The sequence below is a fragment of the Oryza sativa genome, chromosome 7 (genome assembly GCF_034140825.1).
Source record: "Oryza sativa Japonica Group chromosome 7, ASM3414082v1".
NCBI classification, from domain to species: Eukaryota; Viridiplantae; Streptophyta; class Magnoliopsida; order Poales; family Poaceae; genus Oryza; species Oryza sativa.
Genome location: NC_089041.1, coordinates 2,236,678 through 2,374,233, shown reverse-complemented (window position 1 = coordinate 2,374,233; position 137,556 = coordinate 2,236,678). Strand labels below are relative to the sequence as shown.

The 137,556-nt window shown below is 42.7% G+C and overlaps 8 protein-coding genes, 6 long non-coding RNA genes and 1 pseudogene across 15 annotated transcripts; 8 read left to right on the top strand and 7 right to left on the bottom strand.

Annotated features, from left to right (window-relative positions):
- The first annotated feature begins 2,715 nt into the window (after window positions 1–2,715).
- Window positions 2,716–24,185, top strand: LOC107281564 (dof zinc finger protein 2-like; annotated as a pseudogene).
- Window positions 24,186–30,092: 5,907 nt separating this feature from the next.
- Window positions 30,093–31,426, bottom strand: LOC136357504 (uncharacterized). The gene is made up of 3 exons (XR_010742825.1): window positions 31,278–31,426; window positions 30,406–30,467; window positions 30,093–30,222 (listed from the first exon to the last, which is right to left on the bottom strand). It is a non-coding gene; the product is annotated as an uncharacterized lncRNA (long non-coding RNA).
- A 12,475-nt stretch (window positions 31,427–43,901) lies between these two features.
- On the top strand, window positions 43,902–49,248 carry LOC4342391 (LRR receptor-like serine/threonine-protein kinase GHR1). The gene is made up of 4 exons (XM_015789777.3): window positions 43,902–44,188; window positions 44,571–45,853; window positions 46,805–48,352; window positions 48,504–49,248. Exons 2-4 carry the CDS (start codon window positions 44,788–44,790, stop codon window positions 49,085–49,087), a joined length of 3,198 nt encoding a protein of 1,065 aa, XP_015645263.1. The 5' UTR covers window positions 43,902–44,188; window positions 44,571–44,787; the 3' UTR covers window positions 49,088–49,248.
- A 1,754-nt stretch (window positions 49,249–51,002) lies between these two features.
- On the bottom strand, window positions 51,003–51,497 carry LOC107275366 (SKP1-like protein 5). Its single transcript, XM_015790366.3, has one exon. The coding sequence runs from the start codon at window positions 51,495–51,497 to the stop codon at window positions 51,003–51,005; it is 495 nt and encodes a 164-aa protein (XP_015645852.3).
- A 2,970-nt stretch (window positions 51,498–54,467) lies between these two features.
- LOC107281526 (uncharacterized) lies at window positions 54,468–55,375 on the top strand. Its single transcript, XR_001547363.3, has 2 exons — window positions 54,468–54,790; window positions 54,863–55,375. It is a non-coding gene; the product is annotated as an uncharacterized lncRNA (long non-coding RNA).
- A 20,054-nt stretch (window positions 55,376–75,429) lies between these two features.
- Window positions 75,430–76,008, bottom strand: LOC107278737 (SKP1-like protein 4). Its single transcript, XM_015790365.2, has one exon. The coding sequence runs from the start codon at window positions 76,006–76,008 to the stop codon at window positions 75,535–75,537; it is 474 nt and encodes a 157-aa protein (XP_015645851.2). The 3' UTR covers window positions 75,430–75,534.
- A 585-nt stretch (window positions 76,009–76,593) lies between these two features.
- LOC107275462 (SKP1-like protein 5) lies at window positions 76,594–77,067 on the top strand. Its single transcript, XM_015790813.1, has one exon. The coding sequence runs from the start codon at window positions 76,594–76,596 to the stop codon at window positions 77,065–77,067; it is 474 nt and encodes a 157-aa protein (XP_015646299.1).
- Window positions 77,068–81,969: 4,902 nt separating this feature from the next.
- LOC136357491 (uncharacterized) lies at window positions 81,970–83,167 on the bottom strand. The gene is made up of 2 exons (XR_010742797.1): window positions 82,940–83,167; window positions 81,970–82,846 (listed from the first exon to the last, which is right to left on the bottom strand). It is a non-coding gene; the product is annotated as an uncharacterized lncRNA (long non-coding RNA).
- Window positions 83,168–86,400: 3,233 nt separating this feature from the next.
- LOC107277222 (uncharacterized) lies at window positions 86,401–88,032 on the bottom strand. Its single transcript, XR_001547516.3, has 3 exons — window positions 87,856–88,032; window positions 87,038–87,194; window positions 86,401–86,763 (listed from the first exon to the last, which is right to left on the bottom strand). It is a non-coding gene; the product is annotated as an uncharacterized lncRNA (long non-coding RNA).
- Window positions 88,033–95,255: 7,223 nt separating this feature from the next.
- LOC107278489 (uncharacterized) lies at window positions 95,256–100,859 on the top strand. Of its 2 annotated transcripts, none has more exons than XR_003243329.2 (5): window positions 95,256–95,556; window positions 96,097–96,361; window positions 96,447–96,543; window positions 98,401–98,471; window positions 100,494–100,859. It is a non-coding gene; the product is annotated as an uncharacterized lncRNA (long non-coding RNA). The 2 variants fall into 2 exon arrangements; XR_003243331.2 differs by having other exon boundaries at window positions 95,272–95,556; window positions 96,188–96,361.
- Window positions 100,860–101,022: 163 nt separating this feature from the next.
- LOC112939577 (uncharacterized) lies at window positions 101,023–103,596 on the top strand. The gene is made up of 2 exons (XM_026026797.2): window positions 101,023–102,605; window positions 103,116–103,596. The coding sequence occupies exons 1-2, from the start codon at window positions 101,359–101,361 to the stop codon at window positions 103,369–103,371; spliced, it is 1,503 nt and encodes a 500-aa protein (XP_025882582.1). The 5' UTR covers window positions 101,023–101,358; the 3' UTR covers window positions 103,372–103,596.
- Window positions 103,597–103,784: 188 nt separating this feature from the next.
- Window positions 103,785–105,741, bottom strand: LOC4342389 (patatin-like protein 3). Its single transcript, NM_001421967.1, has 4 exons — window positions 105,128–105,741; window positions 104,623–105,051; window positions 104,317–104,379; window positions 103,785–104,222 (listed from the first exon to the last, which is right to left on the bottom strand). The coding sequence occupies exons 1-4, from the start codon at window positions 105,593–105,595 to the stop codon at window positions 103,941–103,943; spliced, it is 1,242 nt and encodes a 413-aa protein (NP_001408896.1). The 5' UTR covers window positions 105,596–105,741; the 3' UTR covers window positions 103,785–103,940.
- An 11,437-nt stretch (window positions 105,742–117,178) lies between these two features.
- Window positions 117,179–119,241, bottom strand: LOC136357159 (uncharacterized). Its single transcript, XR_010742324.1, has 3 exons — window positions 119,054–119,241; window positions 117,666–117,733; window positions 117,179–117,573 (listed from the first exon to the last, which is right to left on the bottom strand). It is a non-coding gene; the product is annotated as an uncharacterized lncRNA (long non-coding RNA).
- A 9,254-nt stretch (window positions 119,242–128,495) lies between these two features.
- Window positions 128,496–130,966, top strand: LOC4342388 (uncharacterized). The gene is made up of 2 exons (XM_015790903.3): window positions 128,496–129,559; window positions 130,428–130,966. Exons 1-2 carry the CDS (start codon window positions 128,784–128,786, stop codon window positions 130,720–130,722), a joined length of 1,071 nt encoding a protein of 356 aa, XP_015646389.1. The 5' UTR covers window positions 128,496–128,783; the 3' UTR covers window positions 130,723–130,966.
- An 852-nt stretch (window positions 130,967–131,818) lies between these two features.
- Window positions 131,819–137,295, top strand: LOC4342387 (DEAD-box ATP-dependent RNA helicase 53-like). Its single transcript, NM_001421965.1, has 7 exons — window positions 131,819–132,167; window positions 134,728–134,855; window positions 134,947–135,355; window positions 135,784–135,882; window positions 135,958–136,182; window positions 136,297–136,458; window positions 136,559–137,295. The coding sequence occupies exons 1-7, from the start codon at window positions 131,835–131,837 to the stop codon at window positions 137,009–137,011; spliced, it is 1,809 nt and encodes a 602-aa protein (NP_001408894.1). The 5' UTR covers window positions 131,819–131,834; the 3' UTR covers window positions 137,012–137,295.
- Window positions 137,296–137,556: the final 261 nt, after the last annotated feature.

Below are 137,556 nucleotides of genomic sequence, written 5' to 3'. Positions count from 1 at the left end.
CGCGGCCGGCCGCCGCCCATGGCGAGCACGCCGTCGAGGTTGGAGGGCGGCGCGGAGGACGGCGGAGACGGGGTGCGGAGGACGGCGAGCAGGGGCGGCGTCGGCGTCCGTGGAGGAGGGCATCAAGGCGCTGCAGCTCTACTCCAAGGAGGTCAGCAGCCGCCTCCTCGACTTCGTCAAGTCCCGCTCTGCCGCCGCCAAGGCCGCCGCCGCCGCGGCGCCGTCCGAGGGAGATGCCCCCGCTGCTTCTTCCGAGAGCGAGGTGGTGGATCCGCAGCCCGCTGAATGAGCGGCTCTCAGTTCGTTACAATCTCATTGCCTGAGAAGATGGCTTGCATCTAGAGTTCGTTTGGAGAAATGCGGCTTTGGTCTGGAAATGGATGTAGGTTTCTTGCACTGATTATCCATGCAGTTTGTTCTTTGATGAGTAGCTCCTGGCTCTCTTTGTTGTTAGTATTTACCTGTTTGCTTCCCAGTTGTACAATCTCTTAGCAAGATTATGTTCCGTTTATTGTGATAATGATCAAGATTTCTTTTGGCACATCTTCTGAACGAAGATTTGTTGCAATTATATTCCATTCTCACAATCTCACAAAACAGAGATGAGATGGGAGCATCCACATCTTTGAAAGACTGCACATTTCAAACTGATTTGAGTTGGACAGAGGTTACATGTGCTTGATAAGAAGCCAAGCAATGACCGCAATGCAAGAAACACGATTTTTTTTTGACTAAAACCGCAAGAAACACTATAGCAAAGACAGATAGCAGCAGGGCCATGCATGAGCAGCCACCTTTGACGCGCTTATTCAGAATGGCAAGCCTCTTTGCACGCGCTGAAGACGTGAGTTCGTAACATCAACGTGATCATCTAAATCGTCAATCAATCTTGCAATATGTTTTGTGCTCAGTACTGTCTCTTCCAGCTTCTCAAGACCCTCATCTTGTTCTTTCGTAACTTGACTCTGAAGTTCTTTCGTAACTTGTTCTCCAGCGGCGGAGGTGGAGATGGACGCGGCGGCGGTGCTCAATCGACCAATCGACCAAGCCGCCGCTGACGCCGACTGCCGGCTCCACGTCAACTCCTTCTCACGTCCACCGCCGGCCCCGCGGCGACACCTTCCCAGGCCGCCGTTCTCCGCCGCTGGCGCGCCAGGGCGAGCGCCGGCGCCAGGATGCCGACCCCGGCCGCGGCCTCCTCACCCTCGCCGCCGCCGACGCCCCTCCCTTGCTCCCGCGTCGACGCCGCCGCCGAACCTTCTCTCCCGCCTCGCCCCGCCGGACCTCCTCCCCCGCCTCGCCCCGGTGTCGGCTTGCCTAGAGCCAGAGAAGAGTGAGAAAGAGAGAAGAGGAAGAGAGAGAAGAGGGGAAAGAAAGAGGAGGCTGACATGTGAGGTCCACGTGGGTCCTATGCTGATTCAGCAGCCACGTAGGATAAAATCAGGATCAAAACCGCCGAGGGATCTATTGTGACCGGTTTTACATATGTAAGGGACCTCGTATATCTGGTTTTACGGTTCGAGGACGTTTTTTAATCCCGATGACAAGTTGAGGGACCTTCGGTGTACGTTTTCCCTAAAGGAAAACAAAGATGAAAAAAGAAAAGGGCCGGGCCTTGAAGAGGTCTGCTTGTACTAGAAAGCAAAAAGTGCACCGAAGGTCCCTCAACTTGTCAACGGGATAAAAAAACGTCCTCAAACCGTAAAACCAGATATGCGAGGTTCCTTAACTATATAAAACCGGTCACCCGAGGTCCTTCGGTGGTTTCGACCCTGGTTTTGGTCTACGTGGCGGCTAAGTCAGCGTGGGCCCCACCTGTCAGCGTGCCACGTCAACTCTCTCTTTCCCATTCTTTTTTCTCTTCTTTTTTTTCACTTCTATTTGCCGCGGGGAAGGAATGGGCGGTGGCGAGTGGGGCTGAGCGGCGGCCGGCGGAGGCGGTGTGTGAGCGTGCGGCAGCCGACGAAGCGGAGTAGAGCGGAGGCGCGGAGCGGCGGTGGCGACAGGCGGGCGGGGAACGGCCGGTGGATGGGGAGCGGCGGCCAGTAGACGGCGGTGACGGAGGCAGAGGCAGTGGAGGTAGTGGCCCCCTAGCGGCGAGCATGGTGGTCGTCGGTGTCGGCGTGCCCCGCTTCTCCCGATGGTCGTCGGCGTCACCATGGTGGTCGTCGGCGTCCTCCTCGCCTCCTCTTTTGCCGCCAGATCCTGCCGCGGCGTGGTGGCTAGCGTCCTCCTCCTCCTTCGCCGCATCGACGGTGCGCCCCGCTTCTCCTCCCTCGCCAGCCGTCAGGACGACGGTACGACCCGCAGCGCCTGCCGCAACCTCCACGGCCACCTCCCCTGCGGCCACGAGCTCTATGTCGGCATCGCCAACCGCCCCAGCAGTAGGTCCCTGGAGGTAGCCGCTGGCGGCCAGGTTCAACCCTCCAACTGGTCCTGCCTCCCGCTCCCGCCCGTCGCTAGCGGCCCCGCCGTGTTCTCACCCACGGCCACGTCCGCCAGCATGCTCGCCTTCATGTCCGATGCATAGGGGCACAAGACGCTACTGCTCACCAACCCAATCACGCGCCTCCTCGCTGCGCTCCCCATCACCCCGACCCCGCGCCTCTCCCCCACCGTCGGCCTGGCCACCGGCCCGACCTCCATCATTGCCGTCATGGCCGGGGATGACCTCATGTCCCCTTTCGCCGTCAGGAACATCTCCGCTGTGGACGCATGTGGACGCTGCGCGGCGGCGGCCACGGAGGTGGAGCAAGCGGCGGCGGCGCTTGGACGGAGGTGGCGTGGATGCCGCCGGAGGTGCACACGCAGTTCGCCACGGCGGAGGGCGGGGGCGGGTTCGAGTGCACGGCGCACAGCGACTACGTCGTGCTCGCGCCACGTGGGCCCGTGGCCCAGGCGTCCACGAGCGCGCTCGTGTTCGACTCCCGCTGCGACGAGTGGCGTGGGCGCCGCCGTGCCCGTACGTCGTCGTCGTGCATCACGGCCGGCGCCGGCGGGACGGGAGTAAGAAGAAGCGGCGACAACACGACGACGGTCAGGCGACAGAGCGGGCAGGTGGAGTGGGAGCCGACCCACATGTCGACGCATTCGGCGTGGAAGCCGTGGCCGCACCGGGGGAGGAACCTGGCCTCGTCGCCCTCCTCGAGCTCCGCGAGGCACACCACGCACTCGACGCCGTCGTCCTCCTCCTCCTTCGCCGCCGCCGCCGTCGTGCTGCGGCTGTACACCGTGACCGGCAGCGACCGTAGAACGTCTGGGTCGACCCCTCCTCCCCTTCCACCGTCCCTGCCGTTCCCAGAGCGCCGCCGCTGCGACCGCCCCCGCCGCCCATGCCAGCTGGAGAAAAGTGAAGAGAGAGAGGAGAAAGGGAGAGGAAGGGAGAGAGAGAGAGAGGGAGTTGTCAGGGTTATGGATACCACATACCTAATAGTAGTCGACTACATCTCGGCAGGACCCACCACATACCATGTCCTATACGAAAACTGACTTCAGATATGGAGGGAGTTCCGGATAAGGAAAGACAACCAGAGTTCTACATGGAAACGACAAGGACTACTCGGATTGTATCCATATTGGTTTTCCTAGTTCTACTTGGACAAGGGGACATCTATGGGTATAAATACAAGGCCCCCTAGGAGGAGAGGGGACACGAACAATCGACGATCAACACGAACAACACAAACGACCACCTCAATCAACACCCACCACAATACACGGGACAATATACAAGCCTACATATGCCAAGACAAGACGCCGGATATTGACTTCAGGGATAGGCACGGCTAGTCTCCTACGGTGTCTCCGGGTACTGTCAGGAGAGAAGAAAGCGCTATCTCTGATCTCGCCGGGCACGGATTCGAGGAGGAAGACTACCCTGTTGTCGACTACGAGTCAGACCTTCAGACCGTCATGTCGACAACAGTTAGATAGGCTACCCCACATATTGTACTGGTGTGATTATGGTGAATAAAGAGAACCACCGGCTCCGGCCAACAGGATGTAGGGTTATTACCTGACAGTTCAGGGGCCCGAACCTGTATAAAAATCATCGTCTCCGTCTCTTTTACCTCAGTCTCGCATATATCCTAGCACCGACGATCCCCATACTATGCAAATACCAGAATTGTGACATCAAACGTCGACAGTGGCGCGCCAGGTAGGGGGATTTTGGTGCTTCAGGATTTAGACGAGATGGGTTTAAGAGATGGATTCTCCAACAACAAGCTGCTCGACGACTTCGGCTGTGGAGATCTAACCCGACCGGAGCATGTCTTCCGACGAGATCGGAATCATCATCGTCATTGACAACTTGGTCTATCGAGATCACCCAAGCCTCAAGATACGCGGCGTACCAAAAGATGTCAGATCATATGATGTTGAACGAGTACGCAATAAGGTAATTGGTAGATTGGTTTTTCAAATTGATCTACTAATTTCGTAGATACATCCGGCATGTATCTACAAAGGTACGCAATATTTTATGTGCAATTTATCGTACCTATTCAGATGATACAGCATTGTCAGATCTATAATTTATTATGTTTACCTAGAGCATGTTTCTTATACAATATCCGTTGTGCGAGTACTTCCGACGATAGGCCAACTACGGTCTAACGCTGGGGGCTCACTCTGTTCTCTTATGTATAAATCATGCTTGTTTACGGTTTACATAATGCCTGATATTTACATCTGTTTGTTGTATCCTGATAATACTAGAAGATCCATGCAGTTTTTTGAGTACATACTCGATATTATCTGCTATATATCTTGCCTTCTAGAAAATATTTTTCAGGAAAAATTGAGCACTCGAGTAGGTTATGGTCGAGTACACTCCATTATTGAGAACATTCTCGACAAATGCGGAGTTATCGCACCCAACCTGCCAACGAAGACCGACGACCTATCTCATAGCACCGGCCATCGCTGGACTACTCGAGAAAAGGTTGTTAACGGATAATTCCTCGCGAACGCCGTCGGCTTGATCACCCGACATGATTTCAAACGGATATCCGGATATGCTATAAGTTGGGTATGTGAGTCATGCTGGCCACATGAGATACACATGTAATAAACCAACTCTAGCAACTTCCATTGGTGCTCGAGAGATAATTCTACTCGCTCGCTGGTTCTCGCACCAGTACGTAGCAATCTCTCGCACCTTAACTTCAGATGGTTGAGGAACAGCTACGACTGGTCTTCGACCGGCAGCGTAGCGGTTCTTGTACCACGACTCCAAATGATCGAGAGACACCTACTCACCGGTTCTCAACCAGTTGATCGTAGTGAGCTCTCGTACATTTGCTTCTAGTGGTCGAGTTATGACTACTGCCTGGTTCTCGACCAGCGATGTAGCGTTTCTCCCACTATTTCCACTTTAAGTGGTCGAGTTACGACTACTGCCTTTCTCGACCAGCAATGTAGCGTTTCTCCCACTACTTTCACTTTAAGTGGTCGAGTTACGACTACTGCCTGGTCCTCGACCAGCGATGTAGCGTTTCTCCCACTATTTCCACTTTAAGTGGTCAAGTTACGACTACTGTCTGGTTCTCGACCAGCGGTGTAGCGATTCTTCCACTATTTCCACTTCAAGTGGTCGAGTTATGACTACTACCTGATCCTCGACCAGCGGTGTAGCGACTCTCCTACTACCTCTATTTCAACAAAGTTGATAGCAGGTACACAATATCGCCAAGTGTTTTACCCAGAGATCCCTTACCATGACGACACCTAGCGTTGAAACCTATCCTACTGTCCCTTTACGCCGTCTTGACAAGGCCTCCGAGGAACCTAAGGGAACTTCGGCTGGGGACGCCCAGAGCCGATAAGGCCTTGTCGGATCTTGTAGAGACAAAAGACCATGTAAGATCTGGTCGTGTAAGAGTTCTCGCCGTCCGTATTAACCAAGCTGTGTAATCGGAAACTGAGCTTTCCAACTACACGGCTTGGGGTTAGGATCAGCGCTTATTTAACAAAGGCAGGTCAAGGGTCCAAGAGCCTTATCCTCCGAGAACGATTCTCCGACGACAAGGCTGGGGGCTAGGGAGAGTGTATGACTCTACAAACTGACTGATCGAAGTCGGTAAGAGAGAAGACGCTCATACACAAAACATTGGTCAGTAAATTTAATTCATTTTCAATTTACCATACATATTATAACATGTCACCCTTTGAGCATTCACTCGGGGGCTATTTCTATCTAATATTCTTTTCTGAGTATTGATTTCAGGAAAATTCTATTTGACATTGACGAAGACTCCATGTCTCTATGGTTCTACACCAAGATTGACTAAGGCGAGAACGATAAATGTCGACAAGGCTCCGTCGCAGACTCTACGCCTTCTCGATCACTCGAGAACGGTTGCTGGATCTTGACAAGGAATACGGAATGAAGAGATGGTGTACCCGTCGAGATAAAATTTCTTGACTTCAATCCAAATTCTCGATTACAGCAAGACGGGAGACTTAGTCGTACGCTATGTACTTCCTTGGTTGACATCGGAGATTGACTTAGACAAACCCTTTAGGTGCCCGCACGAGGCTAACAAAGGAAGTCTAACGTTATCTCTGAACTCACCGAGAACGGTCACATGAGCTCGATAACAATTACTCCAAGGTCTGCGCGCGGTTGAGAATATGAATTCGTTCATTTGCATTGAAGTCGGGGGATACTGTCCGGGTTATGGATACCACATACCTAATAGTAGTCAACTACATCTCGGCAGGACCCACCACATACCATGTCCTATACGGAAACTGACTTCAGATATGGAGGGAGTTCCGGATAAGGAAAGATAACCAGAGTTCTACATGAAAATGACAAGGACTACTCGGATTGTATCCATATTGGTTTCCCTGGTTCTACTTGGACAAGGGGACATCTATGGGTATAAATACAAGGCCCCCTAGGAGGAGAGGGGACACGAACAATCGACGATCAACACGAACAACACGGACAACACAAACGACTACCTCAATCAACACCCACCACAATACACGGGACAATATACAAGCCTACATACGCCAAGACAAGACGCCGGATATCGACTTCAGGGATAGACACGGCTAGTCTCCTACGGTGTCTCCGGATACTGTCAGGAGAGACGAAAGAGCTATCTCTGATCTCGCCGGGCACGGATTCGAGGAGGAAGATTACCCTGTTGTCGACTACGAGTCAGACCTTCAGACCGCCATGTCGACAACAGTCAGATAGGCTACCCCATATATTGTACTGGTGTGATTATGGTGAATAAAGAGCAACACCGGCTCCGGCCAACAGGATGTAGGGTTATTACCTGACAGTTCAGGGGCCCGAACCTGTATAAAAATCCTCGTCTCCGTCTCTTTTACCTCAGTCTCACATATATCCTAGCACCGACGATCCCCATACTATGCAAATAGCAGAATTGTGACATCAAACGTCGACAGGAGTGATGACGTGGCATGCTGACAGGTGGGTCCCACACTGACTTAGCCGCCACGTAGACCAAAACCGGGGTCAAAACCACCGAAGGACCTTGGGTGACCAGTTTTCTATAGTTAAGGGACCACATATATTTGGTTTTGCGGTTTGAGGACGTTTTCGTATCTCGGTGACAAGTTCAGGGACCTCCGGTGCACTTTTTCTGACTAGAAATAGACAGCCGAGGTAAATGGATACAATGGGTGTGGGTCTAATGCGCAAACGCGCGCTAGCGTCGAACCTAGCGAACAGAAAACGACAAAAAGAAAAACGGAGCCGCGCAAAAAAAAATGTTTTCCGGTTTCTCGTTTTCCTTTCACGTGATGGTAAAAGATAAACTTTTCCTTTTTTTATCCTTTTTCTGTTATGAGGATTGATCAGATTGGATTATACTTTTTTTGAAAAATATCTAAGTATTTTTATTTTTAGTAAAATTTATGCACTAAACTTTTTAATTATAGATATAATTTGTATATAAAGTTTGTATATACAAACTCTATATATAAAGTCTACATATATATAATCTATATATATATATATATGAAGTATATATATTCAAAGCCCATATATATAAAGTTTACATATATATAAAGTCTCACTATATATAGAAAAGTTTCCCCGGAAATTATTTGTATAGAAAATTTCCGTTAAGAAGATATAAAAAAATACTATGTATAACGAAAAAAGGAATCTGAGAAATAAACAGAAGCGAAGGAAAGAAACAGAAATACTTATTATGGAAGAATCACGTAAAAGATACAACGGATTACAGAAGAGAATAACGTAAAAGAAGGGAAAAAATGAAAACGGAAGAAAATGACGTGTCATCCTGTTTCACGTGTCCCTTCCGACTGATTCGCCGGACACGAACGTTCGTGTATTACCCTTTTCGTTGTTCTGCTGCATTTGTCGGAGCCGGAGCTTGATTGCACTGCTTCGGCCACCCGCTGCCCGTTGTAGGCATTCCGGATTCTCGCGCTGCGGCGATCATACACAGTTACGTTCAGATCTGGCAGGTTTTTGCCGAGCAACGGCAGTAGCTCAAGCTGTGCAGTTCGCGGGTCTTCCGGCGCGCTAAGTGCCTCGTCCAACTTCTTCTGCTCTTCTTGCTTGTCTAGAACTGCCTTGTTATATATGGCCACTTTCTCTGCCAGGGGCCTCCGTATCATAGCGCAGCAGTGTTCTTGGCGGTGTACGTGTGCCGAACACATCGAACAGAGGACTCAGGGAAGAGGAGAAAAAAAGGTGAAGATCAACGCAACTTGTCGATGCTCGTCCTGGATGGGATGGTGTGCGGCGCAGCTGCGTTATGCGCGCGGTCTGCCGCTTCAGTCCGGGTCAATTAAGGTGGGCAGGCATAATGCGGGTTAGGCCATTCACAAGGTGCGCATGTGGCGTTCCGAGTTCCGACTGGGCAGAGGGAACCGAATATATTCAGTGCCACCTCCTTCACCAGTGGAGCAAAGCAAAAACCGCGTAGCCAAACTATCCCATCGGTTCCTCATCAGTTTTTTAGATACGACCCACACTAGTGCTCTGTACCGCCAAGGAAGAGGGGGAGAGAGAAAGGGATGTGTCGTTGCCTCGTGCTCCACACTGCCGAGCTCGTCGTCCAGGGGAGGGGAGGAGGGCGACCGGATGCCGTCTCTCACTGTTGAAGCTCGCCGGCTCAATGGGGAAAGCGACAGAGAAGAAGAGGCCGTGGCCGAGGACGATCCGTGGAAGGGGACAACTGATATAGGTTGATCCAGCTCATTCCATAGCCGAGGAGTTCGCTGATGTTGCCTTGAACAGCCAGCGAGGAGAGGGGAGATCTGATGAGCCAAGGCCGAATCTAGCCGCCCCGCCGCTGCTCTGCCTGGCTGCGTGAGGAAGCCAAGGTCCGCGGCGACCTCCGTGAGGACGAACGCGCCGCTCGGCTCGGCTCCGCGAGGATGAGCGCGCCACGGCTCGTCTTGGCTCCACAAGGAAGACGAGGTCCGCGGCAACCTCTACGAGGACGATCGCACCGCCGCTCAGCTCGGAGCTCCTTGTCCGCCACAGCAAGGGGAAGGAGGCGTCGGTTGGGGTTTGCAGAGGTGCACACTACTACGAAAACCATTTTTCATGGCGGCTATTTTAGATTTTTGCTAGCGAAATTTACGGCCGCCACAAAGCAAAGGCCAGTGAAGATCAAGATCTTCGCTAGCGGTTATTGACCGCCAGCAAAAATCCATTTTCGCTGGTGGTCATTTTAAGCCAGCCGCCAGCAAAAATACATTTTCGCTTGCGTTAGCTTAAGACGGCTGCCAGCGAAAATAGATTTTTGCTGTCAACTGTGTTAAATCGGCCGCTAGCGAAAATGGATTTGGGGAAAAAAAACACGCATGCAGCTGCCCAGCCGCCAGCGAAAATACCCATGAAGGCACCCATTGATTCATTAATTTCAAATCCACATCTAGATTCGCTGCTCATTTCCAAATTCAAACACGAAATACAAAATCATCATCAGCACAGATCAAACATCATTTACACAATCAAACATGATTTACTCAGATCCAAACATATGCATCATCTGGAACAACATGTAAAAAGAAAAAGACAAAAAATCAAATCTAGCCGACGGCGGCGGATCCGGCCTCGCCGCGGCCTGGCGGCGGCGGATCCCGCCTCTCCGCGGCCCGGCTACGGTGGATCCTGCCTCCCCGCGGCCCAGCGGCGGCGAATCCGGCCTCCCCGCGGGCCACCACCTGCTCCCGAGCGCCACCGCTCCCATGCCCGAGAGCCGCCGCCGCGCCGCCTCCCGCCACCGTCGCTCGCCTGCCTACCGTCGCTGCCGCGCACCCGCCTCGCGTCGTCGTCGCCACGCCAAAACCGCCGCTGCCGACTGTGGGGTGGGAGGAGCTGGTTGGTGAGGATGGATGGCGTCGGCGGTGGTGGTGGAGAAGAGAGGGAGGATAGACGCAAGGGAGAGAAGGGAGGGAGGGGAGCTGGAGAGAGGGGGCGGGTGGGTGGTGGACTGGTGGTGGTGGTGGTGGGCCACGTGGTCTATATTAATAGATGGTGGTCCATCTATGCAAGCGGTCCTTCTACCGCCAGCGAAAATCTATTTTCGCTGGCAGCTGTCTTAAGCTAACGCAAGCGAAAATGTATTTTTGCTGGCGGTTGGCTTAAAATGAACGCAAGCAAAAATGTATTTTCACTGGCGGTTGCTTAAGTAGGCCAAAAAATAATTGCATTTTCCCTACCGGTCTGTATAACACAACCGCCAGCGAAAATTATCCATCTTCGATAGCGGTGCACCTAAGTGACCGCCAGCGAAAATAGACATATCTTCGCTGGCGGCTAGTATAGCGTGACCGCCAGCGAAGATCCATTTTCGCTGGCGGTCGGTGCCCCTTACCCTTCGTTACAATTTTGCTAGCGATTTTGGCATTTTTCTGCCAGCGAAAATCATAGACCAACGCCATGAAAAATCGTTTTTCTAGTAGTGGCAGTGGATTGGGAAAAGCATAAAGTCACCACAGATGACCGTGTTTTAGAGAGGAGAGGAAGACTGACAGACGCCTCGCTGTCGACGGGTACGTCGTCTACCACTGAAAGAATAATTAGCCGTAAATACGAGCACCCGTGTCAAATCTAGGATTTGAACCCGGGTGGGCTGGTTCCACCACAAGGAACCTAACCAGTTGAGCTATGCTCACTTCGCGGAGAGAGAGATTTTTAATGTACACGAAATGAGAAAGCTCATTAGTTTATAATTAATTAAGTATTAATAATTTTAAACTTTAAAAGTGAATTTCTTTGAATGTTAACGGAAAACGAGATAGTTAAATTAGTTTGGTGTTGAAAAAAAACTGGGTCTTGAAAAGTATTATTTGCGAGAGCTGATAGGGTAAAATTTGAGTACCGCACGAACTGTGGGTGGAATCAAACTGAAGCACGCGATTTGCCTGCTGGCCTTCCTACCGATTCCTTGTTGTCTACAGTAGTGAGAGCAAAAGTCTACCGATATAGCCATATAGGGTTTGAGTAGCGAGATTAGGGTTTTCATAGTGCGCTCAGGTGTCATTTGACCTGAGCGTGCCAGGTCAGAGATTCGACTCCACCTCAACATAGAGTCGAATCTACTTAAAAACAAATCTCTTACTACGATGAATTAGACATGTACTTCCTCCGTCCTAATATTACTTGTCTTTTTGAGTTTTTGTTTGTCAATGTTTGATCATTCGTCTTATTTAAAAAAATTTAGAATTATTATTTATTTTGTTTGTCATTTGTTTTATTATCAAAAGTACTTTACATATGACTTATCTTTTTTTATATTTGCACTAATTTTTCAAATAAAACGAATGGTCAAACATTACAAATAAAAAGTCAAAAACGTCATCTATTATGGGACGGAGGGAGTATATGTTTAGATTTTTCTACCACGATGTTGATTTATTTTCAGACGGAGAGAGTACTAGTACAGTAATACTCCCTCTGTTTTAGAAAATAAGTCGTTTTGATTTTGATCAAAATCAACCTGCTTCAATTTTGACTAAGTTTGTAGAAAAAAAGTAGTAACATTTTCAACGCAAGACAAATATATTATATTTAATAAAAACTAATTTGGTATTGTAAATATTATTATATTTGTCTACAAACTTAGCTAAACTTAGAGTAGTTTAAGTTTGGTAAAAAAACAAAACGATTTATAGGCCATGTTTAGTTACTTTTCAAAAAAAAATTAAAGTATACGGACACACATTTAAAGTATTAAACATAGACTAATAACAAAACAAATTACAGATTCCGCCTGTAAACTACGAGACGAATCTATTAAGCCTAATTAATCCGTCATTAGCAAATATTTACTGTAGCACCATATTGTCAAATTATAGTGTAATTAGGCTCAAAAGATTCGTCTCGCAATTTACATGTAAACTGTGTAATTGGGTTTTTTTTGTCCATATTTAATGCTCCATGTATATATTCAAATATTTTTTTAGACTGATGTGTCCAAACATTTGATGTAACAGAAAAGTTGGAAGTCTGAATGTAACTAAACACAGCCATGAACTGTAACGGAACGAATAGTAAAGATCAAGATTATTTCCAGAGAGAGCGTGAGCAAACTGACCGGCCGGACAGTAGGTAAGCCGGCCAGTAGGCAAGCGAGTCGGGTGAAGTTTGAACCATCGATCAGTAAGTAGGCTGCCTTGTTTTTCTGCATCTTATCCCTCCCAAGTCCCATCGCTATGCTCCAGTGCGTCGCTATAGGCTAGGAGTAGGAGTTTAGGGAGTGTTTACGCATGGTTTAGTTCTCAACTTTTTTTTTAAACTTTTAACTTTTTTATCACACCAAAACTTTTCTACACACAAACTTTTAACTTTTCCGTCACATCGTTACAATTTCAATCAAACTTATAATTTTGAAGTGAACTAAACACACCCTTAGTTCACTCCAAAATTAAAAGTTTGATTGAAATTGAAACGATGTGACTGAAAAGTTAGAAGTTTGTGTGTAGGAAAGTTTTGATGTGATGGAAAAATTGAAAGTTTGAAGAAAAAGTTTGGAACTAAACTCGGCCTTAGTTGATTGGCCAAAATTTTCTCCAGTGCGCCGCTACAAAATAAATTATAGATTCTACTTGTAAACTGCGAGACAAATCTATTAAGCCTAATTAATTCATCATTAGTAAATATTTACTGTAGCACCATATTGTTAAATCATGGCATAATTAGGCTCAAAAGATTTATCTCGCAATTTACATGTAAACTGTGCAATTGGTTTTTTTCGTCCATATTTAATGCTCCATACATGAGTCAAACATTTGATGTGACGGAATTTTTGGAAGTTTGAAGATAACTTCCAAACACAGCCGCATCATTGCTGGACACGTCTATCAATATTGAACCTGCATATCTACGGCCGTGTTTAGTTTCCTCCTATTCCCAACTTTCCATCACATCATATCACATAAAAACTTTTCTACACACGTAAACTTCTAACTTTTTTTTCAAACGCCCAACTTTCTTCAAACTTTCAACTTTTTTCAGGAACTAAACTCACCCTGCATTGCAGGGAACGACGACCTTTCTACTCGTATCCTATCGATCTCATCACCGCCTACACACGTTACTTTCACTCTTGTACTCCCTCCGTCCAAGAAAAAGACAATCTATGAGGAGAATGACCCCTCTATATGAATCTGGATAACCCTCTGTCACATTTTCTTCTAGGTTGTTTTTTTTACGGAGGGAGTAGTTCGGGTAAGAGTACAGTACACACGTTACTTCTACTCCTGCAGGAGTATGTGATGGTACGTGTATTTTTTTTTCTTTTTGTGTGTGCCTACTTATAATATGAAAAAAAAGGGGAAAGGCCTATTAATTTAGACCATATAGTGTGCGTATATAAGCAATATAGAAGAGAGTAGTGTGGGAAAATTGTAAAATGAAAAGTAATAATAAACTATATAGTGGACCATTGTTTTTATCATGGTTTCAATTTAGTCGAGATTTTATATTACTGAAATAAATATTTAGTCAGTCAGTGGCTTAACAATGCCTGCTAGTCAGTCGAGCTGGCGTCTGGCGATGGCGATGGTGACCACGAAAGCAGAGGCAAGGATGAATGATGATGACGCCGATGCATATCTCAAGCTCGTAGTTCCTCTCTCCTGCCAACGTCGTGCGTTCGCATGGATGCATGTCCATGGGCCGTGCTCGGTTTCTTTTTTCAAATTTTTTGCATGCATACACAGGAATGCTCACGTACGTTCAAAATTTGAGATGTACATTAGTAGTACATACCACTTTTTTTTAAGACTACAAGTATATACCGTTATCTCTAGAGTAGTATATGCCACCTGTTCTAGATTTGTAGTATATACCACATTTCTAAATTAGGAGTATATACTGTTCTCTCTTTTTTTCAGTATGTATTTTTTTCAGAATGTAAAGAGTTAGTATATATGCATTCCTCATTGAAGATCTCTTTGTTTGGTCTGTATGTACTGCATTTCAAGTTTAATGAGTTATATACTCATTTTTTCGTTAAAGGAGTATAATGCTCCTTTGGTCAGTATATACTACTACGTTTCTCATTGAAGATTTTTTTTGCTTGGCCAAGTATATTCTGCTTTTCTTTCTTTATAAAAAGAGTTAATTTCACTTTGGGCCATGTTTTATTGCCAAAGTTTCACTTTGGACCACCCTTTATCTAATCTTTTTACTTTGGACTAGGTAACTTTACCTTTGTTGCACAATGGACCACCCCAAAACACATTTTTATTTCTTCGATGACTTCGAGCAAATTGTTAACGACATGCCAACAAACTTTCATACCTATATACATGACATACTTTTGTCGAAAGAGACGCTAGACATCACAAGCGAAAAGAGTTTGGGTAGTCTATTGTGCAACAAAGGTAAGGTTACCTAGTCCAAAGTAAAAATATTAAGTACAGGTGGTCCAAAATAAAACTTTGGTAATAAAACATGGCCCAAAGTGCAATTCACTCTTATAAAAATTGCACTATGTAGCTCTCTGCTTTTTGGTCTTTTGCTGCTTCAGATAAGTAGAGTAATTTCTTCACGTACTTTAAATGGCGGCCGTTCTACAAGAAAAAATTAAAATATATATCAAATATCAATTGGACGCATCAAAGTATCGGTTAATTAATTGCTAGCCAAATACATGTAATACCAGATTGAAAGCCTTAATCTCTACATCCCCGCTGACATATCGATCGGTTAGCAGGGATAAAGAGGGTAGTTTATGCAGTTCTTTCTAGAGTACTAGTATATACCACTTGTTCTAGATCTATAGTATATACCACTTTTTTTTCTAAATTTGTATACTGAATTTTTTGTTGGAGTATATACTGTTCTTTTTCTCTGGAGTATATACTGTTCTTTTTTTCAGTATGTACTACCTTTCAGTGTAAAAAAGCCAGTATGTACCGCTGTATTGAAAAAATTCAGCATATCTATGGAAAATGCAGTATATACTTTTGTCTAACAAAGTTCAGTATGTACTTCTGTAAAAAAAAAATCAGCATATACCCCTCTATGGAAAAAATCAGCATATTTATGGAAAATGAACTATATACTAGTATTGTCTAACAAAGTTCAGTATATACCTCTCTATAGAAAAACTCAATATTATCACTCCATATAAATGCAGTATATATACAAAGTTAAGTAAATACTTCTGTTAGAAAAAAATTCAGTACATATCCCTGTATGGAAAGCATATTCTTCTGGAGAAAAAAAAATCATTACATACCCCTACTGGAAATAAAGCAGCATACACCCTCTCTAAGGAACATGTAGTGTATATGTCTCTCGGTAAAAATTAAATAAATTAGCACACATACACCTCCGGGAACAGTGCAGTTATATATACAGAGACTAGCATAGCAATCAAAGTAGCATATAAACATTCATGTGTAAAAGCAGGCAACAGCATATAATTTACCAAAAAAAAACAGCATCTACAGGAAAAAAAAAACATCTGAAACTAAAAGCATGCATGGACCGAACTACGTAAACATATTCCTTCTCTATAGACATCAAGATATTCAATCACAGGCATCAAAATTTCTGGGATATATCTTTGACAATTTCGATAAACTGGTTCTCTTCTCTTGTGCCCCTGCAAACAAGAAAAATTTAGACGTCGTGCGTCGATCTGGCCGTAGAAATACACCGATACTAACCTGCTGTTTTGGATGATCTCCACTACTATGACCCGTCGATTATGCCACGTTTGCCCTGCTCATGCACTCCGCCGACCCGCCTCTCCTCCAGTGACACCAATGGGTGGCAGCATCTCCAGGTCGATCACCCTCATGCTTCAGCATCTGCGGAACGCCGATGAGATCGATTACGGCGTCGCCGCCTGGGAACGCCAACGAGATCGAGTTGTTTGATCGAAACGGGATCGATGTGGGCATCTGTTCCGATTATGGGGGTATAATTAACAGCTACGAGAATTATTTCCTTTTCATATAAATGGAAACGGGTTTATTGTGTACGCACCCGTTAGGAGAGCCGAATAGAGGACCTAGAGCAGGTTGCGGATGAACGGTGGATGGAGAGGGAGTATGTACTCCTAGGAGTATAAAATCATTTTCCTATAGGGTAAATCATATATGAACGGAAGTAGTTCATATGAACCATAAATCTTGACCGTTGAGGGGTACCAAGATACGTGCGCAAGTGGCTAAGAGTTAGGAGGGTTGAGTTCTACTTAGCAGGACTGTTCCTTTCTTAATTACACTAGCAAACAGTCATAGTGCTCACGTACAAGTAGTACAGAGATGGTTTTTTTTTTCACACTTCAAGCACAGACTTGTTTTGTCTTGTCACTCATTCATGCCAATCTTATATTTTTATCAAAATTGCAAGTTTGGTTGAAATTGGAACGATGTAACGGAAAAGTTGAAAGTTTGTGTGAGTAGAAAAATTTTGATGTAATGAAAAAGCTAGAAGTTTAAAGAAAAAGTTGGGAACTAAACCAGGTCCAACTAGCCAGGAGAGTTGGGAAGACTACCTGCGTAGCTTTTTTCCCTTGATCCGACATTCACTGTGCAAAACTAATTTTATAAATTTATTTATATATTTGGGTTAGTAAATATTGCTAATTAGATGATCTAATCGATTTTTGCATGTCAAGTGATACTATCTAATCTCAAAATTGGCTCTTTACCGGTGGTATACTAGTATTATGGCTGGATTATATTACTTTTGTAATTACAATTAGCATTACTAGATTGGTTGGTTAGAAAGACATATACGCACCAGACAAGTTGATTGGCAGTTAATGGATACCAAAATTGACCAAAGTACGTATATATCAAAATCTGGGTACATTAGTTGATGGGCCACATGCTATCTTATCTCACAGACAATATTTTCTCTAGACATTATTTTCTCTAGATTATAGAAAAATAGGTTTATGATGTAGGATATATTTGTAGAAATATCAGTCATGTATTTTTTTATTTCAATAAATCCCAAGTGATATATCATTTTCAGACATCACTTTAAATGTCATTTTCACAATATATCATGTTTGGGTGGTGAGTGGACATTCATGGTGATATATTTTCTAAGCAGACTATAACAAAATGAGATGTTAGCATATAGATGTAAAAAAATTACCAGACATGCATTCTTTTATTTTAATACACGCCAAAGTGATATAGCACAGTTATATATAACCGATAGACACAGTGACCAACTGACAAAAACTGGTAGTATTTTACAACATGCCCATTTCATCACCAAATGTGATTTAGTATGCGTTCGAACTAGCTGTTATGGCACGCGAGACGATATAAATCATTAGCGAATATAAGTTTTAAAAATAGATTTATTTGATTTTTTAAAAAAACTTCTATATAGAAATCTATTACAAAGAAACATACCGTTTTAGCATATTGAAAACGTGCTCACATTAAGTGAGAGATTTATTCAACAAAAACTCACTAACGTGCAAAGTGAAGTTGTGCATGAGAAAAAGGAATGTGAAGTTGGGAAACTTAAGAACATGTCCTAAATCATTTTTGCAAAGTGATGTCCGAAAATAATATTGCAAAATGATTTCAATCACAGGCATGTGACGTCGGCTTGGCTAGACACAAGATAAAGTTTTGACCAAACAGGGACTTTGGTGTCAGGATGTGGCCATGTGGGTGTGGCAGTTGTACAGCTAACTTGTACCACGCAAATGAGCATGCATATATCTCTCTATAGGAATGTAACGGAGTAGGTACATCTTACACCTGCATTAGGAACATAATAGATCAAACACATCCCTGTACAATGCGTACATGTGTCAGGCATATGACTGAAGTGCATATGAACTATGGTCCATAGTGTGTAAGAAATCTTAATAATATTATATAATTGAAGAATCTTTTGTAAATCCTGTAAGGAGTTTAGTGTGTTTTTTTTATAAATAATGCTATCATGAAGCATAATATCCAGCATTTGTCTGAAAAGGAAACGTGCCCTTACATACATAGAGAATAAACACATCTACACCTTAGCCCATCGCACCACCAAAGTCAACTGCCTTCTTACCATTCCTGCTGTCATATGAGCCCCTCTTATGTTCCCCCTGTCCTCCTCAGCTTATAAGCAAACTTAATTTTATTTTACATAGTAGAAATAGATCTGTAAATAAAGTATTGTCAGGAAAAGATATTGTTAATTAGTTAAAAAGTTTATTTGCAAAAGAACAATAGTTTTTTATTACCTTCTATAATTTTACTTATTATTACAAAGTCTTATATGTAAAATAACATGTTTTTTTTTGTTCATTTTGCTCTTCTCGTAATTTGATCCGGTGCAAATAGGACTGGATGAAAAATTCGTGACTCGTTAGCTCGCTCGGCTCGTTTGAAATTGTTAACGAGCTGAGCTAGGGTCTTAGCTCGCAAGCCAAACGAGCTGCAGTAGCTAGTCACGTGTCTGCACTCCCATTAAGAAGTAGTGTACTCCCACCAAATTACAGGTCCACAGCCAAGCAGCAAGTCTACGGCCCAGCAGTAGGCCCACACACATGCACATCACAAACCCTAGGCAAGCAAGTAGAACACATAAACGCAGGCCCTGTTTAATCTCCAAAAACTTTTCGCAAAAAACATCACATCGAATCTTTAGACATATGTATGGAGCATTAAATATAGATAAAAAAAGCTAATTGTACAGTTTGCATGTAAATCGCGAGACGAATCTTTTGAACCTAATTAGTCCATGATTAGTTATAAGTGCTACAGTAACCCACATGTGCTAATAACGGCTTAATTAGGCTCAAAAGATTCGTCTCGCGGTTTCCTGGTGAGTTATGAAATTAGTTTTTTCATTCGTGTCCAAAAACCACTTACGACATCCGGTCAAATATCCAATGTGACACCCAAAAATTTTCATTTCACCAACTAAACAGGGTCACGGTCACACACAAACCACGCCACCACCGCCGTTGCTCGTCCTACGCTTGTGTCGCTGCTCACCTCTGTGCGTCACAATGGCCCCGTCGCTCGCATGTGCAAGCGCCGCCTCCCGCTGTTGCTCTTCTTCCCACGACATCCGGAGCGTGCGCTTCCCTTTTCCTCTCCTTCCCCTGATGCGTGTGTGTTGCTGTCCGCCGCGGAATCACCGTCCGAGGCGATATAGAGTAGGAGGACGAGGAGCAAGCACCACTTCATGCGCGCGCGCCGCCGTTCGCCACAGAATCGTCGTCCGAGGCGTCATGGAGGAGGAGGAGCCTGCCATCAAAGATGGAACAGAGGCACCGGGAAACAATGGCCAGGCTTGCGAGCCAAACGAGCTGGCTCGAGTTTTCCAACGAGCCGAGCCGAGCTAGGTTTTTAGCTCGTTAGGATAATAAACCGAGCCGAGGCTCAATATCCATCCCTAGGTGCAAATGACCATTTGGCCTAAGTAGCACAGCCAGCCCATTAAGCCTACCAATATGAGATGTGCAGAGCCCCTTTATCTCTCTCGCCATAACGCTAACGCCGTTGCTTCCCTCATGTGTTGACTCGCTCGCGTTGATGGTTGTCGTCGCTCAAGTGTCTTGGCTTCAACTGCCTGTCTGCAGCTATTGCCTAGGGGAATTGACACTCGGGTAGATTGAAACTACGCACTTTCTATTACCTTCCTCCTTGGTGTGCAGCCGCTGGCATACGTTGTCCATCTCGATCTTTCGGTCCCAAAAGCTTCAGATGTCAAATCTAGGCAATGACCGACGATATCAACCTCCTTCGCGTGTGTCGGCAAGCTTCCCTTTGTGGCTCCATCGGTTCTCGGCGATGAGCTATTGCTTGTTGCCATCTGACTATCTATTAGTTCTGTTGTGCAAGGCAGATGGCGATAACAGGCAGATAGGGATGCCAGTACTCCCTCCATTCGCAATTGATGGTCACATTGTGTTTGTGCAACAGTACTAAGGAAAAAAATAAATTGAGAGACAGTTAACTTTCAGAAAACCATAACGCCGTAATGTCGGTTGGATGGCCCACGCATGCACGCTAGCAGCGCATGCCAAATGACAAACTAATCACCCACTAATTACTGTGCATTCAAATCATATGCTTGCATCCAACCAGTAATCTCTCCTCGCTGAATTCTTGAATGCATGCACATGAGAAAATAGGAATTCCGCTGGCTCCACATGTTATGGGACGATCAATTCTTTTTTTTATTTTAATAATAGGATGATTAATTGTGAATGGAGGGAATATGTTTTTTTAATTTCCTAGCTAATTCATATTTTTTTTCCTCGGGAAGTGCTCGTCCAGACCTCACTTTTTTCTCCAGGTGTTTATAGCGAGATGTGGATTGGACGGTGCTGCGGATGACTATATCCAACGGTACATATTAAATTTGTGTTGCATCGAACGGTCATTATTCAACAGATGGCGTGGCTTATTCTACGATCAAAGCAGAATTCACCTTTCACTTGGATAGATAGATGGGCTCATTCCCCTGAAGAAATTAGATGCCGCGGGCGCTAGAGGCCGCGCCAGCCGGAGCTCCAGTTGCGGCCGCCACGGTGAACGCCGACACTACTAGAGATCCTTCTATCTGTGACAAGCTCTAATATGCCTAGAAATAGCGGGCCGTCATAAGGAAGTCATCTCAATCGGGTCAAAAAGTGCCCGATTGAGTTATGGTCGCACAGACAAATTAGATGGGCATAAAACTTAAGCCCGTCACGGATGACACCTATCAGTGACGGGCCGTAGTTTAGACCCGATTGAGATAACATTCCATATCTCAAACGAGCCTAAAGTTGTGGCCCGTCACAGATAACCAACGGACGCCAACTTTAGACCCGATTGAGATAACATTTCATATCTTAAACGGGCCTCAAGTTGTAGCCCGTTACAGATGACCATCATCCGTGACGTGCACCAACTTGAGGCCCGTTTGAGATAGCAACTAGGCCTGTCACAGATGACTCATCAGTGACGGGCTATATACTTAATCTCTATCGGGCATTAACTAAAGCCCGTCACCGATGACTATTTTTTCATTTTTCATATGAAATGTTTATATTTGTAAGTTGAACTATAGCAAAATAATTAAATGCAGTATAATAATTTATTTTATGAGTCAAAATAATTTTACGGGTAGTAAATGATTTCAAATAGAAAAAATGTCAACAACAAAGTTGTATAACTTATCAAGATTTACAACTTTTAGTTTGGTCATTTTTCTATATAACATTTTTTTTGAACACTTTGAATTTGAATTTGAAAATATAACAAATTCAACAACATTTTCAAATACTAAACGATTTCAATTGAAAAAGTCATCAACAACAAAGTTGAATAACTCATCAAGATCTAAAACTTTTATTTTTGTTATTTCTTCATCCGACAAAATGTTAGTAATATTATTCACAAATTTTACATATATGTGTTATAGTTTTATAAAACCAGATAAGAGATATATCAATTTTGTGAACAATGTTACTATCACTTTGTCGTATGAAGAAATGACCAAAATAAAAGTTTTAGATCTTGATGAGTTATTCAACTTTGTTGTTGATGACTTTTTCAGTTGATATCATTTAGTATTTGAAAATGTTATTTGAAGTTTTCATATTTTCAAATTCAAATTTAAACGGTTCAAAAAATGTTATATAGAAAAATGACCAAAATAAAAGTTATAGATCTTGATGAGTTATACAACTTTGTTGTTGATGACTTTTTCAGTTGAAGTCATTCACTGATCTAAAATTCTATTTAAACTTTTCAAACTTTGAATTTCAAATTTCAAATTGTTTAAATAGAGTCATATGGAGAAATGACCAAAATAAAAATTTTGCACCTCGATGAGTTCTACAACTTTGGTTTTGGTAACTTTTCCATTTGAAATCATTTAATAACCCCAATTTGATATCCTGGTCTAGGGCTTAATAAGATTAATAGAATACTCATACCAACAAGTTACAACTACTTTTCCGGAAGCCAATCTCCAAAGAACCTTGATGTTAAGCGTACTTGGCTTGGAGCAATTTCACGGTGACCGACCGGAAAGTTTGAACTTCAAGTGAGGACAAAAAAAGACTAGCCTAGGAGGCCTGAGACTAGCCAAAAAATAAAATTTATTTTTTTTGATTATACTCATCTGTGACGGGCGTTAACTTAGGTCCGATTGAGATGAGGGTCATCTGTGATGGGCCATAGTTAATGCCCGTCACAGATGACTCATCTGTGACGGGCCATAGTTAATGCCCGTCACAGATAAGGGTCATCTGTGACGGGCGCTAGTTGTGGCCCGATTGAGATAGGTCATCTGTGATGGGCTATAGTTTGACTGGTCGTCTAGGTCAAAGCTATCGGTGACGGGCTTTAATTAGGGCCTGATTGAGATAGATTCATCCGTGATGGCCGTTTGCCCGATTGAGATAACTCTTCACATCTGTGACTTCTAGCCTGTGACGGACGCCGTGCCCGATTGAGATGGGGTTTACCGCCCGATTGAGATGATGGTATCCCTTCTAGTGCGAGTTGTAACCTCATCATCAGCGCTGCAAGGTTTTCCACGATAGATGTCTCGCGCCGTGCGCTCCTGGTTTATTGTATACCCCCTCCACCACGATAGATTCGTACTTTTTTTTAAAGAGTAAAGTACATGGCCGGTACTTAAAGTTGGAGTGAGGTGTCACTTAGTTCTATGATATAGGAAAATCGTCATTCGAGTCCGCGATCTTATTTAAGTGAATCATTTAGGTCTAAAGCGCCTCTGACTGGGTTGACTTGCTTATGTGGCCGTCCACGGTGGAAACATACTTGCATTTTAGCCCCCCACATTTTGGCTCCCCCATTTCCGATCCAACCATTCTCCCCCAAATCCTCCACCTGTGTGATTTCTAGGGTTAGCGATTGCAGCGGCAATTGGGGTGGTGGTGGAGACGTGGCGACGGCCACGAGGACGACAGCGACGATGAGGAGGGAGGCGCGTACGACGGCAATGGCACGGGAGAAAAAGCGCTCGTCGTCCTCGTGGTGTCATCGGTGGCCGCGTCGACCTCCTCCTCTGCGGCGGTGTCCGGCTCGGTCCCCGTGGGGCTGGCGGCTAAGAACCTGAAGCTGATGCACGAGGGCGCGCAGGACCTCAACCTAGCATTCCCGCAACACCACGGCCACGCCCTGCAGTCGCTGGAGTTCACGGCGTTCCCGAGCTTGGAGAGCAGCAGCATGTGCAACCCCGGAGGCAACCTGGCGGCGGTGAATGGCGCCGGTGGCAGGGGCAGTGTGGGTGCGTGTTCTCGGCGATGGAGTTGCTGAGGAGCATCAGCTACTGCATTCCTCTGCCTCAGATGGAGTCGCTAGGGATGTTGGCGGAGTATGCAGCGGCGAGGTTACATCTCGGCGAGTTCCGCATGCCGCCACCACGACAGCAGCAGCAGCAACAAGGTCAGACCGTGCTCGATTTCTCCCAAGACACGCACGGCGCGGGTGCAGGCGGCGGCTCCGGGGTGTTCGGCGCGTGCAGTGCTGGGTTGCAAGAGAGCGCGGTGGGCATGTTGTTGTTCCCCTTCGAGGACTTGAAGCCGGTGGTGAGCGCTGTGGCTGGCGACACGAACAGCGGCGGTGATCATCAGCACGACGACGGCAAGAACCAAGGTGGCGATGGCGGCGTCATCGGTGGCCATGAGACCACAGGGTTCTAGAATAGCAGCATGCTCGGCAACGGCAACAGCAATGGCGGCGGCGATTCTTGGTAAGGTGGTGCGAGGTGCTCGCCCGCCGCCCCCATGCATGGCTCATGCATGCACGCGTGGTGGTCAGCAGCTAGCAGCATGTGGAGATAGAGAAATGATGCACGACGTAAAACAACAAACATTCCGTTCAAAAAAAATCTTATCTTAATTATCACTATTATCTAAAACTAATTCAATTAGTTAGAGTCTAAAACAGGTTAGTTAGGACTTAAGCGCTCCCGGAACCGCGCCCCAGTAGCTTCGCCTTAACTTGTCGAAGGAAATCTGGACATGGACGGGGAAGTAATCCGTCCGAGTCCGACCCGGACCCGTCGTGCAGATGCACGACGTTGTTGCCGATCGCATGCACATGCCACTCCGACCCTGGTCGATCACGTACTCCGTTGCACGACGACCGACCGGCGTTGCCGTGCGTGGGTGGACAAACCAGCTCGTCTTGTATCTCGTACCATCAAATCGAAATCAAAATTAACCAAAATCAGATCAAATCAAATCATCTTCTCGTCTCGCTCGCCTCCCTCCTTTCTCTCCCGCGACTCTACTACTCCTATCTTGCCAGCGACCGCCATCAATCTCTCCTAATGCTTCTTCTAATTTCCAATGTACTACCTACTCCCTCCGTTCCCCCCAAAAAAAATAAACCCTAGATTTCCGTGTCCAATGTTTGATTGTCCGTATTATATAAATTTTTTTTATAATTAGTATTTTCATTATTGTTAGATGATAAAACATAGTTAATACTTTATGTGTGACTTGTCTTTTTAATTTTTTTTCGTAATTTTTTCAAATAAGACGGACGGTCAAACGTTAGACACGGAAACGCGGGGTTTGTCTTTTTTTTTTTGGAACGGAGGGAGTATGTTCCATATTGATTGGGTTCATCAGCTCCTCTCATTTATTTCGAAATAAATTTATTTTTGAGTAATAATTGTATCGAAGTTTACAAAAGTAGGGAATAATTGTATTAAGAGTAAATAAAGTGAGTAATAGTTGCGAAAGCGCATGTAATCTAGTGGTTACAAGAGCCTCAGTAGCACCTTAGATTATGGGTTCGACTCTCTATAAGAACGAATTTTCCAAGATTTAACGACACCATAGGTTATGGGTTCAACTTCCCATAAAAACGAATTTTCCAAAATTTAACGACATTGTGCTTTTAGTGACGGTGGTGACTTCGTCAATCTCAAAGATTTGCCGATCCAATCTTCGAAGATTGCTCATAGGGGTGAGTGTGCGTGCGTGGCCAGTCTTCGAAGATGCTCATAGGGGAGTTGCATTGGGATCAGATAGGTATTCTATCCTTTTGTTATTTGTATTGGTATATATGGAATGAGTGAAAAATAAACTTAGATAGCATAATTCTTACGAATCCCCCCTCTCTTTTTTTTGGTGGATTTGTGTTTACTTCCTACTAGTGGCAATCATGAAAAGATAACCGAGTTGCTTGACAATAATAATATAATAACAAAAATAAAAAGTCCACTAAGTCTGTCTGTAAACTCAAATCCTAAAATCCTACTAGTACTATCTTATGTCTCTCAATTATTACTCGCTGGATACCTTCATGCTTGTGCCTAAATTTTCAGGCTAGATTTTCATCTACCATCATGTCAATGAAATTTGGAAGCAGAATCGAAATATTCTATCTGTTAAAATGAAATTCATGTCTGATAATATCCAGTTTTGAGTTGCCAACTAAACCTCTTAATAATCTTTAATAATGTGTTGTTCCTGGTGGGGAACTGAGATTGTTATTCAACTGCCTTGTGATTCAATATTTAGGCTATTCACGGTGCATCGCCAGGAAGGATTTAACCTCTTAGTTCTACTATTTATAGACAAATATAGTAATATTTACATTACCAAATTAGTTTTGTTAAATTACTAGAAAAAATACCGTGCGTTGCAACGGGTAAAGTATTTTTTTATATACAATAACTATTAGGAGCTGAGTAATAAATTAAAACATTGGGATCACTATACATTATAATTAAAAAGTTAATAAAAATTAATATTGTTTTTGAGTCGAAAGCCCATTTCTTTCTTCCTTTTCAGCCCCGGCCTAGTACGCTACCTCTCTTCGGCACTACGTCCTAGCTAGTAAGCTACCTCTCTTCGGCATTCAGCTTGCACATCCTACCACTGTCTTCAATCTCAGGAAAGTAGTCCCGTGTCAATACAATACTGGGGCTGATCCTCCCTATCCAATTCGACCGAATGTTTTTCAATCTTCTCGAGGGCTTTTTGATCTATTCTATTTTCTCTTTCCTTTTTTTTTTCTAAAATCAGAGCAAACCAAACTTACCTATAGAATTAAATTCAACGAGTTAAACGGGCTGAGGCGTGCCGATGAGGACATTGAAAAAAAACGAAACCAAAAAAACGCGACCCACTAAAAAATCAGACAAAAAAAAAGCAGGTGGAGAAGGAAAAAAAGTCAGGCCCACAAAAATGGCCCACAAAAAACCGGACGGAAAAAAGTAGGTGGAGAAGGGATCGAAAAACACCGGGCCCAAAAAAAACGCGGAAAAAAACACAGAAAGAAACGAAAGAAACAGCCGCGGATAAAAAACAGAGTCGGACGTAAGTTGCTTTTTTTACTATACAGAACGGAGATGGAAAATAAAATCGTGCGCTATCAGGATGACGTACGAAATTTAGAGGAAAAACACCTTCAATTTTTATAATAGGTAAAGAATAATTAAATATATTTTATAATAAATTTATCTTGGGTCAAAAATATTACTATTTTTTCTATAAAATTCAAAACGTTTATAACAGTGCATACTAACCTGCCGTGCGTTTCATGCTTATTGGATTGAAATATCCTTTGAGACCACTGGTAGCTCATAAGTCTGGATTGTGTGAGTGGAATCAAACCAATTTCTGATGGGAAGAAAGAACTAGCTCTTTTCTTCAATTAGGGTTGTTGAAGGTCACAATTACAAATTATATTTCCTGTTAGTGCGTTACAATCGACTAATTGATGCTTGTGAGATCAAACAGCAGTACACGGTTAATATAACACATGGAATGCTGAATCAGAGCTAGGCAATGATTTTGTTCTATCATTTTTGTTTTTCCAGAAAACCGCTGACTGCAGTTATCTCATTTGCTAGCCATGTGCTGTCCAGCCCTCCTGGTGTGTGTTAGGACTTGGGGCTAACCATTGAACGCTATATCGTGACAATGTGTAGTGTTCAAAAGGAAATTTGATGTTATCACAGTCTAATTTTTAAATGTAACAGGGGCAACAACATTATATTCTTTACTCTATCTGTCCCAAAATAAACGCAACCATGAGTTTCCTTGGCCAACTTTAATCGTTCGTCTTATTTAAATTTGTTTATGATTAGTATTTTTATTGTTATTAGCTTATAAAACATGAATAGTTGGACACTATGTATAGACACTATATATATATATATCCAATGAATGGTGTCTTCAAATTAAATTCTCATCCAATCACCTCTTTTCTCTCTTCTTTTATCCACATATTCTTGGTTCTTGTGTAGAGATGGTTTCTTGCATGAGAAATGGTTCTTTCATCTTTTTACCTCCGTTCTCATTAACTCTCTTGTCACATCATATTTTTTCTTACGTGATAATGTATTTAATGCTACAGACACTAGATAACATGGAGTGTTAGGAATGACTTTAGAGCTTGAGCATGACCAATAGTTCTTTATTCTATTCCCATCCTCAGATTTAGAAAATTTTGGTCAAAAATCGCATCCAATAGAATCCCTAACATGTCTCCTAATAATCCAGATTCCCAACTCCAGATATCTCGTTCCCCACTTCAAGGGAGCGATTTTTTTTTGTTCCCAATCGTTCTCTCGTGCGCGCACGGAGAAAAAAATGCGAGATGAAGGAGGAGCTGGCCACGCAGTGCGCGCATAGAGGGAGCAGAAAAACTAATTTTCTCTATTGGTAGTTAAAGTGAGGGCCCACTTTTCATTATGGGGAATCAATTTTAGGCTATCTATTGTTTTCTTATTATTATTATTTTATTATTTTATTATTTTTTAGGCTATCTATTGTAAATATTATTTTTTTCATTTCCTACTAGCCACCTTTGTCGCGCGTTGCGCGACTTTGTATACCTGTATAAAAGCCTCTCTATACAACCTGTAATTTATAATATGAGATTCTATGTGGTAGGATCAACAGGCTTTTGGTTTCCATATTTCATATCGTCGAAAGATATTGGTGGGCTGGAAGTGGTAGGCAATTGACACTTTGTCAGCACTATGTAATTGGCGGCGGCGTTGTAGTTGTCATTGGTGTCAGTGAATCGGCGCCAGACACTCATGCCACCATTCATAATCGAGGAGCAGATACTGCCATTGAATGTGAAGTCATTACAGCATGAGAAGAGAATGAGGAAGTGTAAACAAAGACAGGGCATCAACTTGTGCAGATTAAACATGTCTTTGCTCACAACATATAGCTCCGGTTGTCAGCTGTGGGTATCTATTGGCAACAAAGGGTTCTTAAAAGTAGAGGACGACGATTTGAATTCTCTTCTGATTACTTTGAATAGCTTGATCAAATTGTCTTGGTCCATGTAATAAGCAATAACCTTGTCGGCCATCATGTGCACTTCACATGACTTCGCTGCATGAAACATAAGAACCACACTCTGTCACTCTGAAGAAGTGGTGAATCCAGCAGAAAAAAGGACCTAGGGATGTCAAATTAAATCTATTTGTCTAGGAGGAAAGCCCGTTAGAGTTTGTTTTAGCCGGGTAGCAATATTACTGTACAAATTGTACTTCAGTACTATAGTTTAGATTTTGGAGTCTAATTCTGTTTTGAATGCTCATGAGAAGTAGGATCACCGATCATACTTAGTTATACATAATTATTTTGTCAGGAGGATAAATTGCATAAGAACAAAAAAAAACCATAGTGTTTTGAACCTTTATCTATTATCTTGTCGACAGAATCTTTGTGAGTGCAAGTGCATCCCTTTGTCAATGTCAAAGTTATTGCTTTTAATTAATGAAGAACTGATGTTCTTTCCATATAATTTTTTTACAGGACAAACTAATGGATGGTTTATGATTTGCACTCGAGCATATTAGAATGTGAGCAGTCAAATGTTTTTTTCTGTTGCCAAGCTAATGTTGCATGCTCTTTGTGCGTATCGATTCCACTGTAGACACTACTACTTGACAGTTAACAAATACTCCCTCCATACTCATAAAGGAAGTCGTTTAGGAGAATGTTTAAGTCAAACCTTGGGAATATAAATCATGAATTACTCTTAAGTTGTTGAGTTTGAAAATATAAAAATTATATGTATAGATTTGTCTTGAAAAATACTTTCATAAAAGTATACATATATCATTTTTAATAAATATTTTTATAGTAATAAGAAGTCAAAGTTGTGTTTTGGAGACCGTGTCACTGTCCTAAACGACTTCCTTTATGAGTATGGAGGGAGTACGTAGTAGTTCGCAGTAATAACTCGAGAGACTTATAGAATCATCAGTCAGGCAAAAAACCACTTAAGCCACTAAAGCCAGTGGCAAAGCTATGTTAGATTCACCTACATATACGTATTATAATTTTGGATTCTACTTTAAATTTGATTTCTCTTTCAAAATTACATAACTTGATAAACATTTAGCTAGAATTATATATCGAGATGAACCTATGTTCCGAACAAAAGGTTTAAATATTATGGTCAAGATCAACCTCTTGCTTTTGGTTTCCAATACTTGGGACTTCGCCATATTTTCATAGTTCCAAGAATGTTCTCACATTAACATATAAATTAGTCAATGAATCAAAAGGTTTATGGCTCAATGATTAGAGAAACTAAAATTCTATATCAAATTATGTTACAAAAAAATATGTTATCAAATTACATAACGTCAGACAAAAGATAACACCAGGATAGAAAGCTTGATCAGTGGCCACTCGTTTTTATAGAATCATCAGTCAGGCAAAAACCACTCATGGTTATTCAATAACCAGAGAAAACTTACATTATGCAAAAAGGGCATCTAACTTTGAGTGCCTTCAAACACTGTAAAGGGAAATGCCAAGGCATTATTGATAGAATCAATCATAGCAAATCTGTAATGTTAACCACATACAGGTTCAGATTCATAGCGATATTGGAGTATACACAAACAATTAGAACTTAGAGCAGCCATCACACTTGATATTTTGGATGTTAATTAATTGAGATTGGCAAGAAACTTCTAACCTTCAGAAATTTATTAATGGTCGGCAGAACTGAGCCATTACATATGCACATCTGATTTCGACCTGTTATGTACAAAATGTTATAATCACAAATCAGGTTCTAGGAAATTCTATTTTGTAGTCTGCTAGCAAAAGCTATGGTTAGATGGGAATTATAGAAAAATATGTACATGTCAAGTATCCAAATTTAATTCAATCTAGAGTCTAAAAGAATCTGTCTTTGAACAATTAGGCCCATAAAAAACTTGCTGAGTTAGCGCGCATAGAAAAAACTACAAAAAATTGAGGAATCAATAGTGAAACCTACTTTCCCATAAGAACAAAACCTCCTATTCATAAGTGAATAGAGATTAAGTAATGGCATTGCTCTTAGTTTCAGAAAATTAACAGTATTCTTTAACGGGCTGATGAGTGATGGAATTCAACTATACTGAGTAATAACCAAAGCATTTGTTGGATCTGCATATATCATATATGAAAACAAAACAATATGTTTCCAGGTTACAGATTTCACCAAGGCCAAACTGAATAAGTCTTCTGTTAGGTTTTGCCCATTGAAAGCCAGAAGGTATCCCATATATTTTTTTTTCTATCGGCTTATTCGAAAGATCATCTTCACCTGTCCGGTCTTCAATTATTTTACAACATAATAGTGGATGTTTCTGGAAATTAAACTCAAACAACTAAGTAACTGACCATTATGGTTCCATAATTCAAATCAACACTGCCAGTTGTATTTGAGCAGCACCGAGTTCAACGTATTTGGGAGAACGGACATGTGAAGCAACTCATCAATCTCATAGCAGGAGCAGAGCTATACATTCAGCCCAAATACTGGAGTAGCAAACAGGAGGAAAGATCAGGTGAACTCACATGGAGTCGGCCTCGAGCACCTTGATGAAAGCTTTACCACGGTCGGCTCGACGGATGGGTGTCCTCACATGCGTCCATGCTGCCATTGCTCTGGGATGTGCCATAGCGCTTTGAAGCTGGCTTTCTGAAGGGAGGCGAGGAGAGGAGCAGGAGGAGGAAGCGGCGGCAGCGTGGCGCTAGGGATGGAGAAAGGACGAGGAGGTGCAGGCGGCGCGACAGTACCAGTGGGGACTAGGAGGAAGAGGCGGTGGCTGGGGGCTGGAGGTGGAGGGCAGGGACGAGGAGGAGGAAGCGGCGCCGGTGGCGGGGACTAGGAAGAGGTGATAGTGCAGAGCAGGCGACGGCATGGCAGGGGAAGAGGTGGCAGTGGGCAGGCGGCGACGACGACGAGATGAGGCGCGAGGGCGATTCGGCCTCGTGAGCGGATGCGGCGCGAGCGTGACGAGGAGAAGACGAGATAAAGGGGAATCGCGATTTCATCGTAGGGACCTGGAAGGATCTATTTGCAAAAAGAAGTTTCTCGGAGTATCACGAAGAGGTTACACCAAGTGAAGGATCGAACGACTCACGTTGTCTCGAGGGGAAATCAGACGGTCCATATATTTTAGATGACGTGGCCTAACCAGATTGCAAGAAACTTTAGTTCTTTCGGTACTTTAGATATACAGTTCAGGAGCTCCAAAAAACTTAGTGTCTGTTCACTTTGATGCCAAAAGAAACCTTACCAAATTTTGTTATTGCCAAAATTTTGGCATAGTTGCCAGAATTTTGGTAACTTGTCAAAATTTTGGCAGGATTTCTTATATAGTTACCAAAATTTGGCAGCAAACTAAATGTAGCCATTTTTTTGGCAACTTTACTAAAATTTGGTAAGGTTGAAAATGGCATCAAAGTGAACAGACCCTTAGTTTTGGGAATTGATTACTGTCAATGTCTTGGTGATGCTGAGTGGGTTGGACTTGACAAACAAATAAAATTCTGTCAAGAAAAAGCCTACAATTTTCTGTGTGTAGAGCATATACATTTACTAATGCACAGTGCATGTCAAGGAAACTCAACACTGACCAAATAAAATTGTTCCACCATATCTATCTGTTGAGAGCTGCACTGACCTCCGGTTTCAAGAAATACTAATCTATGCAGTCGCACATTCATGCGACTATAACCTCTGCTGTTAAACATTTTTTCTTATTCATTACGTGGATCAATCACATGGCCAGTATATAATGAAGTCGTGCATTCACACAACTCTAACTATCCTGCAATATGTCGTTAAAATGTGTTTGGGGAAGAGCTCCGGAATAAACAAAGTGTACCTCCGGAGAGAGGCTCCGATGTCCCGGAGCCCCCCCCCCCTTACCCCACCCCATCTTCCTGGGAGGGCGACCGAGCTCGGAAGATGCCTTATGGGGCTAACCAATGGCTCTAGAAGGAGGCATAACCTTCGGAATTCTGGAGCACCACAAGGCCTCCGGAGCTGTCGCAGGCAGCAGAGAAGCCATGAAGACGAAGCCAAGTGCGGAGCAGGGGGGCATAGTGGGTACTCATAAATACGCACTACGCCCTACCCAACCACCTCTGACAGCAGTGCACAGCAGACTAGGCGGGACAGGCGTCACGGGCTGCTGACCGGGAAGCCCATTATCCTCGGGAGGCGGCCCAGCTCCCTTGGCAGACACATCCTATCCCTGTCACCAGCCGAATTGCGAATGGCCTGATGGCTGGCCGCCTTGGCAGCCACCACGGCTCATCTAGAGGAATAGGGCTAGAACCGTAATTCCCATTGTATAACCTTTGTATAAATATGTAAACATCGTCCGTCTTGGACAGATTGAATACACACAGCGTATCCAAAGACACTAGTTGGTTTTGTGCCAACAAAATTTTGACTTAAAAATTGGAGTATGAATAACCATCTTGTTCCCTGCAACTTGAGCCCACTTTCCGGCCATCTCTATTATTGCATGACCCTTTTATCTAGACTTAAGAAATAGCACAAATGCTAATCTCATACTCGCTCCTTTTCTCATTGTATTTCATTGAAAATTATCAACATTATAGAGTGCTTCTTAGAACTTTTTTCAATGTATTATACGTACATAAGTCTGGATAATTTAAATCATATTTTTTTTTCAATCTTTCTTTAGTTTTCTCCTTCCCCTCACCTTCTTTCTTGGGCTTTCTCAGATCGGGCTTCTCATTGTGGACTGAGAGGCTTCTACTGGAAGTCTAGAAGTCTCATGAAGATGCATGCACTTTGTTTTTACTATTTGCCACTATATCCAACGGTACACATTATTTCACTGTTAGCATCGACGGCTAATAACGTTTGTATAACGTGGCACATCCTCCTGACGTCGTGAGATTAACCTTTCACTTAGTAGATGCGCCAACACGTACTAGCCAACAGTAGAACTGAAAAGAGCTTGCAAAACATACAATTCAGTCCATTCGTTATTATAATTTGTCACAACTAAGAAAACTGAAATCCCTAAATGTGTAGTGTTCAAAAGAAAATTATCTATGCAATCATATGCAAGGGCAAATGCAAGCATGCAACTGCAAGTAAAAGCACAATATGACTACCATTTACCAGAATGATCCACTGGATCCAACAGTTTGCTCCAAAAGAAAAAACCCAAAGGGAAGTACACAATAACAAAAGTTTGACTGAAATCAATGGTAGGTTATAATTTTCATCAAATAAAAGGCAGATATGCGATGGAATGATTTATTTATGAGAAAACTAAATTTTACACCACATTATAGGTTTGAAAATAACATCAAGGTGATTGGTCAATTACCTGCTAGCTAGAGTTTTTTTCCTGCAAATTTGTATCAACCCTTGTGTTATTCAGCACATAGCACAACCAATTATCAGCTGGATTTGGAAAAAAACATGAACCATCTAAAAATCTGACCTGAAGAGATACCAGTCCTCATTGATATTTAGTTCTTGAAAGGAAGAACTAAGCTCAATGCCGCCAACAAAAATATTGGGTTTTAATTGGTGAAGTTAAATTAGACAAAAAAGGAAAACAGTGCAAAAAAGCTTGATTGGATTCATCGAACAACCATAGTGAGGTTTCATATTGAAGGAAGGCAAAAGCTTCATAATGCTTAGAGTAAGTATAATAGGAGGATGTAAGTCGGCTAAATGCTGAGGTGGAGGAGAGAGGAGAGGAGAGACCGAGAGAGAGGAGAAGCGGGCTGTAAACTTATATCTCGATTGGACGCAAGAACCAACAAATTCTGTGAGAGAGACAAGTGAGCCCTGTATTAGTTGTAAATAGCTAACTATTATATGTGTGGGCTAAGAGAAGGCTGCAAAGAATCTTATATAGCTAACAAGTCTTCTGTATTATTAGCCTTGCTCTTTAGTAGGCACAAAATAAATCATGAGTGCAAGGTGGGCAAAAAACCAAGCACCAACCAACAGGCGGTGAAGCTAGGAATAGATCAAGCGTAGGGCTGAGCTAACTCTTCTAGCTAATCATTCTGTAGATTCAACAATTTTGATGGTATTTTGATGAAATCTCAATAATTTTATAGGGTTAAGCCTGGTTCCCAAGCCCTAAATGCCCCAGGCCTCTCTGTGCCCCCTTGCCAATTGATTACCATTTATTTACCATCTGCTTCTTTCTGAGAAACAAACAGGGCGAGGTCTGAAACAAACCTGAAATACTTACTTAACTCACCAAAACTTAAGAAAAGGAGATAGCAGTATTCATTGAACAGAATACCTGTTCTTCATGCAGGGATTAGCCGTCATCTTTCCATGCTGCAAGAATTTCGAACGATTGAAAAATTGTGAAGCACGATCGTCTTATTTTCTTGAAAATTATGAGAAAAATCACATAACTGAAAACCGTGAATGCTTTTCTGTTGCTCCATTGCACAATTTGTTTGGTGTATTATATTTGTTGCAATGCTTGTGGATGAAATTTTCCGCCGTGAGGTTCTAAACACTACTACTTCATTGAGGCAATCGGGGGCTGGTGCTAGGAAGAATAGGGTTAAAACTTAAAATGATGTTGTTTTCTGCTGTTTGTTGGCTTCTTTTGTTTGTGCAATTGTGCGCAATGGTATGATATTTAAAACCAAGCTCCTTTCCAGCCCTCTAACTGTGATTTTCTTTTTTGCGTCATTTTCTCGGTATATTGGAAGGTGCTTTTGAATCCTGATGAACTTGGAATAATGCTGGAAATGCCGAAATCTTGCTGCATCAAGCTGTAGACAATCTGCAGTGATCTCGACCTTTTGTTCGCTAATGAAGTTAATTCCAATAGTTGTATGTCAGTTATTGGTGTCTTGCTTATAGCCTGGAGTATCTCGGGGTTTGCCCCAGGATGTAGAACCCTAAGTATGCTTATCTTAAGGGTTCTGAAGTTTTTGGTAGATGGTGTGAGCCCTTCTCTGTTTTCGGTCTGGCATGTAGCTGGTATCCACAGCATAAAAAAACACTATACATGTTTGCCTTCCGTGAAAGCAGGGCCTTACTTACCTCTGGTATAAAAGAAAAAAAATGTGTCTTATTTAGAGAAGGGTTTAAAAGGAAAGATCCCAAGTTACACATATTTGAAATTGTTCAGTCTGCAAGAATGGGTAGATATTTAAAATTTCTCGAGTGCATAACTGCATTTGTCATCAGAAGATAGAATAACTAATTGTGGCTAAAAGTAAAGACGACAACAAGTTGCACAAGTTAATATTTTGGTTTATTAATATATAACTTACTAGGCAATTGACTGGTAGTAATTTCCCTAAAAAAAACAATCTGCACAAATCTGAAATGCTACAGTTCACATGTGCAACGGCAACCTCCTGATGCTTATACCACTGAGCTACTGAGGCTTTAAGTTGGTCGAGTGGCCGGCTGCATGAACATCATGTGGAAGCCCTGCTTCAATTACAGAGAAGACTATTGCTGTGAGCCTGTGACATAAAGTGACAGCACAAAAACGAAGACCCTGCATCTATATCTATCATCATATCATACCATACTTAAAAATTGAAAACGTTTACGTTGTCAGTCTGTGGGTTTAGTCCGATTCACTTCGCGACCTCAATCCGTAACGAAGCAAAATCATGATCCCAGACACTGCTGCATACACTACTACACAAATGGTTTTCCTAGACGATCACCCCAATAGATTGCAGGCGGACCATAATTGACCGTGCCTACAAAAACCGGTCCCTCGGGGGCCAGTTGATCAACCGCATGCGAAGAATCACCCTCCGTCCTAAACTAAATCAACTCTAGTTATGAATTTGAATTTTGACATAGTCTTGTCTAGATTGGTAGTTAGGATTTGATTCTTTTCTATATGCTTAGCCATATAGGGGGTGTTTAGATCCAGGGGTGTAAAGTTTTGGCGTGTCACATCGGGTATTATATAGGGTATCACATGGGGTGCTCGGGCACTAATAAAAAAACTAATAATAGAATCCGTCAGTAAACCGCGAGAAGAATTTATTAAGCCTAATTTATCTGTCATTAGCAAATATTTACTATAGCACCGCATTGTCAAATCATGGCGTAATTAGGTTCAAAAGATTCGTCTCGCAATTTACATACCCAGATTGAAACCTTGATAGAGTCACATAGCCCTTCTTTGTTAGCATGAAAAATATATTTTCACAGGGAGCAAAATTAGCCAAATCACTGAATTTTAGAAAGGCAAAAATATTTTTTTTTTACAAATTAAAACCAAAACTCTTTTTTTATATAATACTACCTCCGTCCCATATTACTTGTCGCTTTGAGTTTTTTTTATAATGTTTGATCATTCGTCTTATTTAAAAAAAATTAGAATTATTATTTATTTTGTTTGTGACTTGTTTTATTATCAAAAGTACTTTTAAGTTTGACTTATTATTTTTTATATTTACACTAATTTTTTAAATAAAACGAATGGTCAAACGTTACAAGAAAAAAAGCCAAAGTGACAAGTAATATGGGACGGAGATAGTATATAGATCAGAGTATGAACTGGATTATTATATATACATATAGGGAAATACTCCATCCGTCCCAAAATATAAGTATTTTTAGCTACTAAATTTATAGCAAAAAGTTATTATATTTTGGGACAGATGTAGTATCACTCTACGTCTCTACCCAACAAATGGTACAATGTAAGCAAATCAGATGTAGCACTATTCCTCGTCGATTTGAGCCAGAAACTTATTCCATGGGCTGGCCCAGTTTTCTTGGGCTAAAATTGGATGATGGGCATGAACCACTCAGCTGGTCCAACAAAAAGAGCCATGCTATGCCTAGGCAGCCTTCCAAACAACTTCTAAGCTGAGCTCCGCATGTAAAACGAGATATATCATTAGCACATAATTAATTAACTATTAATAATTTTAAACTTGTAAAATAAAATTATATGATTTTTTAATAAACTTGTATATAGAAAGGTTTTTGCAAAAAAATATTGTTTAGTAATTCATAAAAACGTGCTTATAGAAAATGAGTAAGTAGCTAAGCCTAAAAGCCGTTTCAAATGGTGCCCTAGTCAGTTCTATGATTCTTTCACACTGTTGATGGGAGTTACTATTTCCATTTTTGTCTTATGGAATGAGATGACCAGCTGCAGCCTTTTAGGTACAAGCAACACTACTGACCATCTGATCTTTTGCTACCAAGGCAAAATAGAGGAGACACAAGGCAGCAAATTTTCCACACAATGAAGAACATCGTGAGCATTGATCTTTATGAGCCCAGCAAACACATAGTCTTCAGTTGCCAGGATGGACAGTTAGGATTCTAGACTGAAGCATCTGGAAAACCAACAGATTTGCATCTTTCTTTCCTGTGCAGGCACGGGTGCATATAAGTGTAGGGCTTGTGTTTGTATTGATATGGTAGAGCAATCATTAATCACTCTATTGATAGCTAGGAGTACTTATTTTGTCCCCAAATGCAGTAGATGCATTACAATAGCTGGTCCTAAACTAAACCCTACTGATCACTACTCCTAATTGGGCCTGTATATATGATGGCAGTACCTTTCTGTTGTTGAAAGATTACAATTCGTGTATTCTACTAAAAGGAGAGTATCTATCAAACAACATGAGAACAGAAGAAGTGACTTCTGGTGATAAAAGGTGATATTATTGGGCCTTATTGGGGGGTTTTCATCATTTTTTGATTGATCATGTCCCATGCTTGGATCAGACTGTATCTTGTATTGGAAGGATTTAGCATGATCACACACTTTTTCTTCGAGGAACATACACAGTATGGTTGGGGGGATGAGGTGGATAGGACCAATAAAAAAAAGTACAGAAAATAGAAAGAAAGATGGCATGAAAAATGAAGTACTACTTCTTTTCTACTCCCTCCGTTTCACAATATAAGACTTTCTAGCATTACCCACATACATATAGATGTTAATGAATCTAAACATATGTATATGTTAATGTGGACAATGCCAAAAAGTCTTATATTGTGAAACGGAGGAAGTATTAGGGAAGTGGATTTTTGTGTTCAGTTAGCATTGTTGTTGTACTAGCATATATATTTTGGTTGGTTGCAGATTATTGTGAAGTTTGAGCCCCATTTTTCTATCATACTTAACTTTTCCTTTTAGGTAGTATGCATGTGTTTTGTAGTCAACTTAGGTACTGTATTAAACACAACGTGATGATATGGTATCTTCAAGTTAAAAGGATGATGTGCTATCTTACAAAAACACAAAGGAGATAAGAGGTAAGTTTCTTCAGCTAGGTTTGAAGTGCATGCTAACTGTTCTCCTCATGCAGCGATGCCTGAACATTTAGCACGCTCTCTTCGCTGTAAAGACCAGTGCAGCATGCATCGTTGTAAAGTAAGCAGCCATTGTGTCCTAATTACAAGTTTATTAAGTTGTGATCAGAGCATGATCCTTGTTTAACTACACTAATGCCATCTGAACCAAGCACACAAGATCACGGATCATAGCCTCTAGTACAGTTTTCCTGATGTCTTTTCTCTCTCTCTTTTCTTCTCTTTCTTTTCATTCGTTTTGTCAAGAGACAAGAGGATTGGACATGAGTATGCCTTTTGATAGTGTGCATTCCACTAACCATACCAACTAACACTAGCTAGCTAGATCATTCTTTAAGCAGACTGGACTACAAAATTCAGACATGATCTTTCTGAACAATGGGAGATAATGTTTTGCATTCTTGCAGTGCTACTGCTGACAATCTTTGGGAGCAGGGAAGCCAATGGAATCAGCTAAGATAGAACTGAATGCTCTTGACCCTCTTACAGTACATGTTAGGTGTTGTCCCCACTTAATCCATTAATTTCAATCTTCACTTGTTTAACCTTTACTGTTTGTACCACCTGTAGTTGCTTTGACAAGTTCTATTTCACAGTGGCTTAACACATGGCCTGAGCTTGGCTGGACTCTTCTGATTGGCTTGAGTTTGTGCCTGAACACAAGCTTTGTCTGTAGTTACCTACATTTGGAGTACTAGTGTACTACATATGCAGGTAAAAGTAAACTAACTCTTACTTACAGGGTTCAGATCAAGCTGTAATTAACGAAGTGATTAAAGCTAGGAGTACTAGTTTTGCAGTTACAGTTGAACTCACCTAGAAAGCTTGCAAAGGTAGCGGGCATTTCATCTAAAAAAGCAGCAACCTCAACAACTTTGGGCCAGCTCCCTGCATTTGCATGCCAGCAGTGAACAATCATGGTACATGTTTCAGTTGGCAGAGAGAGAAAGATGAGCTCTTGAAGACTGAACCTTTTTTTGGCCTTCACTTTGGATACTGTTGAGCATTTGACCCTTTTGTTAATACCTAACCACCATCTCTCTGGCTTCTGCTGTTTGCAATTACAACCTTAAGATCTGGAGTAGAAAGCAATGCATTTGCCCCGAAAAGGAGGGTGGTCCATTTTGGTAGATTATCATGTTAAATACAATCTCATGTGATCTCAAATGTAGGAGTAGGATTGTTATCTTTTTAACAGCAGGAATCTGATTAGCAGTGTCACTTGCATGAGGAGTGACTAAACTACGGAGGAGTGCAAGTGCCTGGGGTCAAAATACACATGCAACTTCACTCAGGTGACAGAAAGATGACCACCTGTTTAGCTAAAATATAATTAAAGTAGGGAGGAGAAAGTGAGGCTGAGCATCTTTTCCTAAAAAGAATCATGAAAATAGTATGAAATTTATTTACTCTGTATTAAAATGCAGCTTTGAAATATGATACAAACTTTAGTGAAATAAAGTTCAGATCCATAACAATTCCTGATGCTTAGCTGAACTGAATACAACTGAATAAAAGAATACAACTGAACTATTTTGCGATGAAATGCTACTGGTTGGATTTGATGGAATAGCAACTGAATACACAGAATATATATCCAAGAACCAAATGTCATGGTAATTTCCTGATGAAAATTACCATTGCTCCAGGCAATAGTCTCCTAGACAAATGTTTCAGCCATGTGTTCTCCTGGTCCAAAGACTGAATAGTGCATGTACTTACTGTTGATGAGCAGAGCAGCAGCGTTGGTTGATACGGATAAATACAGTTGTGAACTACCAATCAATCACATGATCTGCTGAGATCAAACCCTGCTGATATTTACCTAAACTGACTGCTTTACTGAAGATTGAAAGTGTTTTTACTGCAATGTTGAGTACAATACAGCTATGAATTAGTATCAATCAATCACATGATATGATGAGATCAAATCTTTCTGATAGTTAGTTAGTTAGTTAGTTAGTTACCTATACCTGACTGCATTACAGCAGATTAATTGCAAAGTGTTTTTACTGCAATGTTGAGTACAAAATGATCACAGTTTAGGAGCTTGGTCAAGGGAATCTACTACTATTACACGAGTAGCTACTACTACAGTATCTCAAGTTTTAGCTGTCGAGTGGCAGTGACAATTGAAGGTAGGGGCCACCATGGGAGGCAGGGGTGGGTCCACATAACAGAATGGATACTCTACCTCTACCTCTGTGTGCCTGGGATGCCATGTGAGGAGCACCAAGTAGTAGGACGTCAGTCTAGCATATTTCTTCAGATCAAGTGATCAACCACTCTGCTGACTGCTCTCACCAGGGATCAACATTTATGGGCGATTTCAAGTCCCCAACCATCGCCAATTCATCGCCACACGTCAATGCAGGTCCATGGAAACAAAACACACTAGCGAGATTTATTGTACGTTTGCATGCATTATATCGCTAAAAATTAGGAGTATATACATAATTTCTTCTCTTGAGCATGGATGGATATGAACTGAATGCCATGTTGTACTAGTTGAGTTGAGCTTGAGCAGGTTAGCTCATGAACAGTTCGTGGTCATGAATGAGGTAGTATGATACTATAGGTAAACTAGCCAATTTTTTTTTTGATAAAGGAAGCTTTTATTAATCTCAGACGATTACATCAAGTTGATAGAACCATACTAAGAAAACTCCCGGCCTCTGCATAACTAGGATGCACACAGCCAAAACACACAAACCCACAAAAGAGTTTGTAACAAGAGAAGGAAAGCAGTAAAAATCAGGGAGCACCAATCTTCAGGCTAGACCGCCACCCATGTCCCTGGGTAAAACATTCCCTGACCACCTGCTCCAAGCGCTGATTTGGATTGGAGCCAAAACGTGACACTACCAAAATTTTGGTAACTTTAATAGTAAACATGTTAGTTTGGATTGAAGCAAAACAATTGGTAGTGTCCACGCTCAATTTGGCTACATTCTAGAATCTTCTTCACTCTCATACTAAATTTTAGATTTATATTGGTATTAAACCAAACATAACTAGCTAACTTTGCCCTACCAATTTTTAAATTGGTAGTGCCAAAATTTGCCTAGATTTTAGTACTACCAATTTTAATTGGTAGGTTAGAGAACCAAATAGGCCCAATATCTGGTAGTAGGCCCCCTTCGTCATGGCTACGTGGGTTTGGTTTTCAACAGCATATGAAACGAGAAAAGCTAATGTTGCACGTATAATTTGTTACTCCCTCCGCTTCAGGTTATAAGTTGTTTTTACTTTGGTTAAACTTAAACTATTTTAAATTTAATTAAGTTTTATAGATAAATATAGTAATATTTACAATACCAAATTAGTTCAATTAAATCTATAATTGAATATATTTTCAAAATATATTTATCTTGATTAAAAATATTATTACTTTTTTTAACAAACAAAGTCAAATTTAAAGTAGTTTGACTTTGACTAAAATCAAAACAATTTATAACTTGAAACAGAGAGAACATATTAAGCAGTAAAACTTTGAAGAAAAGATTCATTTGATTTTTAACAACAACTCAGAAGCGTGCTACCAAAAAACACAGTACAATGAAAAAAAATGAAACTTTTCCATTGGTAGGGCCCACATCCAGCCACGGTGGCAAAAGCAAAAGGTCAGGAGAGAGAGACACACACAGAGGAGGCATGGCACATTTTCCTCTCTCTGTTTTTTCTCGGATTTTCCGGGCACACACACGGTTCACGAGGCAACGGGGGTTATCCTCCTCCGGCGGCTGCCATGTGGGGCCCACCTGCAGCGACCTACCGGACCCGGTGCGTGCGTGCGCGCCGGCGTGGAGTGAGCCGCATTTGAGCCGCGGTTTTGGGGTCCGCGAGGGAAAGAAGAGGGGGCGGGGGACCCGAGGCGGAACCAAACCAAACCCAACCGCGCCTGTTGCGTTGCAACTCCGTTTTGTTTTGGCGCGCGCGCGAGGGAAAGGAAGAGATTTCGCGGGAAAGGGGAGGAGAAAAGATTACGGGAAAGGAGGGGGGACACTGGGAGGGAGACGGGGGGATTTGGCCATTTTACGTTTTGGCCCCTGACCTGCTAGTGTATTTCGCTGTTTTGTACGAATTGTAAAACAGAGTGTCGAGTCAAACTCTGATCCATGTTGGGACTAATTCGTACTGTAGGCTCGTACAGTGATGGGTGGGTGTATTGGTACGCTGTAGTTAGTAGGTGAGCAGGGTCAAGGCTCACACAATTTTATATCAAGGTTTTGACAGGGTTTTCATTGAGAATTGTAATATATATATAATATAGAGGTAAACCAGATAGTAGCTCATTAATTAGTTAGGTCTGTGTTTTCGAAAAAAGAAATAATGTATTTAGATCGACGAACCCCTTATATCTATTTTAAAATGTTGGTGAACGACGTAACTATATTTTCATATCAATAAAGATAGCTAAATATAATTGCCCCCTAAAAATCACACAATTATAAAAGGTGTAGGGAAAAGAACACGTTTTTTTATTCAAACTAAAAAAATATTCTGTATTGCCTGCCAAAATCGTATATACTCATAGAATGTGTACGCAGCATTATGATCCCATTTATTAAAGGAGAAACTACCATAGTAATACCATTGGTCAAAGTGTTTCCGTATTGTTTAGTTGTCACCAGTACAACCACAGTACCACTGCATTGAACAACTGAGGGGTCGATTTCACACATAATCATAATCACAAGGACCAAAACGCAAAAATGCACAATAAAAAACCGCGAGGAGAAAACAAAACAGAGCACAAGCAGAGGTAAAAAACAAACCAAAAAAAAAAAAGATTCATCTAGCCAACACACAGAGAGAGAAAGGACACAGTCCCACTCCCCACTGCCGCCGCTGCTCCCTCCTCTCCTTTCTACCTCTTCCCCTGCAGGCTTGCAGCCACCACCACCACCATTCCCCTCTCTTCTCCTCCTTCTCCCTAGCAGCCAAGCCACCAAGAACCCAATCCCCCATTGCTAGGGTTCCTCGCTTCGCCGCCGTCCTCCCTTCTCTCCACGGCATTGCCTCCACCACTTCCCCTCCTCCCCTGCCGCCGCAACCATTCATTCTTTTCCTTCATTCTCCAAGGTGGTGTGGTTGCTTGTTCTTAATGCGTCAGAGCAACCGGCCTCATTGCTGGGTAAGGAGGATGCAAGATTGCAAGTGTATAAAGATTGTGTGTAGGTTTTTTGTTTTGTTTGCTGGTTGCATCTGGGGTTTGTTTTTCTTTTGGTTTCTTGGTGGCTTGGATGGATGAGTAAAAGTTTCTGCTTTTTGAGCTGTGTTTTTGTGGGTTGAAGCTGTGATAATACACTAGTGGTAGTTGGGCTGTTTTAGTGAGGGGGGAAAGATGGTGCTTTTTTTTACCTGCATGATTGGGTGTTAAAAGCTGGTGAGGGGTTTAACCAACTCTTTGGATCCCTTACTAAAGTTGCCATTTCTTTGTACTAGCTGGATTTTTACCTGCTTGCAGGGAGGCTCAAAGATTCGGTCCTTAACTTGCCATTCCGTGCTTATTTCAGGTTGGAAGGAGCTGAAAAGTTGGGGGTTTTATGGTGATGTGTGGTACTGTGGAGATCAGCTGAAAGGGACAAGTGTTGTGGGTATTAGTGGCAGCTTGTTGTGAGAGCCTTCTGGTAGATACACTCTACACTTCCAGTCCATTTTTGCTGCAAGAAATGCTTCAGGTGCTGTGTCTTTGAGGCTCAGTAGCTTCCAATCTTTGTCTGGAGAGCAGCAATGGGGATTCTTGGGAGTTTTTTGGTGCTGCTCCTGCTTGCTGCCCCTGCATTTGGCCAGCTACCTTCACAGGACATCCTTGCGCTCCTTGCTTTCAAGAAGGGCATCACTCATGACCCTGCTGGATTCATCACCGATTCGTGGAACGACGAGTCGATTGATTTCAATGGCTGTCCGGCTTCCTGGAACGGCATCGTGTGCAATGGCGCAAACGTGGCAGGGGTTGTGCTTGATGGCCATGGCATCTCCGGTGTCGCCGATCTGTCCGTGTTCGTCAATCTGACTATGCTTGTGAAGCTCTCTATGGCCAATAACAATCTGTCTGGGAGCCTGCCGAGCAATGTGGGTAGTCTGAAGAGCCTGAAGTTCATGGATATCTCAAACAACCGGTTCTCGGGGCCGATTCCTGATAACATAGGCAATCTCCGGAGCCTGCAGAACCTGTCGCTTGCCAGGAACAACTTCTCAGGGCCACTGCCTGACTCCATCGATGGGCTTGCGTCGCTTCAGTCACTGGATGTGAGTGGAAACTCTTTGTCTGGTCCATTGCCTTCATCTCTGAAAGGTCTCCGCAGCATGGTTGCTCTGAACCTCTCATACAATGCCTTCACAAAGGGCATCCCATCTGGGCTTGGCCTTCTTGTGAATCTCCAATCTTTGGATCTAAGCTGGAATCAATTGGAAGGCGGTGTTGATTGGAAATTCTTGATTGAGTCAACTGTTGCTCATGTTGACTTCAGTGGGAACTTGCTCACCAGTACCACCCCCAAAGAGCTCAAGTTCCTGGCAGATATTTCAGAGACAGTTCTATATCTCAACTTGAGCAACAATAAGTTGACTGGGTCATTGATTGATGGAGTTGAGCTCTCGACATTTGGGAGATTGAAGGTGCTTGATCTGAGCCATAATCAGTTATCTGGAGACTTGCCAGGGTTCAATTATGTCTATGATCTTGAAGTTTTGCGACTGGCAAACAATGCATTCACGGGGTTTGTACCTAGTGGACTTCTGAAAGGGGATTCTCTGGTTCTCAGTGAGCTGGACCTGAGTGCAAATAATCTGACTGGTAATGAGCTCTACCTGAAAATTGTTCTTCTTACACCTTTTGTTCCTTTTCTCTTCATACCATGTGGATGCCCATTCTGATTTAAAAAAATTGGATGTGGGGCTCCTTCACAAAAGGTCCAGCCTCCAAAACAGATCGGTAGTGTTCAGCTTGCATAAAACTTTGAATCGGCATCTTACATTAGTGTTCTTAGTTCATTATACCAATTGATTCTCTCATTTCAATGATGTACTGATCTGTTGATTACATTACACAGCATGGCATGAGCTTTTACTGATCTGTGGTTGAGTGTGCACCAGTGTAGGTCATTTGATTGTTTTGTCTTATGCCAATTCTATATTTGCATTCTTCTTGTTTTGCGTGAAAGGTTCTTTCTTGGAATCTTTGCTCCTAGCCTCCTACTGACTAATAATTTTCTCCAAAGCAATTACTGGATCAGTGATGGCTAGCTTGTGATAGTTTTGGTCATGAAGAGAGACGTTATTTATTATGCATGCATACCCCAATGGTATTATTGAGAATATTTGAAAGTAGTTTGTGATGGATTTCTGTTCCACAGTAATGTTAAATGCATTGTGTAGTTGCAGTGACAGTACATGTATCTTAACCTTTGTTGTTAGATCTTCACCTTTGGATGTTGTGAAAAATACAATTATTAATAGGACGCAGCTAGTTGTATATACCTGACTGGGTGTATGAGTAAGAATACTGAACTGTTGCATTTCAAAATATTATGTCTCACAGATTATATCTTGCATTTGAGTAAAGTCATCACTCCTAGAACTCAATGCATTCATCATAGTTATCTAAATTGTTATTAAAAGAGCAGGACAACTCAAACACGCTCCTATGTTTTCTGTCATATCATGACATTTCTCTTAAAACAAAAGTATCACTTTTAAGTTCCACTTGTGTTATTTTGGACTAACAATATTTTTCGTTAATCCACAGGACACATCAATATGATCACATCGACCACCTTGCAAGTTATTAATCTTTCCTCCAATGCTCTCTTTGGGGATCTTCCAATGCTTGCTGGAAGCTGCACTGTGTTAGATCTGTCAAATAACAAGTTTAAAGGAAATTTGTCAGTTATTGCCAAATGGAGCAATGATTTGGAGTATGTTGATCTTAGCCAGAACAATCTAACTGGAACAATTCCTGATGTGAGCTCTCAATTCCTTCGCTTGAACTACCTGAATCTTTCCCATAATTCCCTAGCTGACACCATCCCTGAAGCTGTTGTTCAGTACCCCAAACTCACTGTCCTTGATCTCAGCTCCAATCAGTTCAGAGGTCCTATTCCTGCTAATTTACTCACTTCGTCCATGCTGCAAGAGCTCTACATCCACGACAATATGCTTAGTGGAGGTCTATCATTTCCAGGATCATCGTCAAAAAATCTGAGTCTTCAAGTTCTTGATATTTCTGGAAATCACTTTAATGGCAGCCTCCCTGATGAAATAGCATCTTTATCTAGCCTCCAAGCTCTTGATATATCTACAAACAATTTCTCTGGTCCTTTGCCAGCCTCTATCACCAAGCTTGCAGCGCTCACTGCTCTCGACATATCAATAAACCAGTTCACTGGGTCATTGCCTGATGCACTTCCAGATACATTGCAATCATTCAATGCCTCTTATAATGATCTATCTGGTGTTGTTCCAGTGAACTTGAGGAAGTTTCCAGAATCTTCCTTCCATCCTGGGAACTCGAGACTAGACTATCCTGCTAGCTCTTCTGGGTCTGGCAGTTCCTCTGGTTCAGCTGGTGGCAGGTCACTCAGTGCAGCAGCTAAAATAGCACTTATAGCAGCTAGTATCGTTGCTCTTGTCATCCTTATCCTTGTTGCCATTGTTTGCCATTACAAGCAAATCTCACGGCAGTTCCCTAGCTCAGAAAAGGTTTCAGACAAGAACCTCCACAAGACTAGCAAAGACATGGCCAGTACAAAAGGAAAGGATGACAAAGGTGGTTTGGTGGTCTCAGCAGATGAGCTTGGTGCTCCTCGAAAGGGCTCTACATCTGAAGCACTAAGCCAAGAAGAGAAGCTGTCAGGTGTAGGGGGATTTTCCCCATCCAAAGGTAGCCGCTTCTCTTGGTCACCAGATTCTGGAGAGGCATACACCCAGGAAGGCCTGGCACGGTTGGATGTCAGATCACCTGACAGGTTAGCAGGGGAGTTGCACTTCCTGGATGAAACAATCACACTGACACCGGAGGAATTGTCAAGGGCACCGGCTGAGGTTCTTGGGAGGAGCAGCCACGGGACTTCGTACAGAGCAACACTTGAGAATGGTGTCTTCCTAACAGTGAAATGGCTGAGGGAAGGTGTTGCAAGGCCCAAGAAAGAGTTCTCGAAGGAGGCCAAGAAGTTTGCAAACATTAGGCATCCCAATGTTGTTGGCTTGCGTGGTTACTACTGGGGTCCAACAGCACATGAAAAACTGATCTTGTCGGATTATGTTTCACCAGGAAGTCTTGCGAGCTTTTTGTACGGTAATGCTCTCATTTACTGGTTTCTCATTTCTGCAATTGAACACATCAGGCTTAGAGATCTTGTATACTCCATCTGCAAATGCATGTGACTGGTTGGTTACCAATATGTTCAGTCTCTAACTAAGCTTTATGTTCCTCTGAAACCTAGCAGATCGTCCAGGAAGGAGAGGCCCTCCACTGACCTGGGCGCAACGGCTGAAGATCGCAGTTGATGTCGCGCGTGGCCTGAACTACCTCCATTTTGACCGAGCGATGCCTCATGGAAACCTCAAGGCTACCAACATCTTGTTGGACGGACTTGACCTCAATGCCCGTGTCGCTGACTACTGCCTGCACCGCCTGATGACCCAGGCTGGAGTTGTTGAGCAGATCCTCGACCTGGGCGTGCTAGGCTACCGTGCCCCAGAGCTAGCAGCGTCCAAGAAGCCATCTCCCTCGTTCAAGTCTGACGTGTACGCCTTCGGTGTCGTGCTGCTGGAGCTCCTAACTGGCAGGTGTGCTGGGGATGTTGTCTCGGGTTCTGAAGGTGGTGTTGACCTGACTGATTGGGTCCGTCTGCGGGTGGCTGAAGGTCGGGGATCAGATTGCTTTGATCCAGCCATGGCTTCAGATTCTGAGAACCAAGTTTCTGTCAAGGGCATGAAGGATGTGCTGGGCATTGCCTTGAGATGCATCCGGCCGGTCTCTGAAAGACCTGGGATCAAGTCTGTGTATGAGGATCTTTCATCAATCTAGTTTAGCCTCATTGTCTCTAGCATTAGATGGATACTCTTCTGTGTGTTGAGTTGAGTGCATTATTTTGACTGAAAACTCTAGTGTCGCTGTAGCAAATGCAAGTGTATGGTTGGCCTCGCCTTGATGCCTCCAAGTTCATATGGCATGTCTCAATTGCTCAAGTGTCAATGCTGCCTTAATTGTTTACATAATTTTCTCTTGCAAGTTAGAGTTGCAAATTAGATTTCTCTGTAAATCCAGTCACTTGAATCTGTGATTTGGTTGTCAGTGAGTCGTACTAACCAGGACGGTACTGAACATGACGGTACTGTCAGGGACTTGTACATCTCATGTGATGTTTGTCCAATGTACTGGCAAGAAATAGGATTCATGTTGAACATCATCTGGATGCTGACAGGTGACAGCAAGTAGTTTCACTAAAATTTGTGTATATGTACAGTACTAATCTTGTGATGCTATCTTGGACATGGGAGGAAAACACACGAAGAACAGTACAAGAGAACACTCGTGACAGACTCTTAAGACACATGATTCTCTTTAGATCAAGCCAACAGAACAGCAAACATGAGAAGTAATAGCCATAGATCACATGCAAATGCACTAAACCAAAATGTTATCCTAGACACACGCAACAAAACAAGTACTCATACTACAGAAGTATAATAAATTCTACATCAGTATCATCAGACTTCGTTGCAAACACAACCATGGATCAGTAATTTTTCAAAACAGCTATGGGTCAGAAATTAAATTACAGGATTTTTCCATTCACACAGCAACTGAAATACCTAAGCACACGCAATCCGCAAGAAATATAAAACACAAATGCCAATGAAATTGTCAAATTGAATTAATGATCCTAGTAGGCAAGTCTAGCTTCAAATAATCATGGCACATTGGAGATTTGGGGATCAGCGCCGGTAACCCAAAAATCCCCAAACCCTAACCCGTTCCCCAATGCGGTCGTTTTATTAGTATGCGCCCGTTAATGAAACCCTAACCCTCCCTTCTTCCCGTTCGTACAGATCCATGGTTGCCATCGAGTTTGCCCTTAGTAGCAGCATTGCAGCAACGAGAAGGGAAGGGAGTGGAGAGAAAATTACCTCCGGCGCGGCGGTGGATGCGTGGATTCGAACTGCGAATGGAGGGGCATCCAGGCTCTAGGAGTGGCGGTGGCCGGTGGAGACGATGGCGGCGGCGGCGCGGCGGCGCCGGCGATGAACGGGACGACGAGGCGGAGAGAATTCGTATTGGTAAAACCCACGCAGGGGCTATTTTGTAAAAATGCACCAAACCCACTGGAAGCCGGTCGCCGATCTGAGCCACGCAGTTTTGATCGGACGGTGTACGACGACCCGAGGATTGGATCGCTACCAATTTTATTTTAGCGGTCCAAATAGGGGGGTTCATTTAAACAGTAATATATTTAAAGGGTGTTTCTGCATAAGTTGCTCGTACCGCTTCGAGTATTATTTAATCCACGCCGTGCATGCACGATCCAAGAATTTTTCAAATCGGCCCCTATGAAGTGTAATGTTGCAAGTTCAATTCATACATTGGTCCCTACTTTGGATCAAAATATTCCACATTAGTCCCTACGTCAGATCGGCTTCTAATTAGAAGCCCCTTTTCACAACCACAAGAGCAAGGAAACAGTTTGCACTAATGACTTAATGAGCACTTCATATATTGCAGAATATAAGTAGGGGAGTCGAAACTATTAGTACAAAGGTAATATATATAAGCATGCAATGCATGCATGTTACTGACAATTAAGCAAAAGCCACTCAAAATATTCCTCTAATTTCTTATCTGAACCTCTACTAGTACTACTACCTAGTAGTAACTAATTAGAGCAGTAATTCGCAGCAACATGACATAATTAATTAGCATAAATATTTTCCCAAAGGAAAATCTACTCGAAGGCCCATGTGTTCTCCTTGCGGATTTCCTCCTCCTCCTCCGGCGTGAAGTCGTTCTTGATCCCAAACTCCTTCCTGATCTGCTCCGGCGACTTGCCTTTGATCAGGTTCGCCGTGTGCTGGCAGCACAAATCCAGCAAGCTCTTGATGTTCATGAAATTGGACGCCAGGAGCAGGTCGTACAGCATGTTCTTGTCCACATCGATGAACTCGGCGTCGAAGCTCTTCAGATCCTTCTCCTCCTCCTCCCCGGCGGCGGCGTGCTTGATGCAGTATTCGATGACCTTGGCGAGGACCTTGGAGGCGACGTTGGGGAGAGGCACCCCGTTCGTCGTGCAGTCGTCCTCGATCATGTTGGAGACGAGCTGTGACAGGCTCGCCGCCGCCGACGGCACGTTGAAGTGCTCGCCGTCGGAGCTGATTAGGAGGATTGTGTCGCTGCCGCTGCCGGCGGCGGCGTCGGCAACCTCCTTCTTCTCTGCCGCCATTGATCTCTCTACTTTGAAGTTTGAACACGGACGAAAGAACTCGCGGATTGCAAAGCTCAACTGTTTCTTGTCTTGTCTTGTCTTGGACCCCAAGACTCTTGGAACGTTAGCGTTTGGTGCTTGGATCACGGCGAGAGGTGGTCTGTTTTTATTGCGTGAAACCGCGCAAAAACAAGACGGATGCGGTGATCCGGAGTCCGAATCTGATCCAAATTCAATTGATTTTCAGTTATTTCCGCGTTAGTTTTGAGTACGTACAAACGTACGTACGTCGTGAAGAGATTTAACTGGACTCATTTTCGAAACCTTCTCCCATGGTCTAATTGGACTCCTTTTCGAAACGACTACTCTAATTATTTCTCGATATTAAATTACATTATTACAGAAGTAAAATGAGATTAAAATACGACTCCTACTCGGAGTTTAATTATCTCCCGCTGGTTTAAGCAATAAATACAACCACACGAGGTTCTACCAGGGGCAGCCCAGCTATAATTAAAGGGCATTCAGATGTATACCCAAGATTTTTGGACAAAAAATAGGTATATATACTATATAGTTCATATATATATATATGAAAAAGATCAGAATAATTGGGGTTGCCCAAAAAGTCATTAGTAGTACTCAAACTGCTTTTATTACTGGGAGAAATATCATGAAAAGAGTTGTTATTTTACATGAAACTATTCATGAATTGCATCGCAAAAACAAGAATGGGGTAATTATTAAGATTGACTTTGAGAAAACTTATGATAAGGTAAAGTAGTCTTTTGTTCAACAAACCTTAAGGATGAAGGGTTTCTGGTCAAAATGGTGTCAATGGATTGCCTCTTTTATCTAGGGGGGACATGTGGGTATAAAAGTAAACGATCAAGTTGGTTCTAATTTTCAAACTTATAAGGGTCTTAGACAAGGAGATCCATTATCTCCAATTCTTTTTAATATAGTTGTTAATATGCTTACTATATTAATTAAGAGGGCCAAGGATGATGGTCAAATTAGTGGGATTATTCCACACTTGGTGGATGATGGTCTTTCTATTTTGCAATATGCAGATGATACTCTTATTTTTTTGAACATGATCTACTACAAGCCAAAAATCTAAAATTGTTACTATCGACTTTTGAAAAATTATCTGGCCTTAAAATTAATTTTCATAAAAGTGAATTATTTTGTTTTGGTCAGGCAAAGGAATGTCAAGAGCTTTATTCTACTATTTTTGGTTGTAAGCTTGGGAATTTCCCTATGAGATATCTTGGTATTCCTATGCATTTTAGAAAACTTAGTAACAAGGATTGGAAAACAGTTGAGGAAAGAATTGAAAAGAAACTTAGTAGTTGGAAAGGTAAACATATGGGGAGGGGGGGAGGTTGGTGTTGATTAATTTTGTGCTTTCTAGATTAGCCATGTTTATGATTTCTTTTTTTGAGATTCCAAAAGGAGGTCTTCAAAAAAATTGATTATTATAGATCACTTTCTTTTGACAAGGGGATGAACACAAGAAGAAGTATAGGCTTACTAAATGGGATATGATTTGTCAACCCAAAGATTAGGGTGGTCTTGGAGTTCATAATCTTGAAATTCAAAATCAATATCTTTTGAGTAAATGGTTGTTTAGGCTCATAAACGAGCAGGGTGTGTGGCAGGATCTATTGAAAATGAAATATCTTTATAATCAATCCTAAAGTCAGGTTGAGAAGAAACAAGGGGATTCCCATTTTTGGTCTGGTCTTATGAAAGTTAAGAGTAAGTTTCTAAATATGGGTTCCTGGATTGTGAATAATGGTGTACAAGTCAAATTTTGGGAAGATAAATGGGTAGGGAATTATTCTTTTAAAGATAGGTATCCGTCGTTATATGCTATAGTTCGTAGGAGGAATGCTTCAATTGCAAATGTTATGTCTCTTGTTTCACTTAATATTTCTTTTAGGAGAGCTTTTAGTAGGACAGAATTTAAACAATTGGCATAATTTATGTGCTTCAATTGTTCATATTCATTTGTCAGAGGAGAATGATATTTTTAGATGGAATTTCCATCAAAATGGTGTATTCTCGGTTTGGTCTATGTATTTAGCTTTAATTAATAATGGCAACATTGAGAGGAATAAGATTATATGGAGACTTAAGATGCCTCTCAAGATTAAGATTTTTATGTGGTACCTACTTAAAGGGGTTGTTCTAACAAAGGATAACTTATCTAGGAGAAATTGGCATGGTAGTTTGAAATGTTGTTTTTGCATGAGAAATGAGACTATTCAATATTTGTTTGTAGAGTGTCATTATGCAAAATTTCTTTGGAGAGCTCTACAGTTTAATGTTGGTTTATATACTCCTCATAGTATATCTTATATTTTTGAGAATTGGCTCGTGGGAGTTATAAAAAATCTACCAAACTTATTCTTGTTAGAGCATCCGCTATATGTTGGGCTATATGGTTGTGTAGAAATGATATGGTTTTTGATAAATCACCATCTATATCCTATATGCAGGTTCTTTTCAGGACAACATATTGGCTCCGATCCTGGGCTCAGCTACAAAAGTGTGATGAAGAAATCAAGTCAATGAAAGCTGCATGTCGTAATCTTGAGTCATTGGTTATGCAGCTGTTCGCCAACTTTGGATGGAGATTCACAAATAGAATTCAATAATTTTTGTGATCGTTTATGCTGTGTGTGTTTTATTAGTTCGTCTATGCTTTTGTTTATTCAGGTGTGAGTTTTTGTTGAGTTGATATAATAATTGGCTGTAGCTATTTGAGTAAAGGCCGGGATTATATTCCATTATCTAAAAAAATGTATGAAAAAGATAAAGAAAAAGAGTTAAACTACTTATTTGGGCCTTGTTTTACCATTTCTGTTGTATTGGGCCTAAATTTTACACTCCCCTCCCCCTTTCCACTCGGCCCGCGGTCTATTTGGGCTGGAACTGAGCCCATTTCCAAACAAAAATCCCCTCCTCCCAAAAATCCCCAATTCCCTAAGACCTTAACCCTAATTTTGCTTGGAGACAGCCACAGCCGGCGGCGTGTGTTGCGGCGCGAGTGGTGGCGTGCGTTGCGGCGCGGGCGGCGGGCGCGGCGTGCGGCGGCGGCGGCGCGGCGAGCCGAAGACCACGCCAGCACGGGGGCAGCACGGCAGGGGCGGCCGCCGGCTGGGCGCACCGGCGGAGGCGGGAGCCGCGGCGCAGTGCCGGCAGCGGCCGTCGGCCGAGTGGGCACGATTTCCGGCAAGACACCGGAACAGATGAGGGAGACGCTTTCGATTAAGAACGAATTCACGCCGGAGGAGGAGGCGGTGATGAGCTCTTTTCCTATCCTTGAAAAGATACTATGAGATACCAATCAAATCTAGCCATTGATTTGGCAGGGGCACGATAGGATAAAAAAGGAGGTATTCGCTGATTGGGCCTCTGGGTCGGCTACGCTCAAGCAGCGAGCCGTCGTCGCAATCCCTTCCCGTCAAGTCAGAGCGCGAGTCTCGGGGCGGAGCGTTTCGTCCTCCGCCGCAGCAGTTCCGCCGCCGTAGCCCCTAATCATCCGTCGTTGCCGCCATTTAGTTCCGCCGCCGGCGCCAATGCCGGCTGGGAGTTTTTAGTTCGCCCACCGCCCACCGCCGCCGGCCATCCCGGACAGAGCAGCGCAATCCCCTACTGTGTTCTCCTTCTGTCAGTTCCGTCGCCATCGCCGGTTGATCCAATCGTTTCGTCGCCACGCCATCGCCTGTGTTGCTGTATGTATAGATTAGCTGGCAAGATTATTTGTATTGGAGCAGAAGTACTTGCATGTTATGTTTTTTTCACTTGAGCTAAACTGTACGAGTAGCTATTAATCAGTTCTGTTTAAGTGCAAAATATCCATGCAGTGTGCCTGGATTTGAAGATGTTTGTTAGTTTGAAATATGCATGTACCACACGCCTGGAGTTGAAGTTGTGTGTAACTGGGTGCCGAATTACACAACAGAATTACACGGAAGAACCAATGCCGAAAGAACTTCATAGCCGCCAGAACCGAAGCAGCCAGAACATCAATTTTCAAAGCAAACTGAATAGCATCCATTTAGGATTAAACAGATGTGTAGATAGTTCATCCACTAACTTAATTACATCATAGGAAGGCAGTACATATTGCTTGATAAAATAGTGATGTTCATCCATCACAGTACATAAGTGCAGGAACATTAAGACTAAGCACATCGTCATATAGTCTTCACGATTACATCATATATACTAACTTAGGAGTGGCGGTACACAGTGCCAGGCAAAATGGTGATGTTCATCCATCACACTAACTAAGAACATGTACTTCAAGAGTAAGCTCATCATCAGAGTCATTGAAACGGAAAACACATACATCACCCATCTTGACAGCTTCGGCATCAACCAATTGATTCCAGCCGGTGGCCAAACTCTCCAGGATCTGGCGGTGTAGCGGTGTGGCCCTACGATCTGGCGGTTCCTCTCCGTTTTCCAGGCCACGACTCCCGCAGCAGCTGAATCTAACCGCTGTTGCGCTGTTGACAGCACCAGCCCCACCCTACTTGCGGCAGAATTGCCTCAATTGCTTGAAGGGGAGCACGACCAGATTGGGGGGGGGGGGGGGGGGTCTAGGGATCTGCCATCCCCCATCATCTGCACTCCTCCCTCTGCGTGCGCCCACAACGAAATTGGAGAGAAAGATGAGAGAAGGAAACAGAGCCGAGAGAACGAAAGAGATGGGCAGATGAAGACGAACTAAGGAAAGAGAGCCCAGAGAGGATACCGCTCGGCGGAATCGAGCGGAATCAAAGGACCCCTTCTCTCTCGCTGTTGCGGGATAACGCGAAAATACCTTTTCCCCCCACAGCGGTACCGCTGAAACCAGCGCGTGCGGTACGACGCGGTACGCTCCAATCTCAGCCGTCCGATGATACAAGATCGATGGTCAAGATTTGGTACCTCACATCCTCAAGGACAGTAAAAAATCTCCATTTGTAATCGTTTCGACTCCTAATTTATAATATGCAATAAAGTTTTGTTTTGTTTTGTTTTGTTTAAGAGGAATTTCACCATCCTTGAGGAGGTACCACTAGGTACCAAGTATATACCATTCAAATCTAACCGTCCATTTTAAAAGGGTAGGATATTGGAATGTGTAATTGCCAGTTCCTACTCGCAACACCATCGTCTCAAATCATTCTCTTTGCGTTGCGCCGCAGTGTGCCCATGCTCTGGCACTGCGCCGTATGCCTCGTGAGGCCGTGCTCCTGTGCCGCCCGTCAAAGGAGGGTAAATTGAACTGTTTTGATAGTTAGAGAGTGTTGGTGTTAACGACCGAATTTGGTAATTTAAGTATCGGAGATGGATATAAAACCGAAGCGGAATCGAAGATAGAGACCGTTCCGGAAACAGAGGAAGAATCGGCTAAAGTCCGAATCGGCTGCAACTAGAATCGGTAGAGTTCTAGTCGGACAAGGTTAGCCGATTGAGCCGATTCCGACAATACGATTCGGTACACGTTATCGGGTTGAATTAGGGTGCTTCATATGGATTGCCACGCACGGATTGAGTACTGAAAAGGCAATTGTATCTATTAATTATGATATTTTATGTAAATTCCTTATACATAAGTTTGGCAAAAGTCTGCCGCAAAGATTTATGGTATCTTAGAGTTTGTTAGAGATAAGAGTCGTGTCCGACAAGGACATATTTTGTATCTCGGGTATAAATATGACCCGAACCCATGTAATCAAATAATAGACGTTCAATACAATCTCGGCGCATCGCCACCCTTTTACTTCGTTTACTTTCGACGAGTTCTTGCTTTCGGGTTGAGCTGCATCGGTTTCGATCTTCAGCTAGAGGTAAAACTTGTTATGGCGGCTTGTGTTCTCGGGATTAGTGCTTCCATCTTTATGATACTCTAATCTTGTTTATGTAATTCGTCTAGTTATCATATATCTTATATAATCTTTGATAATATTGCTATTTAACCTTCGATCAACTAACATCTATCATTGGAAGGCAGCCGATTAGGTTAAATAGCAATGTTGGCTTAGATTATATAGGATATCTACCACCCTATGAAACATCCAACGGCTTGATTGTCTAGATATGGTCCTTCTTTTCATACTTATAACTGCATCAGTTGAGTTTGACCTTATAAGTCGTGATGAGAATCTCAATCTCTAGCCTGTTTTTGGTAGTCGATTAGGGTAGTATCGGGGTTTCAGCCGATCTTATCTGATTTAACTACTTTATGTCTTATATGCTTTATTGACATGTTAAATCCGCCCTTTATGTTAAGATCTTGTTGCATTTCGGTATATTAAGCTTCCTGTCTGATATATTCTGCCTGCTTTAATATCTTAATATAGAGTGGTATCAGAGTATTAACCGATACATGCTAGATCTATCTAATCGGCTATGTTATGAACGGTTATAATCTTTATGTTAATGTATATTTTGACCTAAGTAATTTATACTGTCTCGGCATGACGACCGATCTATCCCAATCACTTGATTTAAATATACATCGACAGAAGGATTATATATCGTTAATACCTACAGCCGATCGAATAGATTTAGTTCTTTTTCAGTTATTCATGATTGCCGATCGATTCAAATATGACATCGGCTCAAATATAAATGATACGTCATCAGCGACTGGCCGATCGGCTATCGTTTATGGATTTAATTGTTATTTTCTGTCTTTGTTTCTTGTTGATTGCATGATCAAATTAACTGGCACGCTTACGAACCTAAAGGCAAGATTTTTGGACCTACACTGAAGTTAAGCAGATCTTTCAGGCCTCGTGTTTTTCGCATCAACAGTTGGATACCCGGTTTAAGAGTTTGGGATGAGTTTTAAACCTAGACAAGACTTGAAGGGTGTAAAATGGACTCATCCCTATTTTTTTATTACAATATATGTAGAAATATTAATAAACATATAATTTTATTTATGTTTTTTTAGACTAAAACAAATATAGTTCTCCTTATATCTAACACATACTTTAGATCTTGATATTCATAGTCCAAGTTTTTAAAACTTTGACAATAGTCTTTGTTCAAATGAAGTATTATCAACCCCTCTGGAAGTACAAACTTATCTATACTCTTTCTTCCTACCTTCTACTCATTTGTTTTCACTGAGTACGCTTCCCGAATGGCTAGATGTACCACACATTTTTTCACAAAAAAAATATATAGCAAAATTAATTTAAAAATTTATATTAATTCCTTTCTATGTTTTTCTTTAAGCTAAGACTTAATTATTCATGCGCTAATGAGCCACCCTATTTTACGTGTGCGGGAAAGAAGCTTCCAGCCCCTACCACAGAACACACAATCTAATACTCGTACTTTTCATAATGGTTTACTAGCCTATGATATTGCGCATTCGCGTGACTCTATGCCTCATGTTACATGGTACACATGAGTGGCAATCTGTTTTTATGGGTTTCTCATCGCTCGAAAAAAAATGGGTCAGGATGACTAATATTATGCTCATACAATAGATAGCTTAATATTTATTACAAATTTTATATCTGCGTGAGTCATTGTTTTATAGGTTTTCACGGCTGCATGACCCCTTATTTCGTATAGGCGCGCACTATTTATAGCCTATGCTGAAATATTTTGTAGGTTTTTAAGGAATGAATTTGATTTCATTTTAAATTCATGTGAAAAACGTTAAACCTATATTCGGACGATATGATTGTGCATGTTATTGTAGCAATTTTTGCCTCAAATATGTTAACAATTAATTGTTAGAAACAAAATTAATCGTATGAACGCACATTTGTATATGTTCTTAAATAGCCGAATCTTGACATGTGAATATGTGATTAGGATGAGGGTTTATTTGTAAAATAATTTATTTTATTATAGGAGCATTTCGTAAATTATTTGCATCATATGCCTATTCTCTAGCTTTTTTTCCCTTTACTCTTTCTTTCCTCTTCTAGTAGCTTTATCACCGGAAGCCTCTTTAATTATTATTTTTATCATCCATCTAATCCAACGGTCCAGATTTATTTATTCTCAATTCATTAAATGATGTCACTCATCCTCAATTCATTTTGAGTTCCACTTTTCATTAGTTAAGATATCGATAGATTTAGTGTTGGCATCTTCTTGCTTGATGCAACAATACTACTATTACTTAAGTAATCATGCACGTGCAACACACGTAATAACCGCTATGATTTAAACCAAGCATATTGCACATGTAATGCAAGTTTTCCATCATATTGTATGTAATTCAGAAACCATAATAGAAAAAGGTAAATCATTCACCGATACTATATTGAAATGTAATGTACCAACAATACACATAAGTCTCTATATACAAATACATACGACATACAAAAGGATTAGGATCAATGGTCTCCGATCTAGCACTTTACACATTGTTGATGCAAACAAACATACACTGGCCTGAGAGATTTGCTTAACTCTAGTGCAAAAACTTGCCTTAGGGTCTAGGGCGTGCCAATTGGTTTGATCCTACAACCAACAAGAAACGAGATAAACAGTTAAATTTATAAACGATAGCCAATCGGCTGGAGGGCCGATGACATATCGTCTTTAACCTAGCCGATGCAACCTGGTTTGAATCGGCTATAAGATGTAGCAATAAAATTAAGACCCTAAATTCGTGTCATCGGCTGTAAAGATGAACGTTACATAATCTATGAATCGTCATTACTTCAAATAACAGTGATTGGGATAAATCAAACTTAATCGAGACAGTATAAATCACTTGTATCCGAAGTTCTATGAAATAAAGATTATACAAGTTCATGTCATAGCTGATGAACAAATTTAAGCATGTATCGGCTATAGCTCCGATACAACCTTATACTGGAATATTTTTTTTGAACAAATATGTATCTAATGTTAGATTAATTCTAACAAGACCGATGATAAGCTTAATATATTTAGATGATTAAGATTCCAATATAAGGGCATATATAACTTGTAAAGCAATACAAAGCAAAGCAAAACAATTGTGCCCGAGCATCGTGGCGAAGGTTCGGGTGTAAACCATGCGTCACATCACGACGTGGTAACTGCGGAGCTCGACCCTCATGTCGTCGTGGGAGTGAAGGAGACGATGGTCAATCAGCTCACTATACAATTGGAGTTTTTTTTATCAAATGACAACGCCCTCCATTTCCATTAATAGAAACCCAGATGAGACTACAGCCCATAAAAGAGAAAAATGAAATATAGGTTCTAGTACAGCGATCAGGCCACATCCAAAACAAACAGGCGTTCACAGGTCTTGCAAACAAAAAAAGAGCACAAAGAAAGGAAAACCCATCTAAGCTACTACATCTGTTTCAGGTTATAAGACTTTCTAGCATTGTCCACATTCATATAGATGTTAATGAATCTACGCACACATATATGTCTAGATTCATTAACATATATATGAATGTGAGCAATGCTAGAAAGTCTTACAATATGAAATGGAGGAAGTAAGAAGCAAAAGCCTTAGTATTTTCCAACTATCCAGATATTGCACGTAGTTGGTGTTTTTGTTCATTCTCCTCCCCATCTGGAAGTCCAGTTGTGTTCACCCCTCCAATCTTCTTGATCCTGTTCTCCATCCATACTGTGATTTGAAGATCTCATTTGTGACCTGTTTTAGAAGTTGTACCCCCCACTGCAGCTTTCTTCGCTTTTCCTCCGAAATCTGCAAAACAGCCCAGGTTGATATCCAGTAACAAGCACAAAAAATAATTTCAGTTGGATCAATAGGATAAATTTGACTAAAACATGCATTATTTCTATGTTTCCAGATTGACCAAAGTACTGCTGCAACCCCCACTAGAATCAATTGGCTTGTTGTTTTGTCCTTGCCCTGTATCCAATCTCCCCAAATATGTTTGAGACTTGTGATCTGTTTTAAATCAAAAGCACAGAACACCACATTCCATGTAAACCTGGCAAGTGGACAATCTAAAAATAAATGGTTTACTGTTTCTTTTTATCACAGAATTGACACAACTCAGCTCCTTTTTTCCACCCTCTCTTCATTAAATTATCCTTTGTGAGGATGCTTTTTCTTATCAGAAGCCAGATAAAGATCCTTATCTTTAATGGAACTTTTAACTTCCAGATTTTTTTGTGCTTCCCTGGCAATCTTGGGATCATATCCTGTATTTTCAAAAAAGTGTAAAAAGTTTTGAGAGTGTATTCCCCATTCTTAGTTTATCTTTTTTGTATAGACAGTTTGATATTATCACATCTTTGTAACTTTGTTTTATTCATTCCAACTCCTCAGCCTGTCTCCAGTTAAGTTTCTTCTAAAAACAATTGATTGCCAACCTTTTTCTTTTACCATAGCTAGAGTTATATTTTTTGAATGAGTGACACTGTAAACCTGGGGTATTTGTTCAGCTATGGGTCTCCCACCCAACCAATTATCTTCCCAAAAAAGAATATTCTTCCCATCCCCTGGCTTTTTCCTTATGAACTGCATGAATGCCTCCTTAATATCTATCATCCCCTGCCAGAAATGAGAATCACCATTTTTCAACTTCTTGTTTGCAAGAATTTTCTTTATCAGATACTTTTCTCTAAGTAATTGCTGCCATATACCATCTGTATTTTCCAAAGGCCAAAGCCATTTCCCGAGAAGTGCTTTGTTCATAATGTCTAAATCTAACAAAACCATGCCTCCCTGATCTCTAGGTGAACACACCACAGGCCACTGCACTATATGGTACTTTCTGATTCCTCGATCTTCCTGCCACAAGTATCTTCTTCTATAGAAATCCATTATTTCTTTGACCCCTTTTGGAATTCTATAAAAATACAACATATACTGAGGTGTTCCACTCAGACTGGAATTTATTAGAGTAACTTTGCCCCCTATTGACTGCAACTTCCTTTGCCAGCAACCCACTTTCTTCTCCATTTTCTTTTCTGTCTGCCCCCAATCCTTATTTAGAATGTGTTTTTGATCAATTGGTATTCCTAAATATCTCATAGGCAGGTCCCCTTTGTTGCATGTGAAAATTTTGCTGTATTCCTGATGCCTCAGTACATCATTTCCAAGGAAAATAACTTCACTTTTGTTGAAATTTATTTTCAGTCCTGACAATTGTTCAAACAAACACAAAATGTTTTTCAGGTTCTTTGCATCTTCCAGCTTGTCTCTCAATAAAAAGATTTTGTCATCTGCATATTGCATTATGCAGAATTGGAATACTACACTCATTATTTATCTCCAACCCTTGAATCAACTGTTTCTGTTCTGCCCTCTGTTGGGATATGCAGAGGCTACGATAGCATAAATCAAAATTTTCTACCGTATAAACTAGGAACCATGCAAGTATTAGATCATAGATCATTACCACTCGACGCGCTGCACAACGGAAGAAAGTGCTAAGTAGGTGAAGGAACCCTCGCGATGTAGCGCGCGTCGATGTAGACGAAGTAGTCGATCGCACCGGCTCGACCTTCTCCTCCTCGTGCGTTCTCCTCGTCGTTCTCCCACGCCGATCAGCACCGCAAAACAGCGGCGCCTCTACCGGTATCCACACGTACAGGGACGGAACACCACGTGCAGATGTGCTAGCACCCCCACGCGGCTAGGGTTTGCTCGGAGAGGGGAGTGGCGGCTAGAGTTTCTCACGTGATGCAATACATCCGTCGGTCACACCAGTCACGAATATATAGGATCCAATGACTCGGGCCTCCAAGGCCCGTAGGACTCCTATTTGGATCCCTATCCGAATTAAGCTCATATTGGATCTCCATCCAATTCCCTTATTCCGGCCCATTAAGCGTGCAACCCTATAGGTTCACGTACACTCGGCTGTAACCTAAAAACTCCTTTTCGGTCCACGTGTCAACAGCGGCCCCTAGCAGAACGTATTGACCCATCGGGCATACATAAAGATCACATCGGCTGAACCTCTAGTGTATACTTGTATGAACCCCTTTGCCTCACGACATCGATTAAGCTCAAGGCTAGATATGTGCCATCCTCTATTAGCTCAATCATTCACTCGAACCTGTGATAGATTATATAATTTGTGATTGACTCCTCAATCATCTTTGGCATAGCCATACACTTCCATAATCTATAACATCGAGGGGCCCAGAGATATCTCTCCATAGGAGGGGCAAATCCCATCTTGATTATTCATATCCCACTACATGTTTCATAGCATACCCTAAAACTACTTTTATAACTACCCAATTACGGAGTAGTGTTTAGCAGTCTCTAAGTAAGCTACTACACATGTCGAGAACCATGATAATCTCAGGTCTAAGGATTCAGCACCAACATTAAATGAGATATCACTGATGACACAACACATATGGCTCTTGCAGTCTCTTGTTGGGTCTATCCAACAACATGTTCCCCAACATGTGTCCACATTATTAATTTGGTATCTTTATACCATGATCTATGAGACATGATCATCAATTAATACATGTGCTGATCATTTAAACATATTTGTTCCACATATGATATTTGATCAGAGATCCTTTAGAAATAGTAACATACAACATAAAAAGTCTCATGAAAGAATCACATATTCATTAATCAATAATGAGTTATCTATTTCAAGGAACAATGTCAGATAAATATGTAAACATAATATGCGATACAATCATCTCTATGATTGCCTCTAGGACATATCACCAACACCCTCTACACCATCATAGTCAGTGCTTCTACAGCCAAATTAAAAAGCAATGGCGACATGGGGTCACCTTGTCTGAGACCTTTATATGTACTATAAGGACCAATCTAATCATTGATCTTAATTGCAACCTTATCACCTCTCACAGTTTTCATAATCCAATCACACCATTTGTCAGGAAATTTCTTTGCTTTCAGAACTTGAAAAATGAAGCTCCAATTGACTTTGTCATATGCTTTTTCGAAATCTACCTTGAATAACAAACCACTCTGTTTTTTCTGATGTAAGGAATTCAAACTCTCATGCAAGACCAAAACCCCCTCCATTATGTTTCTGTTCTTTATGAATGATGTCTGGTTTTTGGCTATCAAGTATTGAATGATTGTAACCAATCTCATCATTAACACTTTAGTTATAATTTTAAAACTCACATTCAACAAGCAAATTGGCCTATACTTCTAAATCTGTAAATGAGTTTTTGAGACTAGATTATCACACCATAATTCAGGTTTTATGTCAATGAGCCCTTGTTGGAAATCTAATATAACCTTCATCAAATCAGCACTAATCAAGCCCCAAAAATGTTCATAGAATTCAATGGGGGAAACCATCAGGACCAGGGTCCCAATTTTTTCTCATTTCTTTCACAACTGCCAAAACTTCCTCTTTGAAAATTTCTTTAATCAGATCTTCTTTGTCTTCTTCCTGAAGCTCTGAGCATCCCTCCATGTTAAGGGACATGATATTTGTCTCAGCATGACCAGATAGATTTTTATAATAATTGGTGATGTACTCAACCAAATTGTGCTGATCTTTTATTGCTCATTCCTCTCTTGCAGTAGGCTATATATATGGATCTTCCTCTTCCTACCATTTGCCTTGGCATTGTAGTACTTTGTATTATTATCCCCGTCTATAGTTTCCTGATCCTTGCATCTCTGAAACCATTTAACCCTTTCTTCTCTTATTGTATAATTTAACTTCTGTTCGAACTCCCTTCTCAGTTCACTGTCCTCCCAATTCATCCCATGGACTTTAGTTTTTCTGTCAATTTATTCTATTTGTGAAATTATTTCTTTCTTTTCTCTTTTATACTTACCTTCCCAATTCAGTTCATGTGTCAATTCTCTTAGGAAATCTTCTTTGTTTTCTTTCTAGGCAGCCTCAATCATCAAATCCCACTCCTTATCATTTTTATTCACAATTGTTTGTTTGAAAAAAATATTTTCCTTTTTATTTTTGTCTCTATAATCCCAAATATTTCCTCCTTTAACCCAATCAAAATTCTCCCACACAAAAACTACTTCTCTATCGTTCAATGTTTTAATCTTGCTTCTTGTAAGCCTAACTAGTCCACCCTAATTTATTTAATCAACTCTCTCAAGTGCTTTAGCTTTTTTTGGGGTTTTTCATACTTCTTATGCTCTATATAAGACCTCTCTCTTTTTTTTCTTTTTATTGTTTTTCGCAGGTTTTTCTTATTAGTTTTGTTTTAGGGGTTATCTTATCATGGCAAGGTTCCCGTTTTGTATCTTTTTTGCTACTATGTGAATGAGACTGTATCAACAAACTTTCAAACATATATATTTCAAATTTATTGTAATCAGAATCTATTTCATCCAACAAATTTAAAATGTCGGGTACAAATTGGGAAGGGGTGAAACTTGCTGATAGAGAGGACTAAATGCAGTGTCTGGATAGTTAGAAAATACTGAGTCTTTTGCTTCTTAGCTTAGATGGGCTTCATTTCTTTGTGCTCTTTTGTTGTAAAACCTGTGAACGCCTATTTGTTTTTTATATGGCCTAGTCGCTGTAGCAGAACCTACCTTCCTTTTCTCTTTTATGTGCTGTAGCCTGATCTACGTTCTATTAATGAAAATGGAGGGTATTTGATAAAAAAAATTCCATCTTCTCCTTCACTCCCACGACGACATGAGGGCCAAGCTCCGGGGTTACCATGTCGTGATGCGACGCATGGTTTTCGCCCGTACCTTCACCACGATCCTCGGGCATGGGGCACTTTATCTTCTACTGGGCTCGATCGACTGGGCCAAACTCATTAAATACTAGTTGACAATGATAGGACTTCTATTGGTGGCAAGAAGAGCGATGAATCATAAATGATAACTAGTTTTATCTAGGGAACTGCTGCAGTGGTCGTAAGGTGGATGCGGCAGATGCAGCGACGATATCGTGTTGCTCGTGAGGAGGCGAGGAGCGAGCCCGCTCGTGAGCAGGAGGTGGTGGCAACCGCTGCGTAGTTCTTATGTTTTGCTCTATAGCATACGTTTCTGTACTGAGCTATTGTTGTTTATGGATTAAACAAATTTGGTTATATGTTTTGCTCTATGGAGTAGCATTTTGATTCTATTTTTCTGTATTGAGCTAGTATTGACTTGGGCCTCATTTCCATATAAGTTGCTGTTTGAGATGCAATTACTGAAGCAGCAATTATATGGTAGCATGACGATTGAACTAAAAACTACAATGTCAACCCTATTAGTTCCATTCTAGGGCAGTGATTATGTGAAAATAATTGAAGCCGTGTTGGCGGCGTAGCCTGCTCCACTTGCACCATTACCGGCCGGTTAAGGTGCATAGCTGCTGCTCATCGTCGTTGCCATGCACGGCTAGTGGCGATCACCGGCACCTGGCGCAGCACGTCGATCATTTTCGAAGGGCGCACAGCGCCGGCACAGGGACAGGGTGCCTAATTAACTTGTCGTCGTTGATCCAGTACTCACACACCTCACCGGGCGCTGGCACGTACGTGCTCTGCTTCCCCAAGATCCGTTCTGAGAGCGTGGAAGTGGAACGAGACGCCAACGACCGACCGCCATCCCAGTCCCAGACCGATGTGGCAGCGCTGTGCCTCACGAGTGCGCGCGCCAACAAGGAGGGCCAGGATCAGCCCCAAGTCAGACACGCTGAGGTCGAGCACGTTGAACGCGCTGTGGGGATATGGAATCCGCCATTACGATGATCGATGTTCCTTTGCGCGATTCCGGTACGTGTACGCGCGCGCCAGCCGACGTCGTCGAGCGAGTCTAGACTCCAGAGCGCGTCTTCGATTGTCATCTCGCTGCTCATGTCCGCATGCTCGCCATCCTCGCCATGACGATTGGCGATCACCGCCACCGGCCACCGGGCGTGGCACGCATATTGCAGCATAGGGTGCTGAACATGCCATCCTCGCTGATCTAGTGCTTGCCGTGAACGCCGTCTCGCAAACATCCGTGCCACGCACCACCTCGCCTTAGTCGAGCACGTTGAACCATCGAAGCAGCAGAAGCTTCACTCGGAATGGGCAAGAAAATGTTAACGATGTGGGTGAGGTGGAGGCGAGCAAAAATGGCCCTCGAGGACATAAAAGAAGCTCTTCACGCGCACCGCCGAGGCTGGCTAGTAGGTGACCGGCCGGCATGCTCGACAGCTCGAGGCCGTCTCCCATCCTGGATGTTTCACAATTTGGTCCTTTTGAAAAACATATTTAATAAATAGACCTCTGAAAAAACTTATCCCGGAAATGGTCATATCGGTGGCGCCAGAGTGGCTGGCACCGTGGTCCAATGGGACGGGCCAGCCACTCTGGCGCCGTCCTCCTGCCACCGTGGCGAGTCAGCGCTGACGTGGCAGGGGGAGCGCGCCAATGAGGCTGGCGCCGCCCCCCCCCCCACCCTCTACCCATGCCATATTTTTCCTCTCCTCTCTAGTGTAGAAGAGAGACGTGCAACTTTTTTATTTTTATTTTATGTTTTTGATATTTTTTTCACACTTAGGAGCCCACAAGAACCAACCATAGAAAAGTTAAACTCAAATAGATGAAATATGTGACCTATAGAATTTTCCAAGACTCTACCAAAAAACTTCTTGTCTCGAAAACACAATCTAAGTTTGACCAAGTTAATAGAAAAATATATTAGTATTTTCAACAAAAAAACATATTGTCAAAATATATTCAATATTACATTAAATGAAACAAATTCGATATTTTAGATGTTGCTATTTTGTTCTATAAGCTTAGTCAAACTTGACTAGGAAAAAGTCAAATTACTTATAATATGAAAAAGTCAAATGACGGTGGTGGGCCGGTAAATGAAGATTTTTGTTCCCCACTTAGCGATTTCTATGGCCATCATCAACATAGTTTGGAAGATATGAGTTAACGACCAAATTTGGTAATATATGGATTGGATTTGGAGATAAACACTGAATTAGATTTGGAAGAGATGCGATATTTCTGGAAGCAGAGTTTGCATCGGCTGGAAGTCTGTATAGGCTGATATCGAGTTGAACACGGTGAGTCGATACAACCGATATTGGCAAGATTGGTCTCATAATCAATGTCGGATTTGAATGAAGAGCATCAATGATATTGCTGGGCAAGGATAGAGTCCGAGATAGGAAATTGTATCCATTAATTAGGATATTAAGTATTTTCCTTATTAAGAGTCCACCTAAGGGACTTGTTCGTCGGTTAGAGTTGTAATAGGAAGTGTGAGTCGTGTCCGTTATGGATGAGTTATGTATTTGGGTATAAATATATACTCTCGGCGCATCGCCACCTTTTCATTACTTTACTTTTCGACGAGTTCTTGCTTTTGAGTTGGGCTGCATCGATTACGATCTTCGACAAGAGGTAAAACTTGTTATGGTGGTTAGCATTTTCGGGATTTGTGCTTACATCATTATGACACTCTAATCTTGCTCATGTAAAATGTCGAGTTATCATATATGTTATATAATCTAGATTGACAATACTTTGTACTTATATTGGTCGATCACTTTCTAGGGTTTTCCCGATAACGGCTAGATTACTTTGTTGGCTTAGATTAGTATAACATATCCACCATCCTGAAAAACAATCATCATCTTGATTGTCTAGATATTATGTTTCTCTATACACTTAGTGTTGCATCAATTGGGTTCGACCTACTAAGTCATGTTTAGAACCATAATCTCTAGGCTACTTTATGATTGTAATTAAGGATAGAATCGGAGTTTCCACCGATCTTACATGATATAATTGTTTTGCTTTGCTTTGTATTGCTTTACAAGTTATATCTGCCCTTATATTGGAATCTTAATCATCTAAATATATTATGCTTATCATCGGTCTTGTTATAATTAATCTAACATTAGATTGATATTTCCCCGCAAAAAAAACATTAGATTGATATTTGTTCAATATATTTATATTAGAGTAATATTCCAGTATAAGGTTGTATTGAAGCTATAGCCGATACATGCTTAAATTCTTTCATCAGCTATGACATGAACTCGTATAATCTTTATTTCATATAACTTCGGATACAAGTGATTTATACTGTCTCGATTAAGTTCTATCTATCCCAATCACTGTTATTTCAAGTAATGATGATTCATAGATTATGTAATGTTAATCTTTACAGCTGATGACATGAATTTAGGGTCTTAATTTTATTGCTACACCTTACAGCTGATTCAAACCAGGTTGCATCGGCTAGGTTAAAGACGATATGTCATCAGCCCTCCAGCCGATTGGCTATCGTTTATAAATTTAACTGTTTATCTTGTTTCTTGTTGGTTGCAGTATTAAACCAATTGGCACGCCTTAGGTCTGAAGGCAAGCTTTTTCACTAGAGTTAAGCAAATCTCTTAGGCCAGGGTTTTATTTTTTTTTTGCATCAACAATGTGTAAAGTGCTAGTTCGGAGACCATTGATCCTCATCCTTTTGTATGTTGTATGTATTTTTATATAGAGACTTATGTGTATTGTTGGTACATTAAATTTCAATATAGTATCATGAATGATTTACCTTTTTTATTATGGATTCTGAATTACATAAAATATGACGGAAATCTTGCATTACATGGGCAATATGCTTGTTTTAAATCATAGTGGTTATTACATGTGTTGCATGTGCATGATTACTTAAGTAATAGTAGTATTGTTGCATCAAGCAAGAAGATGCCAACACTAAAGCTATCGATATCTTAACTAATGAAAAGTGAAACTCAAAATGAATTGAGGATGAGTGACATCATTTGATGAATTGAGAATAAATGAATCTGGACCGTTGGATTAGATGGATGATAAAAATAATAATTAAAGAGGCTTCCGGAGATAAAGCTACTAGAAGAGGAAAGAAAGAGGGAAGGGGAAAAAAGCTAGAGAATAGGCATAGGATGCAAATAATTTATGAATTGCTCATGTAATAAAATAAATTATTTTACAAATAAACCCTCATCCTAATTAAATATTCACATGTCAAGATTCAGCTATTTAAGAACATATACAAATGTGCGTTCATACGATTAATTTTGTTTCTAACAATTAATTGTTAACATATTTGAGGCAAAAATTGCTGCAAGAACATGCACAATCATATCGCCCGAATATAGGTTTAATGTTTTTCACATGAATATAAAATGAAATCAAATTCATTCCTTAAAAACCTACAAAATATTTCAGCATAGGCTATAAATAGTGTGCGCTTATTCAAAATAAGGGGTCATGCAACGTGAAAACCTATAAAACAATGACTCACTCAGATACAAAATTTGTAATAAATATTAAGCTATCTATTGTATGAGCATAATATTAGTCATTCTGACCTATATTTTTTACGAGCGATGAGAAACCCATAAAAACATATTGCCACTCCTAAGTACCATGTAACAGGAGGCATAGAGTCACGCGAATGCGCGACATCACAGGCTAGTAAACCATGATGGAAGGTGCCAGTATTAGGCCGTGTGTTTAGTGGTAGGGGCTGGAAGCTTCTTTCCCGCGCACGTAAAACAAGGTGGCTCATTAGCGCATGAATAATTAAGTCTTAGCTTAAAGAAAAGGGAGAATTGCAAATATATCACTACTTTCCACCCCCTAACTCGGAATAGCCATTAGAAAAACATGAATTGCAAATTTGCCACTTAAGTTAGCATTAGAGGGAATGGGAAGGAGAATTAAATTCAGTTAGCATCCATTTGATATGCTATGGAGCCTTAGCCAAATGTTTCTTGTCTTTTGTTTGTTGCCTCAGATGCTATAATGTTTATACCTTTTAACGATGTTAGCTCATGCCGTCAATCCAATGGCAGGTAGGTAGGGTTCAAATCATTTTTAGTGGCAAATTTGCAATTGCAATTTTTTTAATGGCATATTCACAATACCGGTTCAATCGAGTGGCAAATATGCAATTGGTCCTAAAGAAAAACATAAAAATGAATTAATATGATTTTTTTAAAATTAATTTTACTATTTTTTTTTGCGAAAAAACGTGTTGTACATCTAGCCATTCGGGAAGTTTACTCGCAGAAAACAAATGAGTAGAAGGTAGGAAGAAAGAGTATCAATAAATTTGTACTTCTAGAGGGGTTCATAATACTTGTCATCTTGAACAAAGACTATTGTCAAAGTTTTAAAGACTTGGACTATGAATATCATGATGTAAAGTATGTGTTAGAAATAAGGAGAACTATATTAGTTTTAGTCTAAAAATAGCATAAATAAAATTATATATTTATTAATATTTCTATATATATGTAATAAAAAAATAGGGATGAATCCATTTTACACCCTTCAAGTCCTGTCTAGGTCTAAAATTCATAGCAAACTCTAAAACCGGGTATCCAACACTCTCTAAATATCAAAATAGTTCAATTTACCCACCTTTGGCCCAAGGCACGAGGTTTTGACTCGATGGCACGGACCAGGCACGGCAAGGCCCGATTGCTGTCAGGCCCGTGCCGGCACGGCCCAGCTGTTGGGCTGTGCCTGGGCCTATGCCTCATCATGGTGGGCCGGCCTAGCACGACATGAAGTTCAAGGAGGTGAAATAGACTTACTTTCGACCATATGTAAGACAGGGCACAGAGAATAGGAAGACAAATCGACGTATTATATGGCACGACTCAAAGAGTAGGGACGTAAAATAGACTTATTTTAGCTATATATATGTCACAACCCAAAGAGGAGGGAGGGAAATAGACTTATTTCAAAGAAAGCACGATGGGCTGCCCGTGCCTTCGGGCCGGCCCAGCACGGCCCGACCCTTATTGGGTGCCTGGGCCATAGGTGGAGCACGTGGGCCGGCACGGTACGACCTGGTGTGTAGGTCGAACCGTGCCAGCCCGACAAATCTTGGCCTAGGCCATGCCGGGCCGGGCGGGCCATTTGGCCAACTATAATTGTGGCGCAACGCAGAGAGAATGATTTGAGACGATGGTGTTGTGAGCACGAACTGGCAATTACACATTCTGGTACCTCCTCAAGGATGGTAACTCCTCTCAAACAAAACAAAACTAACTTTGTTGCATATTATAAATTAGAGATCTTTTACGGTACTTGGAAGGTACCTTAGGTACCTCCTTAATCAATTGATATCTACCGTTAATTCATAAAGGGTAATTTAGGAAAAAAAATTATATTAACAGGGGTATCTTAATTAGTGGCAGTGGCAGCTTGTGTGACGGCGTCGACCGGCGGGAGCGTGCGCGGCGGCTGTGACCAGCGGGCGTGATGGGCGCGTGTGGCGGTGGTGACGGCGAGTCGGCGACGGGCGGGCGCTATGGGCGCAACAAGCGCATGCGGTGGCGGTAATGGAGACCAGCGGGCGCAACAGGTGCATGCGGCGGCGCGACGATGACCGGCTGCCGTGTGTGTCGGCTTGGACTGGCGGGCGCTACGGGCGCGTGCGGCGGCTGCGATGGCGACCGGCTGCCACATTAGTCAGCTGTGACCGTAGGGCGTGTACGGCGGCGGCAACCCCAGGGCGCGTGCAGCGGCTGCGATCGGTGGGTGCGTCCGGCTTCGACGAGGAGAGCTCCAAAGCGGCGATGGCGCGGGCGGCTGCCGCGAGCTAGCGATCCTGTGAGCCGAGCTCACGGTCGTCGACGCTGTAAGGGGTGCCCGTCTGCCTCCGTCTCTCCCCCTATGCCTCAGCGCCTAAGTCACCTCCACCGACGCCTCGAACCAAGCAGCGATACGAATGGATGGAATACAGAACAGAACATATATAGGAAGGATATACATATATTGAAGGCAAAATTTGCTACAGGACACTCAAAAAATATGTAATTAGCTATGGGACACCACGAAAACAAGAATTTGCCCGAGGACACTAAAAAAATGTGGTAATTTGCTGCAGGACACTGGACACATTATAGTATAATATTTGTTCAATTGATGAGAGAGAAACAACGTAAAATGACAGTTTTGCCCTTATCTTCTTCTCCCTCTAGATCTTGCCGAACCTGGAGAATAGCCTCCTCATCTCGTCGTGTTGGGCGTGCGACGGGAGAGAGATCGACCAGAGACAGCCGAGAGAGAGATCGGCGCCGGCTGAGTTCGACGCATCGCCATCTCGTCCCTGCTGCATCGCCATCCGAGGAAGAGAGCTCCAGCTCTCCCTCTCTATCTCTCTTTTGTTGTCGACCGCCGAGAAGGAGGGCGCCGCCGATCACCAACGAGCTGTCTCCATTCCTATCTAATTCATGTTCTATTATCTTCTCTCCATGCCGATCAAATCTCGCTTTGACAACCTCTCGATTCGTGCAGCCAATCGACGGGAACGCTGTCGTGCCCACCAGAGCTCTGGAGCGCGCTCTGTGCACCGCCGCAGCGACATCATCGCCGTTCCCGCTTATCTGGACCAAGCCGGGCCAAGCTGTCGCGCCAGCATCTCCGCCTCATCCTCCTCTCTATCTCCCCTCAAGGACCCCGAAAAATGGTGCGCCGGAGAAGGAGATCACACCCCTTCTTCATCGGCGCCGATCTGAACCCGCCGCCATCGCCATGGTCGATTCCGCTTTCTCCGGTGAGCAGTGGTGACGCCGGGACCCAAGTCGTGATGCCAAGACCCATCGTAGCCTCCCCGCCTGCGCTTGGTGCTGCCGCTCAGCCGCGCCCCGCTACACCGGCACTGTCGTCGCCTACCCGCCATCGATCTAGCTGGACACCGCGCCTCCATGGTCGTGCCATGCCATCGACCGCCCTGGCCGCCGATGTTGCCGCACCACGCCGCGCCGACCTCGCCCCACCGCGGCTTTGAGGCTGCTATGCCGTTCTCGGCGAAATCAACAAGAAGGTGAAAAGAAGGAAAGAGTGGGAGAAAAGGAAGGAAAGAGAAGGGGCAATCCAGGAATTTAGAAAAATATCTCACCTCTTTTGACCCAGAAATAATAAAATAATGCGACCGGTGTCCTAGAGCTAATTACACATTTTTTGTAGTGTCTATCAGCCGTGTCACGTTTTCGTGGTGTCTCCCAGCCAATTACACGTTTTTTGAGTGTTCTGAGGCAAATTTTGCCTATTGAAAATTAGACGTTTTGGCCCTTAACCGTAAAAATCAATTATAATACTCAATTACCATTTTAACCTTTCACCTTCCATACCTGGTCCACACTTTTAATACATTTTTCCTGATACTTCTCTCTTAGAGCGTTAGATCATTAGTGATAAACGATCCTAATTAATTCCAAGCACAGAAGAAGATCTCTATAAATTAGGATTCGAAAAGATTACAAATGTACATAGTACTATAGAGAGCTTTTAAGGTGCTTGAGAGGTACCAGAGGTACCTCCCTTACTACTTTCTGGTACCTCCCTTACTACTTAATCACCCACCGTTGATCTGTTAAGGGCAACTTAGGAATAGAAAACATTAATAAACACCGATAATTAACTCCTTTTACATGTAACCGTCTATCTCTTTTTTTGCATCAAGTTATTACTTATCTCCGATTCTGTCGTTCGCATCGTTTCTAGGTAATTCAATTTTTTTTTGCGTTTTAGTACATGAGATCATAAATCCTAACACTTGTCCAAAATCCCCTTTCCCTAATTGATTCTTCAGGTCCTCATCTAAATTTAGACTCCAAAGAAACAAATATAATCCTCTTTCGTCCATACACAAAGACAAGTATGGCTCGATCAACCAGTTTGTTGAATCTGTGTATGTATACAAAATTCATGGTCATTGTGGATCATCAGTGGTGGTGGCGTTTCGTCCGTATGGTACTTGCTGAAGAAAGCTGTTCTTATCAGCAAGCAGGGCTTATCGATCCTAATTCTTTTACTGATTAAAGCCCCACCCTCTAATCTGTATGAAACTAAAGTTATCAATCTAACCTTCCACCTAATCATCAAGTTAATACCTTGCTCATTTTTTTAATTATACCTTCTGAGACATACCTTTTATCACAGACCGTTAGATGGCAACTGGCAAGTAATCAACGGACACCATAACTCCCAAGCACCGGAGGAAGTCTCAGTACTATAATAAGCAAAACATCTAAGCGATTAATTACTTAGCATAAAACACCTAAATCATAAAACTAAGAAAATCTCATATATATATATGCCTAAATTCTGCTTAGATTAAATTTGATGATGTAGGCAGCTACAGCTAGTCGTCGAAGGCCCAGGCGTTCTCCTGGCGAATCGCCGCCTCCTCCTCCGGCGTGAAGTCGTTCTCGATCGAAAACGTCTCCCTCATCTGCTCCGGCGTCTTGCCGGACATCATGTCCGCCACGCGCTGGCACGTCATGTCCAGCAAGCTCTTGATGTTCAAGAAATTGGCCGCCAAGATCAGCTTGAACAGCACCGGATTCTCGAGGGCTTGCACCAACTCGGCGTCGAACTTCTTCAGCTCCTCCTCCGTGCTTGATGCTTTCATGGTGTCGCCGGCGGCGGCGGCGTCGCCGGCGTGCATGTTGCAGTAGTCGACGACCATGGTGAGGATGTCGCCGTCGACGTTGGGGAGACGCACCCCGTTCTCCGTGCAATCGTCCTCGATCATGTTGGATATCAGCTGCGATTGGCTCGCCACCGCCTCCGTCACCTCGAAGCGTTTCCCGTCGGCGCTGATCAGGATGATCATCTTGCCGCCGCCATCGGTCGTGGCCTCCGCTGCTGCTGCCGCCATTGTTGATGAACTTCTGACGATAATCTAATCCTGAAGTAGTATTATTTGGTCGATGGCTTGGAAAGTTTGGTGTTAATCAGATAGAACCTCGCGGCGTGATTGTATTTATTGCATAAAGCAGCGTGAGATAATTAAACTCCGAGTAGGAGTCGTATTTTAATCTCATTTTACTACTGTAATAATTGTAAATTAATTAATATCGAGAAATAATTAGAGTACTCGTTTCCAAAAGGAGTCTAATTAGACTATGGAAGAAGGTTCCGAAGATCAGTCCAGTTAAAAATCTCTCGAGTCTCGACGACGTACGTACACCAAACTAACGCGGAAATCACCGAAAATCAATTGAATTCGGATTGGATTTCGACTCCACATGACCGAATCCGAGTTGTTTTTGCGCGGTTTCACGCAATAAAAACACACCACCTCCTCTCTCGCCATGATCCAAGCACACCCAACGTTTACGTTCCAAGAAAGACAAGAAACAGTTGAGCTTTGCAATCCGCGAGTTTCGTCCGTCCGTGTTTCAAAGTAGCGAGATCAATGGCGGCAGACAAGAAGGAGGTTGCCGACGACACGATCCTCTTAATCAGCTCCGACGGCGAGCACTTTAACGTGCCGTCGGCGGCGGCGAGCCTGTCGCAGCTCGTCTCCAACATGATCGAGAACGACTGCACGACGAACGGGGTGCCTCTCCCCAACGTCGCCTCCAAGGTCCTCGCCAAGGTCATCGAATACTGCGTCAAGCACGCCGCCGCCGCGGAGGACGAGGAGAAGGAGCTGAAGAGCTTCGACGCCGAGTTCATGATCGACGTGGACAAGAACATGCTGTACGGCTTGCTCCTGGCGTCCAATTTCCTGAACATCAAGAGCTTGCTGGATTTGTGCTGCCAGCACACGGCGAACCTGATCAAAGGCAAGTCGCCGGAGCAGATCAGGAAGGAGTTTGGGATCAAGAACGACTTCACGCCGGAGGAGGAGGAAATCCGCAAGGAGAACACATGGGCGTTCGAGTAGATTATTAGAAAATTATATATATATATATACATATATATATATATATATGTCACAACCCAAAAAAGAGGGAGGGGAAATAGATTTATTTTAAAGAAAGCACGATGGGCTGTCCGTGCCTTCGGACTGGCTCAGCATGGTGCCCCGACCCCTATTGGGCCGTGTCGGGCTGGGTGGCTCATTTGGCCATCTATAACTGTGGCGCAACATATAGCGAATGATTTGAGACGATGGTGTTGCAAGCAGGAGCTGGCAATTACATATTCCAATCCTACCCTTTTTAAATAGACGGTTATATTTAAATGGTGAGATCTTCTTCTATACTTGGAATTAATTAGGATCGTTGATCTCTAATGATCTAACGCTCCAAGAGAGAAGTTACTAGAAGAAAGGTATTAAAAGAGTGGGCAAAGTATGTAAGGTGAAAGGTTAAAATGGTAATTGAGTTTTATAATTGATTTGTATGGCTAAGGACAAAATCGTCTTTTTTTTAGATCTGTATCCTACTCCTATCCGTTTCAAGATAAGCTGCATTCATGCAGCAGAGGAGGAAGAACGTTGTGCTTCTTTATGTAGTTAAACGTTTATGTAATACTTTTACCGATATGTCTTGTCACCGCCGTACGCGCCCGCCGCTCACCGAGGCCGCACGCGCCCACCGGTCTCAGCCGCTGCACACACGCTGAGGTCGCTGCTGAATTATGCGCCCTCCAGTCACAGCAAACTAACGCGGCAGTCGGTCGCCGTCTCCGCCGCCGCACGCGCCCGTCTCGCCCGCCCATCGTAGCCGACGTATGCGGCAGCCAGTCGACATCACCGCCGCCGCACGCTGGTCATAGCCATTGCTCGCGCTAGCCGGTCGCCGCCTCGCACGTGCTTGCTGGTCGCCGCCGTCGCGCGCGCAGCCCCTGCTCCTTGCCTCCGAGCTCGTTCAATTGGGATTGGAATTGATTATGGTTAAGCACTGAAATCGTGGAAAGGAAATCGTGAACGCTTGGCAGTGGATGGAGAACCGGTGATTGGTCAATTACTAAGCTATCCTTGTTAATAATAAATTTTGTCCCTAAATTAACCTTTGTGAATTAACGGTGGATATCAATTGATTAAGGAGGTAGATACCTGGTGGTACCTTGAGACTCCTCAAGGATAGTAAAATTCCTCTTAAACAAAACAAAACTTTATTGCACCAACTCATTCTTACACCTACATTACTCATTCATCAAATCCAACTATCAGTATTCATCTACAAATAATCGAGTGGCCCAGATGAGTCCCCCCTTCCCTCCGCGCTCCTCCCCGAGCCCACCTTGGCACCCTCTCTCTCGCGCGCGTAACTCCCTCTCACGCCCCCCCTCCCCCCTCGCCTTCTCTCTTCTGCCCCTCGCCCATCGCCGCCGGCGCCGCCTTTCCCGATCCCCAAACCCTACCCCGCCGCCGGCACTGCGGATCCCCGATCTCCACCGCCAGAGCTGCGTCATCAGACTCGGCGACGCCCATCTCCGCGCCGGCTCCGATCACCACCGCCCAGACGCGCCCGCCTGATCTCCACCACCAGACACCGTTGCCCGCCTCCTCTCCTCGTTGCCCGCCTCGGTTGTCTCCTCCCGTCCTCCGTGCCGCCCCCGATCTCCACCACCCAGACACCGTCGCCTGCCTTGTCGCCCGCCTCCACCCAGCCATGGATCTCTGATTCGTATAAAGGTACATAAATCCTCCTCTCGTTTCATCATATGGTTCTTAATATATTCCATAATCAACCAAAATACAACGACCAAAACAATCATTATGGTATATTATCATGTCCAAGTTCTGATGAATATAATGACAATGTTTTCTATATTGATTGCACCACTAAAATATGGGATGTCATCAGTATTTTATTTTTTAAGCTTTCTCCCTGAATTGGTTTCATCTCATCAGTGTAAGGAATTGCTTGAGTATAAGACTCTTCTGTCAAGAGGGCCGTCTCACCGTCATTTCAGCCTACGGCGCTGCCACCATTATCTATTCCCATATCACTACGAACAGGTGTTTCGCACTCGCAAAACCTCCTTCCCTGAATTGAAGGTACAACCAATTTCATGTGTTTTATAATTTTATAATGGGAAACCTGTTTAGATTGTTGAGTTTTCAGATTATTTAGAATGGGGTGCCTGTTTAGATTGCAGCATAGGTAAAATAATAATAATAAAAAAATACTCAATTCAGTTCTAACCCCTTGATGTATTATTTCAGTTGAAGTTCAGCTTCTAAAAACGTATATCACCTCTCTAAACATGGTGTGTACTAAAACTAATGAGAAATGCTTCCTCTTGATTGAGCAGATATTCATTGTGAAACAGCTCTATAAACCATGTTTCTTCTATCATCAGAACACAAGGCTGAATGAAAAATGCCTGAGTGAGCATTCCTCTGAATATTTCTGAATTTGGCGATATCATTTCTGGGTTGTTCTGAGTGAATTTTCAATATAATCATTTTTTTTATTTTAGTCATGATTGATTTGCACACTAGCGTCGTCATCTGGCAGGAGAACAAGCCACCCATTCAAAAATCGGCGTTGGCCAACCAGCCGCTTCTCTTCTTGGGACCCCTTGCTGTTTACCGTCGACGTCGGTTTTTTTCTGACTTGTAGGTTCTACTCTTTTATTCCCCTGTTTTCCTTGTGTGATTGATACATTGGTTAATTAATGATGCAGAACCAGCCTTTTGTTTTTCTGTGCTACCAAAATTGACCTTGCTAGCTATGAACGACATACGTCTTGGCATATCTATTTTGGTAAAAAGATTAAATTTTATTGTACATACGATTTGTGCCCTTTACAGTTCCTAAATCCTGCTGGCGGATACGTTCACTTAAGCTTTGCTCAATGCGATCATTCACACTATAAGTTTCTCAGATTTTTTTTTCTGAATAAGCTGATAAGTAGTACTATGCCACCTGTGAGAAGAAAAAAAGTTATTGTTTGTATGTGTGAGAAAAAAAGGTTATTTTCTGCATGTGTGAGAAAATAAGTTATTAATTATCTGCATATGTTTCCCTAGTTCAAATAGCAGGCTTAATCTTTTGTCAAGCTAGGAAAAATTCTAACCGTCTCAGCATTACTGCAGAGTGTTTGGGCTGCAACTAATTTTTGAAGTACAGTGAGTCTCAGACCTTGGAGATAAATTACTGAAGAACTGGACTCTAATGTGAGTACCTGTTTAATATCTGTTCTATTAACCTTGAAAGATTTCTTTGTAACAAGTTTTAAATTCAGTCAACACTGCTTAAGACTTAAAATAATTAAGTATATTTTTCTTATAAATTCTGTGCCGCTATGGCTCTTTTCAATGCGCGCATTCACTGTTTGGAATGCGAGTATGTTCAAACTTAAGAGTAGCATTTGGATATTGCTGTTTTAAAACCATATTGGTGAATATGCAGATTTCTGACTTGCTCTTTTCAACAAAAATAAACTATGATATACACACATTACTTCAGCAAACATGACTTTAGCAGCTAAGCTTTTCTGAAACTTGATGTGTGTGTGTTTAGTACTTCCTCCGTTTTATATTATAAGACTTTCTAGCATTGTCCACATTCATATATATGTTAATGAATCTAGACATGTATGTGTATTTAGATTCATTAACATCTATAGAGGGAGTATGTTTGTTGAAGTCTGATTTTAGAGATAAACTTAGAGGTACAATTGCTCAGCTGCCAAGATCTGTTTTATAGAGGTACAATTGCTCAGCTGCCAAGATCTGTTTTATAGGGGTACAACTATACAAATGTGACTCATGGCTTCTTCTTTTTTCCCTCTCTTTAATTAAGGCTGATGAAAGATCGGGTCCGTGCATTTGAGAAGAGGATGAGGAGGGATCTGTTCGTTGGTTGCAGGCTTGCCAACTTCCTTGGGTTTTGTGGTGGGTGCTATCTTTTCGCCCGTGTCTACATGTAGTTGTTTGATGAAAACAAATCAACGAACACACAGAAAATAGAGAAACCCTGTATTTTATTAATCATGATTCATTAACATGAATGTTTACAAAATACATAGGAGGGCTCCCACAGAAGTTCGCCTTTTGCCTTCGCGAGGAATGCTTAATGGAAAGGTATGCTAACTGGAGATTGCGTGCAGTCTGCTGATTCCCGGCGCCTAGCAATGAGGCTGCCGGTTAATTACATCCATAGGACGAGCCTATGGAATACCTCTGATTAAGCTGCGCTTTATGATCGTCGTCTTCAAAATTATTTGCTCGCCCAAGATTGAGGTTGGTGCAGATTTAATGGTGAATATAGTGAATATGTAATGGGTGGCTTTGTTTTGCCAAAACCCAATCACAATACACTACCATCACGTCGGTGTGTGGAGGGAATTTGGTGAAGCGGGTGACTTTTGCCTCGTCGGTGCTCAGTCATGTATCCCGGCCTTCATCAAACATGGATTTTGTGGTTGCTTTTGCTTCGTCGGTGCCCAGCAACGGTGTATCCGGCTCCGTCCATTTTAGACGTGTTAATAGTATAGTGACCTGGCCTCGTCGGCACTCAGCCATGATTTCGTCTAGCCTCGTCGGTCATAGACAAATGAAATGAGTGAATGGCTATAGCTTTGTTAGCTTTTAGCCAATATGTTGTCCGGCCTCGTCGGTCTCGGACATAGCACAAATATTGATAAATTAGCCATTTCATCTCGTCGACACTCGGCCATGATGTAGATGTGTGTTTTAATCTGCATGCCTCGCCCTCCTGGCTAGCATTGTTTTTGTTGTCTTCAAGAATTTTGAGAATCACCCCCATCCATCTGATAGAATTTAGAGAGAGAAGAAATTGCTCTCGTACATGACATGCACGAGGCAATGTGTGATTCATCCGGCATGAATATAAATATGTATATATCATGGTTGGTCTGATGCCAATAAGACTTAAACTCATTCCAAGTTTATATAAATAAATATCCACATCCAATATTTGATATTGATAATTTAGACGGTCCAACCCTCACGAGGGTCAGGCTCGCCTTGTATTTATTTGCAGCTCATGTTAATTGCTTGACAAAGATGACGTGTGCATGTGCATGCGCCGTTGGGGATACTTATATCCATGGCTACAAGTTCACAACGTATCCATGACATATTCACCAGTACTCCACTTTACTGTTTTACCGTCCGGACTGCGTAACTGCACAACGCTACGGTGTATATTTGCTCCCTCTAGGAGACAATGTCGGGCTATGCATAATATCTGCACAGCACTACGGCGCCATTGTGTTGTCGATGACAAATAACTTGACGGAGAAATTATGTTGATGAAGCGCGGCTCGACAGAAGGCGAATGATTAATTTGGAGTTGCACCAGCGATGATGAAGCAGACTCCTTGACGATTACTTTGCCTTCTCCCGATTCCTCCCAAATATTTGTGTAGCTATAATGTTTATCATCACCAGCTCAGGGCCTGCATCTTGGCGCAGCGCTTGGCGGCGGCGTGTACATGTGTGCGCCCCGGTGACGGCTTGTAAATTGTGTAGATGTTGGATATGGGATTGTGGAACTATAAGCAGATCAGAGCACGCAGCAGAGTTGCCTGCCTACGTCTCCTCCTCTGTCAGCCGCCTCAGCACCAGAGATTTTCTCCCATCTCCTTCCCTTGTTTTATAATTTGGGGCTCGCTCCCGGCATGTGCACCGTAAAACATATGTTTTGATTATAAAAAAATACGAGGATAGTCCGATCCGTAGATTAGACATGCCCAAGTTTATGTTTCAAGAAAGCAGATGCGATTTGATTTTCATCGCACTTCAATTGTTGAGGAGAAAAGAGGTACTCCAATCATCCATTAGAACGACCGATTTAGCAACAGGATTGGAGGAAATTATTCATCGTACTCACCGCCTAGCACGATCATCTCCGCCTGCGACATCAGCTCGATGGGGGAATGTTTAATCTCCACTGCACGGCGCGCCTGCTTGCGAGCCGCCGGCAAGTCACCGAGAATTGAGTGGGTGCATGTGCCACCGGCCACCGGCGCAGGGCCTGCGTCCCTGCGCAGCGCATAGCGTCGGCGGCGCCGGCGTGGCGTGTATGTGCAGCGCCTTAGCGCTTCTGCATGGATGCATCTGCCAGCCCCCCGAGCAGTGGGAGTCAAGGTGCTTTATAGGCAGATGTAGGGATGGATAGATCAGGCTGGGACTCTCAACCACGTCCGAATACAACGGCAAATCACGCGTGAATTTCCTTGGATAAGACAGCAAACAGGCGTACTAATCCACCGATCTGCACGAGATAACTACTGCCGATTAAATCATCCTAGAATTAACAGTGCTAATGACAGTGGGCCTCCTGCGTTTAATCTCCAAATTAGAGATAATGACTGCATGCTCACGTACCAAAGCAAGTAACGATAGCACTTGCTTATTTCTTTTCTTTCCATGGCTCAAATCTTTTGAATTGTACATCGGATTTAAAATCTGTTTGAACCATTATTTTCTATTTAAATTATACAACAAACCGAGTCCAATATTTAATATATTTGAACGCCGCCTTGTATTTGATTTTCTTGGGCCCACGTGTCAAAGACACCCTTCACATATATTTTGGAAAATTGGGCGGCAAATTATATTCGAATATGAAATTAATGACCAATGATTTATCATTTTTTCTATAAATTTTGGTAAAAATATCCATCAAACAGTAGTCAAGCAGAGAAGGGCGAGCAGCAAACAAACATCTATCTGGTTTTATTTTCTGTGCTACAATTAATTTGCTTCTATGGCTATGTAAAATTAAGCAATATGATCATGTAAGAGCTTGCACTCTGGTTAGCCAGTTTGTCTTATGGTTCAGCTCTAAGTAAGAAGTAAGAACACTCTGATGTCTTGTGTGGGAGAGCGCTCGATCTTTTGTTGTGGCTATGTATCTGATATGCACTCGATCTCTTCTGTAAGAGCACTCTATATACTTATGATATCTATGCGCACTTAGTTTGGAACAAATGTTGATTTATATATATATAACTTGAGGACTATCTTGCCAGTTTTTTTTTTTCATAGAGATAATGGGATAAAGCATGCATGTGATGGAATACGAGGTGAAATGCACAGATCGAGCTGCAGACTACGTACAGCAAATGCTTTGGGATAGTTTGCAGGATGTGAAGTATAAACATGCATAAGCATAGATAGATCAAGCAGAAAACATGCAGATATTGTGATCACCATTCTCTCTCCCAGGTCCTGTGAGGACAGACCACCAGAGAGAACTCTGTTAAGTCAAAATGTACGTTTTGAAGTTGAGTAGGGCTAACATTTAGCACAACAGTTTGTACGTTTTGATGGATCCTATAATGTATTAACAATCGGTTATGGACAACCCTAAAAATAAATATACCCAAGTTAGAGATTTTACTATGTTAAACTAGAATGTTTGGAACTACAACTTGATGGCATGAGTTAAAGCAAAGTTCGTGCAGGTGTGCTGATTAATAATATGAATAGATTAAGATCGTGCTTTGAAGCTTTAAACCTTGCCTGTTTGAAAATTGCCTTTATGCAAAACCTCAACCTATTATATTACTCCTTGTACCACTTGCATTTTCCGATATGATTTATTGAGTACGATGGTTGAATTCATTTTTCTCAATATTTGTTCCTCCAGTCATATAAGCTTTTTAAAGAAGAAGTCTTAGATAGACTCCTGGCTTGTACGTATTAATACAAAAATTTAGTAATTAACCTCCAAAGTCATCATCGGTTAGAGTCAGTACCAGTATTAGAGTATTAGAGTTCTAGAGATTGGTTGATTGAAGGTCACCAGCAGTCATATTCTTAGTGGATTTGGTTAAGTAAATTAATCAATTAATAAAGAAAGCTTATCTGGAAGAGACCAAATTTAAGAAGGATATGGCATAGCAATTTATCTATTAATTAGGCAGAATCAATTAGTTTCTTTTTATTTTTAGAAAAGATTGTTTAGAGTCCAAATGAATAAGCTCGACAATTTTACGCTGCAGCGAGTTGTCCATTTGCTTTTCTGTTTTATGTTTCAACTCGATCGCTCCGAGCTAGACAATCACGAAATCGCAGCCCGTCCTTCGTGGTATTTAGTAACTTTCAGTAAACCTCCACGTGCCATTGTTTTTTAGCTGTGACGACAAGTTCAAGCCATACGTTATTACAAACTATTTGATATATGCATTGAAGATTACCAACAAGAATTAAGTAAGCAAAAGGAAAAGGAGAGTCGTCGTAATATATGTTGAAGGCGCGTCTCTTCTTCAGACCGTTTTCTCCAAACACATCTTTCAGAAATTAAGCTTAATTATATGCTAATGCACCCTCTATACATACATATCAAAAGATTTCGGAAACAATATTGCATAATAGATGTGAAATTGCAGAGGTTTATAATTTTATATTTTATGTAAAATGGGAACAAAATGATTCATTATCAATGTAATTGTAAATCCATATTCATAAATTTATAAAGCTATGAACCAGCTCTAAAATCTTGGATCAAAAGTTCTATAAAACAGGAACTAAGACATACTTTACCTCATACAAGCAACGAATTACAGACCGCCCTGCTTCTCTTCATTGCCCACGTCAACTGCAAGGCCAGACATCATAGACAGCGCTAACTACTAATACCGTGTCATACGTATAATTTGTAATAACTAGTGCCTCCTCAAAATGTATGACGCCATTAACTTTTCACATAATATTTGACCATTCGTTTTATTCAAGTCACGGTCATCCTATGAGCCAATAGAAGGGAGGAGCCCAAAGCTAGTGGTAGAGCGTTAGTGATAAGATACTTGGGCAAGTAGGCAACCATGGTTGTGCGAGTAAGAGGATTAAGGTGATTCAGTTGCAGTCCCGGTGATCAAGATGGAACAAGAAGCATATGTCCGTGTCCATCACCTACCGCTGGTCAACCTCCTATACTACATCTATCCAGTTTTTAATAGCTAACGATGTTGACTTATAAAAATAATATTTGGTTATTTGTCTTATTAAAAAGTTAGGACAAATATGTTAAAGTATAAAACACGTCTAAATGTTTTTTTTAATGATAAGACATGTCACAACAAAATAAACAACATTTACATAAGTTTTTAAATAGGACAAATGGTCAAACATCGTATCAAACATTAATTATGTCATGTATTAGAAAACGGAGGGAGTAGTATAGACACCCGAACAATCCGTAGTCCCTACTTACCTTCCTCCACCCTAACTCTGAACCCTAATTTGGGTCATTTGTTCGAGAAATTGATGGCTGCCATCACCGTCACCTGAGAAGAGAAGCTAGCCATCGCTAAATTAAGATGGTTCTCATGGTCAGTCACATGATGCTTGGCAAATTCCTATATTACCTCATACAACAAGAGTACAAGTAGCTTGATTCTCGAGGCGCCACATACACAAGAACGTACACCCAAAATCCATTATATTTTAGGACGGATAAATAAAGTAGGTAAAGAAGACAAGGCATTTCCACCTTCCTGGCAACACTGAACATTTATTAATACTACAATAAATAGTTACAATATAAACTGAAAAACAGATGCCTCCGATGGTAACATCTCATTAAGCTATATCAGATTATTATAGCTTGCAATACCCACGAGGAAAAACCCAGCACTAACACCAGTGGCGACGTCTAAAATCTTTTGTGTTCTCTCTCTGGATTTCTCTATCTCTTCCAAATCCAACCTTTTCTCCGACAAGAACATGGAGGGGGAAAAAGAGAATCAGTAGATTAATTTATGATTGTTACTACCTCTGTTTTAAATTATAAGACTTTTTAGCATTTCCCATATTCATATAAATGTTAATGAATCTAGACACATCTATATAAATGTGGACAATGTTAGAAAATCTTATAACCTGAAACAAAGGAAGTAGTGTATATAATAGTCAATTCGATGGAGTTAAATTGAATCATATGACGAAAAGAAAATTGCAAGATGTTTAGGAGGAGGTGTACCTCCTGAGGTTGTCCAACTCCTCCCGTTCTTGCTTCCACCGTTTGCTGTTTTCTTCGAACTTTTGAGCGAGCTGTTCTATTTCCCTATCGATATCCTTCTCGCTGTCTCTAAAACCAGCGTCAGAAATGCACTGCTGCTGCGTTGCCTTCCATTACCCTGCAAACAAATAGTGGCAAAATTAGAGGTGAGTATATTGCACCAATTTGAGCTAAGATATTAACAATTTGACAACGAAGCACTCTGTATGTATGCTTTCTTTTTGAAAGTAACTGAGGTCATGTTCACTTTGATGCCATTTTCAACCTTACCAAATTTTGGTAAAGTTGTCAAAAAAAATAGTTATATTTAGTTTGCTGCCAAGTTTTGGCATTGCTAAAATTTGGTAAGGTTTTTTTTTTTTTTGCATCAAAGTAAACAGACCCTGAACTATCGATTCACAGTAGCTGTTGAATATATGTTCCAATCCAAAACCTAACAAGATATCAAGAGCATTCATTGATAACCTAACAAGATATCAAGAGCATTCATTGATATAGCATTCATTGATGCATATCTCAATGTATATCTTAATGTAGTAATAACAGGACAAGACCTGTCACTGTAGGAATGTGGATGGAATCCCCAATCCCCAATCGTCGCTAGCTCACCACGCTGGTGAGGTACCAAATTCTACCCGGGAAAAGCGCATAGATCGATCTGATATTGTGCGACTTGACGCAGGTCGATTTTGGCAACGTATAATCGATCAATCTTAGCCGCATTCAAAACTACTAGTGGTAAACACTAAACAAGACGGATTCGTGAGCGGGAGGCGAACCTGGTGAAGTCGGGCTTGGAGAAGGCGAGAGCCGGCCGCCGGTCGCCGGAGAGCAGCTCCGGCGGCGGCGGTGGCGGCGGCGGCGGCGGCGGGGAGGATCCTCTTGTGCAGCAGGGAGCGATACGACATGGATGCCGCCGGATCTTCGGCTTGGCTTAGGGAGAATTCTCTTTTTTTTTCTAACACCCCCGGTTCTGTACTAGAAAGAGAAGAAGAGTTCATGTCGTGGGCGACCCGACGAATTTTTTTCGGTTTTAGATTTTTTTTAAATATTTACAGAAATAATCTATCGGCCAAAAAAATTACAAAAATAGACCCGGCCACCCACCTCTGGGGTGGCAAGCTGACGTGGCAAACGGGGGAGGTACGGGCGGTGACGGAGGGAGGGTTTTTTTGCAGAAAAACCCTTGCCGCTCTCTGGTGGGGCGGCAAGGGGCCCGAATGCAAAAAAGCCAGTCGGGGCAGGCCATTTTGCAGGCGGCCCCTTGCCGCCCTCTGGCAGGTCTCGCTGCCTATAAAAGGCCTGCCGCCCAGCCCCCAGCCCTCATTCCTCCCTCCTCAAATCCAGTGAAAAAAAAAAGAAGAGAGGGGAGGAGAAGAGAAGAAGGGGCGAAGCCCTGCTGGATTCAGACGCCGATTTCAGGTAATATTCATAAATCCTATATGTGACTATTGAGTTAAATAGTGTGTATTTTTTAAAAATTTGTTTGAATAAATGCATTATATTTTTAGGGTTTTAGTTGTACTAATCTAGAAGTGCGTATTGTAGATATCGGTAACTACGTAGATCTGCTAGTTTGGAATCAATACATTACCGTTGCATTGGCTTACACAAGAAGATATTACGTTGTAGATGTTTATTGCATGAAAGAGTAATATGATCTAGTTATTTTGTTGACAGATATGTCGAACAAACAAATATTCCAAGTTTACCATGGACCAGGAAACGTCCATTACGGGCCAACTGGGGTAGATCTGTCAGATTTTATTGTATCAGAAAGGGGAATTGATAGACCGGCTGAGAGGAGTGTACCTTCTATAAAAGGATGGTTAATGAGGGGCTTGAGAATTGATCCACAGACAAGCGACATAACAATCAATGTTATAGTAAGTCGGACAACCGAGGGTTTTTATTGGGAACTAATGCCAGTTCAAAACTCTCGAGTGTGGAGATGGTATTTGGAAAATGCATTGCAACGCGGGTGGCCTCTAGCTTTGGTTCCGTTTGTTCACCCGAAGGATCCAAGTGTGCAGATGAACATGGATGATGGCGAGGGACCAAGTGCTGAAGTAAATGAGAATTCTGTGGAGGAGGTCAACGCACGAGAGGACGGGGGCGTAGTAGCTCCAGTGGGCATTCAACCAGGTGGAGTGGCCGACGAGGGGGAGACTGTCGGTGCCATTGTGGATGAAATGGAGAGGGAGGATTCTGACAACGAGCGTGTAGAGGAAGGTGATTCGTCAGATGATGAGACGGATATTAATCCAGCAGAATGGGCTAGTGAGGATTTTTCTGGGCTAATCGTCTCTGAAGAGGATAGTGTGAGATGGGAGTACAAAGAAAATGAGGTTATTCAGGGAGCGATTTATAGTAGAGCAGAAGATATGAAGGAGGCGGTAAAATATTTTGCAGTGTCACTTCATAGAGAGTTTTGGGTTGCCAAGTCGAACCGGTCGCAATATGAAGTTCGGTGTGTTAAGGAAAAAGATGGTTGTCCCTGGAGAGTGCACGCGTATAAGGGGAAATGGAAGGATTATTGGACAGTGTCAGTCGTTACCAAGCATACATGTTTTCTACCTGGTGTTCAGAAATACCACAGGAACATTACATGTGCATTTGTTGCATCTGAGATGTATGTGCATGTCATCGATAATCTCACATATGAACCAAGGTCAATAATCCGACACATCAAAGAGACATACAAGTATACTATTAGCTATGCCAAGGCCTGGTGGGCCAAACAGAAAATAATAGATATGAGATTTGGAACTTACGAAGCCTCGTATGACAATTTGCTACGCCTGCTTGGTGTTATCGAGGAAAGAAACCCTGGGAGCTCTTACGAAGTGAAGAAATTCCCCTCAATTGAACATCCTGGCAAGAGTGTGCTGCAAAGGGCGTTCTTAGCTCTACATGCATGCAAGATGGCATTCATGAAATGTCGTCCTGTTCTCTGCATTGATGGGACATTCTTGACAGGAAAGTATCGGGGCCAGATACTAACAGCAATAGGGGTAGATGGGAACAATCAGGTATTGCCCTTGGCATTTGCTTTTGTTGAGAGTGAGAATACCGACAGCTGGTACTGGTTCCTGAAATTGGTTAAAACAAAAGTTGTTGGTATGAGGCCAAATGTGTGCCTGATACATGATAGGCACGCTGGCATTCTGCGAGCGATAGAAGAGTTGCAGTTTGGGAGTATGGAACGAGGATACCATGGTGTTTGGGAAGATGTACAGAGTAGGTGGTGCATGTGTCATATGGGAGCTAATTTCTTCAAGCAATTCAAGAACAAGGAGCTCATGAACATGTTCAAGAGGCTGTGCAATCAGAACCAGGAGAAAAAATTTAATGAGCTTTGGAAGAGATTAGATGAGTTGACAGCCAAATGTAGTGATCAGCGTGCAGCGGCTCCATCGACCGCCGTTGCTGACCCTCCTCAAGCTCTTGGACCTCTCCCAACGGATAGTCCAACATTGGTTAGAAGAACTGGATTGGAGATTCGGAAATTTTCTCAGTGGATTCTGCATGAACCAAAAGAGAAATGGGCCAAGGCGTATGACACAGGTGGTGCTAGATATGGAATAATGATAACAAATTTGGCAGAAGTTTACAACTGGGTGATGCGCGGTGTCCGTGGACTGCCACTAGTTGGCATAGTGGAGTTCATTTTACATGGGACATGCAGGTATTTTAGGGATCAGTTCCAGGCAGTTCTTCCCTCTATGCCGAACAACAGCATTTTGTTTGGAACTTTCATGCAGAAAAAGCTAGAGGAGTTGCGTAAAAAGGCCATGAAACATCGAGCTCTAGTGCAAAGTACCCAACAGCACAGGTTTGAGATACTATGTCAAGATAAGGCAGGCAGGGGTATCTACCGCAAGAGAGTGAAGCAGGAGTGTGTTCTCAAAGCCGACGGCATATGTCATTGCTCTTGTGCAAAGCCGAAGCTGCTCCACAGGCCATGCACCCATGTCATTGCTGCCGCAGCGGAGTGTGGCATACCAGATGCAGTATATGTGTTACAGTACTTCAGTAAGCAAGCAATATATCATACATGGAGCGGCGAGATTTATGGGTTCGGCATAGCTGGGGAGTTCACAGAGACTAACGATGAAGTACTCAATATTCCTGACCCATCGAAGCTCCGAGGCAAGGCTAGAAGGAGGAGGACTCGTCGCATCCGCAACGATATGGACGAGTCGGAGGCTGGCAGGGTGAAGCGTTGTAGCAAATACGATGAACATGGGCACACCTACAAGCATTGTCCTAAAGACAAGGAGAAACCAAGTGCGGCGGAGGCAGGACTATCAGGATCAGCAGCAGATAGAGCTCGCCCTACGGGTGAAGGCACTACCTCCACTCGACCACGTCCTAGGCATCGTCGTGCCACGTCTGGCTACGTGGTGTAGTTCTTATGTTCTATGTTGGCATGTGGTTTTGCTTGTAATTCGTTTCGAACTTATCGATGTGTTTATGTTTCGTCGTGTAATGTCAGACTTCGGCATGTCATGTCTTTAGGTCTCGTGATGTAACGTCAAACTAAGGCGCCTAACGTCTTTAGGTATGCTGATGTATGTCGGACTTCGACACGTAATGTTATGTTATATTATCGAACTCTACATATATGTTAAATTGCACGTCATCGTTATGTACCATTAGTAACGTTTGCTATATTTAAATAGCATGTACTCTTGTTGTACATAATTATTCTCATGATTTTATTACTATTTCATAATTTTGCAAGTTATCTTTTGTTTTACATTACTACTTTTTGAATTGTTCTAACACGAAACACTATATTTTTCAGAGATGGCACGTCAGGATACACCTCAGTTGTTGGACCCGGCGATAGATCACCGACACCGGTCTCACCTTACTGCGGTGCAGGGGGCTCAGCTTGGGACGTTCCGAGCACGGACGTGCGGTGAGTTACTCACGGTTCACGACTCCTTTGTCGAGAGGTACGAACAGTGTATTACTATAAATTAGTTGCACTGTAATATTTTTTATAATGACATATTAATTTGTTATTGCAGGTTGCGTGAGGCCGGCCTCCTACCGATGTGTCGGCTGGTGGAGGCTACCGCCGGCGACGCGGACCCGGCCAGACGATGGACTGTGGACAGGTCCCTCCTTGCAGCTTTGGTCGACCGATGGAGGCCAGAGACGCACACTTTTCACTTGTCGTGCGGTGAGGTAGCCCCTACCCTACAGGACGTATCGTACTTGTTGGGGCTACCGCTCGCGGGAGACGCTGTTGGGCCAGTGACCACGGCTGTGGACTGGCAGGATGATCTGACGGCACATTTCGCACTAGTACAGCGCACACTGCACCTCCCGCTCGAGCCGTTGGCTCACCACCGCAACACTGGACCTACGAAGAGGTGGCTGCTTCAGTTCACCGTGAGTGTTTTTGTACTGAAATGACAAGCGTGTTACATATTTAGTCCACAGTTAAGGTGCCTAACATTTTATCGAAGGCTTGCAGGTCGAGCAGCTACAGGCGGAGGCCGACGAGTACTCCTACAGCCGCTGTTTGGAGGCGTACTTGCTCTAGCTTTTTGGCTGGGTGATGTTCTGTGGCGGTCACGGGCACGCGGTCGACAAGGGACTCGTGCACTACGCCAGGAGCATCGCCGATGCCGCGGTAGGCGAGGTGCCTCAGTGGAGCTGGGGTTCCGCGTTGTTGGCGGCTCTGTACCGTGCACTTTGTGAGGCTTGCACGAAGACGGATCCCAGTGCGACCTTTGGTGGGTGCCCTCTCTTTCTTTCTATCTGGGCAACTGAGAGGATTGCGATCGGCCGCCCTGAGGTGGACCAGCACGTGTACGAGGAGTCACTGTACGAGGAGCGACCAGAGGTCGACTACCCTACGATAGGTACTCTGTGGTGCCGTCGTCGGACCGCTTGCTGCCTTCCACCTTGCTCTTCGACTTCGCTTCAGGCTCGACAGAGGACGTCATCGGCCCCTCACAGCTGGGAGACGCACCGCTAGTGCAGACGCAAGACCAGGCGCAGGCCACTCCTCCGCCAGACACTCGTGCTACCCGTGCTGTGCCACCGGATCGTTTCACCTACTTCCAGGACCACGTGCGAGCACAGGCCCGGAGGACCAAGCGTGGTCGCGGCGCAGGGCAGGGCCAGTAGAGCAGTCTTCTCTTTGTTTATTTGCTTCACTTTCCAGTACTGTATGCTTGTGTAATGACTACGTTGTTGTTATATGTGCACGATACCTTTCGGCGCATGCACGACTACTTTCTGCCGCACCGATGCAGCCTCCTTTATTCGCGTGCGATACGAGTATTTGCCCACCATTTGGCGCATACGACCAATGTAACTTTCGGCGCCGATCAGGCATGTAACTTTCGGCGCTAATCAGGCGTACCCACCATACCCCACCACGTTCACATGTCAGGGGTATCACTCGATTTTTTGCGCCTATATAAGTCGCCTTAACGAGTGAGGCCTCACAATCTTTCAGAACTCAGTCACATTCAGTACTCTCTTCCCCACTTGCTTCATTACAAATCCTACCGGCTTTCGTCAATGGCTAGACGCCGGGGTGTTGAGGATCCAAACTGGCGTAGCGATCCTTGTGTATACCTACTACCACCTTGGTGCCAGCGTCCTCTCTGCCTATGCGGTGATCGATGCCAACTAATGGCTTCAAGGAATCTTGATATTCGAGGAAGGCACTTTTTTAGGTGCCCTAACTATGACCGTGAGATATTTTATTATCTGCATATGCTTATTCATTATGTATGGGCAATCGCTTTATTCTTCGTAACACTACTCTATTCGGCAGACCCGCACTACGGCTTGCGCATACATCGAGTGGGTCGATACAAAAAATCTCGTTCTCGACCTAACCACTTGTTTACAAGAAGGTCGCTGGTATTTCGCATCCGAAAGTACTGAGCAATACTTACAGAGAAAAGCGGCTTTATGAACGACAATGTCGTGAACAACAGAGCGACTGGCGGGTGCTAACTACGGCACTCCCTCCATGGAAAGCCCGTCCAAGATGCAGGTGTGGTGATCGTTGTCAGGTTCTTCGTTCCATAAATCCTACAACATTGGGTCGAAGGTTCCAAATATTCTTGACGACGATTTCATGGTAAGAATATTTTGATTACATGAATCCTTATTTTCTCACAACATTTACTAACTTTGCTTGCTTTATATCTATTCTTTCCTCCCAGGAACCACCAAGGAGATGTCAATACAGAGAATGGATAGACACCAGAAGGGTTCTAACTCCACCTAGCCGTGTTGTGCAGCTTGAACTACTAGAGCAATACAGGGTTACTAAAGCGCGGTTTGAGAGAGGAGAGGGATCCTCACGTAGGGGTTAGCTATTATCGGACAACTTGGCATATTGAAATTTCTACTGTCATGCTTCCTTTTCCCATTACTACATCGTCGTTGTGTTCAACTATTGCACTACCTCCCTCCTAGTTCGAATCTAATATCATCTATGTAACCGCAATGCAAATAGTTATATCATGTTCAAATTATACTACTATTTCTTCATGTTACATAATTCTCCTCGTTTAAGTCCATATAATGTTTCTACGACCCAGACTGCGATAGGCCTATATAAATTATCCGAGTACTAATACGTCGAATAAGGTACAAAATAATAGCTCACTTAACATATGAAATTGCGCAACAACCAACTTCAATACATTTTTATAACAATATTAACAAGTTTTACCAATAAATACTTCTTTATTTATTATTAACATAACATAGAAAAATCTTTTGACCGTACTTTTTACATCTGGGTCCCTTGCCGCCCCGACCCAGATGCAAAAAGTACGGCCGCAAGCTCTTTATGGGCGGCCAAAATTGCAATTAGCCCTATAGGCGGCAAGGGCCTAATCGCAATTTTGGCCGATGGCGGCAGACGGCGCGGTCAACCCACCATCTGCCACATCAGCTTGCCGCCCACCATTGGGGCGGCAGGGTCTATTTTTGTAAATTTTTTTTGTCGATAGATTATTTCTGTAAATATTAAAAAAAATCTAAAAACGAAAAAATTCGCGACCCGACCAGATATTGGGCCGACTCTAGCCCGCTACGGATATTCTCTGATGGGCCGTAATCTCGCATATGCTTAATGGGCCGTAAGTTCGTAAATTTGTGGGACCACTCACGGCGATCAAAACCTCCTCCGCCGCTCCGTCGCTTCAGTTCCGCCGGCGGCGAAACTCCCGATAAGCGAAGGTTCGCCGGCGGCGGCGCCATCGGTGGTGACGTCGAGGCGTCCCCGGCGGCACCGACCTCTTCGGCCTCCCCTTCGTTATGGCGGATCAGGAGGGGGAAGAAGCTAGGCGAGTGTGGGAGCGGAGAGGGGGATGAGCCAGCCCTAGGGTTTCGCTGCGAGGGCAAGCCGCCAATTACGCCCGCGGCGGGAACGCGAGGATCCCGAGTTGATCCTCGTCCTGATCTCCCTCGTCATCATCTTCTTCGTAGTGAGGCCTCCTCGAATCTCTCTCACCACACCATGATTGCCTGCTTAATGCTTATCAATGTCTCTCTCGCATTTGGTAATGATTTATTTTTTTTTCGGGGGGCTCGGTTTTGGTTTGATTTCTTCGTCTTCGTGGCCGGTAATTTCGTCCGCAACGAGCTCCATCCACCAGCGATCTTGCTGCAGCTGTGATTTGGGGCCATTTTGTCGACCTTGTCTCTGGTAGTTTATCCAGTGTCCTCGTCTGCATTTAACCGCAGAATTTACTAGTAGTAAATTGGTTGTTCATCACCTTTGACAACTCATGTATAGTTGCACTTAATAACAATTGTTAACAAATGCAATTATGTTTTTGTCAGCAAAACCACATTGCTAATTTTTACTAGCTGCTAGGATGGTTAGTACATAACTCTACTTCCTTTTACGTGTTCGCAAAAAAAATAACTCTACTCTGTACTCCTAGTGTTGAACCTGTAATTTATCATTATTATCAAATGCGCCCTTTTTTTTATGTTTACTACGCTATTGTCTTCTTTTGCAGTGCAATTATTAATATATAGTTCATGGCTCATTTAGGAGAAAGTTTCAGTGACTGTTATAGCTAAGCTTTAATGCCATTTTGCTGGGCCCAGAATTGTATAAACACATCAAAATTGCCGCCGATGATGTTGAGACAAAGCAAATTGTGTTTCAAGACACCCAAGATAAAATGCCATCAAATATAATATCTGTTGTGCAATGCGGAGGATCCATACATCTTCTGTGGTCTCAAGAAGCTAAATTTTCTATTAAGCCAAACATCACAAGTAAGCCCTAAATCCTTTCCTTGTGGCAAATCTGCGGAAAAATTATTATGTACATAGGACTTTTGTGACACTCCTATAACCGCAGGACAACCAAACACTGACTATAAAACGACTCAGCTTCATTTTGGTGACCTTGGTAGATGAGATACAGAAACCCAATTATCATATTAAATTTGATCAAGGTATGTTTATGTAATATGCTCTTTAATATGCCCTGTATGATTTAGTAGTCACAGGTTTTGCATAAATCAACTAGTTTACTAGCTTGGTAATCCTTTCCTTGTGGCTATTCATCCACAAACAGATTTTGTGGATTAATTCTTATTCAGGTTATTGAAAAGAAGCCTCGTTCGACTTTATCTAGTGTACAATTTATAAAAGCAATTGACCACATAAACAAGGGGTTATCAAAGGATAACCAGTTAATGTTCATTCATCTGGACATTACTTTCTGTGCATCCCCTCATCCTAATTTTCCGTTTACTATGTTTTTGTCAGTGCAGGAACTTTATATCCTTTTGCGTAAAAAAATTGTCTAGCATGTCATGGGTGGTTCTCAGGGAACCACTTTTAGCTTGATAACCAATTTTAGTCGGACCCAACTTGTTCTTTTTCGTGAGTTCCATGCAATCAGGATATTCTTTTTGAAATCATCCTGGGAGCAACTTTTAGCTAGTGCACAATGTAGTGAACGGTTTTACAAGACAATGCATGTATATATTTTTACATTAACCTGGAACCAATTTGTATGTTACTAAGCAATTTTTTCTTATGTTGAATTCTTTGATGTTTGCTGAAAGATACACAGTTTGTGCATATTGAGGATTCCAGGTGATCATAGTGTTCATGAACTGCATATCAACTTCTTTTCTCAACTTATTCAGAATTTTATCCACAAACTGTTTTAAATTGTTTTGAATCTCCTGTGGAGAACACTTTTTTGCCACTAAACTCATTTACACTGCTGGCAGTAGTTACGAGTTTATAACAGTATATTTTATTTAATATGATGATATTATCTAAAAAATAACATGGTAAGTTTTGAATAAAATTCAGTAAGGACTGTAAGGATCAATTCATTAAATGTTCAATGGTTTCACCGAGTTCAGTTATGTCATGCATAGGGAGCAGAAAAAGGGGCTCAATTCATTGATTATCCTAGTTGCTTGGGAAATTCGGAAACACCATAATGACAGTGTTTCCAACGGAGCGGATCCAAGCGTCATGGAGGTGTCGAGGGCAGTGTCAACAGAAGCTAGGTTTCGGTTCCTGGCTAGAGCTCTTGCGCTCCAAGATTTCCTTTGTAGGTCACTAACCCAAGGGCACTAGGCTGGTTTTTGGTCTTTGTACGGTGGTTTTTGGTCGTGTATCGCCTTGTGTGATGCTAGTTGTGGATGTGTTCTGGGTGAAGGGCTCATGAGCCCTTGGTTGTATGGGTGGTTTGTTTTCCTTCTTAATGAAATGAAGTGCAGCTCTCCTGCGTTTTCTAAAAAAATTTAAAAAACTTGTGAGGATTGTGGTATTACTCCAATTCTGATATCATCTAACATGAAATATTTCAGTTGCTAGCTTTTCCAGTTTTAAGCACTTTCTTTGTATGTAATCAGGAACAATCTTCAGAAACATAATATGTACTAAAAATGATTCAGAACTTAAGTGTTGTTCTATTGATCAAGCCAAATCATTTTTACATATTCATTACAAAATAATTGTAAAGCTTGAAGGAAAACATACCATCTCTCTGTTTTCCTGATTGCCTGGTCACAACACAGGCATAGAGATTTTGATCAGCATGTCAATACATAGGGAAAATGAGATTGGAAAAATAACAGTATTTACATGTCATTTTGCAATCCTTTACTAGACGAGTTTTAGTCAATAGGCTTTTTTTGCAGATGAAGTTTTATTTCTCTCATAAACATGACAATATATAAGAATATTTTTATATACATGTCTTGTTGATGCACATTTATATTTTGTGCCTTTTCGCTTTATGGCTTTGTGTAGTATGATAGCTTAGAAAATTATAACATGGACAGACCAACAAGGGAAAGGGATGCTTAAATACCTTTTCGAGCAAACTGAAACAAGGGAGAAAGCCACATGGAAGGTATTTTCTTCTTTGGATGAACATGCTAGCTACATTCCTAATTTCCATTAAGAAGTGAATGGTAACCATTTGTTACAACACTACCGTTCTTTTTTTCTGTTACAACACATCTGCTTTCCATTGTACAAGGCTTGTTGTTCCCTTCCCATCTGCATAGCCTTGATGAACTACAAGATATCACACATGAATCTCGAAAGGCCATTCAATTCGTTCAACATTTATTTTTCTTTTCCTTTAAGAAACTTTTGATGCTACACATATTTTTTTTTCATTTACTGAACATTGTTGATTTATGGTGCATCATAAAAATGGCAACAGCACTTGCACTGGGTTTGTCAGGGGTAATGTAAAAAACTTTTATGGGACTACAATCACCATAAATTATAATGTATACTGATATGATGCAGCATTGTCAAGGCGCTCTACAAGCATTTTAACGTTGGAAGTAAGGTTTTTATTCGACAGTTCCTTTGGACTGAAGTAGATTTCGGCTTCACAATGTTTTCAGCGCGTTGCAACTTAAAATCATTAATTTCAGGTTCTTTATGATTTTACAATGTCACATGGAAGCTCTGGTTTTCCATGATGGTTCATGCAATGAGTTAGAAAAGTGAAATGACAAGGGAAGATACGGTTGGTAAATAACTAAATATGTGCTTTGTAGCACATATTTCAGTCCCACAAATGATGGATAGTTTCATTCATTTATTTTGTACAGATCACTGTCTAATATGCATGTGTAATGTTTCATGCTCCCACATGTCCTCTTCTTCCATGTTTTTCCAATATAATGAAATATAAGAGTAAGGATTGCTAGGCATTCTAGATGGCAATACATCCTTGGATGCTTGAACTCCACTCTGATGCATGCATAAATTATAGGGATGGTTCCACTACCACTTGCTTTTGTTTCTTTGTATAACACTTTATAGCCCGTGCCTAATAGTAAGAATTTAAAGGAACCTGAATTTATAACTGAAGAAATGACACCGGGAGCATGCTTTCAAAAATTATTTTAAGGATTAAAAATTCATTTTATTACCACCAATCATATAACCATGCTAACAGAAATTTGGAATATATTAAATATCTGGATTTTGAAGATTTTGGGTATTACATTAGTATAGATTAGTTAGATTATTCATTCTTGTGGTTAGTGTTACTGTAGATAAGGGGCTATGAACTCTTGAACAATGACCATTAATGTTTGGTGGTATTTACTGCTACTGTAGATGTGTTAGCCAATGACTTGTACTCTCCTGGTTCATGAAATCACATGAATGGAACGTGAGTATCTATATCCTTTTTTAAGTGTATCTTATTTTCTAATTTCATGCTTGGGGTTTTTTCTAGCAACTCATTCAAAAGAAAATGTTTGGTTCGATTCATGTTGCCCATGATGTGCATTGAACATGCTTGTTTACTAGTTAGAGACAAGGAGAACTTCTAGTGATTAAAGGAACTACAAAGGAGAAACAAATAACTCTACATTGACTAGTATGAATTTGTAGTGCTACTTTGATTTTGAAACAAATATCCATATAACAAGAGAAACAAAATGAATGTGGCTTGGGAGATATGGAAGTATAGGAATGAGTGTGTTTGATGGGGCTAGTTCTATTGTTATGATTGTCATTCACACGGTCTTTGGTGTAGGCTGGGGCTTCTAAGCTCGGCGAGTTCCTTAGAAAGTTGCTTACCCCGGCTGGGTAAGGTCAGGGCGAGTGAGTTGTGTTTGTATAGCAATCTGTTGTTGTTTGGAGTGTAAGGTGTTTTAGCCACTCCCTCGTCGTTTCTTCTTAATGAAATGATACGCATACTCATACGTATTAAGAAAACAAGAGAAGCAAAATAGGACAGCAATGATGCTTCTTGCACTACTCTAATGCCCAATTTCTGTTGCAAAATTGGCAGATTCTGAAGGCCAAATGATTTATCGTTTATGTTAAGCAGAAAATATATAATTGAATCCTTTGAGTTATCCTGTTGCCGCCATTCACAAACTTGGCATCCTTCTTGCAGTTATGGTGGCTGGCATTGAGATGAGACATCAGAGGCGCTGGCAAAGCTGGATAGGATTATTCAAAGCTCTATATATTGAGAAGATTGGCAAAGCTGAAGTCGTGAGCGCGTGAGGGTTAAACCTTATAAAGGTTATTGTCTTCAATTTGTGGCAAGGTGTAGAGTGCACTAGTTGGGGTTATGTTGGGTGTGATCTGAAGGATCAAGGATAGAAAAGGGTTTCAATTGTCTGCTGTGAGCCCTGTTTTGTTGTGCTGCACATCCATCCTGTAAACTGGAGTACTATGCTTTCAATACAGAGCAGGCATTTTTATTCCTTCTCGCAAAAAGGAAAAATGCATATGCAAATTATATATATTGCAGGTTTCTTCTTTTTCACTGATAAGTTTTGATTCAATATACCACAAAATCTGGCTCATTTTCTTGACATGAATGTATATGTATTCCTCTACATTATTACTACAATAATAACCTAATCAGTCCAACTAAGTATAATAAACAGGCTAATACTACGTGTTTGCTGTAACAGCGCGAAAGACGGGAAGGAGGCAGGCGAGGCGATCATCTGGACCGTCCGTTGCAGATTGGACGGCATCCATTGGAGGTGATGAATTGAAAAAATGGAATCTCTCGCCTTACACGCGTCACCCACACATTGGCCGCCCGCTGCTTTTCCGTCCTCGAAAGCTGTGCAGCAGCAGCAGCAGCAGCAGCCGAGCGAGACGAGGGAGCGAGAAGGCGAGCACCGCGTGGTGGTGGTGGTGGTGGATTCGATTCGATTCATCCCCCGAAACCCTAGCCGCCGCCGCCGCCGCCACTTCAATTCGCCTCCGGTCGCCGACTCGCCGTACCGTACAATACAAGCATGTCTCCGCCGTTGCTGCTCCTCCGGGCGCTCACCCTCGCCGGCCGCAAGGCCAAGGCGGCGTGCCTGCCTCGCCCCCGCGCCCTCGTCATGCTCGCCGCCGGCGCGCACGGCGCGACCCGGGCCACCACCACCGTCCCGCTGCCGTGCCTTCCTCTCAGGGCGCTCTCCAGCCGCGCCGGTGAAGTGGACCCCCGCCCCCGCCCCCGCCCCGAGGAGATCATCATCGGTGGCGGCGCGGACATGGTGTCGCCTACCGCCGCTGCCTCCGGTGGCGGAGAAGCCATGGTCGGAGTCGGGATGTCTGCTCCTTGGCTGATCGGCGCCGCCGGTGCGAGCGCGAGCGCGAGCGCGACCATCAAGTTGGGGTCGGATCCGGTGGCTCCGGCGACCGCCACCGAAGACTCTGCTCTCCTCCGCGCTCGTCACCTCTTGAGCAAGGCAGAGCAACACCACCTCGCCGCGGCGCTCGTCTGCCTCGTCAAGAACCTGCCGCTGCCGGCGATCCAAGACCCTGAATTCGTTGTGCTCGAGGCCGACGACAGCATGGTGGAGCTCATCCGCGACCTGATCGTCGCCGGCGGTGGCCATCCTGAGCATGGCGAAACGACCGGAGGCTTCGTCTCCCTGGCGCCCTGCGTGTTCGACGATGCGCGTGACAAGAAGACACTGCCGCCGTCATCGGGCATCACCAATGTCAGCTCTCTCGCCACTGCCAACGGCATCAAGATCATGATCCCGGTGCAGTCTGCTTCTAAAGGGAGTCGACGTCGTCTGTCCTCGATGCAGACCACTCGATGCCTCTCAAGTACTCCCAATGTCAGCATCCCTGATGATACCAGCACCAGCAGTGCCAATGGCGACAAGAGGAGAGCAAACAGGATCAGACTCGTTGATGTCAGTGTGAGAGTCACCGAGTTGGAGCAGCTTGTGAGGAGCCTTGAGAAGAGACTGGAGGATGTGGAAGCGAAATGGGACGCCAACCTGCGCATTGCTGAGTTGCGCGCGGACATCGCTGAGAAGCGCGCTGATCAGCTTGAGAAATTGCTGGAGAAGACAGTGGAGGGTATGGAGAGAATGGTGAATAACAAGATGGAGCAGACGATTACTTGGGTACTGCAAAAGAACTTCCAGCAGGAAGAGTTGGCTCACTCTCGCCACAGCTCCTTGCTCCTACACTGCACTCAGCTTGCTCAAGAAATGGCTGCAACTAAAGATGAACTCCACTCAGTGAGGAGAAACTACAGGTATGTATAAATACGATTAATATATCGCGATTCAGCTTTGTCGTTAAATTGGATTCTGACAAATGGTTACTTCATATGTTGTGTGATTGTTGCAAGGGATTCAGCTCTGTTTATTAATCTGACAAATGGTTTGCCTCATGTTGTGTGTCCCTTGCAACTTGCAAGGGACTCAACTGTGTTGTTGAATTAGATTCTGACAAATGACTGTTTCTGTTGTGTGTTTAATTTGTTGCAAGGGATCAGCTGTGTTATTAAACTGACAACTGATTGTTTCATGTTGTGTGTTTGTTGCAATGGACTCACTCAACTGTGTTGTTGAATTAGATTCTGACAAATAAATGATTTGCTTGCTGTTGTGTGTTTGTTGCAAGGGATTCAGCTGTGTTGTTAAACTGACAACTGATCGTTTCATGTTGTGTGTTTGTTGCAATGGACTCACTCAACCGTGTTGTTGAATTAGATTCTGACAAATACTAAATGATTTGCTTTCTGTTGTGTGTTTGTTGCAAGGGATGATATCCTGACCTCCAAATTCACCGTGTCAATCACTGCGTGGCGCATCGTGCTGGTGCTACTGGGGGGCTTCGGTGGAGTCACGGCGTTCTACGTGCCTTACGTCATCAAAGATATCAAGCTGGAGACATGCGAAGAAGTAGCCAAGAGGATTTCAGAGATGCTGCAGGGTATCGCGGATGCAATTAAAGAGCTAAGAGAGGAGGTGAAGGCTAATAAGGTTCCTTGGTGGAGGAGACTTTTCAAGAAATGAAACAAGGATCTGCACTGCCAGATGGAGTTTTCTGAACAAGTGACTGGAGTGTTGTGATGAGTTTGAACAAGTAACAGAGTTGTGATGATTTTGAACAAAGTGACAGAGTAATTGTGATTATTTTGAACAAAGTGATAGAGTAGTTGTGATGATTTTGAACAAAGTGACAGAGTAGTTGTGAACTTGTGATAAATTGTCTTCAGTTTCAATCTTATTCTGTTGTTTTCCGTTGTCTTGTTTCAATCTTATTATGTTGCTCCCGTACGGCGGCGCAAGCTAGCGCAGCCGGCCGAAGTCGTACTCCGGCGACCAGCGCGGCGGCGGCGGCTGCGGCCGACGAGACCATCAGCCCAAGACGTGATCCACTGCCACGCATTTAATTAATTACAGGAGCAAGCAGAACAAGGTGAAAATTAAATGATCGGTCGAGATTATTATTTAATTAACATGATGCAGTACGATTGTATGATAGTATGATCGACGTCCATCGCCGGAGGTGCACGAACAACACCGCAATACGCCCGGCGGTCGGCCGGTCAGCCACCGCGACACCGCTCGCCGTGGCTGACTTACGGCTGTTTCTTGCTCACATGGCAGTCCAGTCCGCCGCCGCCGCCGCCGCTCGCCGCCGGCGGAACATGCTGCTTCCTCCGGCCGTGTTCCTTGATCAGCTCACGCGCGAACCGCTCCACCTTCTCGGCGTTGGTCTCGCCGGCGAGCCTCCTCCCCTGGAACATCACCGCCTCCACGTTCCTCTGCTGCAGCATCGCCTCCGCCACCCACACCGCCTTCTCCGCCGTCTCGCCGCCGCACGCCACGCCGCCGCCGCGCCGCCGCGCCACCCCCATACCCTGCACGAACAATTTCAATCCATCCACCCAAATCAATCAAATTCTGATCGATTGTACTGCAAAAATCTCAGAGGTTTTGACTGTAGCCTTTTACCTGGATGCGGACGTAATTGCTTGTCCTGTGTTGTCCGAACGCCATGGCGACAGCTTGATCTACCTAATGGGATCGGATTGGATTGGATGGATTTCAGCATTTGCATTTGCATTTGCATGCCAGATCAGATCTCAGTCTCATGTCGAGTACTCCGAGCAAGACGAGACGAGATGCATGCGTACAAAAATTGTACTAGCAAATTAATTATGCGGCGTACTCTGTTTGCTTCAACTCTACGTGTGCGTGTAAAACAAGAGTGAACAGTGGCGTCCGTGTCGTGTGGTGTATTGATCGGGGGGCACGTACCATGTCCGACGCGCCCTCGGCGGCGATCCGCGCGATCACCGGCGTCCTCGCGCGGTGGCGGCTGCTGCTGCCGGCGGCCTCGCCGGTGCCGATGGAGATGACGAGCAGGTTGTCGACGCCGGCCGCGGCGGGGAACTCGCGCCGGTTGTTGAGAACGTGGGTGATCGCCGCGGCCGTCGGGTTCCCCAGCGCGACGCCGCTGCCGACCGCCGTGATCCGGGTGACGCCGTCCACCGAGGAGGCCTCCACGGCGGCGCCGCCGCCCGAGGGGGCGCACGTCGCGGCGCAGGCGTCTCGGAGGCGGAAGTCGTACGCCGGCGACTGCGCGGCGTCGGCGCGGGAGAAGAGGAACGGCGCCCGCGTCGCGAGGTCGTAGCACGGGACGAGCACCGGGCGCACCGTGTCCCGCAGCGTCAGCTCGCCGAACACCTGGTTCACCAGCCATGGCGCGAGCTTAGACGCATACCGAGTAGTACAAAAAGTAGACGAGCACGCGAACGCCAACCTTGTGGAAGGCGCCGGCGGGGCGGCGGAGCAGGCCGCCGGCGCGGGACGACCACCCGCGGCGGCGGACGCGGCGGAGCAGGAAGCCGAGCGCGTCATCAGCGGAGTACATCGGCCGCCCACACGGGCCGCGCGCGAACAGCATGGCGGCGAGGACGCCCCCGGCGCCGGAGCCAGCGGCGACATCGAAGAAATCCGCGAGCCGCGCGGCCTTGCTGCCGGCGCGCCGCTGCACCGCGGCCTCGAGCCGCACCAACGCCGCCGCGGCGAGGAGCCCGTCCTCCGGGCGCGCGCCGCCGTCGACGGAGAGCACGCACACCCTGTTCCCTCTCGACACCGGCGGCGCGCACTGCAAGCTCTTCGTCTCGCCGCCGCCGCCGCCGCCATAGCCGAAGAGGAACTTGCTCTCGAGGATGGAGAAGATCTCGTAGGTGAGCCTGTCCGCCGCGTCATCCTGGCCGGCCTCCATGGCGCCGCTAGCTCCCGCGTTGCCGTGAGTTAGCGCGCGAGAGGTAGAAGAAGAAGAAGAAAAAGGCGGGAGAGATGGGAGGCGGAGGCGCGCGAAGGTAGGTGGCGCGCGAAGGTGGCATGTGTCCGTACATGTACCGATGTACGGACAAATATACGGAGATCGCGTCTACGTATACTTTTTTTTCGCAAGGGGTCTCGTCTACGTATACTCACTGTATGAAACCGTACATTTGTACGTAGGAGTACGGTTTGGGTCAATTTGGTAGTAGAGCAATTAAGCGTGTAACCGTGCGTGATTAATGCTATTGATGACGCGCACGTTAATTATGAGATGTCGTGCTGGATTATTCGTGGCCGTGACTGACATTATTAATTTGTGGCGCATTTTTTTTAAAGACGTACGGCTGAGATTTATACCTTCTCTTGTTGGGTGCGCATCCAATGGCCAGGATGCCTTCTTCTGCCTCTAGCGACATTTGATCCACCTAAAAATTCATGGAAACTCCCGGGCTTTTCTACCATCTGATTTCCTAACACGAGTTTGAACTGCACTCCTAACCTTTCTACATATCCACGTGGCATATTCTTTGAGGTTCTCGACATGAAGATCGAGGTATATACCTTTCCACTATTTTCTGTTAACTTTGTTATTTAGTTGTTCCGAGAAGTTTTAGAGTTGGACACATGTATTAAAAGAAATGATGAAACTAAATAAGGTATTGTGATTGTTCTATAAGAGGAGGTAGACAGGAAATTTGAATAGCGAAAATTTCTGATATATTGTGAAGAGAATATAGTTAAATTTGAGTAGTTATATTTTAGAACAGAGGGAGCTAGATAGTATTATTAAGATTGGCAACGATGATATTTCTCTATTTGTAAAGTGGTGTAGAGAGGTATATATATACATCGTAATGTCAGTGATGTGGTATACACTTATAATGTGAAGTATATATACCTCCTAGCTAATAGAACTTTCTACACCTCATTAAAAATGGAGAAAAATTCAACAACATATATAGACATAAGTTTCTAAACCTACTCCAACCTATAACTAATAATTTATAATATTAATTGTGGTACCTCCTTTTAAGAGGTATATATGCTATTTAAGGATGGGAAACCTCATATTCTTTCCCTCCCTTAGACATTTTGCATTGCAAAAGCTTCTCGCTGTAGTGTTTCGATCTCCTCACCACAATTTATTGACCTAACTCGACCATATTGAACAATTTAGTCTCTTTTTATATATCCGTCATTAATATATTATTACTACAACTTTCAATAATAACCAAATACAAGAAATTTAGAACTAACCAATTAATGGAATAGGGACGTAAGCGCGGAGGTGGGAAGACACTATCATCGGTAGACCTAGAGTTTGAAAGTTCTGAATTTGCCGACAATTTACCAATCAGCAAGGACATAAACGAATGGTGTGAAACGTGAACACTGATATATAGTACGCTTAACAAAATATATTGATCGTGCATATAGCATAGGCACATATCAATGTGCAGAGTTGTGCATCTCAAGATCTTTCTCACACTTATTAACTGTTCACCCATTTATCCCTCGGGTCTCGGCTTCGTGCTCCCAAATCATTTCTCTCTTAATTATTGTCGCATGAGAAATAGAGGTGACCACACAAATGTATGAGAATATAACATACTCCCTATGTTTTTAAATATTTGACGCCGTTGATTTTTTTAAAATATGTTTAACAGTTCGTCTTATTCAAAAAATTCAAGTAATTATTAATTCTTTTCCTATCATTTGATTCATTGTTAAATATACTTATATGTATACGTATAGTTTTATATATTTCACAAAAGTTTTTAAATAAGACAAACGATCAAACATGTGCTTAAAAAGTTAACGGTGTCAAATATTTAGAAATGGTGAGAGTATATTCTAACAGATTTATGGATTATTAAAAAAAAGTAATTAAACCAACATTTTCTCAAGAAAAAAGAAGGGCACATATATAGGACAGTATATATATATATATAGACAAGAATGTATGGCATATTACAGCCATAGGGATCGACCAGAGACTGCAGTTTCTCATATGTAGCACATGGCCAATAGGCACAACACATGAATATATGCATGTTTATTATTAATTTTACTGGACAGATATCTGCAGAGATAATTGAAAACTTTGGATAATAAATGAATTGATGCGTGCCCGGCCCACAATACGTTGCAAGCACCGCTCTATTATGATCTTATCTGTAATCTGTGCTATCTTGCTTTGGATTCCATGCGTGCACAGCTTGCAGCACAGCTAGCTGCACAGGCAAGGTACTCAGTACTAGATGTATATAATGTGTAGGTGGCAAGTCGCAACTCACAAGTGTAACAGTGTATTTATACAGTTGGACAAAGTTGTGCCACAATATCTTTAATTGTTTCAGCAGCAGTCAAAACAATAATCACTATATATGAATATGTGCCACAATATCTTTAATTGTTTCAGCAGCAGTCAAAACAATAATCACTATATATGAATATGAATACCTCTCAATTTTTTTTTTGGAATACGCAAAAGGATTGCGCACTTTTGTATTAAGAGAAATAAAATTTATACAAATGGCAAACAAAGAAGAGAGATAGGGAAAAAAAGGGAGGGAAAGGGAAAAAAAAAGGACTTAAGCCTACTCTCGCTATTACAATGTGACGACCGAACGACCAAATAAGCTAACTAGGAAGCGCTGGCGACAGGGGATGGGCAAGACGCCACAGGGCGGCTTCTTGCGCCATGGCTGTGACAACCTCAGGCCAGGACCGGGAACGGTTGTTGAACACACGGTTGTTCCTTTCTTTCCAAATGGACCAAGCGCCAAGAGTCACAATCGTATCGAACCCACAACGACGCTCCCTCGGAACTTTGAGCCGGCAAGAGAGTGCCACTCATGGAAGGAAACAGCGCCAGAGGAGAAACACTGAGGGAGGCCGAGGCTTGAAAGGACAGTCCACCATAGCTGGAGGGACTCGGGGCATCCAATCAGAATGTGGTTGATTGTCTCTTCCACTTAGTCACAGAAGACACAAAAAGGCTGGGTGTGGCAGTCCACGCTTCTCCAAACGGTCAGCCATCCAGCAGCGTCGGTGAGCGACCAACCACAGGAAGTAGCGACACCGAGGCGGGGCAAAAGATCGCCAGATTGGCAGGTGCTGAAATGAGATCCTGCCCACGAAGAGGGCAAGGTAAGCCGACCGGGTGGAGTATAACCCCGAACTCTCCCACCTCCAAATGAAAGAATCAGGATGGCCCTCGGAGAGAGTTGTTGTCCGCAGCAACGACCAAATATGCAAGTATTGCAAGATTGCCTGGACTCCCAAGGAGCCATGGAGATCGCGGATCCAACGGTTGTTGGCCAATGCATCAGCAACCAAGAGCTTCCGGCGGACACGAATGCGATCATAGAGCTCGGGTGCCAAAGAGTGAAGACTCGAACCCTGTAGCCATCTGTCCTCCCAGAAGAGGATCGACTTGCCATCGCCAAGGACACAGGTCAAGCGGCCACAAACTCGCGCTCTTGTCTGGAGCACGAGATTTGCAACCCCTGCCAGGATAGGGATTGGGAGGCGCGTTGAGCCCAGAGCCACCTAGAACGGAGTGCAATTCCCATGAACTCCAGGTTGTGGATGCCAAGTCCCCCATATTCCAATGGCGCGCAGACTCAGGACCAAGCCAGCCGGTAGTGGCCACCCTGAGCATTCGCACGACCATACCAGAGGAAGCCGCGTCGTATCTTGTCGATGGCTTTCAGCACCCCAGAGCCACCTAGAATGGAGTGCAATTCCCATGAACTCCAGGTTGTGGATGCCAAGTCCCCCATATTCCAATGGCGCGCAGACTCGGGACCAAGCCAGCCGGTAGTGGCCACCCTGAGCATTCGCACGACCATACCAGAGGAAGCACGACCATACCAGAGGAAGCCGCGTCATATCTTGTCGATGGCTTTCAGCACCCATTTTGGGGGGGCAATGGCGATGAGCAGGTAAACCGGGATCGCACTCAGCACTGCTTTGACAAGTGCTAGGCGCCCGGCCGGCTGGAACCAATCCGATCGCCACAGCGGCAGCCGCTGCGCAATCCTATCGACCAGAGGTTGGAGGCCCTCACGACACAGCTTTCTGATGGAAAGAGTCAAACCCAAATATTTGCATGGGAACTCCTCAACTGGGCAGGGGAAGGAGTTACCAAGTACTGCGACCTCTTCCTCCGAGCAGCTGATCGGGATCGCGGAGCATTTGGTGAAGTTGGTATGAAGACCAGAGGCCTCTCCAAAGAGAGCAAGGATCCCTTGTGCTGCAGCAAGTTCCCCAGCGACCGGCCGGAGGAATGCCTCTCAATTGCAGCTGAATGCTCAATTCAGCTGCAATTGAGAGTTTGATTCCCTGAGTTTAATCATGAGGTGACATACTAATGTGCAAGTGCATCGATCAAGAACAAATACGGAGCTAGGAAATGCACTAGGTGTCAAATCCAATTATGTCACTATGTCTCGTGTAGCATTCATCCATGCATGGAATTATAGAGAATTGATACAGTACTGCATGTTAAGATCGTTAAGTCAAGTTGTCACGCAGGATTGTTTAAGTCGTGTCCTTTGGATTGGAGGATTTTTATAGGAATTTAGAGAATTGAGTTTCTACGGATTTTAATTCTATATGGCCCTTTGGAGGAACAAACTTGGATAAAATCCTGTGTGATAGCTCTTTTTTTTTCCCCTTTGATAAGTCCAATATAATGCACTCCCTCTACTTCCTCACTCTTCCACAAGTGATTCTTGTATAATTCTTGTAGTCTATTTCATGTAAACCATCCTAAAGCACTAGCTAAAATAATCATGTGTTTCAAAATATTCAAAAGAGCAATATATCCCTACATTTTTTTCCTATTTTTGCGGTTTTTGAATGTTGCGTTCTAAAGGAGACCTTACTTAATTAAATAAAAACAATAGATTAATTAATTGGTTACAAGAGTTCATGCTCACGTTCATCGATCTCTCAAAAAATAATGATCCTTAGTTGCACCATGCAATTCAATAACTACTTAGAATAAAAGAAGCTGGGCACCTGGCAGCTGGCATGAAAATAATGTACTCCTATTTATAAACCAACAATGCTTGCGAGTAGTGGTTATTTGAAGAGTACTTTTTTTTCTCTCCACCACATGCATTACATCACTCTTACATAACCGGTAATTAATTAACCATAATAATATACTCTTAAACTAACAGCGAACTGACAACTGGTTAAACACCTCCTGTGAGAGAGTGTTTGGGTGAGAGGGACTAAAACACCCCCTCATCTTTGCCTCCGAAAGCAACAAAAAAACACATCCCCAGAAGGCCGGGGGGCCCAGCAGCAGCAACCATGCATGGACAGGATATGGGATCACCTGCAGTAGGAATAGAGAATGTTTGTTGCTACAATGTTCTACAGTATCCGGGTGCATGTGGACCGTTAGATTCAGATCTAACAGGTGGCAGTGGACTGCCTAAGTTGCAGTCATAGTACCAACTGCACCTGATACAAATCTGCATGGACGTGGCTGTAATCATGGGCAGCAGCCTGCTCACAGTAGTGTCATCTATGTCCCGCCTTCATCAAACAACATGTAAAATCAAAATATATAGTACTCTCTCCATCCTAAAAACTTACTCCATTCGTTCCAAAAAGAATCAATCTAGGAGGGGATGTATGTATGACCCCCACTAGATTAATATATGTATATGAGGGGATGGGTCACATCTCCACCTAAATTATTTTTTTTAGACGGGGGGAGTAGTAACTTATAGAGTTTGAATTTTGTAAAAAAAAAATATAACTTCTATCATCCTAACTACACTCAACACATAAAGCAGGAAGTTTTATGTCTTGAATATACTTGAATACATTTTACATACCTATCACCCTTACAACGTTTTCCAATCATGTCTTGAATACATTTTACATACCTATCACCCTTACTACTTTTTCCAATCATAAGGGTATTTTGGTCATTTTGACTCCCCAGTTTTATCTTGAGATGCTAGGAATGCTCTTTTTTGGGACGGATGGAGTAGATGTTAGGATCATTTTCATGCATTTATTTAAATCAAACACAACGGCGAAGCCAGGATTTGGACTTAAGATACCAACTTAAAAGATATGTACTGAATGATGATGATTATAAAATAAAATTGTACCATAATACACACAAATTTTTAAGCATTTTACTCTAAAGGAATATCGTATCAATATAATGTTCTATATGTTTTGAGCATGCACCCTCCATTCCAAAGTACAACAAAAGTATGTTTTCGTATCTATATATTATCAGAAGTGCTAACCTCCATTTGATGTAAATTTGGGGTGGATTTCTGTCGAACCCTCCATCATTGGATCCGTCACGATTCATCCTACATGCCTTCTTCCCCAGCTATGGCGAGATGGCGGTGACTCCGACGAAATAACGGTGGGGCCAATCAATAATTAAAATCCTGGGTTTAGACAGGGTGGGAGAGAGGTGAGGAAAGGGGGAAGAGAGAAGAATTTACCGGTCTTAAATGGATGGTCGTGGGAGACGACGGCACCATCAAAAATATGGGATCGATAACCAGTGATTAATTACTAGTGTTGGTGACGAGAGCAAAGCGAAGCGTGTGGTTAGAAGACGGAGACAGCAGTGACATCTCCGATGACGGGGGCCACCGTAGCCCAGTATACATTAATCACTAGCCTGCTTAATTGGGCCTGCAAAACTGTAAGGAACCAACACAGTGCTTGACATAATTACATAATTAGAGGATTAATTAGTATGTCATAATTAGGGGAGGCCAGGCCCAATTGCACGTACGGCTAGTCTCAAAACTGAATGAATATGCATATCGTTCTATATATTTATTTACTTAAACAAACCAAGGGATTAATTAATTAGTACTTCCTCCTTCCCATATCATCGTATAATGGAATCCAAAATTTCTCAAATTCATCATCATATAATCATATGGACACGGATTTCATTAAAATACAATTAACGAAGCATGGGAGAATGTGTACATGCTAAAGTGTAATTGGTATGGTGTTTTAATCAATGCATGCATTGCGGGAAAATGTGCGCATGGTATCTTAATTAATACGAATAAAATTATTATTGGTCTTGATACATAAATATGTATATGTATGACGATCGTTATAGGATGAGGGAGTAGTTAAAAGAGTAGAGGCGACACAACCTATCAGAGGTACCTGCCGAATGGAATGACAACGTTGAGGACCCCACCCAGCCCAAAAGGCAGCGTTTAGCAGGGTTTTTCAAACCGCCAGGGCCGGAGTTACCGCGCCCCGGCGGTAAGCACCGTGAAAAACCGTACGAAACCGTGTAAAATTCATCAAAAATTCAAATTATTTTTTAAATTTATTTGAATTTAAGGAGGTTACCGCGGTATTTACATTACCGTACCCCCGCGGTAAGCCCGGTAACCGCGCGGTTACCGGCGGTATGGTGAACCCTGGCGTTTACACCGATGATACGGGAAGCAACCTCGCCTCTTTGCATTAGCGGCAATAACATTCATTCTACTACAATATTTATAAATAAAGTAAATTTCAGAAAATTGTAACTTTAGTGATAAAACTATTAATTTGCTGCAACATTAGTGACATGTTTTAGTTTGCTGCAATAATAGCGTATGAAATTATTACAAAACTGCAACTTCTACGTTATATACTGCTACAATACATATACTCCCTCCGTTTCACAATGTAAGACTTTTTAGCATTATCCATATTCATATAGATGTATGTGTGTCTAGATTTATTAACATCTATATGAATGTGGACAATGCTAGAAAGTCTTACATTGTGAAACGGAGGGAGTAGGTGATAACTGTAGCAGTATATAACGTAAAAGTTGTAGTTTTATGATAATTTCTCACGTTATTATTGCAGCAAACTGAAACATGTCACTAATGTTGCAGCAAACTGATAGTAAAGTTATAGATTTTTGAAATTTCTTCTTAAGAATATGACCTATCAACTTCCATGTATACTTTGAAAAAATGGTCTTAGGAATAGTTGGCCTACTTGTCCAATTAGACCGTCTTAATATATTGAAATCGTAGAAGTAACTACGTCACTACTACGAAAATGATTTTTGCGTGCGGTGAAAAAGGGATTTCTCATGCGGAAGGATGAACCGCACGCACACAGGTATCTACAAAAATCGCTACTTTTGCGTTCAGGTGCTTATGTCGTCCGCATGCAAAACTAAAAATAAAATCAAAAACCTGAACCCTAACCTCCTCCTCCTCCTCGTCGCCGTCATCCTAGTTAGATCCATCATCATCACGCCTTCTCCGAACCCTAACCTCGAAGCCGTCGTCCTCGTCAAATCCGCTGTCGCCACGCCTCCTCCGAACCCTAACCTCGAAGCCACCGTCGCCGCTGTCCTCGTCAGATCCGCCACCGCCACGGCTCTTCCCCACCGCCCACCGGCTGCCGCCACCACCACCGGATCCGCGTGGATCTATGTGGGGGACGGCCGCCGTCGCCGGATCCAAGCGGGGGACGATCGCCGTCGCCCCTCGCTGCCTTCTGCATGCGGCCGTCGACGTGAGCACGTCGGCCGCCGCCTCCTGCCTCGTCACCTCGCCATGCCCGAGCCCGCCGAGCCGCGAGCCGCCACTCCCGGCTACCACCTCGTCGGCGTCGACGCCGAGCCGGCCACCGAGCCGCGGAGAGGAGAGGAGGAAAGAGATAGATAGGAGAGGAGATAGAGGGATGAGTGGGAAAATAAAAGGGAGATAGGTGAAAATTTTAAAGTGAGTGAGAGGGAAAAGAGGGAGGGATATTTTTGCTTGCGTACCTACCTCTTAAGAGGTTCGCTCGTGAAAATAGACTCATTTTCGCATGCGATCCATTTAAGAGGCTCACACGCGAAAATCGATTTTTTTGTGCGGTCCTTTTAAGGAGCCGCGCACGAAAATGGAGGATGATTTTCGCAGACATGATTGGTCCGTCTGCAATTTAAAGAGGTATATGTACAAGGAAAACCCTTTTTTAAGTAGTGTGTGTAACATTATATCAAATTAGAAAATAAAAAACATTATCCCAATGGTTTATTTAGGTGGCAGAGTCGTGGGCGTCAAAAGGAGCGGAAATTGCGCGGAGGAGCGGATCGGTAATTTCATCATGGTATTATAAGACAGAGATACCCACGGTCCATTTTCAGTCTTCAGATGAACAGATCGGATGGTTGAGCAAAGAGATAAGGATGTTTTATGTATATTTTGTTGGGTGCACCTAGCAAAGAACGTACCTGTTGCTTTATAGATTAAATATAACTGTATTTATGGAGGGGTTGGGAACCACTCCCCCCCACACGCAAAATGGAGCAATAAATTAATATATGATTAATTAAATATTTAGTATAAAAACTTAAAAAATATATTAATATAATATTTTTAAAGCATTGCAAATCACGTACCATCAGTTTGAAAAGCGTGCACGTGGAAAACGAGATAGAAGGGTTGGGAACTAGTAAAAATGAACACAGAATAATATGCGATTAGGGTGGTTTCTATTGCGTTTCGCCAACTTAATTATACTCTATCCTTTTTCGTGCGCACGTTTATCAAATTGCTAAATAGTGTAGTTTTATACAAATGGATTTTATAGAAAATTGCTTAAAAAATCATATTAATCTATTTTTTAAAAAATTAAGCTAATACTTAACTAATAATACGCTAATCTGCCACTCCGATTTACGAACCAGGGTAAGAGAGAGCACAACCTAAAGTAGTATACTCCCTCTGTAAAAAAAACTCAACCTAGTATTGAATGGTATGTTTTCTAATATAATGAATCTGGACAGCAGTATGTCCAGATTCGTTGTACTAGAAAATATCACATCTAAAGGTTGTGTTTTTTTTTGACTGAGGGAGTACGCAGCAAGAGGACATGGATGGCAGGGACGGGCCTAATCGCCTAGGGAGGATCATGTATGGCAGTGTGGGTATTCAATGTACAGACGATGTAGGCCGTGTTTAGTTCATGCTCAGAAACTTTTAGATGTATATGGACGCACATTTAAAGTATTAAAATCTAATAACAAAACAAATTATATAATCCAATTGTAAATTGCGAGACGAATCTATTAAGCCTAATTAATTCGTCATTAGCAAATATTTACTGTAGCACCACATTGTCAAATCATGGCGTAATTAGGCTCAAAAGATTCGTCTTGTAATTCACATGCAAACTGTGCAATTGTTTTTTTCGTCCACATTTAATGCTTCATGCATGTGTCCTAACAATTGATGTGACGGAATTTTTGAAAGTTTGAAGAAAAATTGTTCTTCGAACTTCCAAAAATTTTTAGCACACGAACTAAACAAGGCCGTAGCTGCTTAATTGGTGACACCAGAGAATACCACTACAAGGCTTTTTGCAGTTAATTAGTTTGGTGGTGGGTGGACGTACTGTAACTTTTGCAACTGGTAATACGTAGTGACCACAGCTCCGAACGATGACAAATTGGCAACTCCATACTCTGGCGCCATGGCGCTCTTGCTCTGTCTGATATTCGATCTTGAGCGTCGCCCAACACAAGACAAGCGGCGATCCATGGCAGACGACGCTGCCCACACAAGATGCATATGGAGGCCACAACATGCAGTCCACAGAGAGCAAATTATGTGCTCGATCGAACTCGATGGCGAAAGCAACCCTCAAGGTCTGCATACGATGGATCTGAGGATGGAAATTAACAGCACTCTCTCTAGTCGAGCGAAGTGGGTGAGAATCATCTGCCATAATGACATTATTATTATAATCACTAATATATACTACTTCGTCCCAGAAAAAACGAACTCCTACATGTGTCCAAATTCGTAGGTAGAATTGGTCCTTTTTGAGACGGAGAAGATATATTCTATTATTTTATCCCACACGTTAGTGTTTATAATAATAGTACCACTAGGGTAGAAGACGTGAACCGGATCGAATTAGCGGATGCCAGTGCCACGTAAGTATTCGGGAGCATCTTATCCGAGAGGTCTCTGTCTCTCTCGCCATGCTACTCCTTGGCTGGCCGCCGCGGTAACAGGCACAGCACACAGCTGTTGCTAGTCTAGTCTCGGCGTCCGAGCGGTTAAAGAGACAAAGCGAAGCCGCGCCTCCATATTCCATGATGCTGGCTCTGCTGTCACCTTGAATGATCCTACAGCTTAGGCTTAGGCGGACAAACAGGGGAGAGTAATTTTTGGAAGATGAATTCAATTTATGTCATCATCAAAGAAAGAGGTATGGTATAAGGTGTCAGATCAATATATAGCATGTATATATATAATAACATGAGCTGCGAACGGCCCCTACTTATTAGTAGAATAGCCAAACGACATATTTGTAGAAAATAATAATAATAATAATTCATGCATGTTTTTAGCAATTTAAAAGAAGGAAAAAAGCTTTAAAAAATAAACTTCGATTAAAAAACCTCAAAATCAACTCCAAATTTAAGTTTGAAAGCTCAAATTTTAACTAATAAGAATAAGCATAAGCGAAAAAATAAGATGGGAACTTGATCCACAACACACAACAACATAATAATAATATATTAGTTTAAACACACCGCAGCATAATACAGTCTTTTAGACAGTAGTTCTTTTTCCTTCCCTACGATCACATCCCTCTGGGATCGATGCTGGGTGGTACTACTACTATTTAAGAACTTCGCGTCGATCTTACATAACAGACATTACCCACATAAAAATTAGTACTCTTGGACTAACACCAAATGCACGATGCCTCATACAAACAGCGAACTGACCAATTGTTAAACTGTCTCCTCAGTCTTCACTGGCCGAGGCAATAACAAACACACATCCCAAGAAGCCAAACGCAAGGCCAGCACCACCAACCATAGACAACGCTGTAATCATAGGTAGCCTCTTGATAGTTCTTTCCATGTCTTGCCTTCCAGAAACAACCATGGTAAATGAATGAATTAGGATCACTCCATTTATACTTAAATCAAACATCAGGTTATTATTACATAGAGCACTTACAAGATTTCTTTTTCACGTTCACTTTTTTCATTCAGGACCACTCTACTTGCACGGCCATTTTTTTCGCCCTGCAATTCAACAAGATTACCAAATAAACCAACTTGACATGTAAACTAATTACTTAAACCATACACCGCAAACAGCCTAACAGAAAATCTTTGAAAGCACATAGTACTACCATCTTGAATAAAAAGATGAATTAGCTGTGCATGTTATTCATTTTAAGAAAGAATTACTCCTACAAGATTATATGGTGCATGCAATCCCTTCATGTAGCATAAATGCAACTATACTAACATAGAAGAAGCTAGTCAGTTATATGTAACTAAGAATGGCCAAAAAAAAAAAGATCTCTAACATATATAAGTGCCCTCTTCCATATTTTCAAACCATGAGACCTAAACCAAATCAATAAATCATGGATATGGCAAAACACTAAGGTCTCCCAAGGTAGGAGTGAGGCCAGTACTTGTTTGACCAAGCTTTCCAGCCGCTTATACCCCTGTAAATCCAAAAACTTGGTCAAGAGCAATCCTAAATTATCGAGGCATGAATCCAGAGCAGGCTTATCACTCTTCGTCAACACCAACACCTCCAAAATATGCACCAAGGTCTAGCTCATAAACAGTACTTTCCCCCCAACCAACATTCAGATTGCCTTCTCACATCCACACGCCCTAATGTACGAAATAATATGAAGCTTCATCAATGAAATGCTGATGAATGAATGGTCCATGTTTCCATGAATTGTCTCGTTTTGCTACTTCGGTTTACCCATACAGCCATACCCTAAACCGGATTAGCCTCAATCAACCTCCGTCCTCGCTCATGATCATCTACTTCCCTCAACCGTAAAGAATCCTCTGTTCCCCATTGTCATGCTGCCTGCCGCTCCCCTTACTAAAGCTGATAGATCCAGCAGCAGAAACCACACCCTGAGCCAGATCAAGCAGCAGTATGGCAAGGGAAGAAGCGGTGGCTCAGATTCCATGTTTCACACTTGTATTTCTTTACTTATATTAAAATTAATAAGGTACAAAATAGTTCCAAACAGCATCCTAATTGGGTTTGCCAGAATAGCATCGACAGGCACAATATACATTTGCTAAGGCTAATCGCAAATATACAAAAACAGCGACGATTTCAGTAAAAAAAGTGAGGTGCGAGGGGAAATAAAGCACCGGCAGCTGGGGATTGCAATTATTTAAAGAGAATCGTGCGTGCAGTCTATTGATGATTATAGGATACGATTGCGATCGATCTACGATTCCACGTGAAAACATGGTACGCGCGGAGATGCATGACCTCGTCGTCTCGGATGCGCAGGAAATTAAGCACCACATGTAGCTACCACGGATGAGGAAGAGGTGGGGAATCAGACGACGGACCTGGGAGGAGCGGGAGAGAAGTCGAGGGCGACCAGGAACCATGCGGCGGCGGCGGTGAGCCTCAGCTTCCCGGGCAGGTGGCGCAGCGCCATAGCACAGCGGATCGAGGGAAGGACGAATCGAAGAAGGCGAGGCGTCTAGGGTTTGGTTTGGTTTGTTTTGGGGTCGCTCTCTTCGAGGGGGAAAGTGTGTTGCTCCGTTTATCTCCTCTTCTTTATGCCAAGTGCAAGCTCCAAATCGTATCGGTCTCACGGGCCGGGCCGGGCCTCGGGTCGGTTGTACATGACTTGTTACTGTATATGACCCCAGCGAGTTAACACCAATTACTGTATATGACTCGCTATATGTTCCTTAGGGTGAAATACTCTACCAATCCATTGGTGGCTAAGTTACCAAAATTTTAGTAGAGCACATTTTGGTTTTAATCCAAAACAACCATTCATGTCTTTACCAGCAAACTAGCGGTTTTCGTAGATAGTATTACACGAAACTAATACATTCATATTAATAAAGTTAATTTCTATATAAATCTAAACGTACACTTATTTAGATTCGTATGCAAAGTAGATATATTCAATATCTTCAACTGCAGCCGTCGTAATTCGTTGATTTCTCGGTGTGTGTATAACATTGTTGGTGTTGGCTGCAGCAGCCAACCATCCGAACAGACGCAAAGCGGCGTATTATTGCATTTGACGTATAAACTCAGGCTTCTTTTTCCAGAAAGAAAAACATAATTTGATTTTGCAGTATTGTTTTTCTTTTTCATAATGCGATTTGCATTTTGTGTAAGACGGGAACCTTTTTTATTTAAAAAATAACCCGTTCTAAACCGATGTAACCAAATAACACCATCACGTTATTCACATCACCGTGACAGTATTATTCCACTCCAACAGTCAGCTAAAGTGTCTATAAAAGGTTCGGATTTTAAAAATAAGTTTTGGAATAGATTGTTTTTAAAATTAAAAATTAAAAAGGTTAAATAAAAAATGGTAAAATGGTATAGATTAATCCCCACCTTTAAAATTTGAATCACCACAATTTAGCTACATATCTCTTTCTACTTTTCTCTACTTCTATAGTTAACAGGGAACCCTGTTCGTCTTTTATATATATATATATATATATATATATATATATATATATATATATATATATATATATATATATATATATATATATATATAGCATTGAAGTTCTTTTCCAAAATAATGCTGCTTACCCCTTTCATTGTCTCAACTAATCATAACATTCTCTCATTTAATTTCTTTATCTATATTTTCTTATCTCAACAAATTTCAACATCCCTTCATTTTAATAATTTCTTTATCTATATTTTCTTATCTCAACAAATTTCAACAGCCCTTCATTTTAATTCCACATCTCTCCTTGTGGTTAAATTTTAGAAGTGTTTATACTTTAGGAGTGAGGGAGTAAATATTAGGCCAGCAAAAGCATATTGAGTGACTTTCTTCTACCTCAATATACTCCATCCGTCCTAAAATATAACAACTTCTAGACTTTAGGATTTGTCTCAAAATATAACAACTTCTCCACCAACATTCTCCTCTCAACTAATAACAACCCTCCACCATTTAATTTTTCCACCTACCTTCACTTCTTCTTAGGCCAACAAAAACATATTGAGTGACTTTCTTCTACCTCAACATACTCCCTCCGTCCCAAAATATAACAACTTCTAGACTTTAAGATTTATCCCAAAATATAACAACTTCTCCACCAACATTCTCCTCTCAACCAATAACAACCCTCCAATATTCAATTTTTCCACCTAGTACCTCCACTACTCATCCAATCACAAACCTCCACCGTTCATTTCTATATACTTTCTTAGGCCCTGTTTAGTTCCCACACAAAAACTTTTCACCATGTCACATCGAATGTTTGGACACATGTACGGAGTATTAAATATAGACGAAAAAAACTAATTGCATAGATTATGTGTAAATTGCGAGACAAATCTTTTAAGCCTAATTGCGCCATGATTTGACAATGTTGTGCTACAGTAAATATTTGCTAATGACGGATTAATTAGGCTTAATAAATTTATCTCGCGGTTTAGAGGTGGAATCTGTAATATGTTTTGTTAATAGACTATGTTTAATATTTCAAATGTATGTCCATATATCCGATGTAACACGTCAAAACTTTTCACCCCTGAAACTAAACAGGGCCTTAATAACATTGTCCAACTCTAAAACTTCTTATACACTCGGACGGAGGGAGTACATTGTTTATCATCCGCAATTTCAAAGTGGCGAAATGTGCGTGAGGGAGTATAAACACGGCCTATACTGCAAATGTAACCGGTTATTAGTACCAAGCTGGCCTACTACTGCAAATGTTTAATTGTACTCCTATTCTGATGGAGAGACAAATACTAGGAGTATGCGTGTGTGAGAGAAACGGAGACAAGAGGGAAGGGAGAATCTCTACAGGATGTGATTTGATGTGTACTATACTCCTATTGTGACTTGTGACTTGTGACTTGTGATGAGTACATGAAGCTAGTAGTAGTAGCCTGCTCTCAGTGCTCAACAGAAAACGCGCGAGGATGGAGTAGTGGAGTAGTAGTAGCAGCAGCATTTTTATTTGATTGTTTGCCAAGGGAAGTGCATGCAGTCACTCGAACAGTAGCAAGGACTCCCTAGCAGTTCTCCTCTATTCGAAATAAACCAACTCCTAGGTTTGAAATTTATCCAAAAATAAATCAACTCATTCCTTATTATCTATCACCAATATGCAAATCGAAAATTTTTATTACTTCAATACCCCTCACCTATGCATCAACCAATACAACATTCACATTAATTAAGGGTATTCTAGACTTTTGTTGCTAATCTTAAAACTTTCTTGGGATGCTAGGGTTTGAATTTTTTTGGGGAGAGGGAGTAGCATGTACTGGCGTACATGCATGTATGTAATTAACTAGCAATTTTTCTCCACTAAGGGCCCCTTTGATTTTTAGAAAAAATGTAGAAATTTTAGAGGATTTCAATCCTAAGGAAAAAATCCTATGAAGGCTTTTGAAACAAAGGATTGAATCATATCCAATCATTTAAAATTCCTATGGAATGGGTAATCCTATGCACATTTTGGAGGAAAGTTAGCAAGAGGTCTAACCTCTTGGAACATTTCCTCTGAGTCTATCTCTCTCATCTGATTCCTGCGTTTTTCCTGTGGTCCAATCAAATAACGGCCATTCCTGTGTTTTTCCTCTGTTTTACAATTGTATTCCTGTCAGAATCCTGTGTTTTCCTATTCCACTGTTTTTTCATTCCTTCGATTCAAAGGGCCCTAAACTATTATGTTTTTATCTCTTTCATAGTAAAAATCAGTGATTTTATTGGGTGTATGTATAATATTTTTTGGATGATTCAAACAATAATGCGATAATAATTATTTTTTACTCTTTAGGTTAAGGATGGTTATATCTTATATATTATATTGGAATGGAGGGAGTAATTTTCTAAGGGAATTTATAGAAACTACTATATTCATCTTAAAATATAACAACTAATAAAATTTAAATTTTATTCCTTAGGTTTATTTTACCCTTCTTAATACCAATGTCAAAGGCTACATCTTAACTAGTGAAAGAATTATTCTTTCTCGAATGGAGGATTTACCAAGTCATCAGAAGACTAATGGCCATCAAATATAGCTTTGAAACAAAATTTACCGTTGGATATAGAGCCCAACAAAGAATCAAAAGGTTAAGGGCCCCTTTGAATCGCAGGATTGAGAAAACGTAGGAATAGGAAAAACGTAGGATTTTGATAGGAATGTAAGTGTAAAACAAATGATTGCAAAACACAGGAAAAATACAGGAATGACTGTTTGATTGAACCACAGGAAAAACACAGGAATTGGATGAGAGAGATAGACTCAAAGGAAAGTTAGCAAGAGGTTGAAGCTCTTGCTAAATTTCCTCCAAAATCTCTATAGGATTGTCCATTCCATAGGAATTTTAAAGGATTGGATATGATTCAATCCTTTGTTTCAAAGGGCTTTATAGGAAATTTTCCTATAGGATTGAAAACCTCTAAAATTCCTATGTTTTTTCTCCAAATCAAAAGGGCCCAAGGGTAGTCTGAAGGCTTCAAGAGGCTCCGGGAGAAAAGGAGAGGGAAGAGTTCCACCGGCTATGGAGACGAAGCAATTTGTTTGTGGCTCTGAGTAAATTCTTTTCTAATAGAAGCTGGAAAGCAGAAATTCCATCCTCTTTTCTTCATGTGACGAGCTTAAACAGACTGATGATTATCCATTATACCATGAAACCCAACTTTAAAAGAAAAATAAAAATAAACTTTTTCTACTAATAAAATGTGGATTCTATTAAAATGAATCTTCTTCTTTCAAACCGAAAGATATTCATACACTTGACAATTGGCTATAGCTCTTTTAAGCAAAGGCCGGGATGTTTCATTCCATTATCTAAAAAAATACACTTGACAATTAAAACATTAATTCAATTTAAGATGAAAAAATATAACGAAATAAAATCCATAGCGGTTCTTTATCAAGTTCTTCATATAAAAATTGAATTTCCGCATATATTTTCAACGGACATTCATCATAGAACTTTTACATGTCAAAGTGGGCATCAAAGTCGTGCAACGCGTGACAAAGTGGCTAGTATAGATGGAAAGAGTAAACTATACGTAGCCACACGCTTAATAATTTTTATGTGTTTTTTAAATGGAAAAGGTACGAATTAACCCCCCTCCCCAACTATCGCAGTCATTTGAATTACCCCCCTGAACCATAAAACCGGATATTCTTCACCCCGAACTATGTAAACCGGACGAATTACCCCCCTGATCCAATCCGCGGTGGTTTTGGTCTACATGGCAGTCCACTCAGCAATTTATTTATTAGAAATTATGTGAGCCCCACCTGTCAGTTTCTCGCTCTCTCTCTCTCTCTTTCTCTCTTCTCCTTTAGACGGCGGCGGCGGAGGAGGAGGCGAGGGGGTGGAGAGGCGAGCGCGGCGGCGGCATCACGATGCTCCAGCGCATCGGCGCCCGCATGGCGACGGCCTGTCTCGCCATGTTCGTGGCGGCGCTCGTCGAGACGAGACGGCTCCACATGGCCCGCAACGACGGCCAGGTCAACCGGCCGGATGCGGCGACGGTCTGCCTCACCATGGTCGTGGTAGCGCTCGTCGAGGCGAGGCGGCTCCGCGTGGCCCGCGATGCCGCCGCGCTCGCCTCCTCCGCCGCACACCCCCCCCCCCCGCCGCCGCCGCCGCTCGTCTTCTCCGTCACACCCCGCCGCCGCTCGCCTCCTCCGCCGCACCCCGCCGCCGCTCGTCTCCTCCGCCGCACACCGCCGCCGCTCGCCTCCTCCGCCGCACCCCCGCCGCCGCTCCCTGTCGCCCGCCTGCCTCCATGCGCGTGAGTGAGAGAGAATGAGAGAAGAGAGAGAGGGGGGAATAGTTGGATAGGAGTATGACACATGGGTCCCATATTTTTTTAATAAATAAAATGCTGACTGTACTGCCACGCGTACGCCACGTAGACCAAAACCACTGTGGATTGGGTCGAGGGGGGTAATTCGTCCGGTTTACATAGTTCGGGGTGAAGAATGTCCGGTTTTGTGGTTCAGGAGGGTAATTCAGACGACCGCAATAGTTCGGGGGGGTAATTCGTATTTTTTCCTTTTTAAATTGCTAAATGGTGTATCTTTTAAAAACAAAACTTTTTTATGTAGAAATTAAACAGATCAACTTTTAAATTTTCAATAGTTAATATTTAATTAATCGTGTGCTAATTATCGATCGTGTTTTCATCATCTTAGCCGTCCCGTCTAAGCTAAACGATGCCTACAGGTCTGAGTCAAATGAGCCTAAAGCCCACGTCTTTTTTTTTCTCTTACGCTGTTACGCATTATATAATATCAAGATCTTATATTTATACACTAGAGTATACTTGCCAAGTTTCTAAACGGTAATTTTTCAGAAGCTTTATTAGAAAACTTCTACTATAAAACAAAACTCTACACTTTTATAATTGTTAATGTATACTGTTTTGTACCTTTAAATATTGTTTCTTTTCGAATAAGATACCTCTAATATCACTGCAAATCGGATAATTCATCGTCCATTATATTCATCCGTTCAGCTGAAAAATGTTGTGCCTTTCCTAAAAAAGTCTATGAAATTATTAGATTTACAAGCAGCCTTGAAATTTGAATATATTTTTTTTCAAACCAGATTCCTATAAAAACCAGAGAAAAAAAATATTGTTTCAAACGAGCCCACGATCGACCAGGGATTGATGAAGATTAGGCAAGGCATAGATGAGATCGGAGCACTGATCTCATCTATGCGTACTGGAAGGGAGGGAGTCCTTTTTCTTTTCCCCTTTGACGCCGTTTAGTTCCGTTTGCTGGCTTACTTGTGCTTCCTTCCAGAGCCCGAGTCCGGTCATCGGTGTCTGTTCCCTTTCCTTAATGGGCAAGCTGACCCGTGCCGTCGTGCCCAGATGCTGCTGGGTAGCTAGGTCCCGCATGCCCAGAGGCTAGTACCTTGCTTTACGCTGTTTGAATTCCAGGCAACTCTAGTATAGTCATGTCTGTCAACTACTATTACTCCTCTAGTAATCCATTGCGTGAACACAATATGGCTACCGCCTCCGGGGCCGGTCCTATGATTCCGAGGATCCTAAGTGAACTCATCACGATGGACCCTCTAAGCTATATATAAAATTTTATAGTATATATAGACATTAATTTTACTTGTAAAATAAAAACAAATACATACATATATTAAATTTAACATGTCTGATAATTATCAAGAAATAAAGTCGACCAAAATAACAATATATTTGTAACTTGAAATTAATATCATTATTCATTAACTTAATGAAGAATAGAACCACATCATATCCATTGCTTCCCATAAAAAGATACTTCTTCGGGCATTTCTTGATGCAAAATTATCAAGAATGGTATTAAGATCAATAGTGTCCAAGATATTCTTCTCGATTGAGCACATAGCCAAGCCATTTAACCTTTCTTGTGACATAGTTGATCTTAGATAGTTCTTCGAAACTTCAATTTTGAGAAACTTCTTTTAGCTGAAGCTACCGTCACAGGTACAGTTAAGAGAATTCGATACGCAACAAAAATATTTAGATAACAATTTGCATCCATAACAAACTTCAGAATCTCAGGCGCGGACATCGAAGAATCTGGCAAACTCATTTGCAACACATTTAATTATGAATAAAAATAATTGATCTCAACATCGGATGAGGTACTAGACTACTAGTATTAGGTATTGGCCCCTATCATCATAGGCCCCCGGCGGTCGCCTCGGCTGCATAGGGCCAGGGCTGGCCCTGACTGCCTCTCGAGAAAAGTTGAGCCTAGAGCATGGCTATTTAGTAAAAATTAGAGAACTACAGTATATTTGTATTTAGTCCAACAAACTTTCTATCACATTCTCCAATCTGGAGTAATAGTTATCCCAATCCCAACATGTTAGTCTCTCTTTACTTCTCTTGTCCTTCCCTCTGTATTTTTCCCCTCGCCCATTGTCTTCTCTCTCCAACCAGGGGAGTGAGATTCACGTGGTGGCCCAGCGGAGCGGTGAGCTCGATGATCCGGATGACCTCGACGGAGAGGGCGCGACAGTCGACGCATAGGACGAACTCGGTGGCAAGGAAAAAGGGGCGGTAGTCGGCGTGGAGGATGAGCTTGACGACGGATCCATGTAGCAGACGACGACGGGGGCAGGAGGCAGAGGATGGGGAGCTCCTTTGCTGGACGTAGCTGGCGACGGAGGATGGACAACGGCGACCCCCAACCTAGATGCTTGCTGCAATGGAGGAGGAGGATGTGCGTCGGCGAGGAGGCGACGGAGATGGAAATCAGCAGCATATGCGATGGAGACTACTGGAAATCAGCAGCGGACGTACGGTGGCAACGTGAGGAGGGGACCCTGGCGCCTGGCGCTTGCTAGTGATCTTGGCTCCCAATCTTTGACAGCGGTGGCGCGAAGTTATGGATCTTCAACAACTGCGACGTGAGAGGAGTGCGACAGAGAGGGAGCGCTGGTGCGAAGAGGGGTGGAAAAGAAAAGGACGGCGACACAGAGGGAGAGTGAGTGAGGGGACGGGGAAAGAGGGGGTTTGGAGGGTGGTGGGGCCCACGTTTGGCAAGTTTTGCTAGCTAGGAGATGAGTTTGGCTAGCCGGATGGCTTAGCCATCCGTTTGGCAAGTCTGTTGGAGACTACATTTTTATTAAAATTGTCACATTTTGGTTTAGATAGTCGAATACCAACTCTGTTGGAGACTACATTTTTATTAAAATTGCTAGCTCTTTAAGGCTGTGTTTGTAACTCTTCTAAATTTTTAATTTTTTACAGAATTTTGAAAATAAACCAGAATTTTGATTTCCTTCCATATTTTCAAAATGCACATTAATTATGCAACTCTCAATTGGTCATCATGCCAAGTGCATTAATATCATACATCTTATTACTTATTCAATCCAATGTTAGGTTAGAAGCTTATGGGCAAAATTCTTATCTTTTTTGAAAGTTTTCTCTATATGATTAGGCCATAAATAATAAAATAACAGCCACGACATCCTCACAAAATATACCAGTTTTGTAAGTGTCCTCTAGCTATAGCACATTTTTATAATGCCCAATAACGAATTAAATAGCCATGTAGCAAAATTAGCCATTTATCCATCGGTAGACCATAAAATTGCCTCTAACAATATTGATTTCTTGAACACCAGGTAGATATTATTGAATTGAGAAACTCGAAAGGATACCCCTCCTCCTCAAAGAATATATAACAAAATACATTCAAACTACATATTTGTGACATCAAACTAAACAGCTAGCCCTTGGTGCCCACTCTCACCGGCCTCATGAAAATTTTAGGGAGAGTGGGAATAATTAGTTAATCCTTTCCAGCAACTTTAAATCAGGTCAGCCACACGAACATTGTACCACTAGTATTACCAAGGGCTTTCTTAAAAATAAAAAAGAAAGAAAGAAAGTATACAAGGGCTAAGCGCGCGCTTGTAACCCACTACGGTAGAAAAGAAAAGGGCAAAAGTGTAATTAAAAAGGGTTGTCGCTACTCGCTACCACTGCACCGTGCGCCAGGCTAGGGTATGGTCGTATGGATCGGTCGAACCGTACGTTTGCGTTGCGTGCGAGGTCCAGTGGTGAACGCAGTATACATACGATCGGTGCATGGCGCGCGGCTTAGGTGCAATGCAACCAGTAGTCGCCTAGTCGGTCGGACTTGCATGGTGGGTCCCATCCCTGGAGGGAATGAGTAGACGAATCAGCTGGCTAACGCCGTTTAGGCACGGTTTGGTTTCCGTCTTCTCCTGCAACCGCCTGAGGGGATCAACAGCTAAAAGCAAAAGCAAAAGAAACACGTCCTTATTCCTCTCTCTCTCACTCTCGGAGCACACGAGCACGAGCCGCGGCTGGTGTGAGATGGTGAGTCTAACTAGGGTTTGATCGATCCCATCCCTTCCCCCCATCCACCTATCGCCGCCGCCTCCGACCTCGCCATGCCCCGCTCCGTCGTCGTCTAGGGTTAGCTCGATCGCTAGCTCCACCACAACCAGCTACAACCGCGCGCTCCCGACGACGGAACATGATCCGCCTCCGCGCCGCCGCCAAGGCTGCCGCGTCGCTGGCCCGCGGGCGCACCACCATCGCCACCGATGCTGGCTGGTCGTCACACCTCCGTGCTGTCTGTCACCAACCGCTCTGAGCTGCTGCGCCAGGGGCAGGGGGCGACGACACGGGAGGCCGCGTCGCTCGCCGCCATCCAGGACGACACCAGAGCGGTGGCCGCGGTGAACGCCGTGCTCTTCTCCAAGGACGTCGCCGTCGCCAAGGAGACGGGCTGGCGCCGGGACGCCAAGATCACCGTCCGCGGGCGCGGCCACGGCAACCCACCGCGCGCTCTCGTCGTCCGTCCGCTCCCGTTGCTGCCCCCTTCTCCGTTCCTCCGCAACAGGGGCATCTCGTCACTCCCCTCCAACCAGAAAGACCAAGGTCTCAAAGAGCTGCTCGATTCTCATGGAGGTGGACCAGGCGACAGCAGCGCCATGAACGGCATCGCCTACAAGCACATCAATGACGACGCCGACAAAGCCAAGATGGCTGACGGCGCCGGCCTCCAGGACGCGACCGATGTCGACAAGTTCGGTACCGGAGCGGGAGGTGCGGGCAGCCAGGATGTCGAGGGCGCGGGCGACCAGGACAAGGCCAAGAATGTCGCCGCGGTGGTCGTCGATGGCACGAGCGACGTCGACAAGGCCAAGGATGTTGCCGGGGTGGTCGTTGAGGGCGACGCCGACAAGGCCGACGACCGCGCGCCCGGTGCTCGTCGCCGTCGGAGGACGAAACCTCGCGATGAACGTCTTCTCCAAAGGATTCTTCTCTACGCCAGGAACATCTCTGGCAAACTCGACGACTTGTGTTCTCGTCCGAGGTGAGAAACCATTCATCTAATCATCTCTGTTGTATGAGCTGTTTAAAATCAATCAATTTGTTCATCTTTTTTGTTAAGAGTATATTTTATTTTGGGCCTTCTTTACTAACCAAAATTTTACACCGGACTAGTTATAGGTTCATATTTTCACATAACACTGCATATAGTAACATTCTTTAACACTTTGGACCGGGGTTCACAAAGGGCAAGCAACAAATATCATATTGCTTGATTGATTATCTTAAATTGTTGATTTAATTTTTGAATGACTTAATTACCTGTCACTCTAAAGAATTGACTCTAATTAGGGGTGCGACGAGCTACTTCACTATTTTTAGTCTGAGTATTCATCAAGTTAAGTGCCCTCAATTGTCATGTGGTGACTGATTTGTGGAAGTTTATATGTACTTCCTTCGTTCCACAATCTTATCTAAGATAAGATTAGATCTATCCCAAGACTATGAATTTGGACATAGAGCATGTCTAAATTTATAGTCCTATGATAAGCCTAATCATATCCTAGATTGTTATGTTTGAGACAGAGTTAGTACTAATTAATGAAACCCTATTTGTTTGGTAGGATCTATTGTTATGTATAGTTTTTTTTGCGCTAGGATATGTATAGCTGTAAATTCTTATCGAAAGTGTAAAGAATGGTACTATATGTGGTGTTTATGTGAAATATATGTTAGGCCCTAGTATATTGTGAAACTTCAGTTATTAAAAGTGATCTAAACTGAAATTTAATCTTTTTATTATGTGGTTAGTATGCACAGTATGTACCAATCATTAGTTTCTGTTAGTGCATACATGTGTTCTTTTTAATGAAAGTTAAGAATAATCAATGTTTGTCATTTGGAAATTTTAGGACCGGAGCTGCAGACATGGATAAAATCAAGGTCATGATGAATCAACTTCGTTGGAGTATACCTTTTACAACTGGACTAGGCCTCTTTGTTGGAGTTGTTGTGACAGTTGTACTGGCGATCAAGTTCGGAATTCCCTTCGTGATTGACAAGTTCGCGCAAGAGTTGGGTATGGTGCTTCAATCAATTGATGCAGAAGACGTGAAAATGGTTATAGACACCTTTACCAACCTCATTCTGGAGAACGTCTGGGCTTTTCTGGTTGGGAAGATCCCATACTTTGGACGCTCCAAGTGATCTATATGAGAGGATGTGAGGCTTATTTCTTTCTCTAAGACTTGATTAGAAGAACAGTGGTTTAATTTATGCCTGAGTGCGTGCATGCATGCTCTGTTTGATGTGGATGTATAATCTGGATTCAAAGATTAGCTGCGGGCGTTGGATGTATGCTAGTCTGGGTTTAGTTGTCTGTTTAATCTCGGGCTGAAGCAATTTGCAGCTCATTCTAGCTCCAATATAACACCTGCCAATTTTGTTGTTGATTGTCCAAGTTTGCAATGTCAGTAGTACATTTATGTCCGTGAACAGTAATTGTGGCTATGAATAGAATCACTCGTAAGCTGTGTTAATTGACTAGTCACACGTTTTAATTAATAACCCGAGTTCCATTAATAGTTTCAGTCGTAAAAGATTTATCACAGATAAAAGGAAAAACTCATAGTTGTTGTGAGACCGAGAGGGTGAGTGCCCAAAATTTTTAATTTTTTTACTTATTAATTACACAAATGATCATTCTTTTAACGACTACACTTAAATGATCATAAAAGTTTAGAGAAAAAAAATCGACTAGCATAAGTTTTAGTAACAACATTGTATCAGCACGAACGTTGAAGTAATTGTTTCGTAAAAAAAACTGAATTTTTAAGAGAATAGAATATTTTATATGAACTCGGTTCTTTTTTTTTCTAAAAAAAGGAACTCGGTTCATAACTTGATACAATAAGAAATTACTCGACGGCGAATAGAAACAGATCCAAACAACACAAACAATTTATCATCCGTATCCGCTTCACTTCTCACATCCTAAAGCCCAACACAAAAATTTTCAAAAAAAACAAAAAAAAACACAATTGGACTTGTTCGGCTGCTAGGTTGTGGTTGTGCCGTAGCCGGTACAAACAGTACCATACTCACTGTGCGTAGCCGCAGCTGCAGCCCTCGCAGTCGGCTTGCCGAACTATCATATTGTTCTCGCTAATGCCAATGGGCATATGGGCTCATCGGGTGTGCGGCCCTGTCGGAACACACCCAGCGGGGATGGCCCCTTTGCCATCCCTATACCCGCTAACCCGCTTCACTTCTCACATCCCAAGCCCAAGATAAGAATTTCCCTAAAAAAAAAAAAAGCCATGTTCTCGCTACTCAGCCGTGCGCTCTGCGCCGCCTCCTCCTCGCCGGCGGCGCCGCGGGGGAGATCTCTTCTCGCCGCGCTGCTCTCCCCGTCGGCTAGCCCTCTCGACCCATGCCGGGGCCCTGCTGCGCCGGAGCCACCGAGGCGGCGGGCGTTCCATGGCTCGCCGAGCCCCCTGGGGTTCAGGTCCACACCGGCGTCGTGGTCCAGCCCGGAGGCGGGGGCGGCCGTCGGTGGGGACGACGGGCTGGAGGTCGCGAGGCTGGGGATCTCGCCGTGGATCGTGGAGAGGCTCGCCGCACGGGGCATCACCAGGCTCTTCCCCATCCAGGTAGCCGGCTTGCTGCTCGCTAATTGGAAACTTATTATGGCTTGCTTGATTTGGTCCGGTTTTGGCATGAAGGAGTAGATTCACGGATGAAATGCTTGGCTCCAGATGAGATGCTGGCATTTTTAGGTTTGGAATCGCTAGAACTGTGCGTGTGCTACTGATTTTCTTTTAGTTTAGTTGAATTAGCAGCATAGTTTCCTGATGGAAATGATGAATGGGCCATTCTTAGTTGTGCTACATCACAGCTGTATAGTTGTAGATATCCTATACACTGAGAAGCTAGTACTGTATTTTGTGTACCACTGTTGAATTGTTTGCAATGTTCAACAAGAGAATGTCTATTGTATAATTTGATTTTGGCAGCAAATTCGAATTCAAATGAATAGGATGTTGCTTTGAACCATCAACTGGAAATTTGATTGGCATTCTTCTGGTGCCTTTTTTTTAGAGTACACTTGTGCTTATTGTTATACACAATGAATCACAGAATGAGGTTCTTCCTGAGCCAAGTTCTTTAATCTTCAGATGTAAAATTTTAAATTCAAAATATTAGAAGAAAAAAGAAGGGAATCATAAGTTATTTGCATATTTGGACACTGTGTTCCACTGGAATCTGGTCACATTTGGTGTCTCAGCAATGCAGCAGTTATGGAACAAGCCTATTTATATGTTCATCTCATTCCAGATTGTGCTTTTTCTACAGTTCTGTCATATTTACATTTCATTGTCGTGTGCTACTGATTTCTTTTAGTTTAGTTGAATTATCAGCATAGTTGTGTGATGGAGTGAGGAAAGGGCCATTCTTAGTTTTGCTACATTAGGTTGTATAGTAGTACATACCCTATTCACTTAGCTGCTGGCTCTCTATTCCGTGTCCCACTGTTGAATTGTATACAAGTTTGGGCAAGAGAAAGAATGACTATTGTGTAGTTTGATTTTGGCACAAATTCGAATTCAAATCTTCCCTGCAAAAAATTCAATAGGATGTTCTTTGAACCGTCAACTCAAAATTTGATGGACATTCTTCTGGTGCCCTTGTTTTAGTACACTTCCTGTGCTTGTGCTTATTCGGTACTAGATGCCCACTAAAGATTGAACCTGTTTTTCAGCTCAATAAGTTTTCTTGGTTCCAAAATCCTAAATCTGTCCTAGAAATTTTCAAGTTAGAAAGATTTTCCACAGTTGAATAGTAGTCCAAAAGGCCAAAGTGCACATTGGACTTCTGTTAACTGCACTTAGAAGCTAGTAGAACATTTGCTACATTTTGCTGTGGTGTAAAAAAAAAACACAAGTTAAGCATCGAGACAAAGGTTTAATACAAGTAAACAATATGAGTACCAAACAGTGTGGATACTTCACATTGATGCTGTGCAACCAGCTGTTTGCTGTAAACTAAATCATTGCACAGTACAGGACATTAACTGTTTAAAAATTGAAAAGTTAATGATCCATGAAGAGTCCTAGATGCAAATATGCTGCATTTTGATCGACTTATCCCGCTTCTAAGTGTTAAATAACGTTCTCACAGTTAATTGTTTCAAATGAAGCCAAGATAACATTGCCATATAAGAACAGATGACTGATGGACCAAAACGCCTTGTCACCCAAATTGTAAGCCATAATAGAAGCATATGGTATTTTCTCCATATAAATTCCATACAAAAATTAAATAGGATCATGAATTTAAAAACCAACACATGGAGTCCCCACCAATATCTCTCATGAACAGAGGACAGGCTTGCTGTGGATCTATCATGGTAGACTCCATAACGCCGCCTTCCTCAGTAGAAACTGAGGTTTGATTGATTAGGCCCGTTTTCAACATGAACGAGTAGAGTGGCTGATGAAATTCTTTCCCCTAGATGAGATGCTGGTGTCGTTAGCTTTGGAAGTGCTAGAACTGTAGAGTTATCAGTCGTGTGCTGCTGAATCGTTAGATTTAGTTGAATAGTGGCACAGTTTTGTCATGAAAACTAGGAATTTGCCATTCTTAGTTTTGCACATAGGAGCTGTATAGTTGTACTTACACGATGCTGAGCTGCTGGTAATGTATTTTGCATCGTACTGTTCAACTGTTTGCAAGTTTGGACAAGAGAAAGAATGTCTAATTTATTTTGGCAGCAAATTCGATAAATCAATAGGACTTTGCTTCAAACCATCAACAGAAAATTTGATGGACTGTATTGTACCTTATTTGGGGTGGTGTATACTCGTGCTTATTTAGTCTGCAATATAAACGAGGTCTAGTGATTCTGAATTTCTGACCAGGTCAAGTTCTTTCATCTAGAGATGTAGATCCAAAATATTAAAAGGGGAAAAAAGAATTACAAGTTATTGTGGTCCTTGAGTTCCACCAGAATCTGGGCAGATCATTTGTATTCTTGGCAATGCAGCGGTTATAGAGTAGATCTATCATTTATGTCATCTCAATCTAGAATGTGTTTTTCCCTACAATTTATCTAATTTGCAATATGATTTGCTTGGTGCTCTTGTCACTCTACTTTATTTTTCTTTTTTTTGCTTTTTTATGTAGTGATGTGTTTTATCTTTCTCTGTCCAGAGGGCTGTCCTTGATCCAGCAATGCAAGGCAAAGATATGATTGGACGTGCAAGAACTGGAACTGGGAAAACGTTGGCTTTTGGTATTCCTATCATGGACAGGATTCTTCGTCACAATGAGAAGAATGGGTTGGTTTCACTTTCTCACCTGGAATTTGTTTTATGTAATTATCGGACAGATAGAATTTATTGTGATAATGGTATAGTTTGGTGCATGCAGGAGTGGTAGAAATCCTTTAGCCATAATTCTCGCACCTACTAGAGAACTTGCTAGACAAGTTGAGAAGGAATTTAAGGAATCTGCTCCTTTGGACTCTCTTTGTGTCTATGGAGGTGTTCCCATCAGTCATCAAATGAGAGCTCTTAATTATGGTGTTGATGTTGTGGTTGGAACACCAGGTCGAATTATTGATCTTTTAAGAAGAGGTGTTTTAAACCTTTCTGAGATCCAATTCGTGGTTCTGGATGAAGCTGACCAGATGTTGGCTGTGGGTTTTGATGAAGATGTTGAGGTGATCATGGAGAATTTGCCACAGAACCGTCAAAGTATGTTGTTCTCTGCAACAATGCCCAGTTGGATTAGAAAAATCACAAGCAAGTACTTGAAAGATCCAATCATTATTGACCTAGTGAGTGCCTTTCTCTTATTTTCACCTGTGAATTCTTATCTTGTTTGTCCTGGTGTGGTGTATCTTCTTTTTTTTTTCTTTTTTTTTTGCGGGAAGTTCATCCCTATTGTATTGATATAGTTTTCTTAGGGCCTTGTCACATTTGTATACAAATATATTTAGGTGCAAACGGTATGCTGACTTAGTTGCTTCATTATGATGTGCCATGGTAAATTGAAGGGATATTACTCCTGGATAAGGAGTAGCATAACATAATGTGGAGTTCATATTGATATAAGAAATGATGGGGTGGGCACATCTGTAGGTTAGAAACATTTGTTGAATTGTTTGATTAACTCTGGAAATAGTACTTGGACTTTATCACAGTTTTTCTGAGAAGAGCAACAGGATTGTTAAGATAATTCTGACATTTTACATTGTTTCCTAAGGTTGGTGATGAGGACCAGAAATTACCTGAAGGAATCTCTCTTTATTCAATTGCCTCTGAGCACTATGGGAAGCCATCAATTCTTGGTCCATTGATCAAAGTGAGCACTCTTCTGAATGTATGATGTGTTTTATAGTTTGCACCGTTAACGACTCTTTTCTCTACACTTCCACAGGAGCATGCTAATGGTGGAAAATGTATTGTGTTTACTCAAACTAAACGAGAGGCAGATAGATTAGCATATGCTATGGGCAGGAGCTATGCATGTCAGGCGCTTCATGGGGATATTTCACAGAATCAGAGAGAAAGGACACTATCAGGATTTCGAGATGGCCGCTTTAATATCCTAGTAGCAACCGATGTTGCTGCTCGTGGATTAGACATACCCAATGTTGATCTTGTAAGTAGCCTGATGTGTTTCTTTAATGGAAATTTTTGGAAAAGTATGATTAATCTAGCTGTTTGACGTTCATATCGGTTAACTTAAAAAATAATCTTCCGCATGCTTGTTCAGGTTATACATTACGAACTCCCAAACACCTCGGAGTTATTTGTTCACAGATCTGGACGAACTGCACGAGCAGGGAAGAAAGGAAGTGCAATTTTAATATACACAAATGATCAAGCTAGAGCTGTAAGGATCATTGAGCAAGATATAGGATGCAAATTCACAGAGGTAAAAACAGTTCCAAAACTGTGCATGTTGAATCCTAATGATATCATTTTTGCAGCTGAGATAAAAATATGTTTGCTTATTTTTGCTTTACCGTGTGTAGCTTCCAAAGATTGAAGTTGCAGATGAGGCCTCAGACATGTTTAATGTTGTGAGAGACAATCGCTCTAGATTAGCTGGAAGCCCAAGAACCGGTGGCTCCTCTTTCGGACGAGGAGGCTATGGTGGTTTTGGAGAAGGCCGTTCCCGGGGCTTTGGTGATTTTGATGGCTTTGGCAGTTCCCCTAATCGTGGTGGGAGATCACGCGATGCTGGTTCAAGATATGGCAGTGGGTTTGGAGATTTTAGACGACCCTCCAATGCCTTTGGCAGGTCTAGTTCCAAGCAGCCTGATGGATTCGGATTTGGTGACTTTGGAGAAGGCAATTTCAGTAGAAATGGCAACAGACGCTCTAGGAGTTTTGATGATTCAGGTTCGACACGGTACAGCAGACGCCCTAATGGTTTTGGAACATCAGATTTCGGCAGATCAGGCGGGTTCGATGATTCCAACTGATCACAGGACTCCGGTTTGTATAGTTTTGTGGTTTTTGACCTTCAATCTTCTTTTCTATGTCATGAATGAGATCACCAATCGCTTTTTCTGGCGCTTGGCCTAAGTAGTCTGTTGTTGTAGCCAAATAAGTAGCCTTGCTTGTGTATTAGGTTTGTTCCAAAACATGTAATGTATATACTCTAGCCTGTACCTTTTGGTTATGCACTCTCTCAACAAAGTGTAAGAAAATTCTGAAAATGAGGAACCTTTCATTATTTATGTCCATGTACTCCCTGTTGAATTGCACTTTGACCCCTATCATCTCGTTTGGTGGTACTTTGGCATCCAAACATCTTATTGTGATTGGGAATGGTATATGTTTCAGCTTCAACCACGTACATGTTGTTTCTCTGTATGCTTCTAAACTGCGGCAGATTTTTTTTTTTTTTGAACTTGCGGCAGATGAAGTTAGCAAATAGTAAGACAATCCACATTTTTTTTTCATACTCCCTCCGTTTTTTTATTTTTTTAATATATAACATCGTTAACTTTTAAAATGCATTTAA

What these genes read in the sequence shown, in the direction of transcription:
- LOC4342391 (XM_015789777.3), top strand. Translation starts at nt 44,788, where the DNA reads ATGGGGATTCTTGGGAGTTTTTTGGTGCTGCTCCTGCTTGCTGCCCCT. An exon ending in GAGTGCAAATAATCTGACTG is followed by an intron (nt 45,854 to 46,804) that starts GTAATGAGCTCT and finishes GTTAATCCACAG; the next exon opens with GACACATCAATATGATCACA. An exon ending in TCTTGCGAGCTTTTTGTACG is followed by an intron (nt 48,353 to 48,503) that starts GTAATGCTCTCA and finishes GAAACCTAGCAG; the next exon opens with ATCGTCCAGGAAGGAGAGGC.
- LOC107275366 (XM_015790366.3), bottom strand. Translation starts at nt 51,497, where the DNA reads ATGGCGGCAGAGAAGAAGGAGGTTGCCGACGCCGCCGCCGGCAGCGGC.
- LOC107278737 (XM_015790365.2), bottom strand. Translation starts at nt 76,008, where the DNA reads ATGATCATCCTGATCAGCGCCGACGGGAAACGCTTCGAGGTGACGGAG.
- LOC107275462 (XM_015790813.1), top strand. Translation starts at nt 76,594, where the DNA reads ATGGCGGCAGACAAGAAGGAGGTTGCCGACGACACGATCCTCTTAATC.
- LOC112939577 (XM_026026797.2), top strand. Translation starts at nt 101,359, where the DNA reads ATGTCTCCGCCGTTGCTGCTCCTCCGGGCGCTCACCCTCGCCGGCCGC. An exon ending in TCAGTGAGGAGAAACTACAG is followed by an intron (nt 102,606 to 103,115) that starts GTATGTATAAAT and finishes GTTTGTTGCAAG; the next exon opens with GGATGATATCCTGACCTCCA.
- LOC4342389 (NM_001421967.1), bottom strand. Translation starts at nt 105,595, where the DNA reads ATGGAGGCCGGCCAGGATGACGCGGCGGACAGGCTCACCTACGAGATC. An exon ending in CCGAGGGCGCGTCGGACATG is followed by an intron (nt 104,380 to 104,622) that starts GTACGTGCCCCC and finishes CGATCCCATTAG; the next exon opens with GTAGATCAAGCTGTCGCCAT. An exon ending in GCAATTACGTCCGCATCCAG is followed by an intron (nt 104,223 to 104,316) that starts GTAAAAGGCTAC and finishes TTGTTCGTGCAG; the next exon opens with GGTATGGGGGTGGCGCGGCG.
- LOC4342388 (XM_015790903.3), top strand. Translation starts at nt 128,784, where the DNA reads ATGCTGGCTGGTCGTCACACCTCCGTGCTGTCTGTCACCAACCGCTCT. An exon ending in GACTTGTGTTCTCGTCCGAG is followed by an intron (nt 129,560 to 130,427) that starts GTGAGAAACCAT and finishes TGGAAATTTTAG; the next exon opens with GACCGGAGCTGCAGACATGG.
- LOC4342387 (NM_001421965.1), top strand. Translation starts at nt 131,835, where the DNA reads ATGTTCTCGCTACTCAGCCGTGCGCTCTGCGCCGCCTCCTCCTCGCCG. An exon ending in CCAGGCTCTTCCCCATCCAG is followed by an intron (nt 132,168 to 134,727) that starts GTAGCCGGCTTG and finishes TTCTCTGTCCAG; the next exon opens with AGGGCTGTCCTTGATCCAGC. An exon ending in CGTCACAATGAGAAGAATGG is followed by an intron (nt 134,856 to 134,946) that starts GTTGGTTTCACT and finishes TGGTGCATGCAG; the next exon opens with GAGTGGTAGAAATCCTTTAG.